This window comes from Miscanthus floridulus, chromosome 3 (assembly GCF_019320115.1).
Source record: "Miscanthus floridulus cultivar M001 chromosome 3, ASM1932011v1, whole genome shotgun sequence".
Taxonomy (NCBI): Eukaryota; Viridiplantae; Streptophyta; class Magnoliopsida; order Poales; family Poaceae; genus Miscanthus; species Miscanthus floridulus.
The window spans coordinates 39,523,617-39,667,795 of NC_089582.1; the positions used below are offsets into that span (position 1 = coordinate 39,523,617).

The 144,179-nt window shown below is 45.1% G+C and overlaps 7 protein-coding genes and 1 pseudogene across 11 annotated transcripts; 5 read left to right on the top strand and 3 right to left on the bottom strand.

The window, feature by feature from the left end:
• Nucleotides 1–17,809: 17,809 nt before the first annotated feature.
• Nucleotides 17,810–24,802, top strand: LOC136541587 (DDT domain-containing protein DDR4-like). 3 transcript variants are annotated; one of them, XR_010780397.1, is made up of 13 exons: nucleotides 17,810–18,345; nucleotides 18,504–18,614; nucleotides 19,123–19,209; nucleotides 19,302–19,339; nucleotides 19,424–19,505; nucleotides 20,060–20,166; nucleotides 20,237–20,414; nucleotides 21,654–21,746; nucleotides 21,839–21,962; nucleotides 22,972–23,014; nucleotides 23,099–23,296; nucleotides 23,377–24,384; nucleotides 24,674–24,802. XR_010780397.1 is itself a non-coding variant. In XM_066533529.1 (12 exons), exons 1-12 carry the CDS (start codon nucleotides 17,869–17,871, stop codon nucleotides 24,155–24,157), a joined length of 2,319 nt encoding a protein of 772 aa, XP_066389626.1. In that variant the 5' UTR covers nucleotides 17,810–17,868; the 3' UTR covers nucleotides 24,158–24,802. The 3 variants fall into 3 exon arrangements, 1 of the variants encoding a protein (XP_066389626.1); XR_010780398.1 differs by having other exon boundaries at nucleotides 23,377–24,317; XM_066533529.1 differs by having other exon boundaries at nucleotides 23,377–24,802.
• Nucleotides 24,803–24,950: 148 nt separating this feature from the next.
• LOC136541588 (HIPL1 protein-like) lies at nucleotides 24,951–28,711 on the bottom strand. The gene is made up of 6 exons (XM_066533530.1): nucleotides 28,334–28,711; nucleotides 28,033–28,190; nucleotides 27,128–27,931; nucleotides 26,818–27,034; nucleotides 26,320–26,485; nucleotides 24,951–26,231 (listed from the first exon to the last, which is right to left on the bottom strand). Exons 1-6 carry the CDS (start codon nucleotides 28,434–28,436, stop codon nucleotides 25,583–25,585), a joined length of 2,097 nt encoding a protein of 698 aa, XP_066389627.1. The 5' UTR covers nucleotides 28,437–28,711; the 3' UTR covers nucleotides 24,951–25,582.
• Nucleotides 28,712–31,971: 3,260 nt separating this feature from the next.
• Nucleotides 31,972–37,040, bottom strand: LOC136545509 (protein EARLY FLOWERING 5-like). The gene is made up of 9 exons (XM_066537523.1): nucleotides 36,810–37,040; nucleotides 35,720–35,813; nucleotides 34,777–34,862; nucleotides 34,073–34,122; nucleotides 33,917–33,983; nucleotides 33,750–33,831; nucleotides 33,265–33,626; nucleotides 32,613–33,128; nucleotides 31,972–32,520 (listed from the first exon to the last, which is right to left on the bottom strand). The coding sequence occupies exons 1-9, from the start codon at nucleotides 36,888–36,890 to the stop codon at nucleotides 32,299–32,301; spliced, it is 1,560 nt and encodes a 519-aa protein (XP_066393620.1). The 5' UTR covers nucleotides 36,891–37,040; the 3' UTR covers nucleotides 31,972–32,298.
• Nucleotides 37,041–46,977: 9,937 nt separating this feature from the next.
• LOC136543573 (uncharacterized) lies at nucleotides 46,978–47,586 on the top strand. The gene has a single exon (XM_066535977.1). The coding sequence runs from the start codon at nucleotides 46,978–46,980 to the stop codon at nucleotides 47,584–47,586; it is 609 nt and encodes a 202-aa protein (XP_066392074.1).
• Nucleotides 47,587–67,535: 19,949 nt separating this feature from the next.
• On the top strand, nucleotides 67,536–78,494 carry LOC136541589 (heterogeneous nuclear ribonucleoprotein 1-like). 3 transcript variants are annotated; one of them, XM_066533532.1, is made up of 4 exons: nucleotides 67,536–67,671; nucleotides 67,937–68,190; nucleotides 68,329–69,511; nucleotides 78,057–78,494. In XM_066533532.1, the coding sequence occupies exons 2-4, from the start codon at nucleotides 67,963–67,965 to the stop codon at nucleotides 78,068–78,070; spliced, it is 1,425 nt and encodes a 474-aa protein (XP_066389629.1). In that variant the 5' UTR covers nucleotides 67,536–67,671; nucleotides 67,937–67,962; the 3' UTR covers nucleotides 78,071–78,494. The 3 variants fall into 3 exon arrangements, with proteins under 3 accessions (XP_066389629.1, XP_066389630.1, XP_066389628.1); XM_066533533.1 differs by lacking the exon at nucleotides 78,057–78,494 and adding an exon at nucleotides 77,013–77,974; XM_066533531.1 differs by lacking the exon at nucleotides 78,057–78,494 and having other exon boundaries at nucleotides 68,329–69,567.
• Nucleotides 78,495–80,158: 1,664 nt separating this feature from the next.
• On the bottom strand, nucleotides 80,159–82,969 carry LOC136541591 (uncharacterized). The gene is made up of 4 exons (XM_066533536.1): nucleotides 82,731–82,969; nucleotides 81,959–82,051; nucleotides 81,102–81,463; nucleotides 80,159–80,541 (listed from the first exon to the last, which is right to left on the bottom strand). Coding segments are annotated over exons 1-4 (573 nt in total). The 5' UTR covers nucleotides 82,848–82,969; the 3' UTR covers nucleotides 80,159–80,540.
• Nucleotides 82,970–95,733: 12,764 nt separating this feature from the next.
• On the top strand, nucleotides 95,734–96,048 carry LOC136543574 (uncharacterized). The gene has a single exon (XM_066535978.1). The coding sequence runs from the start codon at nucleotides 95,734–95,736 to the stop codon at nucleotides 96,046–96,048; it is 315 nt and encodes a 104-aa protein (XP_066392075.1).
• Nucleotides 96,049–115,006: 18,958 nt separating this feature from the next.
• LOC136543575 (uncharacterized) lies at nucleotides 115,007–117,765 on the top strand (annotated as a pseudogene).
• Nucleotides 117,766–144,179: the final 26,414 nt, after the last annotated feature.

Consider the following 144,179-nt stretch of genomic DNA (forward strand, 5'->3'; position numbering starts at 1 on the left):
GTATCTAAATGCGTATTATATTAAAAAAGGGAGTACAATGATAAGTAATTGAAAGGATCAAGATGCCAAAGAGGAGGGTGAATTGGGCTAATTCTAAATTTCTTTGCAATAATTAAGTCCTATGGTTAGCCCAATTAACCCCTTGTGCCTAGAAAGTGTTTCTAATGATCTACCGCACAAAAGTTTAGCAACCTAAGTTTCAATCCTACTCTAGCATGGCAATTCTATGAATGTAAATGACAAGAATTGAATTGCTCCAAGTAAAGCGAGAAGGAGGAATGCGGCGATGTTTTGCCGAGGTATCGGAGAGTCGCCACTCCCCACTAGTCCTCGTTGGAGCACCCGCGCAAGGGTGTAGCTCCCCCTTGATCCGCGCAAGAATCAAGTGCTCTTTACGGGTTGACTCTTCGACACTCCGTCGCGGTGAATCACCCACGACCGCTCACAACTTGAGTTGGGTCATCCACAAGCTCCGTCGGATGATCACCAAGCTCTCAATCACCACCAAGCCGTCTAGGTGATTGCGATCACCAAGAGTAACAAGCACGAACTCTCACTTGACCATGACAAGCCTAATGAGAAGGGTGGATGCACACTTTGCTACTCTTGATCTCACTAATGAGGGCTCTTTTTGGGATTCTCAAATCTCAATCACCTCACTAGGACCTTGCTCTTCTTGGCACTCTCAAAGGTGTTTATCAGCTGTTGGAATGAGCAAAAATACCCCACACACGAATGGAGTAAGTATTTATAACACCGGCTGAAAAACGAATCGTTATGTGCCTCTGCGGGGTGACCGGACGCTCCGGTCAGTTCACCTCGAACACCAGTGTTTAAGTGGTGACCGGACGCTGGACAGCGTCTGGTCAGCACTGACCGGACGCGTCCGGCCATGATTTTCCCTCTCTGGAACCTTACTGGAGTCGATCAGACGCTGAAACTCAGTGTCCGGTCAATTCTAGACGACTTCACCTTGATCAAATAAACTGACCGGACTCTTTGCCAGCGTTCGGTCACATCGAAGCCAGCGTCCGATCAATATTTGACCCTCCATTCACTTCCAACTCTCGATCATATGTGAATGAAGTTTGCTCCAATGAATCTAAGGGTTTTTAGGAGCTACCTAGTACTAGGTTTAGCAAGTGTGCACCACACCTAACTCACTAGACTCACCTAGGTCAAGCTACCCGTCCATATCCCCCTTAATAGTATGGTCAAAGGAAAAACAAAGTCCTAAACTACTCTAAGTGTCTCTTCAACTCTAATCGACACTTAGAACTAGTCCATCCTTAACCTTGTCGTCCATCCTTTGAAAGCCAAAACGATTTCCATCATAGGGGCATGACCACCATGATAGCCCAATCGATCTCCATTACCATGACCTAACTTAATTGCCTCTGCAAAACACACGTTAGTCATAGTAATCACATATTGTCATTAATTACCGAAATCCACTTAGGGGCCTAGATGCTTTCAATCTCCCCCTTTTTGGTGATTGATGACAATACCACCTCGAGTATGTGAAAGAGTTGAGGTTTTTAACATGCTTGGTTCATATAAACTTATAAGCATGAGTACAACATGATGTACTCAAAAGATATGAAATAAGCATGAGTACAAGTAATAAAGCTCATTTGCATCGGAGTAAAACGCGGAAGCAAAGCAAATGAGCATAACACTAGTGATATGACATATAAGAGATTCAAAGTAGAGAGCACACATGTCACATATCACAATCACGTAGATATCACTATCACATAAATATAGTTTGATGCATAAAAGTAAACACACGAATGCATAATAGTGTATCACACATAAAAACCAAATATAATAGATAAACTAAGCTCCCCCTAAGTCGCTCCCCCTAAATCTAGCATACTCGATCCCTCTCCCCCTTTGGCGTCAAACACTAAAACCTAAGGGTCGGTCGGCGGGGCTGCAGCGAACGAGTTGGGCACTGAGGTATGAGGAGCGAGCTGGAACTATGTGCCATCATCATCTGACCCTGAGCTCTGAGCTGTCTGACCCTTTGTAGCTGGAAGTGATGCTGAAGTGGTCTGGGTCGGATCAGGGACTAGAGCGGCTATAGACTGTACAGGTATCACTGAAGCAGGCGGCTTTGATGATGCAACAGAAGAAGGGAGCATCTCTATAGTCCCGGTAATAGGTGCAACTATAGAAGGACCTAGGACATGCAAATATGGCGGAGTAGGCTACCCTGTCAACTCACTGAAAGTCGCTCCAAGGCTCCTAGAGACTGAGGTATCTAGCACTAGTAGTGAGGAAGTCTGAGCCGATGTGAAGGCCGTCTGAAGAGGTGTGAACTGTGGGGCTAACACTGGCGAGACAAATCACTGGGACACCTGCTCTGTAGGTGAAGCAAACTGTGCTAGTGGTTGTCCCTGACTCTGAAGCCCACTAGGCTGTAAAGATGGAGTCATAGAAGTGGTGGTAGGCTAACCTAGCTGGGGCGAAGACTATGGCGGTGGAGCCCTAATAACTGTCACAACATCCTGCATAAATTCAAGAAGTTGCTGCTGCATGAGAAGCTGCTGCTGATGCATGGCCTGCTGCTGCTGCTATATAGCCTGCTGCTGCCACTAGAACTCATCCTACCTAGTCTGAAACTAAGCAAAAGTGGTAGCTGTCTCCTGAGCCTGGCGAGCCTGATCCTGCCTCATCCGCTCAAGTATGGCAAGTAAAGCGGGGTCAGTCTGCAGTGCAGATAGAGCCGAACTAGAGTTATTGTCCTCATGGTCATGTCGTCGTGGAGGCATCTGAGGAATAGGCTGGTAGTCATCATTTGAGCTGTCACTAGGGTCGCTCACAACAATCCCCTCATGCTGAGCATCAAGCTGCTCCTCCTCTATAGCTGCTATGCTCCTAATGGTCTCATCCTACTGAGCTGCAGTCTCTAACGCCTCTGGACGTTGGCTTGGCTAGTTGGGTGTCCTCACTACACTATGTCAGATCATCTGAGTCATGTTGTATGCAGGGAACTCTGTAGTAGCACCACTATACTCTGCCAGCATCTCTGGTGGCCTCACAGTAACTGCCCTGTGGATCAGGAATGTAATCCAGTGAGCATATGGCAGCTGTCTGTGACCCCTGAACCCCTCTGCAATAGTATCCTCCATCTCTGATAGAAGGAGATCCCAAATGTCAAACACTGTCTGCTACATCAGAGAGTTTAGTAACCATAACTGTATGCGAGTCAAGCCCTTGCGATACCCCATCCTCGGAAGCAGTGTCCTCCTCATAATGGCATCAAGCACTCTAGCAGTGGGAGTGAGATCATTGGGTGTCCTGCTAGACCCCTCGCCGAATGGCTCTGTGAAGCAATGGTGGACTAGATCTGTAGGGGGCACCATACTACCATGAGGGCATCTGGGGGCGTTGTCTGTCCATAGCAAACCTCATGTAGCTAGACGGGCTACGCCTGAAGCCTGAGTATCTCTCTGACCCTAGTGCTCGTCAGCCTATAATCTCTGCCTCTGAATGCAAAGTGTATAAATCTGTGCTGTGGGTTAATCCAGAGTGTAGCATAGAACTGACTAACCCAAGATGGAACATATAAGCCTATCCGTCCAAGTAAATCTATCAGCCCTGGCAGGTAAGCTAGGTAAGGGCGAATATGCTCTCCAGCTGCTGCTATAATGGTCTCAATGTTGCACACCCTCTGAGATCTGAATACTGCCCCACTATTAAGATATGCATTATAAAAATCTTTCTGCAGAGGTGTGTAGAAACCCTCTGAAGTACGCTCATCCCGCCTCGGTGGAAACCACTGCTCAAAGTCCACAAATCTAAGCTGCTGCACCTGCTTGGCCGTGGCGGCCCTCAAATCCAAGTGAGTCACTGGAGGTGGACCCTATGATCTAGGCAGTGGACGAGAACCCCTCCGTTGTGTCTCTAACCTCAGAGTGACTGGTGCATGGGTACAACCAAAGTGACGAAGCTGTGGCTGAGGTGTCTGCTCTGTCTCTTTGGCCTGCTCTCTCTCCTGAGTCTGCTGTACTGACTGTGGCTGCTGCTGAGGCTCCCCCTAAGACTGACTCTCATCAATAGCCATATGCTGTCCTCCAACCAAGAGGGTCCTAGCTGGACCACCATGGCGGCGCTCAACCTGCTCAAGTGCAGCCCTCGTAGATGGAGAAAGCTTATCTACAATAACAACACCACTCCGAGCACCTCCTCTCTCTGCACGCTCTGTGGCCTCTACAACTGTGGCTGCTCTCGCTGTATCTACATCAGGGTACTTGTGCTTCCTCATCGCTAGCTTCTTCGTTGTATTGCCTTTTGCATCTGTAGGCTGGCGAGGCGGGGGCCTCAGATCCTCATCACTAGGACCTCCTTCGACATTCTTAACATGAGCCATCTGATGAAGCTGAAAGGAACAACTGCCCTAACAAGAATCAACTGCCAACTGTCACTTCCGAGGCTTGGCCTCGATCCATACTCATGAGCTTAGCCCCGAGTTGACTGACAACTGCAAATAGGACCATAACGGCACTGACTCGCTACACGATAGAATAGATAGGATATACAAAGAAATACAATATATCTAAAGATACGAAATCCTAGGAAGCAAGCAATTAGGAATGAAATTGGAAATGAGGGCTTGCTACCTGACGAACTGGCAAAACGACGAGAATAGGAATGGATCGGGGAACCACCGGGTCGGCAATTAGGGTTCCAACGTCGCAACTCGGCACTGGATGAAGTTGGCGGCACTGACAGTGAGCAATGCGGCTCAAGTGCGGGGAGCAGAGGCATGGTCTTGGTGACCTAGGGCACGGTGGCGTGGTTGGGCAAGGGAGGCGTGAGCGGTGGCGTGGGAGAAGATGACGTGGTGGCGCGTGGGCAGCACTAGTGGCGCTGCAGCGGTGGCGCAGGCGCGTGGATGGCGGCGCTGGAGATGGCGGCGTGGGCGTGGCTACGAGCAGGCAGCGTGGAGCAGAGGCACGATAGCGTGAGCAGGGCGGCGGGCGTGGTGGCACACGGCGAGGATGCAGAATAGGATTAGGTCAAACACGTGCTGTGATTTATGGTGGCCCCCAGTGGATTAGAAAAGGAAACGGAGAAAAGAGTTAGATTTCCGCATGTTTTCTACTGACCGGACGCTGCCACCCAGCGTCCGATCGATTCCAGATAGGTCCAAAACCCATGGAATCATGACCGAATGTGTCTGGTGAACCCCGACCGAATGCAGCCAGAGTCCGGTGCAAGCTGTCTCCTTCGTCTTCGATCGACCGGACGCTGGGAAAGTACTATTTCAGTGTCCGGTCACTCCTTCTCAGTAGCAGTTCACCTCCTATGAACTGACCAGACGCTGGACTTTAGAGTCCGGTGCAGCATCTGGTCACTCTTTTTCCAACAAATCTTCAAAGTCCTTCGTGTTGCCTATTCCCAATCAAGTCCCAACTATAATAAGATCTAAATAAACACCAATTGGGACTGATGTGAGTGACCTCTCTCAAACCCTCAAAATTTTCAAAATATTTTGCCTTAAGCTATAATTCTTTTTAAGAAAATATTCAATAAGAGGGCAATTGAAGATAAACGACAAAGCAACATTCATGCATATGCAATGTAATACTTGAAAGTAAATCTAGTTGCTTGTCAAGTTTGATCTAAGGTTAAGCTTCTTCACAAGCTTTTCGGTGGTTATCTTAACCATGTTAGACAAGCCCTATATGCATTACCATAAAGAGTAAACATGTTGTATATTACAATGTAATGCAAGGGACAACACAAGCTCATTTTTAGTTAAGTTACTAAAATCAAGAACAATGAGCTCATTCCGCAATCGACAAAAAGTCGCCTCATCTAGCGGTTTAGTGAAGATATCTGTCAATTGATCCTCGGTCCTTACTCCTTCTAATGAAATATCATTCTTTGCAACATGATCTCTAAGAAAGTGATAGCGGATATCTATGTGCTTGGTGCGAGAGTGTTGAACCAGATTATTTGCAAGTTTTACCACACTTTCATTATCGCACAAAAGAGGTACTTTTTTAAGAACTACACCATAGTCTAGCAAAGTTTGTTTCATATAAAGAATTTGTGCACAACAAGCATCGGTGGCAATGTATTCCGCTTCGGCGGTGGACAAAGCCATGCTATTTTATTTCTTGGAGGAACAAAACACTAGTGATCTACCAAGCAAATGGCACCCTCCGGATGTGCTTTTTCTATACACTTTGCAACCGGCATAATCCGAATCGAAATAGCCAACTAATTCAAATATAGCTCCTTTGGGATACCAAAGGCCAATGTTTGGTGTGTGCTTAAGATACCTAAGAATTCTTTTAATGGCAATCAAATGAGTTTCCTTAGGATTAGCTTGAAATCTAGCACACATACACATACTAAACATGATATTGGGCCTAGATGTGGTTAAATATAACAAGCTACCAATCATAGAGCGGTAGAGAGTTTGATCAACCGTGTTACCTCCCTCATCTAGGTCGAGATGTCCATTAGTTGGCATTGGTGTCTTGATTGGCTTACATTCATCCATCTTGAATCTCTTGAGAATATCATTCGTATATTTCTCTTGAGAGATGAAAATCCCTTCTCTCATTTGCTTGACTTGAAAACCAAGAAAGAATGTAAGCTCTCCAATCATTGACATCTCGAACTCCTTCAACATCAACTCACCAAACTCTTTGCAAGAATCTTCATTTGATGATCCAAAGATGATATCATCAACATACACTTGACAAATGAAGATATGCCCATCAAGCTTCTTGGTGAATAGTGTTGTGTCGACCTTCCCAATGGTGAAGCCCTTCTCAATAAGGAAGTCCTGAAGGCGCTCATACCAAGCTCTTGGGGCTTGCTTAAGCCCATATAACGCCTGGGACAACCTATAAACATGATTAGAATATCTAGGGTCTTCAAACCCGGGAGGTTGATCAACATAGACTAGTTCATTAATAAAGCCATTTAAAAATACACTTTTCACATCTATTTGATATTGTTTCATGTCATGATGTGATGCATATGCAAGGAGGATACGAATGGCTTCTAGTCTTGCAACCGGTGCAAAGGTCTCTCTAAAATCCAAACCTTCAATTTGAGAGAACCCCTTTACAACTAGTCTTGCCTTGTTCCTCACAACTACACCTTGATCATCTTGCTTGTTGTGGAACACCCACTTTATTCTAATGACTCTTGCACCTTTTGGCCGCTCTTCAAGAGTCCAAACTTCATTGCGGGTGAAGTTGTTTAACTCTTCATGCATGGCATTTATCCAATCTGGATCTTGAAGAGCTTCTTCTACCTTAGTAGGCTCAAAGCAAGAGACAAAAGAGTGATGAGCAATAAATAAAGAAAGTTTTTGTGAGCGAGTCATTACACCCTTTGATGGACTCCCTATGATGAGATCTTATGGATAATCTTGTAGTAGAGATGTATTTCTTCTATTAACCACTTGAGGAGGAGGTTGTGGAGCATCAATATCTTATGCTTGTACCACCATTTGATCATGGGAGACATGTGTATCTTCATTTTCTACTTTCCCATCTTTATCACCATCTTGTGGCATACTTGATGACGAAGGTGGATCAATCACTTGTACATCATCTTCATCATCTTTAGGCTTGATGTCTCCAACCGAAATGTTCTTCATAGCCTCCCTCAATGGTTCATCACCTACATTATCAAGATTCTCATGTGCTCCTTAGGAGCCGTTAGATTCATTAAATTCCACATCATATGTTCCTTGAACCAAGCTAGTGGCATAATTAAATACTCTATATGCTTTGGACTTGTAAAGAAAATGGACCCTAGGCCCATTTACTTTGGATTTTAGTGTTTGATGACTAACACAACCAAATTAGACTAATGAATTTGCAAGTGTTTGTTTTGTAGTTCAATAGGGTGCAAGACGTGACTTGGACAAAGGCAACGTAATGATCTGATGATCAACACCATAAGCAAGATCTTAGGAGCACAAGAAAAGACACAAGATATCAAGCAAAGTCTAAGCATGAAGATAGGAACCAAGCCGAACGCAAGATCGCGAAGAAACGAACTCACAAAGGGCACAGGACGTTGCACAGGATGCTGCACAGGACGCTCCGATGCACAGGATGCTGCACCGGACGCTGCATAGGACACTGCACCGGACGCTCCGATCAAGCAACAGCAGAATCAACAGCAGCGACCGGATGCTGCATAGGACGCTGCACCGGACGCTCCGATGCACAGGACGTTGCACCGGATGCTACACAGGACGCTGAGTGCCAGAGTCCGATCAACATCAGTAAGGTTCTAGAGAGCTATTTTCGTGACCGGACGCGTCCGGTCAGTGCTGACAGGGCGCTGGTCAGAGTCCGGTCAGTAGCAGAAAAGCGAGATTTCGTCCCCAACGGTTACTTTCTCAGTGGGGCTTATAAATAGACCCCCCAACCAGCCATTTTAGGTGTGTGGAGCTGAGGAAACATACCAAGGGTGTTGATACACCATTTTAGTAATCTCCAATTGCATAGTGCTTAGTGTTTCATCAGGTGATTAGCGTAGGTGCTTTGCGAAGTGCTTAGGTTGATTAGACCACCGCTTATGCACTTGCTCTAGGTTTAGGCCTAGTGTTTAGTGAGGTTTACATACCTCTTACCACCTGGTGCTTGCGAGCACCATTGTTGTACATTAGAGGGGCTTGAAGTCTTGTGAGATCACACCAACCTACTTTTGTGGTGTGACCGCCACCGTGTATTGGAGGGAACAAGGCCCGCGGCGTTTCGGCCGAAAGCTTGATAGTGAAGACAGCGGAGAGCATCCAGGAGAAGCTTGCCGGAAGACACATCGGAGACCCACTTGCACGTGGGGAAGGCCCGAGGCTATCCACGGAGTTACCCGACCGGGAGCTTGGCCCTTACAAGGGATTCCTTGCGAGGGGCTTCAATGAGGACTAGGAGAAGCTTGCACGCTTCTTGATACCTTGGTAAAAATACCAGAGTCATCGATGGAAGTTTGCATATCTCTACCTTGCTCTTTAGCTTCTGCATTTACATTGATTACTTTATTATATTTGCGGTAGAGATAGCAACACACTAGCAAAACCGTAGTTGCACATTTAGATAGTTTATCGTTTGCATAGGTTTTGCTAAGGTTAGAAAAGGAGGCCATAGTTTAGAGTTAGAATTTTTAAGTTGCCTAATTCACCCCCCCTCTTAGGCATCACGGTCCCTTTAGGACTTTGATGAGTAACCAACAAAAAAACCAATATCACAACGTCTTTGAAACTTCCCTAGGTGTTGCCGCTTCTTGTAGATATAGCATTTGCAACCAAACACCCTAAAGAAAGAGACGTCCAGCTTCTTTCTATTGAGCAACTCATAAGGTGTCTTGCCAAGGAACTTTTGAAGGAATAGGCAGTTGGATGCATGTCATGCGGTGTTGATAGCCTCTGCCCATAAAGCTTCGGGGGTGTTGTACTCATCTAGCATTGTTTTTGCAACAGTGATCAATGTTCGGTTCTTTCTCTCAACTACACCATTTTGCTGAGGAGTATATATTGTGGAGACCTCATGCTTGATTCCAACTTCATCATAATAGGCTTCTATGTTTGTGTTGTCAAATTCTTTCCCATTATCGCTTCTTATCTTCTTTAGCTTCACTTCAAACTTATTTTGTGCTCTCTTGGCAAACTTCTTGAAGCAAGATGCAACTTCAGATTTGTCATGAAGGAAGAATACCCATGTGTATCTTGCATAGTCATCAACAGTCACAAGACAATAAAGATTTCCTCCCAAACTCTTGTATGTTGTTGGTCCAAATAAGTCCATGTGAAGGAGTTCTGGCACTCTTGTGGTTGACATGAAAACTTTTGTTGGATGAGTATTTGCAACTTGCTTGCTGGCTTGACATGCACTATAAAGCTTGTTCTTTTCAAACTTCACATCCTTCAACCCTCTCACCAAATCATTCTTCATTAGCTTCTTGAGTGAGCTCATCCCAACATGAGCAAGTCTTCTATGACATAGCCACCCAAGTGTTGTTTTGGTGAATAGGCATGTCTTTAAGTTAGCATCTTCGGAGGTGAAATCCACTAAATATAGGTTGTTGTATCTAAATCCTTTGAATATTACTTGATCATCATTCTTCTTAGATACAACAACTTCCTTCTTGGTGAACAAGCATTGGAAGCCAAGATCACACAATTGTCCAACGGATAACAAGTTGAAGCTCAATGAAGCAACATATAGCACATTTGAGATAGAATGATCATTTGATATTGCCACTTTGCCCAATCCTTTAACCTTGCCCTTTGAATTATCTCCAAATGTGATTCTTTCTTGTCCATCTACTTCTTCATCTAGTGAGGTGAACATACGAGAATCACCGGTCATGTGTTATGTGCAACCACTATCAATAACTCAATGACTTCCACCGGTCTTGTAGTTCACCTACACACAAGAGATCAAGGTTTAGGAACCCAAACTTGTTGAGGGCCCTTCACCTTCTCAACAAGTGACTTTGCTACCCAAATTTTCTTAGGCCTATTCTTGTTGGGAGGTCCTAAGAATATGACTTTCATCTTCCCACTATAATCCTTTATAAGCATGTAGTGAGCATTGAAGGCAAAAGATCTAGCATGCTTGGGCAAGGGTTATGGTGGTGGAGTTTGGTACTCATGGGCAAAGTGACCTTCTTGTCCACACTCAAAGCATCTCTTTGGCTTCGGCTTTGATTTGTGTTATTGTTGAGCTTGAGCCTTCTTCTCTTGGTTTGCCAAGTACCCAATGCCACTTCTATCCATCTTCATGACGGTGTTCATTAGTAGCTCACTTTGAAGATGCTTGCCTCTTGTGAACTTGCTCAAACCAAGCTTGAGATGCTCTTTCTCCAACTTGAGCTTTTTGTTCTCTTCCTTGAGAGCATCATTGTTTTTCTTTTCCTTAAGCTTCTTGTTCTCTTCTTTTAGCTTCTCATTCTCAAGCATCAAATCACCATCATGATCAAGAGTTTCTAGCACAATAGTGTTTTGGCTTTTGATTTCTTCAAGATCTTTCTTGAGCTTTTCATTGTCATTCTTGAGCTTGACAAACTCATCATAATCATCGGCCTCAACTACTTGCATGCCCTTGCTACTAGAACTTTGCTCAATACTCTCAATGATCAAATCCTCACATGATATAACTATATCAATCTTAACAACATCATTAGTAGCATCATATGGCTCATTGGATATAAATTCTTGAGCAATGACAAGATTATCATGATTAATCTTAAGAGTAGTGTATTCTTCTTTTAGCTTGTTGTGGCTAGTAATGAGCTCTTTGTGCATCCCCTCAAGTTTATCATATTTATCTTTAAGCTCTTTCTTAGAAGATTTGAGCTCCTTGAGTTTGGATGATATAGCATCATTTGCTTCTCTAAGCTCAATACTAGCCTTTTCCGCCATATCACATTTTGCTAAAAGTGAATCATTCTTAGCTTCTAGCTTTTCATTCTTAGCTCTAGGCTTTATAATGATCTTAGTGTATTGTTTTAACAATCTAGCAAGATCATCATAAGAAGGTGATTCATATTCATCATCATCACTATTGCTATCATCATTACTAGCATGTTCATCACCACTACTATTATCATCATTTGACACCTTGCATTCACCCTTGGCCATAAGGCATAGGTGTATAGAGGATGATGGCGGTGGTGGCGGTGAAGATGATGAAGAGTCAATAACAATGGTGGCCACCTTCTTGTTGTCACTATCATCATCGGATGAGCCACTAGATGAATCAATATCCGTGAGCCAATCACTGACGATGTATGCCCTTCCACTCTTCTTCTTCTTGTGGAAGTCCTTCTTTTTGCCATCTCTCTTCTTGTATGGCTTATTTTTCTTCTTCTTCATTACTTGAGTCATCTTTCTTGCCCTTGTACTTGTTCTTGAACTTGTCTTTCTTGGGCTTGGTGCATTGGTGTGCTAGATGACCAAGTTCTCCACAATTGTAGCAATCCATCTCAGAGATTGACTTCCTTCTAGAGCTAGTGAAGAACTTCTTCTTCTTGCCATCGAACTTGATGCCACTCTTGTTGAGCTTCTTTAGCATCTTGGTGTTTTTTCTCACCATGAGAGCAAGACTTGCATCATCAACTTCATCATCACTTGAGCTCTTATACTCAAGTTTTGCTTTGCCCTTCTCTTGGCTAGCTTTGAATGCTAAGTCCTTGTCTTTCTTCTTGGTAGAGGATGAGCCATCTTTGTGGCGTGATGTGCATATACATCTCATGAGCATTGATTTTTCCCAAGATTTATATCGGTGTAGCGGTGGAAAGATCACCTTAATAAAGCACGGTCATAATATGCCCATATTTGTCAATGGAGAGGACACTCAAAATCTTTCTTACAACATCGGATGGTTGCATTTGAGTGAGTCCAAGCCCATTGACTTCCTCTACAAGAACATTCAAACGTGAGTACATCTCATTAGCACATTCTTTAGGAAGCATCTCAAAAGAGTTAAGCTTTTTCATGACAAGATGATAGCGTTCCTCACGCTCACTCTTTGTTCCCTCATGGAGCGTATAAACGTCCGACCATAGTGCATGGGCATCTTTGTGGTTCCTCACCTAGTTAAACACATCTTTGCAAAGGCCTCTAAAGATGGTGTTTCGAGCATTTGCATTCCATTTCTCGTAATTCACCTCATCGCCTTGTAGGTGTGTAGCATCCCAAGGTTTTGGAAAGTCTTGTGAGGTGGCTCTAAGTATTCCAACATCTAGAGCTTCTAAGTACGCCTCCATGCGAATTTTCCAATATGAAAAATCATCCCCTCAAAGATAGGAGGAGATCCATCCCTGTGAGACATATTTCTCTAGGCGGTTAAGCCTAAATATGTGAGCACGAGGCTCTGATACCAATTAAAATGATCAAGATGCCTAAGAGGGGGGGTGAATTGGGCTAATTCTAAATTTCTTTGCAATAATTAAGTCATATGGTTAGCCCAATTAACCCCTTGTGCCTAGAAAGTATTTCTATTGATCTACCGCATAAAAGTTTAGCAACCTAAGTTCCAATCCTACTCTAGTATGGCAATTCTATGAATGTAAATGACAAGAATTGAATTGCTCCAAGTAAAGCGAGAAGGAGGAATGCGGCGATGTTTTGCCGAGGTATCGGAGAGTCGCCACTCCCCACTAGTCCTCGTTGGAGCACCCGCGCAAGGGTGTAGCTCCCCCTTGATCCGCGCAAGGATCAAGTGCTCTTTATGGGTTGATTCTTCGACACTCCGTCGCGGTGAATCACCCACAACAGCTCACAACTTGAGTTGGGTCATCCACAAGCTTCGTTTGATGATCACCAAGCTCCTAATCACCACCAAGCCGTCTAGGTGATGGCGATCACCAAGAGTAACAAGCACGAACTCTCACTTGACCACGACAAGCCTAATGAGAAGGGTGGATGCATACTTTGCTACTCTTGATCTCACTAATGAGGGCTCTCTTTGGGATTCTTAAATCTCAATCACCTCACTAGGACCTTGCTCTTTTTAGCACTTTCAAAGGTGTTTCTCAGCTGTTGGAATGAGCAAAAGTACCCCCACACACGAATGGAGGAATTATTTATAACACCAGCTGAAAAATGAACCATTATGTGCATCTACTGGGTGACCGGATGCTCCGGTCAGTTCACCTCAAACACCAGTGTTTAAGTGGTGACCGGATGCTGGACAGCGTCCAGTCACCACTGACCAGACACGTTCGGTTGTGATTTTCCCTCTCTGGAACCTTACTAGAGTCAACCGGACGCTGGGACTCACCATCCGGTCACTTCACCTCTCAGCGTCTGGTCACTTCCAGACGATTTCACCTTGATCAAATGAACTGACCGGACTCTTCGCCAGTGTCTGGTCACACCAAAGCCAGTGTTCGGTCAATATTTGACCCTCCATTCACTTCCAACTATCGATCATATGTGAATAAAGTTTGCTCCAATGAATCTAAGGGCTTTTTAGGAGCTACCTAGTACTAGGTTTAGCACATGTGCACCACACCTAACTCACTAGACTCACCTAGGTCAAGCTACCCGTCCATACCCCCCTTAATAGTACGGCCAAAGGAAAAATAAAGTCCTAAACTACTCTAAGTGTCTCTTCAACTCCAATCGACACTTAGAACTAGTCCATCCCTAACCTTGTCGTCCATCCTTTGAAAACCGAAATAATTTCCATCGTAGGGGGCATGACCACCATGATAGCCCAATCGATCTCCATTACTATGACCTAACTTAATTGCCTCTGCAAAACACACGTTAGTCATAGTAATCACGTATTGTCATTAATCACCGAAACCCACTTAGGAGCCTAAATGCTTTCAGTAATGTTTTTAAGTAATAACGAACTTCTAATTCTTAGATCTCTTAAACATCTAAACCTACGTGGACATGGTTTGATGTACTATATTCTAGTAATATGGCTATTTCTTTCGTTAGTGGTATAATAGGCGACATGTCCATTAACAACGAGATGTGTGATTTAAGGGTTAGTTAATCATAAATATTCATAGTGGTGTGCACGTGTACAAGCATCACATGAGGTGTTTTGTCTACGGTCTTACTAAAAATGGTCTATTTATGGAACGGATTTGCTAGCGCCCAGACGTTCGAACCGGGTGCTAGCGTTCGGACTGTGCCCACATAGGGAGTGAGCGAACGTCTAGCATGCCGGGCTCGCAAGCGAGCGCACTAGTAGTGGGCCCGCGACACCCTGGACCGCCCCACACTGCTACAAACGTTGCCCATGCCGGCTCGAACATCGTCTGCACCATCGGCCGCTTCCCACGCGCATCCCATGTGCAACATCCGATCTACTTTTGAAATATCCAGATGCAAACATACAAAAGAAGACAGATGAAACACTTAAAACAAGCGCCTAAAACACTTGCAAAAATGCCTAATTTTTTTAAAACCATTGCAAACATATGTAACATTCAGATAAAACACTTGCAAACATACGTATGAAACACCTGAAAACACTTGAAACATATGTTTGCAAGATGCATGTATATGCAACATCTATGTCTACTTTACAACATCTATATAAAAACACTTGCAACATATGTTTGGAACAGATGAAATATTTATGACATACAATTTAAACATACGTGTATAGCTATTACAACATGTGCAACTTACCGATCTACTTTTGTAACATTGACATACAACACTTGCAACATAACTCAGAAAAATTTGAAACACTTGAAACATATACTCTTTGCAACATGCGGTTTTCACCCCTTCTTTCGTACGACGCAACACAGAGCGGAGGAACGACCGATTTCGGCAAGCCGGCGAGTGAGGATGGTGGCGCGACCTGGCCGTGGCCAGCTGCACCTGCACCTGCCCTAGGCCTGGCCAGTGACGACCCCCTCTCTTGGGCGCTTGGCCTGGGCACAGCAGGGGACGGAGCACGGGATGGCGCGGCAGGGGATGGAGGTGGGGATGGGGGCGGCGTGGGGGATGGCGTTGGTGGTGCGTCGGAGTGGGCCAGGACGCGGCAGAGTGGGGCAGGCAGCCACGCCGTGCGGCGCGGAGTGGGGCGAGGAGCGCGAGCAACGCGGGATGGGAGCAGATGCGGCAACGCTGCGGTGGAGAAGGCCACGCGAGGAGCCTTGCGTTGGAGAAGGGAGCAATGCTATCTTTTTTTAAGAAGCGGACTAACGAGCGGCGCTGGATAAGGCGAAGTGCGGGAGGCGGAGCGGTCCGGTCCGTCCAAACGCCCTACAGAAGCATTACCGTTATGGAATCACTCAGAAAACCCGTTTTGCATCCTTACTGCACAATGCAGGGATGATTCAGACTCAACTATTGCAAGCACTCACACTTTTAAAAGTATATATACTACATCTACAAATTTGCTAACAAAGCCGCATTGCATCCGTGCTAAACAACATGCAGCAGTCCTTTCAAATTCAAAAATTCAAAATCAACTGCTGCATGCAAATCTGGTCCATCCATCGGTCGACCAAAAAACGCTCGTGACACCCGAGTACCCAACCCAACGGAGAAAATGGGAATTTTGCCATCCTCGTAAATGGGTTTCGCTACTTTACCATCGTGTAAATGAGATTCGCTATTTTGCCATTATAAAACACGGACATCACGCCAGAATGCCATTCAGTGCTGTTGTCCAGTTTATATTCCAAAATTACCCCTGTCTTCCTCTCGCTATGTTTGCACGCGAGGCCGCAGCCATGGTTCCTGTTCGGTGGCGCAACAAGCTCCTCGCCAGCGCCGCCCGTATGCCATCGACGCCCACGGCCCACACCTGAGCTCTCCGACGCCTGCCCCCATGTCGCCGGTGTCACGACTCCCCCTGCTCCCACGTCGTCTCTACCCCACGCTGTCGACCACGCTCGCCCCCATGGCAACAATACGAAGCACGTATCGTACAATTTTCTCAAGCAAAATAGAAATAGAATGCAGGATATATGTACCTCATGCCTTAGCCACTAGACAATCCCAGTGCAGGAATGAAATATTTTACAACCACGAGTTGTAGCATGTAGGAACAAGATTTCTGAAGCCACTACTTCTGGGGGATCTTCACGTCCAGGTTGCGCATCAGCTTCAGCCACATGTTAGCCATCACCCTCGACGACATGCTCCACAACACTTCATGCGCCGTCGTCGTGAGCTACTGCTTCTCGCCATCCGACATGTTGCGCCGGCTTGCTATGCTTCCGAGCAAACTAAGGAGGAGGACCAAGAACCGGTTGGTTGTAGAGCTCGACGCCTCTGTCCTCCATGGAGTGCCAGCTTGAAGACGGGCTCCTTCACGAGAAGGCTCAAGTCCACGGCATTCTGGCCCAAGTCGAGCTCCGGCGCCTCCACGACGACCATAGATACGAGGAACAGCCATGACCAGGAGCCCCGAGCCCATGCGCCCTGTCGGAGCTACACGTGTTCGACCCAGTGCCCCGCTCAGAAGCGCGGCGGCCAGGCGCATCGGAGCGTCGGCGGCCCGACGACCTACTCGGTGGCGCGACGGCCAGGTGCTCGGAGCGGCGGCGGCCCGGCGACCCTCCTCCAGATGTGCCACTGTTGCTGGCCCTTGCCTCCAGACGCACCGCCGACGCCGATACCCGCCTCCAGACACGCCTCCGTTGGCCCTGCACGAGCAGCAGTCGCCGCCGAACCAGTCCGTGACTGCAGTCTAGTCTGACGGTCTTTCTTCAATTGGAGCAGAGGAGTGCTCGGCATGAAGGTCATCGGCAGCGGTGAAGTGGCAGGGAAGCGCCCAGGGGCGGAGGCGGACTCGTGGGTGATCTCGGCTCCGTTGGAGGTGGACTGAGGCTCCTGGCCACGCGCGCACGCGACCTGGTCGCATGCAAGCTGGTGGCGTCGTGCGGCAGAGGTGCTCCGCGACGGGGTTAGTAAGAGAGACGGCGTTCTGTGGTCGCAGGGCGATGGGCTACTCGGCTCGGACGAAGAAGGAAAGGAGGGAGCTTGCTGCACCACCAAACGGCAGGCATGGTTGCGGCGGGCGTCCAGCAGCATAGCAAGAGAAAGGCAAGGGTAGCTTTGGAATAAAATCTACAGCAATACTAAATGGTATTCTAGCGTATGTCCACATTTCATTATGATAAAGCAGTAAATCCTATTTATAAAATGTTAAAGTAGCGAAACCCAACTAGAAGACAAATTTCCCGTTTTCTCAACCCAACCAACCCCCGGGACGGAGACGGACGCGCCGGCCACGAGTCCCAGCCGGACTCCAATGCTTCACGTTGACGGCTTGATGCCACGCCCGTCCCCCGGCCCCAGGTCGCCTTTCCCATCCTGCCCCTCCCCTCTCACCTCTACCACGCGGAATCCCATTTTTACCCTTCTCCTCACCTCCTCCGCTCCCTCCCATGGCCTCCACCTCCGCCTCCCCGCAGCCCCCCGCTTCTCCGTCCCACCCAAACCCTAACCCTAGCCCCGACGCAGATCTCCGATCAGATCGCCCCATGCCCGACGCCGACGGCGGAAGCGGAGCCGCCTCTCCCGCTTCCCCGGAGAAGCGGGAGGAGGAGGAGGAAGAGGAAGAGGAGGCGCCGGGAAAGGCGGCGAAGCGGGCGGCGCCGGCGGCGGAGGCGGAGGAGGAGCAGCCGACCCCGCGGAAGACGCGCCTCCCGCGCGCGTGCAACAACAAGCCCAAACCCGCGCCCCCGCCGCCGCCGCCCGAGCGCCCGCGCCGCCGCGCCGCGGCGGCGGCCGGCGGCGCGGACGAGACGCCGCAATGCCGCGTGGTCACGCCGCTCGTGTCGGAGCCCGAGGCGCCCGCGGAGCTGCCCCGCTGGCAGCTCCGCTGCATGTGGGAGCTCGGCTCCGTCCTCAGCTTCCTCCATGTGCGCGCTCTCGGCCCCCTTCACACTCTCGTGCTCCGGCGCTCGACGGTCGCCGCCCCCTGGAGCTCTGGGGGGTTTAGGCTTGTGTGCCGCGGTGAGGACATGGCAACTAGGGTTTGGGTTTGATGCCGCCGTTGCACTGTTTTTGGTGGGCGCAGGTGTTCCGGCCTCTGCTGAACATCACTGCGGAGTTCACGGCGGAGGAACTCGAGGCGGCGCTTATCACTCCCAACGAGATTCTAGACGATGTGCATATGCCGCTGCTAAAGGTGGGCTCCTTGGTTGTTCAGCTTGAGCTTGTTTTCCCCGTCCTCTTTCTCCCTGTGTGTCAGTGTGTGGGTGAGGTGTATGTGTGCATGCTCTTCCTGTAGTCTACCTTTTTTTTTTTGCTGCATGCTGTTAATTGCTTCATAACCAGATACTAAAATGTGTTAAGTTTTTTTCTGCAATGACCAAATTTGTCCATTTTCTAGGCTTGCGTGTATTGTGTTACCGAGTTTGGAATGGGATGCTGCCTTCAGTTTATAGAAGATTGCCATTGATTTTTATGCTTACTTTAATTTAATGCGCACATGCAATTATGGCATTGTGCACCACCATTATTCTTATTTGGTGATTTTTGCACTTGCTCGATAGGTTCATGACCCAAAGTTACATTTTTGTAACTGATCACACATACTAGCTGCCTGCTTATAGCCCCTTAGACAGTTTTATCCAGTACATTTTTGCCATGCAAACATTGTCCTTGATTCTCATGCTTATTGATCATATCTGCAGTCAATTCCTCCTGTAACTCGCATGGCTATGGGACGTGGAACCTGGGTGACCGTCCTATGCAGAAAGCTGAAGGATTGGTGGCATTGGGTATGTGATATATCTCATGTTGCAAACAGTTTTAGATAGATGCGAGTAACAGTACTCCATTCAGTTGGACCTAATAAGGAACTAAACTGCAGGTTGCAGAAGGTGATCTGCCAATAATTGCATCTCATGGGTTAGTCCCGCACACAGACATTCTTGAGTAAACCTTGTACTGCAACTTCACATTGACAAATTTTCCAATCATTTCATCTTGCAGAACTGAAATTGAAACGTACAAAACACTAGAACCAGCTATTCGTTTAGTGATCTTGAAAGCGATATGTGATATCCGCGTTGAGGTAAGTGCTATTTTATTTTCATTAACTGTGAACCAAAAGAAGTTTGACAAAATGGATACTTCAGCCTTTCCATCTGTATACTCTTGCCTCATTTCTTGTAGTACAATCATAATTGTGTATATCAATTTCAATTGAATCTCAGCCTCCCAGTGTCGCTGATTCAGTTTTTCGGAAACCTTATTTCCATATATATAATGGTTAAATATCAACATGATCAATATCCACATGCTTGCATGTTTTCGAATTATTTAACGGTTTATCCTACAGATTTGAAAAATTCACTATCCAAGATAAATTTCTCCATGCTTCCTTTATTGAAATTTCAACAATACTTGCTGGCTATTGCTGTCTATGCCTGTGTTATGAACTTGTGTTTGAAGTGAAGATATTGCTAGAGAAAACGTTTCTATAAAGCATAAATTTTGCAGCATGTGTATTAAGTGCGTTTGACATTAGCTGATTGGTATGTGTATGGACATAGGTTGCAAATTTGTATTTGACATTAGCTGCAAGTTGATTTTAGCAACATAACTTATAATGAATGGATTTTGCAGCAAGAGGATATTCGGAACTTCATTGACAGTTCCCTTAAGCATGGACATGACCTTTCTACTTTTCGTAAAGAACGGATTGGAGGGGATTCCCTTGGAATCTCATACTGGTACTACTTTATTTATCTTGAATGTAAAGAATTTCCATTATTTTGGTTTCATGCAAGGCCATGCAAACAGGTATGAAGATGATGAGATTCTCGGGCATAGATTATATCGTGAAATTAGACGAGTACAACAGGTCAAGAAGGAGCCAGGAAAGAGGTCCAGGGGAAAAGGAGGATCTTCAGCTATTTCAGTTGTGTCCTACCAGTGGGAAACTGTTGCGTCCACCTTTGATGAGTTTGATGATGTTGCAGTAAGTTTTGACTTGAGTTCCTCATATCTGCTCCCATAGAGTGAATTATTTAGTGCTACTTGTTTTTCCCTCACATTGTGTTTCTTACCCACAGAAGAGCTTGTGATAAAAGGTTGCAGTTTGTCTTGATTTTTTGTGTGCTAGTGAAGTATTGATTTATGCTGGATATGATGATATTATGATTTTTTTTCTTTCATTACCAAAATAATAAGTATCATTGAAAGTTTACACAGGTATCCTGATATATAGTTTTTCCTGTAGTTTGTTTGTACTCCCTCCATTCCAAATTGTAAGACGTTTTGACTTTTCTACATAAATAGCTTTTGCTATGCACTTAGATATACAATATGTCTAGATACATAGTAAAAGCAATGTATCTGAAAAAGCCAAAACGTCTTACAATTTGCAACGGAGGGACTACCACTTTATTGTGTTTTTCTGCTCAAAACAATATTGCTGTGGAAATCTTGGAGATGACCAAAATAGGGGAACAATAGTGGAGGTAGTCCTTTGTTGTGTTAGCCAAAATTCATATTTCAGAGTTAGTCTGCACAAACACTACTAAAGCGATTCAGAGGAAAATACAATAATTGACTAAAATATGCTAGTATTTATTTTGCTGGAGTTTTCTTTGTTCTACTTGTATTGAACCAGAGAATTTTTTTCCAGCGTGCTTAGATCTTATCGATGGCTACTTTAGCATTTTGGTTGATATCCCCAGTATACTTAAAAAAAAAAAATTTAAAATATCTATACATATATATTACTAACATGCAGCATTTTCTTTAACACAAGATGAATTACATATGTTCCAACCACGATTTATATCCAAGATAAAAAAGGGAAAACTTTCTGGTTGTGACACATGGACAGGGTGAATGCTTGACTGTCTTGTAAAACTGCTACCTTAAGAACTTATTTGGATCATGTCCTATGGTGCCATCAAGTGTTTCATAGTCTACACGGCACACTTGTTTTGAAGACTATGTCCATGCCAGCCAAGTTATAATCATGTCCTGCAACCCATCCATCCAAATCTAAATAATGTGTCAATAATGCATCAACTTCTAGTTATAAGTTTCAATCAACTAACCATAGGTTGGCTACTGAATATAGCGTGCTTGGTAGAAAATGCTGGTATGAAATATTAGTCAGATGCTACCTTTGCTTCGATGTCAGTTGTTTCATTCATCAATTATTACTTTTTTGACAGCTACTTTCATTTCCTTCGCTGTGTAGGAAAAGCTCTTTTCAAGTCGGAACAGGACAGAGGTCTCACTTGGAAAGAAGTTGAAGATTGAATATCTTCCAGAGATAGAAAAGATCCATAAAGTGTGTAGCTCTAACACGCAGCCTGATAGATTTGTTTTGGCAGAGGATTGTTTGTTTTGAGCTTGCTAATCAACTGTTTCTGATTCATGCAGAAGAAAGAGAGGTTGCTCAAAAAGCAACAGAGAGAAGCTCTCCTTCTTGATAGCTACTTGACGTCAGATGGACTTACCACCGGCCGCTCTCTCCGTGATAGAAAGCCCGTGACTTATACATTTGGTAAGCTTAAATACTGAACTAAGCATTTTAGGGGGGCAAATTGCTCAGTATTGTCATGGGCTATCTCGTGGAAAATATCATAAATGCTTCGCTGGCATGTGACTATAGGCCTTATTTGCAGCCTCACAATGGATGGCATTTTTTAAATTTAGCATCTTGGTGATGGCACTGATATTTTTCTTCCTTGATTTGAACACAATGGCACCTAAGTTCTTATCATCGTTCAACCTCTATTTCTTAATTAATAATCCATTGTTATATCAGTGCCCTTATCAGCAACCTAAGCATAGTTACTTGTTAGTAGTATGAGTTCTTGGTCCTTACAGCAGATTGATGTCTGAATTGTAATGTAACCTTTGCAGTTCTTAGTAGTATAACAAAGGTTGTGCTTCTCTAATCAGAAGGCTGCAATTTAAAGTTAGGTCTTCTGTGTAGTACAAATTTAGAAGTGAATCTATGTTGGCCCAACATCCAACTGAATTCTAGTTATGGTCAAATGCAAAATTATCTTTATAATAAAGGAGAATGCTTTTCATACGACTCAACTACTAACATGTATTTAAACCACATCCAACAAAGTTATGATCGTTCTATCCAAGTGATTTCAACCATTAGATCATGATCCTCAATTTCAATCATTAGATCATTGCGTTAAGAAAAAGAGTATAAATACAAACCTTTATAGCTACGTGTAGCAATACTCGTAATGTGAACTTAATAACTTTTTGCTGTAACTAATTGGAAAGTTAATACAAACCTTGGTATGGTGGAATGATCCTAAAATTTCCTGGTTCTGAACCCTTTTCCAGTGGTATCTGAAATCTATTGTGTCAGCATACACTTCAGTTTGTGATGATTGGAATATGCCTTCAGTTTTACATTTTGAATGTTTGGTTAATTTCGTCATCTTAGCCTACCCCAACTTGTTTGGGAAGGCTTTGTTGTTGTTGTTGTTGGTTAATTTCGTCATCTATTATAATTACAAGGTTTGAATTTGTTTACAATGCAGATGACTATGATCGCTCAATAAATGAAGCCATCAAAATTACAAAGTATGCAAGTGATTCCTTTCTTTATAATTCTTATTCATAAGGAATATACTATAGTGTAATCATCCCTTTACCATTCTTGTATAGGAAAAGAGAGAACTCGGCTGAGCCTGTTGCTCCTACTGCCAATAGAAGGGTGCTTCCTCCAAGATCGGAAGCACCAAGCAATGGGAAGTTAAATGGTCCCTCAGCAACAACCAACGACTCATATGATGGGAATTCTTCAAAGTCAGATGACTACCAAGACAGCGATGGTGAACAAGAAAATGAGGCACTTGATCGCAGGTACTGTTAGCGTGTGGTTTTTATCATTACCATACTCATGTTAGCGGGCGGCTCATGAGCATTTGTGTTTTGTGTCACAGCAACCGGCGGAGGAAAAGATCTCAGAGATACACACAAGACTTTGTTGAGGAGGTCTCAGATATTGATCCTAACTTCGACAGTGACGATGATATCATGGGAGAGGCAGTGTATGATGAGGAATACCTGAGAAGTCGCAAACAGCATAAGGCATCAAGTGCTTCTGAAGAGGATGAAGAGTTCCGGTTGGAAGAAGATGCTGAAGATGATGAAGAAGAGGAATATTCATTGAGTAGCAGTGAAGATTTAGAGGAGCCACAACCGCAACGGCATAAAAAATTGGAAACTCGTGGCCGGCGAGGTACCAAGCTGAGATCTGTTGATGAAATCCAAACAGGTCTCAGACGCAGTAAGCGGTCTTCTCGTCCTCGTATTAACTATCGCCAATATGATTTTTCGGACTCGGATACGGAGTCTGGAAAGGCAAGGAAATCTGATGCATCAGATCCTGATGCTGGCTCCGATGCCGAGAATGATATGGAGGTCTCGACATCGAGTCAAGAGCAAGAGGAAGAAGAGGATGATAGTCCTGATGAAGAAAATGGTAATAATAATGTGAATGATAAAATGGAGGAGGACCACGCCGTGGCAGAAAATAAAGTAGAACCAGAGGAGGAGCAGAAGGAGCAGCCACAACAGCAGCCTGTAGAGAAGATGGATGCTCCCAGCAGAGAAAGTAAAAGTGTAGGAAGAACATTCCTAGATCTAAACGAGCTTGCACCTGGAGGTGGCTTTGATGATGGCCCAAGCTTGACAGTGAAAGATGACATGGACAACATTTAGGGAATAAAGTTTTTTTGATACATTTGAATGCTGTTAGTCAGTATTCTGACTCCCAAGCAAGGACAGATTGATGGGCCTGAATGGCCTGTGATGAATGATGCAACTGTATTTTGGTGGTTTGAGCTGATGGCTGCTTCATTGATTTGCAGTAAAAGGAGAGGTGAGGTTCCACTCGAAGCGACTTTGAGCTTCTTCGGTGCTATTTTATACTTGGAGGACATGAGGAGGTAGTTTTGCTTTTGATTATGTATACTACATGAAGGTCGCAATCGATGCATTGCGGCCAGACTGGTGCTGCATTGCGGCCCGTCTGTAGGATATAAGTTTATTGCCTCTATTTATTTAGTTTTAGGCATGGTGATGTCAATGAGAACATGGAGGGAAGCCTGTACACTGAGTGCAGTCCGTCGGCATTCGCGGCCTTTTCCACTTGTAGATTGTAGCTTTTAAGTCCGAGCAGGATTAGTTCTGTATCTATATATCTGACAGTCTGATTTTTCTGTCACACCTGTGTAGCTGACGTTGAGCTGTCCTTAAATGCACCGGCATTGCTTCTCATTCACCCTAGATGGAGAAGATACTGCATGTATTCAGCTGATGTTGTAGCATATGGACATATCCATTACACTGAGTGGCTGGCCTGGAGATTGCTAATTTGCTGTATGGTTTATAAAAATCCAGAGTTGTCCTCTTTGCATATTGGTTAGTCACAAAATTTATGCAAGATACATAATCTAGGTGTTCCATTAAGTATGGCAAATTTATGTGAAATGTTTGGTGAATTGGGCTTCATATTTGTTGGAAGATTTTCTGTACATTACACAATACTATTTACTACTTGTTTCACTAATCTTCATATTTGTGTACATGTTAAGAGATCAATATAGAGATGCGTGGCTAAGGAAAGGTCTCATTTTATCAAGTACGGGGGAACAGAATACTGAAGTTCTTAGTCACGGAATGGGAAATTTGCATATGATTTTTTCAGGAACTGTATGGAATCCGTTGAGGTCCTACGATATTTTGGTTTTGGTGTTTAAGAATTTGTTCCCTGATATGATTCATATTGCTATTCATTACTGACAAAGAAGCCTCATGATAGATGCTTGATGAGGAAGTGTAGTGTTCCTGTAAAATAAAAGTAGAGAAATTAGTAACATTTTTACAATTGGTATTAAAATGGTTGTAGCTTTTGTAGGTTTGTGTCGTAGTTTTCTGCTCAAATAGTTGTAGTTTTGTGGAATTTACTCCAACTGTTAATCAATGTTTTTGCTGCTTGAGTTGAAACAAAGATTGGCAAAGAATTACCAAAACAAAATCAAATGCTATTTGCTGCACATTTAGTTATGATACATACATATATCAGCACGGCCATCTGAAAATTAACAAATCACTCTCAACGCCAAAACAGAGCACAGTCCTCAGTCAAAATCTGAAACTCAGGAAGCCGAACAGCAGTCCCGTCAGCAGCGTCGTCGCGAACGCCGGCGCGCGCGCCCTGAACGCGGAGCTCGGGGCAGCGCCGGGCGGCGGCGTGGCCGCGCCCGGGGCCGAGCTCTTGACGGGGCACGCGTAGTTGCACTCGGCGGGGTCGACCACCCGGTACACGCCCTTGCTGGTGAGCAGGTAGACGTCCCTGGCGTTGTCCTCGCCGAAGGAGAAGATGTAGCCCAGCGACGGCAGCGAGCTGCCCGCGGCGAAGTCGCACGGGATGGGCGAGGTCTTGGAGCAGCCAAACGTCAGCGCCGACACGTTGTACACGCCGCTGCCCTCCGGCGACTCGACCCCGGCCCACATCGACTTGGCGTACAGGTCGGCGTACAGGTACCTGCCGTTGAGGCAGGGGTCCGTCATGGAGCGGTAGACGTAGCCGCCGGTGATGGAAGCGGAGCCGACGTTCTTGTTGACGGAGCTGTGGGCGTAGCCCATCACGGGGGCGATGGCGTTGATGGAGTCGGCGGAGGTGTTGCCGCCGGGTGTGGACGGCGGATTGAACGGCAGAGGGCCCTCGAACACGCGCCACCCGTAGTTGCCGCCCTTCATCACCAGGTCCACCTCCTCGTACGCCGCCTGCAAATCCACACAGATGGCCGCCATCAGATCAGATGGTGAATTGTGTGTTCAGTCAATGCAAATGAGCGGAAATCTTCTTGTTACCCTGGCCGACATCGGCGCAGTACATGTAGGACGGCTTGCCGGAGTCGAAGCTGCACCGCCAGGGGTTCTTGAAGCCGAGAGCGAACACCTCCGGCGCGAAGCTAGGATCAGTGGAGGCGGGGTTGTCCTTGGGGATGCCGTAGTTTCCCCACCCAGCCGTGGTGTTGCCACCTGCAGATAGAGATAGAACGCCTCTCTTGTCAGGATCAACTCAGATTCAGAGCCATCACGGCATTGGACAATGCTCTGATTATGATATTGATGGATAGTTTATTTCGTATAGATTCTTCGGGACTTATGCATGAGCTACTTAGGATTGGTCAGTCCTTGGCCTAAATCTTTATTTGCTACTGCCAAACTTGATTTTTTACATTCAAAGTACTGCATCACTCTTTTGGACCATTTGATGTCTTTACTACTTGTTCAGTCTATTGTGATTTGTTACTGCCAACCAAATTCTTGATGCGGTAGTAATAAACTAGTAGTAAATCGAGTGGGTTTACTTGGCATGGTGTTGACGTCGATCCGGAGTATCTTGCCGAGCAGCGTCTTCTTGTTCTGCGCGAAGTTCCAGGGGTCGCCGACGCTGCCGCCGTCGCCCATGGCGAAGTACATGTAGCCGTCGGCCGGGCTGAAGAGGATCTGCCCGCCGTGGTGCGTCGTGAACGGCAGCCCCAGCGTCAAGATCCTCCTCACCTCCGCCGGGTTCGCCGAGGTCGCCTGAGTGATCGAGTCACATCACATCGCCAGCAGATTAAACAGCGGCGACGGTTTAGCGAACTAAGAGACGGTGGACCGAGGATAGATATGTACCGTCGCCGGCGTGCCGGAGGTGGAGTTGGCGCTGTACTCGGCGACGACGCTCTGGTACTGGCACGGCTGCTTGCCGTTGTCGGCGCCGAGCTTGGACGGGTCGCATCCGACGTCGGAGTTGCAGGCGCAGCGGCCGGCGCACGTGGCCGACTGCGTCTTGTCGCAGTTGTAGGAGACGAAGAAGCGGCCGTTGGCGGCGAAGTCCGGGTGGAAGGCGATGCCCATGAGCCCGAACTCGTTGTCCAGGTGCACCTCGTCGGTGATGTCGAGGAACGGGTTCGCCGCGTCCAGCTGCAGCGTCTTCCCGGAGCCCTGCGGCGGCACGGTGGCCAGGAACACCTTCCCGGCCTGGTTGCTCAGGAACACGCGGCCGGACCCGTCCGGGTGCGCCGCCATGTCGAGGTACGACCCGTTGCCGACGCGCTCCAGGCACATGCCGTTCAGCGGCAGCGCCGGGCGGGTGGAGTTGAACGCCGCGCCCCCGCCGTCGAGGCACGGCGACGACGGCGACTTGCCGCCGGTGCCGCCCAGCGAGCCGCAGAACTCGCTGGAGGACTGCCACAGGTCGGTCAGCCGCGGCGCCGGCGCCGGCGCCGTGCCCTTGGGCGCCTGGAACGGCGACCCCGGGATGGGCACGTCCTTGCAGGTGTCCCACACCTCCGTGCAGTAGTCCGTCGCCGCGGCCGCCGCCGCGGGCTTGGTGCTGCTCAGGCGGCTCGACACGCCGGTGGTGGTGCACAGCAGCGGCACCGTCCGCGGGGTCGTCGTCACGGTGTACAGCTCGCCGGCGTACGGGTTGCATCTCTGCGTGCGCAGCGCAGGGACGGCGGCGAGGACCGATCAGCGGCAGGCGGCAGAGCACCCCCCCAAAAAGAAACCATGGAAACACAGCCAACCAAGCGTACCGCGCAGAGGATGTTCTTGACGATGTCGCCGCACGGCGTGCCGGAGATGTTCATGGCCGCGAACTGCTTCTGGACGGCGGCGGCGTCCGTGGCGTTGCAGCAGGAGGTGCCGTTGTAGCCGCAGAAGGAGAGGGACTCGTTGATCGTCCTCGGGAACGCTGCTCATCACCATGATCACACACACACACACACACACACACACACACACACACACACATCAGTTGCAGCTTACAACCACAGATGAACACAGCAATTAGGAGAGACTGACGACAAATGTGAATAAATTCCAAGAAGTGCATACTTGAGTCCATGCACAGTTGCGCGCAATGGCCATTCTGGACGGCGACGAGGAGCAGCACGGCGGCGGCGATGAGCATTGCCCCGGTCAACGTCGACGCTCTCATGGCACCTCCGAGAGTAGTAGGAAGAGAAAGAGGAGGTGTGAAATTGTTCAGAGGCAGAAAATGTTGTGCTACAACTTGCCCTTTATGGAAAGGAGACAAGCAGGTAAGGCGTTGACCAAGGATTGGGATCAACAAGACAACCAACCAAGTGGCTGTTTGAGTAAGATAAAAAAATTGAAGTACGCATGCTGGATGGCGACAACTACGTGTATATATAATACCGTCTGGGATGGCATTGGTATATGCTCAAAGCTCAATCATGTGATTAAACAAACTCAGAGAGTCTCGTGCATGGGAGGGGACAAATGTACCTGTATAGATTGTGAAAGTGACAAGGTGAAACTGATGGAAAGATTGTCAACGGGGCATCGATCGGCTCTTTGAAGATTGCCCGATCTGTTCAGTATTTTTCATATCTGAAACAGTGAACCTGAAGGATTTGAACTCTCCAATGTGCCGTAAATATTACGTATGTCTTTTCCGGAAGTTCCATGCTGGGGTATATATATATATATAAGTATAATGAAGTGCTAACCTACCTATCAGTTTCTTCAGGTCACCGCACTCCCTGATTTGGAGTTTGGACCATCGGATTACTGGGCGTCCAGAACTCACAACAAGTGGTTGATCCAGCTCAGCTGCGAGAAAAAGATAGCTTAAGCCGTTGTAGATTGCTGGATTAATTAGAGGAATAAAAGGTGGTCACTTTGGACACTGCATCCTGTGCTTCTTTTATTTAGGGCCCCAAGGGTGTTTAAAAAAAACATTTTAGTAGTACATGGGAAATGCTGTAGTCAACGAGGATGGGCAGCAAGAGCTCACTCAGTTGGATTGGAGGGAGTGCACGGACCAGTTGGGGGTTGACGATATACATGCTGAAGCCTGAACAGGCTGATAACTGTAGGAAATGTGTCATTCAGCCGGTTTGTTGGGAGAACTGATTGGTGTATGGTGGCGATGAGCTGAGCTGAAGCATGTGTGAGATTTCAAATTTAGAGTCAACGCTGTGTCTGTCTGCGAGTGTAAATTGAGGAAACAGTTTTTGCACCCAGTTGTGATCATTCAGTAGTGGTTGGCTGGTTGCATGCAGTCTGCAGATGAGTTTTCACTTGTTGACGACGGCATATGGTATAGCTGGAGCTCAAGTTCCACTGGCTATTCTCATGTCTGATACTGATCGTGATGTCCGTTCCAATTTCGCCGCGTCATATTTCTAAGCCTATCTGCAGCGTTTTTTTTTTAGGAACGCCTATCTGCAGCGTTGGATCTATAGTTAAGACTAGTTTTTGCCAAACTAAAAATGTTCCTTTTGGAACTAATTGGATGTGCAGTTCATTTCTTAGATCCATGTGCACTTCAAATTTGATACCTAAATCTGAATATCAGAATAACTGGGGACCTGTCCACCTCAGCCAACACATCATATACAAACATTCTCGACAAAAGAAGAAAACAAATTTGAGTTCATAAGAGGTAAGTTCTAGTAACCGGCCGGTGGCTTAGTTTTGTCCCTCAGTTTCCATTAATCGAAGCAACCATCTAGCCGCACCCTTATCCAGGTGAAGTTTTTTTTAAAAAAAAAAAATCCTCCATTGCCGCGCAGGCGTGCGGCACGCATGAAAAATCCGCTACACATTGTTTCGAAACCTTCCTAAAAAAAGCAACTTCTGGATCTAGCAAATTGGGAATGCAGTTGTCAGCTCTCTTGTTGTCCCATCCCATGTGCTTTTTGCCGGGTGGCTGTAAAATACTAGCAAATTTGTAACTCAGCATGTTATGTTTTTTTTTACAACATATGTTATATATGTATTGACTTGTCTAGATTCATTCAATTCGTATGAAGGTACCTCAAAAATTTAATCATGCAGTGCTGAAGCTGTCTCCATGCTCCCTTGTACAAAGTTAGGGAACCAAGGAATATTTTCGGTTGCTCGTGGACCAGATAAAGTCAAACTGTTTGTATAAAACGTGAGTAAAAGAACAGTCAGGATATGCTTAGTTCAAATCGTCCTTCTTGCACGATATAAGTCAACCAATCGGATGCTCTTTTTTTTTCAACAATGTCAACCCAACTGTGACTGAACATTTGTACTTCTCACAACGTAAACCATGTCACCAGAGCCCCCCTTTTTTTTTGGCACTGCAGCATTTCAATATCAGGAAATTGCGACGTTAGTCATGGAAATAAGTTATTACCTCCGAACAAAAAATAATGCAATTCTAACTCAAGGTTGACTAAAATTATACTACTCCATCCATTCCAAATTATAAGTCACTTTAATTTTTTTGATATATCCATTGTACTCCGTACTATGCATCTAGATCTATCGTATGTCTACATACATAGCAAAATTGATGTACTAAAAAGGTAAAAAATGACTTATAATTTAGAACGGATGGAGTATCAATATTTACATCACAAAATATGTATATTATGAAAAATATATTTCATGATTAATCTAATTAATCTAATGACACTTATCTAGTTGGTGTTTTTTGTATAAACTTGATCAAACTTAGTGATTTGACTCTGGTACTATGCTTGATTGCATTCTTTATCAGATAGAGGGGCTATTTATGTGCTTCACAAGCCAAGCTGTTTGATTGGTAATAAAGAGTTAAAATATAATAATCTTCTACTCCCTTCATTCTAAACTATATGACGTTTTGATTTTTTTTAGGTATATAGCTTTTGCTATGCATCTAGATTTATATTATGTTTTTTCTCGAATACATAGAATGTGCATATCATTGCATTAAGAAGGAAGGAGTTTATGTTACAGACATTGGCGACCGGTGGATGCGCAGGGTTTACACTATATTTAGATTTATAACTTTTACAATGTATCTAGAAAGCCAAAACAACTTATAATTAGGAACACAGGGAGTATATGTTAAGTTAGCGACGATCGGCAGGATAGAAGGTTGATGGGGTTGTAAGGCTCAACAAATTACTCAACATTCGCCTGTTCCATACTCCGATTCAGCTTCGATCTCCGGAGTGAACCCAAGCTTGTCCAGCTAGTCTGCCTAAATTGCTCGAGCTCTGCCCAGATTCATGCCTGCCCGACTTTTCGTTGTTAGTGATATTCCTATACACACTCACACGTTAGGGCGATAATGTTCCTTATTGTGAAAGATAAACTTTACGTGCACTTGCTACAGCTAGACGAGGAACCTTGATACGCACAACTGACACATTCTTCGACGGTTCCTCCAAAAGACGTGGAGGCCTGAAACATGAATCTGGCCAGGTTTCATAGTGCGACTCACGTACAAAGATGGATCACTTTCAGGCATATCGCAGCATATGTTACACAGTTTGTAAACATATATTCCCATCTGGTCGAATAAAATTTGTTAATTCAGATTTCAGTACAAACAGCACGAAATTCATAAAAGCCGTGACTCCTATCCAGTAATGTCGCAGCATTATAGAGCCGATGCCGACATTTGTGAATATCGTTAGTTCGCATGTGACATCAGGTCAGCAGTTCTGTCATGGTTTTCAATGCAAATGCCCTAGACACAAATAAAGCACACCAGTAGTCTTCCCCACGACTGGTATTATCTGCAAATGAGCCAGGGCAATCATGGAAAATGCAGCTGGGAGATATCCTTTGCTTAGAGCCAGCTATTCAAGTTATATCTCCAGCTTGTACAGTTGGGCCACAAAGAGCCTAGTATGAAAAGGTAGATTACAATTGTTTTCCCAGTTTTCGATTAAATCAATGCAAGATTTTCTTTTGGGACATATGAAATGATCTCCAAATATTCATTTACCACACCAAAATTTAGGTACCATGTCCAGGTTTTCGTGAATTAAGCTGCGAGGTGCAATCAGGCATTCACACTACTTGAGTTACCCATCAAGTGCCCCTAGTTCCTTCATATCTTCCAAGAATGCCATATAAGAGTCGTCCATACTTGGCGGCTTTGGTGCTGCTGAAGAAGGCTGAGCATCACTTCTTATCAGGGTCACCGAAGGCTTCGAAATGGATGCTGTTGATGACTGCTGCTGCTGCACCTTTGGTTTTGGTTTGGGGAGAGCAGATTCTCTCTTGACCCGGACTGATGCAGGAACCTGTAATGATTCAAAGGCGGAATGAGCAATCATACTACAGAATCTCTGAAAGAGAAAGTATTCAGGCAAAAATACAAAGACAGATGGCATACCATAGCTGTCAGCTCAGGAGTGTGCTGTGCTAATGGTCTCTTTACAACTGTTGGGGCAGCTGACTTCACATATGATGGCTGCTGAGGTAACTGAGGCCGTGGTGCGAAGGCAGCAAACTCATCTAGTTGCATAGGGGGTCCTGGCAAAAATGGAGGCCTAAGCATCGGTGGCGGACCAGGGAGCACACCATACGGTGGCATTGGCATTTGAGACGGGGGAAATCCTGGAGGAGGTGGAGGGGGCCTGTTAACTCCAGGAGCCATAAGCAGTGGCCTTGAATCTGGTGGTGGCGGAGGTGGTGGAAATCTCATGACTCCAGGAGCTAGCATATCAGATTGCATTGGAGGCCTTGGAGGTAAAGGTGGCAAACTGGGTGGAGGCGGTGGTGGCAAGACCCTCGCTGCAGTATCTTCTTTAAGTCCAGGAGTGTCCTTTGAAGTGCTAGCGGCCTCCATGTCAGTTGATTTTGGTGGCAAACCGGGCGGCGGGGGTGGTGGAGGCAGGACAACTGAGGGCTGCAAACAAGGTTACATCAGACCAAGTCACAAAGGGCAGCATCCAAACATTTAAACACGAGGAAAGGGGGTTTGTTGCATTAACAAATGGATTAGAAGCACTAGTAAAAATACAAAAGAGATCCAAAGTAGGTACCTGAGCAGAATTTGTTTTGCTCTCATTTGCACTAGACGCTGGTGGTGGATTTGATGAGGGTGGAGGTGGTGGAAGTACTGTATGACCTGATACAGGTTCTCTTGGAGGTGGGCCAGGAGGCGGCGGAGGTGGCGGAGGTAATCCTGGTAGTGCTGCGTCACTGTTAGGTTTAGGTGGTGGTGGGGGCGGTGGTGGGAGTGGAGGCAAAGGGAAAGGAGGAGCAGATGGATCAACGGACTCTGAGGTGGCTGGCAATGGTGGTGGCGGTGGAGGGGGTGGTAGGGTCGATGGACCTGCTTCAGACTCTGACATGGAAGATGAGGCCCCGGTGCTGGATGAGGAAGGCAGTGGGATCCTTGGTCCTGCATGTCAACCGAGAAATGAAACTGAGAAAAAGCTAGTGATGATTGCTAACTGTAAGGAGATAAATTTTTTTAAAAGAACAATATTATATTCACAAGCAAAAGAGAGATGAATATAGTAACCTATAGATGATTTGTACATCGGAGGTTTTCCAGGTGGCGGCGCTCCAGATGGATTTAAGGTTGGATGATAGTAAACAGAGTCCTGTAGCATAAACATGCTAAGTATCTATTCAAATATGCAATAACCTTTTACAACAATTCTACATCTTATAAATAACATAACATACCTCGGGCTTAGGATTAGCTCTATCATCTTCATCTGCTGTAGGCCGCCTCTTTGGTGGTGCAAGATGGCTACGAGGAAAAAGAAAGCATATTGGCTGAGAAGGTCAGTGACATATCAATCTAATAGAATCAAAGCATAATATATCAGTAAGCCTCACCTGAACATAATCGGTTGCTCACCCTTCTCTTTCATTTTCTGTTCATATTCCTGGAAAAGATCATGAGAAAGTAATGAACTTCTACGTATGAATAAGAATTAGTAAGTGCCCACGTAGAAGTTGCCTACAAATTATAAAACTCCAAAATAGACTTTAGAGCAGAACTTGTGTCAAACCCAAAGCCAACAATTAGTAAAAAAATTCACTTTTATACTATGCAAAAGTGTGTGATTAGTTAACAATAGCTTCACCATGAGTGCAAAACAGATTAGGAGCAAATAACTTCACATGTATAATCAAAATCCTTCTAGTTCCAAACATCCAATGCTGTCAAACCAAAACATTCAGTCAAGATAATTGCCATAATCACTTAAAGCATAAGTGGAACAAAAACCTTATCGTAGTTCACTAGCAAGAGAGTGTATTTTACTAATAACATTCAAGATACCAATTTCCTATATCATGGTAAACTTGCATAGAAAATGATATGGCACAAAATGTCATGTCATAATTTATTTAAAAAACAGAACACCAACATTACATTGCACAGCTAATTGCCATGGCACTGCCCGAAAACATGTCCAAGAGGATGAAATATTTATGAAAAGGGAACAGTTTACAAATTACTACAATGTTATGAGTAGGATAGGTTGAAAAACATATAATATTAAAAAATGTAGTATGGACTTCTGAAATCAAAATACCTTTCGTTTCTTAACAATAAGATTGTACGTATCCTCAAGCTGTCTTTTCTTATGTTTCCTAGCCTTGTCGAGAGCACCATCAGCCTCTGCACCAATAAAAGAAAAAAGAATTTCAAGATTGACAAGCCTTAGAACAGAAAAGCAATCATCAGTGCTACACTTCCACAGTCCCCACATGCAAGTAGATCTTTGAAAATATGAAAGAAAATAAACAACGCTGCAAATTTACTAGTGCAACTACAAGAGGCATGGAATAAAAAAAGTACTCATGATGAATTCCAAACAGAAAATCTGGCCTAATAATCAACATAAATATAAATTATTGTAGCTGAGCCTTATAGTCATACTGATTGAAATGCTCAAGAATGAACCATTAGATTTCCTATGCTAAAATAAGTATTGGTCACAAGACCAATGACGATCAAGACTATCAAGGCCTCTAGAAACAAAGCTCATGGGAAACTAGAAAGTGAAATGAAATACCATGTTGAAAACAGGGCCAAAGTAGCTAGCAATTCAAAGAGGCAAATGCTGCAAAATATAATGCTTCATGAGGTCAATACATACATATTTGGTAATTCCATGCTAATACTCTATGATGCTTTAAGATGCCTGAGACATACAGTTGTTTCAACAATAGGGTCATACTAGAAACACCAGACCAGAGAGAGATAATTAGCCAACTGCAAGAGTCAAATCAATGGAAAATTGCATTCAAACTAAGTTAGGAAAAACCAATAGTGCATGAATGTATAGCAAATGTTGACGAACAATGTGCAAACAATGCAACGGCTACAGATTAAATTTGTCATAATTAAGACAGGACAAGTAACATGATTTCTTGATATATGCATGCAGAACTAAATGTTCATCAAAGTGACTATATACTTTCTAGAAAGATCACTTTCTGAATCGTTGTTCCAAATGCAGCTAATTTACTTACTCATCTTCTCCAATTTATCGATCTGATCCCGTATAGCCTCCGGATCCTTTTTCAAAATACCAACTTCCCGCACCTTCTTCCTTTCCTTTTTGTTCTGGAAGATACAAGATAGGTGACAAAAGTTGAGCAAACTGAATCTAAAAAAGCACATAACAATTGGAGGCAATTAGCTTGTTTGCTATGCCAAACTAGTTTGATCCTCTAGTGCCAACTGCCAACCAACATGGCTTTGCTACTTGTACACGTAGATACATGTTCTACCACGAGAAAATATGCCTCAAAACTTTTTGTTTTTCATAATACAGAACTTACAAAACTCAAACCACCATTCTGTATTCTAGGCAGTAGGCACAACATCCTTGGAGCAAACACTGATGCCTTTTGCAGGGTATACTATAGCAGAAGTTTGTACCAAGGCATGCGGTTTTGCATTTCCACGACAAATCTTCTTGAGTACGACATTTACCTAACCACAAGGACAAACCAAATCTAGCAGGCACTAATAGAACCTATAAAGAAAATCAAGCACTAATAGAACCTATAAAGAAAATCACAGTCAAGCTAAACAAAACTACAGGGTGGCCCAAAATCTTCCTACAATAAACCGACAACAAAGCTAAACAAAACTACATATCAGAACAACACAAAATTCAGAGTCAAGCTGCCAAAATACTAGCACTAGTCACTAAGTATATGGTTATTTATCTGGTTCTCGTACGGCATTTAAGATCTTCAATTCAACATGTAGCGCCACAAAGAAGCATCTTGGATGGGATCATGGGATACGAGCTTTCCCATCTCTAATTACTGGGTGATAATGCTTGAATCCAAGGTAACGGACACTACCGCAGACAAATTTCGCGTCCAAGAACCCAGATTGAGATGTGCTATAATCAGATGAACCAATCTACGCAGCTACCGTCACCACTCCCACTCCCACCCCGGATAACCCTAATCCACGAGAAACAAGCCTAGTGAGTGAAGCCACCAGCATCATCATCGCGACTAAGAAGCGAATATAACCGCGGGCAACGAACCGACAGGCGTCGCGGGGAGCGGGGAAACCCTAGGGTTGGGGGCAGGCACTCACCCGCTTGAGCTCCTTCTTCCGCTGCTCCTTGCGGAAGGCGTCGGTGGGGTTCATCACCTTGCCCCCCTTGGTCGTCTTCATCTTGCCCTCCTCTTCCTCGTCCCTCTCGCCCTCCGGCGACGGCGGCGAGGGGTTCACGTGCCCGACCCGAGCGTGTGGAGAAGGGAGGGGAGGATGCGTCCGGCGTGGAATCCGCCGCGATGGGAGGACTCGGGTCCGTGGTTACCTGTGGCCACGCACCCAGACCCAGTTAATTAAGGCCCAGACAAACCGCCTCTCCCACCCGGTAAATCCAGCTCAGCCCACCAACAAAGGTTAGCCCAAGCAACCTGAGCGGCTGTGCCCGAGTGACCCGCCACAATTGGAGTGAAAAGTAAAAACATCATCGTTGCCCAAATTGACTGTTTTTTGTTTTGGGCTCTTTTGAACCCTAAAATAGAAAAAGCGTAAAAGGCACTTTGCACGTTAGTTATTAGAGCTTCCGCAATGTATCACATACCATATTGTCTCGCTATTTATGTCCACAACGAGTAACCATGTCACAAGTAGTGGTAGCCTTATAGACGGTTAGAGATACATGCAGAGGTAGCCTATGGCACCATCTATCAAAAGGCATAGTCATCAACTAGAGAGTGCATTGGGGATATATGGACTTCATCGTTGCAGACCACTTTGTGTTCAAGTGACATTTCCACCAATGCACGAAAGTCCAAAGCCATCATGTCAAATTCCCCTAGCAGAAACTCCTGGCGCACTTACCTCCTTGATTTGTCTGTGTCCATGCCCCTCTGATCAAACAAGAAACACCTTTTAATCTACCACTAGCAAATATGCCCGTACGTTGCGACGGGAGGAAAAACCCTATTAAATATTTTTGGAAACGACAATTAAAATGGTACATATTATTTATGTTTCACCATTTATAAATTCAAAAAATAAAAGTTACAATTTATTTTGTGATGGCCATGACATCTATAATATAATTTATTGTTGGCAACTATGACAATAACTATTAAGCCTATATCGAATTAAAATACAATTTTGATGGTTTTTTCTCCTACAACAAAGCACATAAATATTTAGATATAAATACATCATAACTTTAATTTTTGTTCTATATGTGCTGGTATAATGAAATATCGAGTTCCGTGACCTTTGAAGAGCCATAAAAATTTATCAACAAGGAATTAGTAACCAACATGTCCAAGATTGGTCTATCCAGTGATTATTATAATGGGAGACCTCTCTCAACTTTTCACATGCTAGCCCTCATCATGGATTGCAGAGATATATTTAGGGACTGTTTGGCACAGCTCCTTGCAGCTCCGGCTCCTCCACTGCACAACACTATAGTGACACTGTAGCATGGAGCCGGTGAAGCTGCAAATCATGGCTTCTCCGGCTCCTCCTCTTTGTAGTTCATTTTTCTTCTCGGGAAGCGAAATGGCTCCTTGCTACAGTGGAAAAACAGTGATGCTACAGGAAATGAGAGGAGGAGCCGGAGCCGCCCGGAGCTGCACCAAAGGGGGTCTTAATTAGAATGGATTAGATAAATAATAAAGTGCTCAAGATTTTAGTTCACGTTTTGATTAGTTGAACTGTCGGCTACAATAAGACGTTAACAATTTGGTATTAGAAATCTTTATTTTCTTAGAGATTGCAAAAAGTCAATGGTTCAAATATCAATAATATTTTTATTGATTATTGATTATTTATTTTATTGGGGAAAGAAAAAAAATAACCTGAGCGGATAAACGAACAACCAAAAAACAACGAAAAGATCCAAAACAAAAAAATTGGATGGAAACTAAAATGTACAGGAACCAATGTAGGAAAAGAAAAATGTTATTTATTTCTTAGACCAAAACCGAAGGGAACACAGTTAATAGTTTTGGGCGAACACAAAATTAACTTTAGAAAAAAATAGTTGCATGATTGCCGAAACCGAGCCACTTTAGGATTATTAGGTTGGACGAAAATTTAGGGTGGTAAGAAATTTTGCCTCTTTATTATTAGGTATAGATAGATATAAGTCGATGCATAGGTAGCAACACAGATAGACTTGATCTCAGTAAAATTGTTCGGATCCTAGATCGATTTGAAGGTGGTGCTTGGCTTCGAGTTCCACATAGTGGGGGCGGTGGCGGCCTCCAAGTCTCATACTCTCGTGTAGAAGAAAGAAGAGATGGACGAGAAATAATTAAAGTGCAAAGTATAGGCCTAGCCTAGGTGAACAACCATACTTTGGGAATTATGGCAACCCTGGACGTTCCTGCACATGTGGATTGTCGCTTTTGGCTAAGCCAACATAGTTGCTAGGCTTTGTTGGTCAAGCCCTTAGAGTGCATGTAACATGGATGATTGAGCCTATCTATTTAGGGCAAGTATCACAGTCAATCATGTATAGCTTTTTTGTACGTGACAACAATATGAACACTTCATGCAACGTGTTGTTTGTTATATTGTTTTGCAAAATAGCTCTATATTAGTTAGTGGTTGCATATATATGACATAAATGATGGTTAGAGTGATGTCTATCGTATATTGTGCAAAAAATTATTTCTTCATAATGAACCGTTAAAATTGTTCACATAAGAGATCTTATAGATGACACGTTTATTTCCTGGATACATGTGCTTAGGCATATACAACGGTTATACAACAATCATCTACAAGTTTTTGCAATTTCACATATAAAGATAACAATATCCTCATTGTTTACAAGAGATACCACATACAATGGTTATAGTGATGTCTACTATAACATATTATAAGTTGCACTCATCATTGAAGTTGTCTCTTGACAAAGAGAAGATTTAACTCTCTCTCTCTCTCTCTCTTTCCTCATATATACTCTCTGTCATGTGGACTAAAAATGCTTACATGGAATCTTATAGACGACATTCTTTTTGCCTTTATACATATGTCGTTTACTACCTATTAAGATTCTTAGTCATACCTGAACTAGACTAATTGAAAGCTCTAGTTTGGTTTTGGTGAATTAATGAAACCCTAAGTACTAACCTAGTTTATCAAGTGATCATGAGATAGGTAGCACATTCCAAGTGGTGAAGCAAATGAAGATCATGACATGATGATGGTGATGCCATGGTGACGATCAAGTGCTTGGACTTGAAAAGAAGAAAGAGAAAAAAAAGGCTTAAGGCAAAGGTATAAATAGTAGGAGCTATTTTATTTTGGTGATCAAGACACTTAGCGACTGTGATCACATTTAGGTTCGGTAGCCGTACTATTAAGAGGGGGTGAAACTCGTATCGAAATGCGGTTATCAAAGTGCCACTAGATGCTCTAACTCACTGCATATGCATTTAGGATCTAGCGGAGTGCTAACACCCTTGAAAATGTTTGTGAAAATATGCTAACACACATGTGCACAAGGTGATACACTTGGTGGTTGGCACATTTGAGCAAAGGTTAGAAACTTCACCAGTGCCCTAAACTCAGGTGAACGTGGTCATTGTAAGTGACTGGACGCTGGTCTCTGAAGGACCGGCGCGTCCGGTCAGTAGCAGCAGAAGAAGCGCAGTGTCGGTCATCGACCGGACGCTGGCGCTGAAACGACCGGACACTGGCTGGCTGCGTCCGGTCACACTAACTTGGTCATGCACAAGGGAGTCGTCGTGTGATCGGACATTGGGTGAGTCCAGTCAAGCATGACCAGACGCGTCTGGTCATGAAAAATCATTTCTGGATGCTTACTAGAAACGACCGGACGCTGAGGTCCAGCGTCCGGTCACTTCGCAACAGCGCGTCCGGTCACCTTTTGACCATTGGGATCGGGCGCTCAGTATTTGAAGAGAGGGGACACATGGCACGCATTGCGTGACTGGACGCTGAGGTCCAGCGTCCGATCAATATGACCGAAGCGTCCGGTCACCCCGTGCTGTGCCCAGTGAAAGGGTACAACGGCTCTATTTCATGGGGGCTTCTATTTAAGCCCCATGGCCGACTCAAGCTCATTCTCTTAGCCATTTACATTGACATAGCAACCTTATGAGCTTAGCCAAAGCCCTCCCACTCATCTTCATCATTGATTCATCATCTTTGTGAGATTGGGAGAGAATCCAAGTGCATTGCTTGAGTGTTTGCATCTAGAGGCACTTGATGTTCGTGTTTCGCTATGGGATTCGCTTGTTACTCTTGGTGGTTGCCGCCACCTAGATGGCTTGGAGCAGCGAGGATCGTCGAGCGAAGGGTGGTGATTGTCTCCGGCTCCGATCATGGTGATTGTGAGGGGTTCTTGACCTTTTCCCGGTGGAGAGCCAAAAGGTACTCTAGTGGATTACTCGTGGCTTGTGTGATCCTCATCTTGTGTTGGTTGTACGGCACCCTATCGAGGGTTTGGCGTGTGATTCCAATTAGTGCGTGAACCTTCAAGTGAGTGAATCACCACAACGAGGAGTAGCTTGCTGACAAGCAAGTGAACCTCGATAAAAAAATCATTGTGTTTATCATTTGATTCTAAGGTCATTGGTATTTATTCTTATGATTGATTGGCTCCTTCCTCGACACGACGGTATAAATAAATTGCTCACTCTCTTTACTTTACTGTAAACTAGTTGTCAAGCTCTTTAGTGTAGCTAGTTGTAAGAGCTTGTTAGTTTGGTTAGTGTGGCTCTTTAGTTAGCCATTGAGAGCACATTAACTTAGTGTAGTGTCATAGCTTTTGTGTGGATAGAAACTATACAAACTAGAATTATGGTAGGTGGCTTGCTATTTTAGTAGGCTAGCATAATACTTGCTTTGCCTCATAATTATCTAACCGGTTTGTTAAGCGTTGTTGTAGAAATTTGTAATAGGCTATTCGCCCCCCTCTAGCCATTAGGACCTTTCACTAATACACCGTAGTAACTCTACAACCTACCTCAGAGGACCTCCCTTCATGACATAATTACATACCATCTCTTCACTACCTTCGTTACATGCTACAAACGGTACAAACCATCTCATACAATCATACTCTTATCCAATATAAACCAGTCTTACTATTTTCCCACCATCTGTTCCATAGCTCCTACCTTCACTTTTGTAACACCCTTGGTGTTACATTGTACTGTTCTTGCTAACATCGCATGAGCATCATATTTATATGCATATGTGTATAAAACGAATTATAAATCAATGTTAGACACTTGAAACATTTATGCAAAACATAAAACAATGTTACACGTCATGTCACTTGATTGAATTTTGTCGAACAAAAATGTATAGAACGTTTTGCGAACGACGATGAAACATGTGCGGTCGAGAGTGTTTTCCTAAACGCTAAACAGTAAACAGTCGGTCACCTACCGTTTAGCCATTATTCGGGCAAAACGTCCCATTAAACGGGCTAAATGACCAATTAAACGGGGTAAACGGGTGATATAACGGAAACGGCGCATCACCGTGTAGCGTTTACATGGTGTTTAAACGGGGTAAACGGCCATTTAGGCGAACAGTGGGTTGAGGACAAGGATAACTCGCTAGTACATCCCGTAGGTCGGATTTGGGATTCGACGCGAAATCGTTCGAATCGACGTCGTTCCGCGTAAGTTTTAAAAAGGTCGACGAAGCCATCTTTAGCAATAATTGTAGAGCGATCGGCTTAGGAGGTGGTACGATATCTAGACTCCGATCGACAGCCCGACATACCCTCTTGTGTATCGAACAATTGGTTTGGCCTTTGGAGCATCGTGTAAAAGTTTTCAGGTTGCTTTAAAAAGTGTGCATGTCACATGACTTAGCTCTGGGCGTGGTCACCACTTGGCCTGGCACCGCTGCTGGCTTGCCAGCGCACTACCGCGCCGGCCAGGTCCCGCTGCCACGCCGCCTATGCCTACCGCCGCGCCTGTGCACGCGCGCGGCCTTGCGCTGCATGCCAAGGCCGTCTGCCACCGCGCACCGACTGTTTGCCACGCGCGCTGACCACGGCCATTGCCGCTGCTGGCCGTGTCTGCCGCTGTTGGCTTGCCTAAACATGCGCGCGCCGCTGCGCTGGCCGCATCCGCGCTGCCACCATCGAGGCACCCACGTGCTGGGTCTTGGCGCAGCTGCCTTGTCCGCCTGCTGCCACTTGTTGGCGCGTGGGTCACAACACCGTGGCTGACGCGCTGTGCCCGGGCCGCTGACCAAGCTCTGCCAAGCCGTGCCCTGCCCTGCCCTGCTTTGGCCGAAGGCAAGCTAGGTCCCACGCTACACGCCGCTAGTGGCCATGCACGGCATTGCTCCGCTAACTCGCCTTGGCTGTTCACGCGAAGGACGACAGCCTGCTCCCCCATCACCTCCACGTCACTCGCACTATGTCATTCTTGTCTAGTGCTGCCCGCTGCAGTGTCGTGCCGAGCCTCATCGGCTTGCAGCCGCGACCGTGCGGACAGTCGCCTAGAGCACGTCCCACTGTCCCCCATCATGGCACATGTTTGTCTGTTGCATTAACATCCACAGCTGGACCGAGCCAAGCCATGCCAGGACCTCCCCTGCCTCCGCTGTCTCCATGGCCACCGAGACGGTTCTTTCAAATTCACCGTGGTAGCAGTGCCCTGTTGCAAATTGACTACGTCCTCGACTCCGCTAAGTAGCCTATAGTCCTACCGACCCCACATCGTTGCCTGTAGCTCCGTCCTAGGCTTCAATTTTGGAACGCCGTGCCATCGGGTCCATAAGACCGGGGCGGTCTGCGCCGTCGGCTTACCTCGCAACCAAGGCACCCCATGGCAATTCAGTGCACCACCAGCCCTGATTTACCCTCCTGAGCATCCTGTGCACCTTGGTCATAGTGTTGCAGTAGTCCAACCTTCCCTGACATAGGCCATGTCATCGCCGTGCGCTGCTGTGGCGTCGATGTGCACGTGGCCAACTTGGCTCGAGCCGTCTCTGGTCGTACCATCAACGCGAAGGTATCCGTAGGTAGTCCCTTGAGCTCTCTAGCTTAGTTGCTTGCTCCGTCTTCACTGTCACTCACGGGAACGTGCCCACCATCGTAGGGAAGGGACCACCGCCGGGGAGAGGGCTCGGCACAGCGCCCCTGTTTGCCGTGAAGCCTCCAGTCGCTGCGTTTTGCCCCCAAGGTAATCATCGGCCCCTTAGTTAGGTAGTGGAGGCTTGGATGACACCGGTGTGGCCGCTCGGTGCCCGTGCCATCGCGCCAGTGCGCGCACGGGTGCCTGGGGACGTCGCCGCGGTAAAGAAGGAGAAAGGGGAGCGTGCAGCTGTAAAAGCGTAGACTGGTGGAATAGTGTCCTAGAGCTCGCTGTGAATACATAGTACTTCAGGGGTGTTCGTGCATATTTGCCATTACGCGCGGGTCTTCCCTTGTCGTGGGCCATTGGCCGGCTGGGCCACGCGCGTCGCGCCATGGCGGGCCGAGCCAGCGAGTTGGGCCGAGGGGTAGGATTCGGTTTCCTTAAATTTCAGTAAATTAGAAATGTTTATTTATTTTAGTTATGAATTGAACTTCGATAAATCGTAGTAAATTGCATAGTTATCCAAAAATAGCAAGACTAATTTTGTTAGGTTCACAAAAACACCATCTATCTGTTAGTGTAGTTAAGTTCACAGTTAGATGTTATGATGATAGGCTCATAAATTCTAATTAGAAAGCTTGGTATTATGTAGATTCATATTTGTAGGAATATTTGTGGAAAATTGGTGACAGCTATCAACATAAAAATTTTACAGTAGGTTCCCTAGGCCATTATGTGCTTGTTGTAAATTTTGTAGCCTTAGAATGAGTTGTTAGATAGAGTAGCTATTACCTTTGCTTTATCGTATATTGCGTAAATTAGCATTAGGAGTAGGAATACCTGTAGTTGCTATAAGAATGAATGTTATGTTTCATACTTGTTAGTGGTGATGGTATGTAGCTTAGCCTTTAGTGGGTAGACTTCACTTAGTAGTTTAATCGATGTACTTTTATTTTAAGAATTTCTGTTGCCGTATTATTAAACGTTGCATCATCATTTCATGTAGATCACGAACTGGTAGACTTCGTGCCAGTCGGCGAGCCGGAGTATGATGAGGTGATCGAGGAGTATGAGGAGGAGATCCTTATGTAGGAGCGAGCCTAGGAGCCTGTTGGTGCTGACCCTGCTGACCCGGCGCCTGCTCAAGGCAAGCCCCGGAGCATAACCCATATTTTTATGATTATTGAATATATATATATATGTGATGTGCATTTAAGTTACAGGCATTTTGTGGAAACTACCTGCATAAACTTACTTACCCATGAGTCCTACTAGTATAGGCCGAGTAGCTGCTATGCTCAGGATACCGGTAGCGTAAGTAACCTACCGTTACTTGCAAATAGATAATAAAATACGAACACTCGTGATAAAATGGTGGAACGAAAAATGGTAATCGATCAGGGATATGGATTGGGTACTGGTGGGTGTAAGGGGTTATATCCTATGGCCAACAGGGCATAACTTGGTTACACTTTTTCCCTGTCCATGTCGATTAAGGACCGGTCGTTGCATATGGCTCTAGGCAAGTCACAGATTATTTGTCCCGAGCACATACTTGGGTATGGGCGCTTGGAAGACTTGTTGCTCTTTTGTCGCGGATCTGGCTCTTTCTGGACTGACTAATTGGAGGCGGGGATGGTGGAGGTCCTTGCACCACACAGAGTCCGAGACTCAAGATGTGGGGGCTTAGAGTCTAAGTTTGGACGGGGACCTAAACACCCGAGATAGGAGAGTGATGGGTTAGTCCTGCTTGTGCCTGGGGCACAAGCAGGGCGTGTGTTTTCGGGGCACCCAGCTGGGCACATTGATTCATGAATTGCTGGGAAATCCGGTATGGCTTGTCTGCGGTTTAGCATCGTAGTAAAAACTAAAAGTGGAAAGGAGAAGAAATATAACTGATTGCTCAACTCTTGCTTGAAAATAGAACAGATGCTTATATAGATTGGCTAGATGATAACTTAATACGGCTGATAATAATAATATATAAATAAGGACTCACTATTAGTATAGCCTTCTGCTAAAGAAAACTAGCAAACCATAAAGCCTATCATATTCCTTGGAGTCGGAAAAATTATTCCCACTAGTCGGATAAGTCTTGCGAGTACATTGTGTACTCAGGGTTTATTTACCCCTGTTGTAGGTGATGCTTGAAGAGTACCTTTGTGTGGAGGATCCTTCTGGTGGGCTCAGACAGCATCCTCGCCCCTACCGCTAGATGTTATTTTTAAAAATTCCGCTGCTATCATTCCACACTCTAGTATTTGGTATTGTAATAATGTACTTTTGAGAAACTCAGATGTATGAAATGGACTTGTATTGTAACTCATTTTCATTATTAGATCCTTGGGAAAAATGTGGATCTTTTGGGATCTCCCTCGGGGTGTGCCCGGCGAACACCGCTCGCGGTAGCTTGCTTTCGGAGTGCTTAGTGTCTGGTGGAAGACGAGCGCCTCCATAAGTACGCTATTTCGGGCGGTTCTGCCACAGTTGATACCAGAGCCAATAATGGTTACGCGTTCATCACCCTTTTTCAAAAACTTAAAAATTTGACCAACAAAAGTTTTGTGAAAAGTAGGATGTGATTATATTAGGTAAATAAGTATAAGCCCTAGTAATATGGTCTATCTAGGATAGCGGCACTGGTTTTATCTAATCAATTTTCTATAGGTACACTGACTTACGTTGCGTAAGAAATCGCTTAGTATCATGGAAAGTGAGTGTGCGATGTGCCAAAAGTTTTACGAATGTCGCTATATTCTGACTTGAGTGAACATATAGGTCGAAACATGCATCATGATAATAGCATCTTACTTCAACTGAAATCCCCCTTCACGTATAATTGAATTAGTAAATTGATAGGACTAACTAACAAAATGCTTTAATAAATGTGCTGTCATCCCTCTGATTCCTTGCTTCTGATCGGGAAAGGTGTTCTAATGGATGGTTCATCTCTCTTGCAGATGAATCTAAGGTTTGGACGCAGGAGCACTAGTTCTGGGGCGGCTCACGAGGGCCAGGGTGATAGTGGCTGGGCCATTGAGCGTGGCAACGGGGGAGGTCAGGAGGTTCCACCTCTGGCTCCTCATCCTTTCCTGCTGCCGCCATCGCCTCCGCCTCCGCCGATGACTCCCATAGAGATAATGGCAGAGCTGTTGGCTGCTCGCCGAGAGTCAGCTGCTGCTCGCTAGGATACAGCTTGTGCCATGGACATTATGGCACAAGCTATCGCGGGCCTCGCTCGCGGAGGCCACAGGGGTCACGGTGGGAACGGGGGTAGTGCCCGTCATCCTAAGGGACTATCCTCCTATCAGGACTTCCTTAAGACTCACCCACCCACCTTCACCCCATCTGATGAGCCTCTAGAGGCGGAGCACTGGCTTCGCACTATGGAACAGAAGTTTTGGCTCCTCAGAGTGACCGACGAGCAGAAGGTGCGCTTTGCAGCGCAACAGCTTTTGGGGTCCGTAGGTGCATGGTGGGACACCTTCCAGGCCATGGAGCTACCGAATCATCCAACAACCTGGCAGGAGTTCTCCACCATGTTCCGAGAGTTCTTTATCCCTGCTGGCATCATCAACCAGAAGGTGACTGAGTTCTTGGAGCTGCGCCAGGAGAACAGGACAATGATGGAATATGTGAATAAGTTTAATCACTTGGCTCAGTATGCTGGTAGTCAGGTGGATACTAATGACAAGAAGAGGGAATGCTTCTTTTGTGGTCTAGCTCCCCTCCTTCAGGAAAAGCTCTACACGGCAAACTATCAGACCTTTGGGGCTCTGATGAACGTCGCCATTGCTATTAAGGGTTTTTAGCAGGAGTCCTAGGCTGATTGGAAGAGGAAGCAGGTGGCAGCTGGATCCTCTAGCCACCCTCACACACAGAAGATTTAGGTTGTCCAGCGGGGCCCCTATCAACCATCTAGCGGGCCTTCGTTCTGGCAACCCTAGCAGACTTCGCAGGCTTCCTCTACTCAGTACCGTGCACCTCCGCAGTAGGTGCAGCTGTAGCAGTCTTAGGGACAGCAGATCCCACCTCATCAGGGGTTTGGGAATAGGCCAGGAGCTTGCTTCAAGTGTGGCAAGGATGGCCACTATGCCCGGGCCTATCCCTAGAACCAGCCAGCTCAATCGGCTCAACCGTCCGCAAATTATAGGCTGGTCAAGAGGACCATCATTAAGAAGAAAGTGCCTAGTAGGTCCGGCCAGGTGCACTTCATAGATGATGCGCAAGTTTTGTAGCAGGAGCCGGTGATGGCTGGTATGTTTACCATTGACTCCCATCCAGCTTTGGTGTTGTTTGATTCTGGTGCATCACATTCCTTTTTGAACATGGGGTTTGTAGAGCGGCACAACTTATCACTTATGGCTATACCGTATGCCTATAAGATCTATACTGCGGGTTCACAATTGTTCATCAATACCCACATGGATATAGTAAGTTTGGTATTAGCCACCCACACTTACGGCCTACAGTTCATGGCCATGCCTGGGCAAGGCTTTGATGCTATTCTTGGAATGAACTGGTTGCGGGTGTATGGGGTAGTATTGGATATGCAAAGGAGAAGTGTGGAGTTACGACTTCCTTCTTATGAGGATAGGATGTCTCTTATTGTACCCTTAGAACTAGTCTTACCTGTTGCTGCCCATGCTAAAGCTGCTCCTGATCTTACCTCCATTCTAGTAGTATGTGAGTTCCCGGATGTTTTCCCTGAAGATCTTCCTAGGTTGCCACCGGACCGTGAGGTAGAATTCTCCATTGAGCTTGAGCCTGGTACTGCTCCCATCTCTAGATGCCCATACCGCATGGCTCCAAGAGAACTAGCGGAAATGAAGAAGCAGCTAGAAGAGTTAATGGACAAAGGTTTTATCCATCCTAGTTCTTCACCATGGGGTTGCCCGGCTATTTTCATGAAGAAGAAGGATGGCACCTTGCGGATGTGTGTGGATTACCGCCCTCTTAATGCGGTAACCGTTAAGAACAAGTATCCTTTGCCCCGCATAGATACTTTGTTCGACCAATTAGCTAGTGCCAAGGTGTTTTCAAAGATAGATCTCTGATCAGGCTATCATCAGATCAAGATCAGGCCACATGATATACCAAAGATAGCTTTCTCTACTAGGTATGGGCTGTATGAGTACCTAGTGATGTCTTTTGGTCTTACTAATGCTCCTGCCTTCTTCATGTACCTGATGAATTTAGTTTTCATGCCGGAGCTAGATAAGTTTGTGATGGTTTTCATTGATGACATCCTAATCTATTCCAAGAATGATGAAGAGAATGCCCGACACCTCTGAATAGTACTGACTCGACTAAGGGAGCACAAGTTGTATGTTAAATTCAGCAAGTGCAAGTTTTGGTTAGATCGAGTGTAGTTTTTGGGGCATGTGTTGATACCTAAAGGCATTTCTGTAGATCCCAGCAAGGTGCAAGATGTATTGGATTAGAAGTCTCCCAAGTCTGTGCACCAGATCTGTTAGTTCCTTGGTCTAGCTGGATACTATCGGCGTTTCATTCCTGATTTCTCCAAGATAGCCCAGCCCATGACCAAGCTACTTCAGAAAGAAGCTAAGTTTGATTGGAGTCCAGCTTGTGAAGAAGCTTTTCAATCTCTAAAGACTTTTTTGACCACTGCTCCTATGTTGGCCCAACCTGATATTGATAGGCCCTTTGATGTATACTGTGATGCCTCAAAGATGGAGTTGGGGTGTGTGCGTATGCAAGATGGGTGTGTGATAGCTTATGCTTCATGCCAACTGAAGAAGCATGAGGTGAACTACCCCACTCATGACTTAGAGTTGGCTGCTGTTGTCCACGCTTTGAAGATTTGGAGGCATTATATATTGGGCAACAAAGTGCACATCTTCATAGACCACAAGAGCCTCAAGTATATTTTTACTCAGTCTGAGCTGAACATGAGGCAAAGGAGATGGTTAGAGTTGATAAAGGATTATAATTTGGAAGTCCATTATCACCTAGGAAAGGCCAATGTTGTAGCAGATGCTTTGAGCCGAAAGTCACATCAGGTTGAGGAAATACCTTTGTCTCTCAACCACACAGAGGTGTTAGCTCATATTGCATTGACCTTAGAATTGCTGGAGCAGATTATTTGGGCGTAGAAGGAAGACCCTGAAGAGATTCCTCACATCAGGAAATTGATGGCCGAAGGTCGTGGCCCTCACTTTAGCATTGATGAGCAAGGGGTCATGAGATACAAGGATAGACTGGTGGTTCCATCCAATGAAGAGCTAAAAAGAAAAATTTGGAATGAAGCTCACCATTCAAAGTTGTCTATTCATCCTGGAAGTAACAAGATGTATCATGATCTGCGCCAGTTATACTGGTGGTCTAACATGAAGCAGGACATCACTCGGCACGTCGCGGAGTGCGATACTTGTGGCAGGGTTAAAGCAGATCATATGCGTACTCCTAGATATCTGCAGCCCTTGCCCATTCCTGTTTGGAAATGGGAGGATATTTCCATGGATTTCATTGTGGGTTTACCCCGCACATCCACATGTTACGATTCTATCTGGGTCATTGTGGACCGTCTCACCAAGTCTGCTCACTTTATCCCAGTGGACACTAGATATATTGCTAAGAAGTATGTTGAGATATATTTCAATCAGATTGTGACCCTACATGGAGTTCCTCTTACTATCATTTCTGATAGAGGGTTAGTTTTTGTCTCTCGTTTCTAGGAGCAACTGCAGCACTATCTGGGTACTCATCTTCTTAGAAGCTCAGCATACCACCCACAAACTAATGGTCAGACTGAAAGGGTGAACTAGGTGCTCGAGGATATGTTGATGGCTTGTACCATTTCTTTTCCTGAGAAGTGGGATAAGTGTTTGAAGTTAGCTAAATTTTCATATAATAACAGTTATTAGGAAAGCATCTGCATGGCACCATTTGAAGCTCTATACGAAAGGAAGTGTAGGATGCCACTCAACTGTGTTGAGGTGGGAGACCGTGGATACTTTGGGCCTGAGTTCATCCAAGTGGCTCAGGATCAAGTGAGCATTATTCGGAGTCACTTGAAGGCAGCTCAAAGCCGATAGAAAGCTTATGCTGATAAGCGGAGAAGGCCCTTAGAGTTTATAGCTGGAGATTATGTATATCTCAAGGTGTCTCCTATGAGAGGGGTGCATCGGTTTGGCATTCATGGCAAGCTAGTCCCTCGATATGTGGGTCCATATCAGGTGTTGGAGCAATGTGGTCCAGTTGCTTACTGTCTATAACTTCCAGATATTCTATCTACAGTACATAATGTGTTCCATGTATCACAACTGAAGAAGTGTTTGTGGGTTCCTGATGAAGCGGTGGAAATGGAAGGACTTCCCCTCCAGCTAGACTTAACGTATGTGGAGCACCCTATCAAAATCTTGGATGAGAAGGAGAGAGTGACTAGGAACAGAGTGGTAAAATTCTACAAGGTGCAGTGGCAACATCATTCAGAGGCTGAAGCCACTTGGGAACAAGAGAATTACCTATTGCAGCATTACCCTCACCTTCTCGCCGGCTCTGATAGTTAGTTGTTGCGCCAATAATGTATTCTCTGTCTCTTTCTCACACTAGGCACACGAAATCTCGGGTCGAGATTTTGTTTTAGGGGGGTAGATTTGTAACACCCTCAGTGTTACGTTGTACTATTCTTGCTAACATCGCATGAGCATCATATTTATGTGCATCTGTGTATAAAACGAATTATAAATCAATGTTAGACACTTGAAACATTTATGCAAAACATGAAACAATGTTACACATCATGTCACTTGATTGAATTTTGTCGAACAAAAATGTGTAGAATGTTTTGCGAATGGCGATGAAACATGTGCGGTCGAGGACAAGGATAACTCGCTAGTACATCCCGTAGGTTGGATTTGGGATTCGACGCGAAATCGTTCGAATCGACGTCATTCCGCGTAAGTTTTAAAAAGGTCGATGAAGCCATCTTTGGCAATAATTGTAGAGCGATTGGCTTAGGAGGTGGTATGATATCTGAACTCTGATCGACAGCCCAACATACCCTCTTGTGTATCGAACAGTTGGTTTGGCCTTTGGAGCATCATGTACAAGTTTTTAGGCTGCTTTAAAAAGCGTGCACAACACATGACTTAGCTCTAGGCGTGGTCACCACTTGGCCTAGCACCGCTGCTGGCTTGCCAGCGGACTGCCGTGCTAGCCAGGTCCCACTGCCACACCACCTACGCCCCACCGCTGTGTCTATGCACGTGCGTGGCCTTGCGCTGCGTGCCAAGGCCGTCTACCACTGCGCGCCGATCGTCTGCCACGCCGCTGACCGCGGCCATTGCCGCTACTGGCCGTGTCCGCCGCCGTTGGCTCGCTCAAACGCGTGCGCGCTGCTGCGCTGGCTGCATCCATGCTGCCACCGTCGAGGCACCCGCGTGCTGGGTCTTGGCGTGGCTGCCTTGTCCGCATGCTGGCACTTGTTGGCGCGTGGGTCATAGCACCGCGGCTGACGCGCTGCGCCCGGGTCATCGACCAAGCTATGTCAAGCCATGCCCTGCCCTGCTTTGGCTGGAGGCGTGTCGGGTCCCGCGCTACATGTCGCCAGCGGCCACGCACGGCACTGCTCTGCTAACTTGCCTTGGCTATTCGCGCAAAGGACGATGGCCTACTCCCCCATCACCTCCGCGTCACTCGCACTGTGTCGTTCTTGTCTGGCGCTGCCTGCTGTGGCGCTGTGCCGAGCCTCATCGGCTTACAGCCGCGACCGTGTGGACAGTTGCCTGGAGCATGTCCCACTATCCCCCATCGTGGCACGTGTTTGTCTGTTGCATTGACATCCACAGTCGGACCGAGTGAAAGGTCCTAATATGGCTAGAGGGGGCTGAATAGCCTATTTAAAAATCTACAAATCAACTAGAGCAATTTGATTAGTATGACAAATAGCGTAATGCAAACTTGCTCTAGCTCTACAAGGGTTGCAAGCCACCTATCCAATAATTCTAGTTGCAATGATTACTTAGGCACACAAACTTGCTATGTAACTACTCACTAAGAGCTCTCAATCTTGCTACTCTAAAGAGCTCAACTAGATGAATGTAAATAATAAAGCAAGCTCCCAATTCTAATTACACTAAAGAGCTTGTATCAACTAGTTTGCAAGAATGTAAATAAGTGAGTAGGGTGATTATACCGCCGTGTAGGGGATGAACCAATCACAAGATGAATATATAGCCAATCACTGGGAGAATGCCAAAGACAAGAGACAATCGATTTTCTCCCGAGGTTCACGTGCTTGCCAACACGCTACATCCCCGTTGTGTCGACCAACACTTGGTGGTTCGACGGCTAAGAGGTGTTTCACAAACCTCGTCCACACAATAGGACACCGCAAGAACCGACCCACAAGTAAGGTAACTCAATGACATGAGCAATTTACTAGAGTTACCTTTCGGCGCTCCGTCGGGGAAGGTACAACTCCCCTCACAATCACCGGAGACGACCACGAACAATCACCAACTCATGCCGATCCTCCACCGCTACACCGAGCCATCTAGTTGGTGGCAACCACCAAGAGTAACAAGCAAAATCCACAGCGCAACATGAATACCAAGTGCCTCTAGATGCAATCACTCAAGCAATGCACTTGGATTCTCTCCCAATCTCACAAAGATGATGGATCAATGATGGCGATGAGTGGGAGTGCTTTGGCTAAGTTCACAAGGTTGCTATGTCAATGAAAATGTGCAAGAGTTGGAGCTACAACCGGCCATGAGGCTTAAATAGAAGCCCCCATGGAATAGAGCCATTATACCCCTTCACTGGGCAAAACGCGCTCTGATCGGACGCTCTGGTCATACTGATCGGACCCTAGACTCAGCGTCCGGTCCACTGATCTTTGCCACGTGTCACTTTGAGTTAAAACTGAACCGTCAGATCTCAATGGCTAAGTGTCAACCGAACACTCTGGTATTACTGACCGGACGCTGGAGCCTCAGCGTCCGGTCGAGTACAGTAAGGGTCGAAATCCATTTTTCTTCGATCGGACACATCCGGTCCACCTTGACCGGACACAGTCCAGCGTCTGATGGTATACCCTATCCATTGCACCACCGAGTCAACGTGACTAGACGCAGGCAGTCAGCGTCCGGTGCAATCAGATCCAGTGTCCGGTCACTTGACCGACGCTGGCATCTCCTCTGTCTTCTTCCCCCTTGCTCAAATGTGCTAACTACCAAGTGTATCACCTTGTGCACATGTGTTAGCATATTTTCACAAACATTTTCAAGGGTGTTAGTACTCCACTAGATCCTAAATGCATATGCAATGAATTAGAGCATCTAGTGGCACTTTGATATTCGCATTTCGATATGAGTTTCACTCCTCTTAATAGTATGGCTATCTATCTTAAATGTGATCACACTCACTAAGTGTCTTGATCACTAAAACAAAATGGCTCCTACATTTTATATCTTTGCCTTGAGCCTTTTGTTTTTCTCTTTCTTCTTTTCCAAGTTTGAGCATTTGATCATCACCATGCCATCACCATTGTCATGATCTTCGTCATTGCTTCATCACTTGGAGTAGTGCTATCTATCTCATAATCACTTTGATAAACTAGGTTAGCACTTAGGGTTTTATCAATTATCTAAAACCAAACTAGAGCTTTCAATCTCCCCCTTTTTGGTAATTGATGATAACCCTTATACAAAGATATGAATTAAAGTTCATTTGAATCCATGTTGCTTGCCCAAGCATATTTACCATGTGTAAAGGATATGGACAAGTTTTATGAACTCCAAATGGTAGTAATTGCTCCCCCTACATATGTGCTAAGAGTTTGGATTGCAGCTTGCACATATGCTTAGATAGGAAATATAGGAGACAATTTCTATCAAATGATGCTAAGGTATAAGAGATGGACCTTTGAAGCGTGATACCAATCGGAGTGCACTAACATACCATCCTTAGCACCATTAGTAACTAGACATACACAAAAACTAGAATACCCCATGAGATCAATATTACAAATAAGGGTCTAGTTTCCATAGAATGAACATAGGTCTAGTTACTTTAGCCTATGCATGTTAGTTTTTCATTTCAACATTCAAACCTACAACTAGCATACACCACACAAGCATGGATATTGAAATTAAAACTTATGCCATGCAAGCAAATATATGTAATGCTCATTCAAATGCACCATACAAGTTTATGAGCTTGCTCCCCCTATTTGTATGCTCAAAATTTTAATTGATCCCCTTCTTTTGTCATATATTATCTCTCCCCCTTTGTTTCACTATCTTTGTACACTATTTCTCCTCCTTTGTCATCAATGACCACAAAGGCTTAAAGTATAGATAGGGTAGGATTATTAATGTCAACAATTTGCACAAAAGGTGGCCTCAAATTATAGATATGTTGGGGTGAGACCATGTGAAATGAGGATTATTTTCCCAATTTGGTTCAATCTAGATTACTTACAAAAGATATTTAACTCGGTTTGATCCAAGGACAAGCTTCTTCACACCTCCAAATAAGGGTTATCTTGTACCATGTTGAGTTAAACACTTATAGCTCATTTTCTAAATCAAACACTAGGTTTGCAAGCCCATAAACATGTCATATGCTACCACTAGATCATTTCAAACATACAAGCAATAGTGGTACCATACAAGCATCCAATTCATTTGATTTTTATGAATGAGCCTATTCAAATGTGAAATATGTCTAGATGCACTAATCATGTCCTTAGCAAGGATGTATGCCATGCCAATCAACTTTTATCTTGGATTGCTCGAAGGAGAGACATGTCATATAATGGGGGTGCATCAACACATATTGGAGAAGTCAAGTATGTTTAGTTCATTCCTTAGCTTGCAAAACCTCTTCTCATCAAGTGGCTTGGTGAATATGTCGGCAAGTTGATCTTCGGTGTCCACACTCTCTATGCAAATGTCCCCTTTTTGTTGGTGATCTCTTATGAAGTGATGACGAACATCTATATGCTTTGTTCTTGAGTGTTAAACCGGGTTATTGGTGAGCTTTATGGCACTTTCATTGTCACATAGCAATGGCACTTGCTTGAACTTGATTCCAAAGTTACTCAAAGTAGCCTTCATCCAAAGTAATTGAGCACAACAACTACCGGCCAAAATGTACTCCGCTTCGGCGGTTGAAAGTGCTACACTATTTTGCTTCTTTGATGACCAAGATACAAGTGATCTTTCCAATAGTTGACATGTGCCCGATGTGCTCTTTCTCTCAACTTTGCACCCCGCATAATCGGAGTCTGAATATCCAATCAACTCAAATCTTGCTCCTTTGGGATACCATAATCCAACATGTTGTATATGCTTCAAGTACCTCAATATTCTCTTTATAGCCTTCAAATGACTTTCTCTTGGTGAGGCTTGAAATCTAGCACACATGCATACACTAAACATCACATCCGGCCTTGATACGGTCACATAGAGTAGACTTCTAATCATAGACCGATATATCTTTTGATCCACCATGTTGCCACTAGCATCACTATCCAAGCTTCCACTTCTCCCCATTGGTGTACTAATAGCTTTACTCTCATCCATTTCAAACTTCTTGAGCATGTCCTTGATATACTTGCCTTGACTCACAAATGTTCCATTCTTCATTTGCTTGATTTGAAGACCAAGGAAGTAACTAAGCTCTTCAATCATAGACATCTCAAACTCACTTGCCATCATCTTGCCAAACTCCTCACAAAATTCTTAATTTGTTGATCCAAAGATGATATCATCAACATAGATTTGCATTACAAACAAGTCATTTCCAAGCTTCTTAGTGAAGAGAGTGGTGTCAACCTTTCCCATCTTGAATCCCTTAGAGAGTAGGAAATCCCTCAATCTCTCATACCATGCTCTAGGTGCTTGTTTCAATCCATACAAAGCCTTTCTCAACTTGTAGATATGGTTGGGTTTCTTCTCATCTTCAAAACCAGGAGGTTGCTTAACATACACAAGCTCATTGATGTACCCATTTAGAAATGCACTTTTCACATCCATTTGGTACAACTTGATGTTATGGGCATAAGCATAGGCTAACAAGATCCTAATTGCTTCCAATCTTACAACCGGGGCATATGTTTCTCCAAAGTCAAGACCTTCAACTTGAGTGTAACCTTGAGCCACTAATCTTGCTTTGTTCCTTATCACTATCCCATCTTGATCTTGCTTGTTCCAAAAGACCCACTTGGTTCCAATCACATTATGACCCTTAGGCCTCTCAACTAACTCCCATACTTGGTTTCTTGTGAAGTTGTTTAGCTCTTCATGCATAGCATTGATCCAATCAACATCCCTCAAAGCTTCATCTATCTTCTTAGGTTCAATGGATGACACAAATGAGAAATGCTCACAAAATAAAGCCAATCTTGATCTTGTTTGCACACCTCTTGAAATATCACCAATGATAGTATCCAATGGATGATCTCTTACAACATTGGTTGGTTGAAGCACTTGCACTTGATTGCTAGCATTTGATTGATCACTTGGTTGAGATGATGAACTAGCCATTTGTTGATCTTGCACATTGCCATCACTAGTGCTTGCTTGGATTTGATCATGAGAATCACTAGCTTGCATATTTGAGTTAGAGAGCACTTGATTCTTGTCATCTTCAATATCAATCACCTCTCTAGGCCTTAACTCACCAATGTCCATGTTCTTCATTGCATTGACCAATTGAGTGCCTCTTACATCATCTAGATTCTCATCTTCCTCTTGGAAACCATTTGTTTCATCAAACTCCACGTCATGAACCTCCTCAAGAATACGACTAGCCAAATTCCAAACTCTATAAGCCTTACTAGTAGTGGAGTAGCCAAGCAAGAAACCTTCATCACATTTCTTTTCAAACTTGCTCAATCTAGTGCCTTTCTTTAATATATAGCATTTACAACCAAAGACCCAAAAGTATGCTATATTGGGCTTTCTTTCATTCAATAGCTCATAAGATGTCTTTTCCATCATGGGGTGACAATAGAGTCGGTTGCTATAATAGCAAGCCGTGTTGATTGCTTCGGCCCAAAATGAATGACTCACATTGTACTCACTCAACATTGATCTTGCCATATCAATCAAGGTTCTATTCTTTCTTTCAACTAGCCCATTTGATTGAGGAGTATACTTGGCCGAGAATTGATGTCTAATTCTAAATTCATCACACAACTCATCAATTCTAGTGTTCTTGAATTCACTACCATTGTCACTTCTAACTTTCTTAATGGTTGTTTCAAACTCATTGTGAATACCCTTGACAAATGATTTGAATATTGCAAACACATCACTCTTGTCACCAAGAAAGAATACCCATGTGTATCTAGTGAAATCATCCACAATCACAAATCCATATTTATTTCCTCTAATGCTAGTGTATGTGGTTGGTCCAAATAAGTCTATATGCATTAATTCAAATGCCTTAGATGTGCTCATCATACTCTTCTTAGGATGTGTGTTACCAACTTGCTTTCTGGCTTGACATGCACTACATAGCTTATCTTTCTCAAAAGTGACATCTTTCAAGCCTCTAACTAAGTCATACTTAATCAATTTGTTCAATTGTTTCATTCCAACATGACCAAGCCTTCTATGCCATAACCAACCCATGCTAGACTTAGTGATCAAACATGTTGACAATTGAGCTTCTCTAGCATTGAAATCAACTAAGTATAGATTCTCATATCTAAATCCTTTGAATATCAAGTTAGAACCATCTACACTTATGATCTCTACATCATCCACACCAAATATGCACTTGAAACCAAGATCACACAATTGAGCTACTGACAATAGGTTGAAGTCAAGCTCTCTACTAGTAGCACATTGGAAATGCTCAAATCATTGGATATTGCAATCTTACCAAGCCCTTTAACCTTGCCTTTGCCATTGTCACCAAATGTGATACTATCAATCCCATTGCTCTTGCTTTCATTGATTGAATTAAACATTCTTGGATCACCGGTCATGTGTTGTATGCACCCACTATCAAGCACCCAATGCCTTCCTCCGGTTTTATAATTTACCTACAAAAGAAGATCAATTCTTTTTAGGTACCTAAACTTGCTTGGGTCCTTGTAGGTTAGTCACCAAGGTCTTTGGTACCCAAATGGCCTTCTTCTTTGGGCCCATAATTGGTGTACCAATGAACTTAGTCTTCACACCATTAGCACCCTTATAAAGCATGTACAAGAATCAAATTTGATTGAGAATACATTAGGTAGCTTATTCTTGTTAGTCTTGCAATTTTGCTCTATATGCCCAACTTGCTTGCATCTATTGCAAAACTGACCATTGCCCTTCACAAAGCTAGCTTTGGGAGTGACAAAGGCCGTCTTGCATTTCTTGGGGGTATAGCCTAATCCCTCTTTGTTGAGAGAAAATCTTTGGCTATCCAAGCACTTTAGCAAGTGGGCTTCTCCACCATAGGCATTGCCTAAGGCACGAGTGAGCTCATTCACCTCCTTCTTGAGGGTTTCATTTTCCACCATAAGTGAGGCATCACAAGTGAGACTATCACTCAAGGGTGAAGTGGAAGTAGTAGTGCTACAAGAAGTGTTAGTAGGAGCAACAATAATGGGTTTATGAAAAGATTCATCAATAAGATCATATGTTAGTCCCACATCACATGTTATGATCACTTGCTCCTTCTTGGCTTCTTCTATTTTGACTTGCTCAATGAGAGAGGAGTGAGCCTTTTTCAAGCTTAGAGTGAGCTTTGTCAAGCTTCTCATGGGCTTCCATTAGCCTCTCATGAGTTGCATTGAGCTTATCAAGGGATTGCTCAAGAAATTTGACTTTCTTGTTCAATTCCTTGCACTCCTTTCTCTTTATCTCAAAGCAAGTATGCACTTGCTCACACATATCCATGAGCTCCTCCTTGGAGTACTCCTCATCATCATCACTCCTACAAGCATCACTTTCACATTCATCATCATCACTCACATCATATTTTACCTTGGTAGGTTTTACCATGAGGCACGTCGATGGAGTGTCGAAGATGGAGGGCTTGTTGTTGATGGCGATGCTTGCTAGTGCTCTCTTGATAGATTTCTTGTCATCATCACTAGAGCTATCACTATCTGAAGAGCCATCACTATCCCATGTGACCACATAGCCTCCACCCTTCTTCTTCTTTTGGAAGGTCATTCTCTTCTCCTTCTTCTCCTTCTTTTCTTTCTTATCCTCCTTGTGCTTCTTCTTCTCATCCTCATCATTATCACTATTGTATGGACAATTTGCTACTACATGATCGGGGCTTTTGCAATTGTAGCATCTTCTCACATACTCTTTCTTCTTGGTGTGATCTCTTCTCTTTCTTGCACCATAGCCCTTCTTCTTCATGAATTTTCCCATTTTACGCACAAAGAGAGTCATAGCTTTATCATCAATATCACTAAGATCATCATCATCACTTGATTCTTTCTTGGACTTGCCCTTGTTCTTTGATGATGATGAGCTAGCCTTGAATGCTATGCTTTTCTTCTTCTTCCTTCTTGTCATCCTTGTCATCCCCCTCCCTTTCCACACGGTATGTCTCTTATGTCATGACATCACCTAGTACTTGGTTAGGGGTAATATCCTTCAATCCTTCTCTTATGATGAGCAATCTCAACATCTCAAATCTTGGAGGTAAGCATATCAAGAATTGATGGGAGACATCATCATCCTTGATCTTTTCTCCCAAAGCCTTCAAGTCATTGACAATTACTTGTAGCCGATGGAATATCTCCGGAATGCTCTCATCATCCTTCATCTTGAAACTTGTCAACTTGTCCTTGAGGATGTACAACTTGACACTTTTCACCGCCGGTGTGCCCTCATATGTTTCCTCCAATCTCTTCCACACCTCATTTGCTCTTTCACAATCCTTGATTTGCTCAAATACCTTGGAATCAATGGTATTGTATATGGTGTTGAGAGCCATTGTATTGCATTGCTTGTTGATCTTATCTTGGTTGGTTAGATCATCGGGATCAATGATAGCATAGTCATTCTCGATCACTTCCCATACTTGACCATTGATTAAACCAAGATACATCCTCATCTTTCTCTTTCAATAATCATAGCATGTGCCATCAAAGAACGGTGGTTTGCCCCCCACATGGTTGAACACAACTTGAGCCATAATTTGACACCGAGGTTGTTAAGCCTTCAATCAAATGGTTACCACGGCTCTGATACCACTTGAAAGGTCCTAATATGGCTAGAGGGGGGTGAATAGCCTATTTAAAAATCTACAAATCAACTAGAGCAATTTGATTAGTATGACAAATAGCGTAATGCAAACTTGCTCTAGCTCTACAAGGGTTGCAAGCCACCTATCCAATAATTCTAGTTGCAATGATTACTTAGGCATATAAACTTGCTATGTAACTACTCACTAAGAGCTCTCAATCTTGCTACTCTAAAGAGCTCAACTAGATGAATGTAAATAATAAAGCAAGCTCTCAATTCTAATTACACTAAAGAGCTTGTATCAACTAGTTTGCAAGAATGTAAATAAGTGAGTAGGGTGATTATACCGCCGTGTAGGGGATGAACCAATCACAAGATGAATATATAGCCAATCATCGGGAGAATGCCAAAGACAAGAGACAATCGATTTTCTCCCGAGGTTCACGTGCTTGCCAACACGCTACGTCCCCATTGTGTCGACCAACACTTGGTGGTTCGGCGGCTAAGAGGTGTTTCACAAACCTCGTCCACATGATAGGACACCGCAAGAACTGACCCGCAAGTGAGGTAACTCAATGACATGAGCAATTTACTAGAGTTACCTTTCGGCGCTCCGTCGAAGAAGGTACAACTCTCCTCACAATCACCGGAGACGGCCACGAACAATCACCAACTCGTGCCGATCCTCCACCGCTGCACCGAGCCATCTAGTTGGTGGCAACCACCAAGAGTAACAAGCGAAATCCACAGCGCAACATGAATACCAAGTGCCTCTAGATACAATCACTCAAGCAATGCACTTGGATTCTCTCCCAATCTCACAAAGATGATGGATCAATGATGGAGATGAGTGGGAGTGCTTTGGCTAAGCTCACAAGGTTGCTATGTCAATGAAAATATGCAAGAGTTGGAGCTACAACCGGCCATGAGGCTTAAATAGAAGCCCCCATGGAATAGAGCCGTTATACCCCTTCACTAGGCAAAACGCGCTCTAATCGGATGCTTTGGTCATACTGACCGGACCCTAGACTCAGCGTCCGGTCCACTGATCTTTGCCACGTGTCACTTTGAGTTAAAACTGAACCATCAGATCTCAACGGCTAAGTGCCGACCGAACGCTCTGGTATTACTGACCGGACGCTGGAGCCTCAGCGTCCGGTTGAGTACAATAAGGGTCAAAATCTGTTTTTCTTTGATCGGACACGTACGGTCCACCTTGATCGGACATAGTCCAGCGTCCGGTGGTATACCCTATCCACTGCATCGCCGAGTCAATTTGACCGGACGTAGGCAGTCAGCGTCCGGTGCAATCAGATCCAGCGTCCGGTCACTTGACCGACGCTGGCATCTCCTCTGTCTTCTTCCCCCTTGCTCAAATGTGCTAACTACCAAGTGTATCACCTTGTGCACATGTGTTAGCATATTTTCACAAACATTTTAAGGGTGTTAGTACTCCACTAGATCCTAAATGCATATGTAATAAATTAGAGCATCTAGTGGCACTTTGATATCCTCATTTCGATATGAGTTTCACTCCTCTTAATAGTACGACTATCTATATTAAATGTGATCACACTCACTAAGTGTCTTGATCACTAAAACAAAATGGCTCCTACATTTTATATCTTTGCCTTGAGCCTTTTGTTTTTCTCTTTCTTCTTTTCCAAGTTTGAGCATTTGATCATTACCATGCCATCACCATTGTCATGATCTTCGTCATTGATTCATCACTTGGAGTAGTGCTATCTATCTCATAATCACTTTGATAAACTAGGTTAGCACTTAGGGTTTCATCAATTATCCAAAACCAAACTAGAGCTTTCACCAAGCCAAGCCACGCTAGGACCTCCCCTGCCTCCGCTGTCTCCATGGCCGCTGGGATGGTTCTTTCAAATTCGCCGTGGTAGCAGTGCCCTGTTGCAAATTGACTATGTCCTTGACTTCGCTAAGTAGCCTGTAGTCCTATTGACCCCACATCGCTGCCTGTAGCTCTGTCCTAGGCTTCAATTTTGGAACGCCGCGCCATCGGGTCCATAAGACCGGGGTGGTCTACGCCGTCGGCTTACCTCGCAACCAAGGCACCCCGTGGCAATTCAGTGCACCACCAGCCCCGCTTTACCCTCCTGAGCATCCTGCGCACCTCGATCACAGTGTTGCAGCAGTCCAACCTTCCCTGACGTAGGCCGTGTCATCGCCGTGCGCCGCTGCGGCATCGGTGTGCACGCGGCCAGCTCGGCTCGGGCCATCTCTGGCTGTACCATCAACGCGAAGGTATCCGTGGGTAGTCCCTTGAGCTCTCTAGCTTAGTTGCTTGCTCCGTCTTCATTGTCACTCATGGGAACACGCCCGCCATCGCAGCGAAGGGACCACCGCCGGGGAGGGGGCTCGGCACGTCGCCCCTGTTCACCGTGAAGCCTCCAGTCGCTGTGTTTTGCCTCCAAGGTAATCATCAGCCCCTTAGTTAGGTAGTGGAGGCTCGGATGACGCCGGTGTGGCCGCTCTGTTCCCGCGCCATCGTGCCAGTGCGCGCACGGGTGCCTGGGGACGTCGTCGAGGTAAAGAAGGAGAAAGGGGAGGGTGCAGTTGTAAAAGCGTAGACTGGTGGAATAGTGTCCTAGAGCTCGCTGTGAATACATAGTACTTCGGGGGTGTCCATGCATATTTGCCATCGCGCGCGGGTCTTCCCTCGTCGCGGGCCGTTGGTCGGCTGGGCCGCGCGTGTGCGTGGGCCGCACTGCGCTGGCGCACGCGTCGCGCCGTGGCGGGCCGAGCCAGCGAGTTGGGCCGAGGGGTAGGATTCGGTTTCCTTAAATTCCAGTAAATTAGAAATGTTTATTTATTTTAGTTGTGAATTGAACTTCGATAAATCATAGTAAATTGCATAGTTGTCCAAAAATAGCAAAACTAATTTTGTTAGGTTCACAAAACACCATCTATCTATTAGTGTAGTTAAGTTCACAGTTAGCTATTATGATAATAGGCTCATAAATTCTAATTAGAAAGCTTGGTATTTGTAGATTCATATTTGTAGGAATATTTGTGGAAAATTGGTGATAGCTATCGACATAGAAATTTTACAGTAGGTTTTCTAGGCCATTATGTGCTTGCTGTAAATTTTGTAGCCTTAGAATGAGTTGTTAGATAGAGTAGCTATTACCTTTGCTTTATCGTATATTGCGTAAATTAGCATTAGGAGTAAGAATACATGTAGTTGCTATAACAATGAATGTCGTGTTTCATACTTGTTAGTGGTGATGGTATATAACTTAGCCTTTAGTGGGTAGACCTCACTTAGTAGTTTAATCGATGTACTTTTATTTTAAGAATTTCAGTTGTCGTATTATTAAACGTTGCATCATCATTTCATGTAGATCACGAACTGGTAGACTTCGTGCCCGTCGGTGAGCCGGAGTACGACGAGGTGATCGAGGAGTACGAGGAGGAGATCCTCGTGCAGGAGGGAGCCCAGGAGCCTGTTGGTGCTGACCCTGCTGACCCGGCACCTGCTCAAGGCAAGCCCTAGAGCATAACCCATATTTTTATGACCACTGAATATATATATATATATATATATATATATATATATATATATATATATATATATATATATATATATATATATATATGTGATGTGCATTTAAGTTACAGGCATTTTGTGGAAACTACCTGCATAAACTTACTTACCCATGAGTCCTACTAGTATAGGCTGAGTAGCTGCTATGCTCAGGATACCAGTAGCGTGAGTAACCTACCGTTACTCGCAAATAGATAATAAAATATGAACACTTGTGATAAAATGGTGGAAAGAAAAATGGTGACCGGACAGGGATATGGATTGGGTACTGGTGGGTGTAAGGGGTTGTGTCCTGCGGCCAACAGTGCATGACTTGGTTACACTTTTTTTTTCTGTCTGTGTCGATTAAGGACCGGTCGTTGCATATGGCTCTAGGCAAGTCACATATTATTTGTCCCGAGCACATACTTGGGTATGGACGCTTGGATGACTTATTGCTCTCTTGTCGCGGATCCGGCTCTTTCCAGACTGACTGATTGGAGGTGGGGATGGTGGAGGTCCTTGCACCACACAGAGTCCGGGACTCAGGATGTGGGGGCTTGGAGTCTAAGTTTGGACGGGGACCTGGACACTCGGAATAGGAGAGTGATGTGTTAGTCCTGCTTGTGCCTGGGGCACAAGCGGGGCACGTGTTTTCGGGGCACCCAGCTGGGCACATTGATTCGCGAATCGCCGGGAAATCCGGTACGACTTGTCTGCGATTTAGCACCGTAGTAAGAACTGAAAGTGGAAAGGAGAAGAAATATAACTGATTGCTCAATTCTTGCTTGAAAATAGAACAGATGCTTATATAGACTGGCTAGATGATAACTTAATACGACTGATAATAATAATACATAAATAAGGACTCACTATTAGTATAGCTTTCTGCTAAAGAAAAACCAGCAAACCATAAAGCCTATTATATTCCTTGGAGTCAGGAAAATTATTCCCACTAGTTGGATAAGTTTTGCGAGTACATTGTGTACTCAGGGTTTATTTACCCCTGTTGCAAGTGATGCTTGAAGAGTACCTTTGTGTGGTGGATCCTTCTAGTGGGCTCAGACGACATCCTCGCCCCTACCGCTAGATGTTATTTTTAAAAATTCCGCTGCTATCATTCCGCACTCTGGTATTTGGTATTGTAATAATGTACTTTTGAGAAACTCAGATGTATGAAATGGACTTGTATTGTAACTCGTTCTCATTATTGGATCCTTGGAAAAAATGTGGATCTTTCGGGCTCTCCCTCGGGGTGTGCCCGATGGACACCGCTCGCGGTAGCCTGCTTTCGGGGTGCTTAGTGTCTAGTGGAAGACGAGCGCCTCCGTAAGTACGCTATTTCGGGCGGTTCTGCCACAGCTTTGTGAATCCAAAACTGCTTTAAAATAATACCAACGCCTACTAGGCTAAGACAAAGAAAGCTAAGGCTAAGAAAAAAAGGTAATTGTTAAGAGAGGGAAAAGAAATAAAAAATAATATATCCAAGACAGTGTCAACTCTAATCCTATGAATATCTCCCATCCCTAACTACTTCCACGGAGCGACAATTTTAACCATTTAACGTGCCTTGCCTCATATTACCCATAGGTTTTATGAAATTATTGCTATGTCACTGTTGATCTTTCGTTACTTTCTTTGGGCTCTCTCATCTATAGGGAAAAAGTACGTAGTTATGTAATGGACAAGTCACCGGAGTACACAAAAAATGGGAGATAAATACAATTTACTATGCAAGCTTGCTATTTTAGATCATAGTTTGTTCATGCCATCGATTGACCACATGCATCTATTACTAGGCATACAAAAAGTTAGGCTCAATGAGCCACTTGAACTCAATTCACAAAATGATCGCTTGTTCGAGCAAGATTTTGAGCTGAGCATGAGCCTAACCCTAGTCTCATGCACGATTCTCAAAACTCCACAAACCAACCTCGGATAGCTCGTTAAGGCCCCATATAATAAAATGTACCATTATGCTTTGATCTGTCATATGTGTAATATATCGAGTCATACTTCTAGACTCTTATAGGGTTGCATGCTATTATATATGTATATGAGCCTGCTCGTGGCTATTCTATCATTATGTTGAAGTAGTCCTCCTATAATCCAAAGCCTGATATAGATTTTGGGCTAAGCCCAAGCTTGACCGTATATATCCTAGGCTCACCAGATGAGCTCGAATAGCTTATTATTAAAGTATTACTATGAACATATAAAAAATGTTATTTCCCGATCTGCGTGCTACACATGTTATTACTACTCATAATTATTAGAGGTATATATTTTCAACATGTTGTCTCTACGATCCTATAAAACCGCTTCCATTATGTAAATAGCTTACTTAGGCTATTCCTTCTCTTTTCTTTGATATCATATTGCTACACTAGAAATGTTTGTGTGCTACAATTGATATCCCTGTAAACAAGCTTGATTTGAGGCAAGTACAAGCCTACTTGCAAGCTCAGCTTAATCATAGGCTCAATTCTATTAACTTTATATCGAGTTCAAACTTAAGGTACTAGTCACCCTCAAATTTGGACAATTTAATAGACATATTGTGTGTGTGTGGGTGGGGTTGGGGGGTTGGAGGGAGGGGGGAGATGTATACTCTCTTATTTCTGATTTGTAAGTTATTTTGATTTTTCTATATAATATATATCTAAATAGTAACAAAGGTTATGTACCTAAAAAAAACAAACGTCTTATCATTTAGAATTAAAGGGGTACATACCTTAATTTTGTTATTGTAATTATAATTAATAATCATGATCTTAACCACAAGTGGTGCTCGTGCAAAATATAAACTGTAATACCACATTTTGAAAGGTTTGTAATTATAAGGGAGGAATTTCTTTTGAATCTAAGGAGGAGTTGAACTGTCTTTTTAACTAAAACTCTGTGAAAAAAAGTAAAACTTTGTGAAATTCCAAGCGTTTAAAACGGGACCTTAAAAGTCATTTTGCTCCATTTAAATTACGGGAAGCTATAACTACCTGCACCCGCAGTGTGCCGGCCTCGTCTCCTCTCCTCTCCACGCCAAGCAACCTCCCCCACCCCGCGCCCACCCTCCCTCCCATGCTCTCCTCGAGATCTTAGCGGGCAGCTCCGGAGAGCGCCGACGAGCCCCCCGATCCCTCCTCGCCGCCGCCGCCAACCGACCGGTAAGCGTCCCGATCCCCCCTCATGCTCTTTTGTTCGGGGGCGCCGCACCGATCGGCGCCGGTCTGCCGGATCGCGCCGGGGCCGGTCGGATCTGGTACGGATCTCGCCGCCCCGCGCGTAATTCCGCGATCGCCGTGTTGTGCTCAGCTCGGATCCAGCCGATGTGCGCACGAGTGTGCCCCGTGCGCGGGTGGGGGCTGTGGATAAAGCTGGCGTTTTGTTCGCATTTGGCGTTCCTGGCTGACGTGCGTTTGTGGGCTGCAGGGGGAGGATAGGAGGGGAGGGGAGCGATGGAGGCCGCCGACTACTCCGGGAAGCTCTTCGTCGGCGGCATCTCGTGGGAGACGGACGAGGACCGCCTCCGCCAGTACTTCGGCCGCTTCGGGGAGGTTACTGAGGCCGTCATCATGCGGGACCGCAGCACGGGCCGCGCCCGCGGTTTCGGCTTCGTGGTCTTCTCTGACGCCACGGTCGCCGAGCGCGTCATCTTGGACAAACACATGATCGACGGCCGAATGGTAATTTTGCCATTTCCGCTTCCTTGTACTCTTGTCTGTCTGTCTGCTTATATAGCAAATGTGCATTTTTATTGGAATTCTGTTGTAAAGCTGCTGCTTTGTGTGTACTGTGTGAGCTGAATTGTGCATTTGGATTAGGTGGAGGCCAAGAAGGCTGTTCCCAGGGATGACCACAGTATCGTGAGCAAGAGCAACACAAGCAGCATAGGGTCACCTGGACCAGGTCGAACCAGAAAGATCTTTGTTGGAGGTCTGCCCTCAAATGTTACAGAGGCTGACTTCAGAAGGTATTTTGAGCAGTTCGGTGTCATAACTGATGTAGTTGTGATGTACGACCACAACACGCAGAGACCGAGGGGCTTTGGCTTCATCACCTACGATTCAGAAGACGCCGTGGACAAAGCCCTGCACAAGAGCTTCCATGAGCTGAATGGTAAAATGGTTGAGGTCAAGAGGGCTGTTCCAAAGGAGCAGTCTCCTGGACCTGTTGCACGCTCACCTGCGGGAGTGGGGCAGAACTATGCTATGAACAGGGTTCATAGCTTCCTCAATGGCTTCAACCAGGGTTACAGGCCAAACCCTATAGGAGGTTACGGCATGAGGGTCGATGGAAGGTTTGGCCTGCTTTCAGGTGCACGAAATGGGTTCTCTTCTTTTGGCCCAGGTTATGGAATGGGTATGAATGTTGAAGGTGGGATGAGCGGAACTTTTGGTGCAAACTCTGGTTTCATCAGTAACTCCAACGGGAGGCAAATGGGTTCGTACTTTAATGGAAGTTCGAACAGATTGAGTAGTCCTATTGGGTACCTTGGTCTAAATTATGACTCAGGATCAATGTTGAGTTCCATGTCTAGGAATGTTTGGGGTAATGGGAGTCTAAACTACCCGAGCAATCCTACAAACATGAGTGCTTTTGCTCCCCCTGGAAATGGGGGTCAAGTCAGTATTACCGGCGACAATTGGGGAGGTCTCCCTTCTGCTCATGGGTTGGGCAGCATTTCAAGCCTTGGGTCAGGGAACCTTGGCCGTGGAGCTGGAGATAATAACTTTGGTTTGCCTTCTGGCTCCTATGGGAGGAGCAATTCAACTGGTACAATTGGTGAGCCTTTTTCTGCATCAGGCAATGCATATGAAGTGAACAACCCAGATACATATGGGAGCAGCTCTATTTATGGTGGCACATCCTGGAGGTTTGCTTCATCTGAAGTTGACATGCCTTCTTTCAGTCACGATCTTGGAAATGTTGATCCAAATATCAAATCAGACATGTCAGCAAGTTACATGGGCAATTATCCTGTTAACAACAATCAGCCAAGCAGAGGTCAGTTGCCATTTCAGCATTTTTCTCTGAATTACACATAGATTTCCGTTTCTGTAAAAAATAACTATGCTGCATAGATGTGTTAATTACCTCAATGGTTGGGGGAAAAAAGGGAAGCATGATTTCTCCTCTTCTTGGTTTAGGAAAGCATTGCATCTATTCACTATGAACAGATTTTTCATGGCACTGTCTTTGTTGTCGTCTCCTAAATTCCATGTAAATTTCAGGCTACTTGAAGTCTTGAACCATGACGTATTGGTTAGTTTGTGGTAATTAAAGCTTAAGTTTTGTTACGTGTCGGCCAACGGATGTCATCCCATAACAGAATACTCCCTCCTGCCCCTTTTACAAGGCGGAGTAGAAAAGGCTAGAATGCTAAGACTATATTTAATTCTCGCCAACTTCTTGCATGCATCCATGCATGCACACGTTATGGACTACACCGCACTCAGTGCACCCTGTGGCAAAAATGGGAGGCTGCCTGCAACGCCTTAACTCCTTTCCACATGCACCAGAGTTGGAACTCTGGAAGGCTGCCTTGTTTACGTGAATGATTGAGTTAATGCGGGTGATAATTGAAGCAATGCCTTGTATAGCGGATTTGCCAAATTTTGCTGGTTCGCCTTGTAAAAGGGACCTGAGGGAGTAAAAACAGAAAATCATATATTTCGGACGACCTGACTCCTATGACCTTCTAGAACTTGACAATGGATTATCAGTACATTTATAAAACACTATGTGAGTTTGTACTTGTATGAACATGACATGTGCATCTTACAGTTAGAATGTTACTTCTTTATCCTGTAGCATAGTGCGGAAGGGCCTCTAGCTAGTTGGTTAGGTGGCTTGAGTAGCACTCCTTACCAGGCGCGCCACTGTCGACGAAATCCGGCAGTCTACCGAGGGGTATGCCCATGCCCACGGTAGTAGATGAATCGGTGGAGGTGCGTGTGAGGGAACCGGATGGTGACACAGAACGCAAGAGACAACGATTAGACAGGTTCAGGCCGTCGACTTGGTGTAATACCCTACGTCCTGTATCTTTCGGTGGGTTATATTGCGTATGATCAGATCTGCCGTCTAGAGGACCCCTGCCCCTCCTTATATACTCTGGAGGAGTAGGGTTACAAGGAAAATATCCTATTTGGTATTACAATGTCTTATTGTAGCTTTGTGGTACACGCCGACCAGTGCTGTGCGCCGCACGCCTTGATCTTGTGGGCTAGGCCACATCTGATGGTGCGGCCCATGTCTTGTCTTGTGGATACCAGGGGTCATATCCCCACAGTAGAGCATGGGTTCGGGGGTTTTCTCGACCTGCGTGAGAATGTCTTCTTAGCAAAATGCCTGGGGGCTGTCTTCCCCCCCTGTAGGCAGAGTTTTCTTTTTTCAAGCATTTTACTGATTTCTAAAGTTGAGTTGCAACTTACAAATAGAAGATTGACAGTAGTAGACTGTAGAACTGAATTGTAATCAAACTATTTGAAGTCGTATTTAGTGTTGCATTGCGCAGTTTAACTGTACAAGAAGCACCGTGTAAGCTTCTTGCCCTTTATTGGTGAGATTAGAATAGGATATTCCACTGGAAATGGACTTTTAGCCACATGATTATCAGAGTGCTTGGAATTGAACAATCAGGATCCATTTCCAAGCAGGAACATCATATTACTTGCCAGTTCCATGATACTAAGGAGCCCCTACAGCTTTGAATGATCTGCCATCTAGGGGACCCCTGTTCCTCCTTATATACTCTGGAGGAGTAGGGTTATAAGGAAAATATCATATTTGGTATTACAATATTTTATTGTAGCTTTGCGGTGCACGCCGACCAGTGCCGTGCGCCGCACGCCTTGATCTTGTGGGCTGGGCCACCTCTGAGGCTTTGATCTTGTGGGCTGGGCCACCTCTGAGGGTGCGGCCTATGTCTTGTCCTGTGGATACCGGGGGTCATATCCCCACAACTAGCCCCCAAGCGTCTTGTATCCGCTTGGCGACGCCGTCTTGATCAAGTCCGAGCAGTTTATCATGAAGCCGAGCGGTGAAGATTGAAATCGATCAGTTTGACTGGTAATCTAAGCGGTGAAGATCGAAGTCAATCAGTTTGACCGGTAATCTGAGCGGTGAAGATCGAAGCCGACCAGTTTGATTGGTAATCTGAGCGGTGAAGATTGAAGCAAACCGGTCGGCAGGCCTTGGACTTGCGCGAGTAAGGCTTGCTAGAAGGATGTAAGGGGCTCAAGATAAAATTTAAAAATTCTTCACCTTAGGTGAGGTGTAGCCACTTAGACTCCATTTGCGAGGAATCATCCATGACCTAGTCAATAAAGAGGGTAAATCAAGAAAAGAGCACTACATTCACCGCCAGGTGAAGTGTAGCCACTTAGTCCCCGAGCCTGCTGGAAGATGAAGAAATAAATCTTGTAGCAGGGTCAAAGAAAATAAGCTTGAAAGCTTGCCAACATCATTTGTCATGTGCGTATCAAGACCCCAGACGTGCTACCCAAGATCAGCACCCTGATCCGAACAGCTTGGAGCAACTTGAAAGCACAGCGATGATGCGTAGCAAAATCCAAACGCCAAGGGAGTCCCCAGCTTAGCTGGCGACTCTTGCACAAAGAATCCAAGCGCTGAGGAGTCCCCATCATAGCTGACAAGTCCCCAGCATAGCTGTCGATGAAGCCAAAGCAACGAGCAATCTAACCAATGGGTTGGTGATGAGCGCCGAGCAGTCCAACCAACTGGTCGGCGGTGAAGTGAATGTCTGAGCGGTAGTGAGCGTCGAACAGTCCGACCAACTGGTCGGCGATGAAGTCCATGAGCCGAACGGTACGACCAGTTGGTCGACGGTGAAGTCCAAGTGCTAGCTGGTGCGACCACTCAGACGATGATCCTCTTGTCCTTCCTGACGGATCCAGCCCCCGAGCGTAAGCTCGTTGACTTAATCAGGCCCCTGAAATAAAAATATGTAGAACGAGTAGTTCATGATGTAAAAATAAAATAGATGAAACCCGGAGGAAAATCAGCAGTGATGAAATAGCGTATGCAGCTCGGCGATCAGTTGTAGTTGAACATTATGTTCGTTTTTGGATGAAGTGTTTATATTTAATATAAACCGTCTGAACAGTTAGTTTGTAGCTGAGTCTCCAGCCCTAGCTAGCCCGTTAACCATAACGCGGAGCGCGGAGCCCATGTGCGTGTAGGAAGAACAAAGCGTCGCCAAGGAGCCGTTGCCGACCACCCGTACGCAAAGGGCAGACACTCGTGCATGTGTAGGGAGAAGCCAGAGATAGGGCCGTCTCTGGGGACATCTGAGCGTCAATATGACTGTTCGGGGATTTATTGAGTTGAAAGTGTGTGTCATCTTTGAGATGGTATACGCGGAGAAAAGAGTCGTTTGGAGAATAATTATGGAGAAAACAACATGGAGAGATATCGGAGACGTATGAAGATTAGAGAGTATTTACAACAACAACAACAACAAAGCCTTTAAGTCTTAAACAAGTTGGGATAAACTAGAGTTGAAACCCAGCAGAAGCAATCAAGGTTCAGGCACGTGATTAGCTGTTTTCCAAGCACTCCTATCTAAGGCCAAGTCTTTGGGTATATTCCATCATTTCAAGTCTCCTTTTATTGTCTCTACCCAAGTCAACTTCGGTCTTCCTCTGCCTCTCTTCACGTTACTATCCTGCCTTAGGATTCCACTACACACCGGTGCCTTTGGAGGTCTCTGTTGGACATGTCCAAGCCATCTCAACCGTTGTTGGACAAGCTTTTCTTCAATTGGTGCTACCCCTAATCTATCACGTATATCATCGTTCCGAACTCGATCCCTTGTTGTATGACCGCAAATCCAACGCAACATACGCGTTTCCGCGACCGCAAATCCAACGCAACATACACATTTCCTGTTTTAAGAGAGTATTTAGAAGAATATTAAAGCGTGACTTAGCTTGATTGACGTCGAATGGAGTAGAGGAGTCGGCGAGTCATGATGTTCGAGTAGATGGATGTGATTTGGATGGCTCGCTTGACAGCTCAGACGGTTCGCTTGGCAGCTCGAACGGCTCGCTTGACAGCTCAGACGGTTAGCTTGGCAGCTCGGACGAGTACACTTGACAGCTCGGACGGTTCGCTTAACAGCTCGGACGAGTACGCGGAGTCATAGGTGAATGGGCGTAGTCGGAGCTTGACGGAGTCAATCTTCGTGGGAAGGCAAAGCCCTTGGGCGTGTCCGACCGAGGCAAGGCGTAGTCCAAGATCTTCTTGCTTTTGCTGATCGGGAAAGGTAGTAGTGCCAAGTAGCTTTGTCTCCAGTGGGCGATAAGGGCCGATGACCGTGTCGTTGACGAGTCGAAACTGAGGTCTGCACCGCCGACGGGATCAACAGAGCTGAGTGTCACTGTGGATAGCGACGAGGTTGGATCCGTTGACGGGGGTGTCAATGAGGATCGACGGGTGCCATCAACGTGGGCCGACGTGAGAAGACGATAGGCTGGTCGGGGCATGACACCGATGAGTCGATGCTGATGACAGCGGCACAATCGAGATCCTGCCATTAATCATCACATAGATTTAGAGACATCCGGAGACGCATTATATGGAATATTTAATTAAAACAGGAAAGGTCATGACTTAGCTTTTGATGAAACTGCATGTTTCGACATCGAGTTGGAATTGGATCCTGGAAACACAAACGCGTACGCACATATCAAGTACGCACGTGCATGAGTATGAGGGAGTCTTGCTGTTCTGATTACTAGCTTGGATCCCACGGTTCCATAGATCCAGATGAATACGTGCTTCTATATCTCTTCGATTACACCAGTTAGCTTGTACAACCGATTAACATTTTTGGTGGAAACACTACTCCACATCGCTTTATTGCCGACAGCCTTTCTTGATTGCTGGTCGTCATGATCCGCGGCAACGATCTTGCGTATCCGATCGAGTTGCTGCCAACAGAAATCATGTAGACATACGGATATATCTGGGAGTATAACAATATTTAATTAGGAAGCGACTTGACTTAGCTTTCTTAGATTGCTTGACTTCGCCTTGCACGTATTCCCGATCTTGTCGTCGCGTGTTGTGTCTGTTGGAGGCGCATGGCAAGGCGTCGGACTCCAGCACGCGCAGCCGTTCGCCGAGGAAGGCAATCTGCTGCGTGCCAGCGTCGAGTTGTCGCCGAATGCCCAGGTGTCGGTGATGTCGGTTGAAGAAGAAATTCCCATCTGGTTCGCCATGGAATCAGCACGCACACACCCTACCTGGTGCGCCACTGTCGACGAAATCCGGCCGTCTACCGAGGGGTATGCCCACGGTAGTAGATGAATCAGTGGAGGTGCATGTGAGGGAACCGGATGGTGATGGTGACACAGAATGCAAGAGACAACGATTAGACAGGTTCAGGCCGCCGACTTGGCGTAATACCCTACGTCCTGTGTCTTTCGGTGGTTTGTATTGCGTATGATCAGATCTACCGTCTAGGGGACCCCTGCCCCTCCTTATATACTCTGGAGGGGTAGGGTTATAAGGAAAATATCCTATTTGGTATTACAATATCTTATTGTAGCCTTGCGGTGCACGCCGACCAGTGCCGTGCGCCGCACGTCTTGATCTTGTGGGGTGGGCCACCTCTGATGATGCGGCCCATGTCTTGTCGTGTGGATACCGAGGGTCATACCACCACAGTAGGGCATGGGTTCGGGGGTTTTCTCGACCTGCGTGAGAATGTCTTCTTAGCAAAATGCCTGGGGGCTGTCTTACCCTCCTGTAGGCAGAGTTTTCTTTTTTCAAGCATTTTACTGATTTCTAAAGTTGAGTTGCAACTTACAAATAGAAGATTGACAGTAGTAGACTTAAGAACTGAATTGTAATCAAACTATTTGAAGTCACTGGTCTATTGGCCCTTGTATTTAGTGTTGCATTGCGCAGTTTAACTGTACAAGAAGCACCGTGTAAGCTTCTTGCCCTTTATTGGTGAGATTGGAATAGGATATTCGACTGGAAATGGACTTTTAGCCACATGATTATCAGAGTGCTTGGAATTGAACAATCAGGATCCATTTCCAAGCAGGAACATCATATTACTTGCCAGTTCCATCTAACCAAGGAGCCCCTACAGCTTTGAATGATGATGAATAAGTCCAGTATTTAACACTGGCATTGTCTCTTCCATCGGCCTCAATATCTGCCTTGATATAGTCATTGTGCATTGCAAATTCATTGAACATTGTGCTGAATAAATCAAGGAAATTAGGAAGTGATTTATGTATGATGTTTGCAACATTCTGGTCAAACTCCGGATATATTCAAGGATATTTGACATGCTGCCTGTGAATTCTTGTGACCAACTGGTTCCTACTGAAAGCTGAAATTTTCTACAATTAGTTTTGCTGCTTTGTCCTGCAGTTGAGTGTTCAGTACACTGTTAAAAAATGTGGTGTGTTTGCGTGAACAATCATGTAGTATATAAATAAAAAACATATTAAAAGATTGGAACCCTAAAAGATTATGGGAAAAGAGGGGCGAACTGTCAGCTTTTCTTAACAGTGTCATGCATATATGTGAAGATTGTATAGACGAGAGCAAATGATTTTGTTGAGATATGTTGCACCTTGGGTTGCATCGTCAATTAATCATTAGGAGTTTGCGCTGTGGTTCAAAAAAAAAATCGACTTTTGTTTTTTCTTAAAGGATCATTCTGGGTGCTCTTGTTTCCTATGCTATTGCTTTGCTGTTTGAAGAAGTAAACTAAGCCATCAGGAAACTCGACAAATTTGAGATTTGAGTTAGGGGAATGCCTCTGCTTTTGTAGGTTATATATTCATGGCATAATATATGGTTTACTTCTTTGAAACTTTCATATTGTAACTAGTTTATGTGCACATGCAAATTTCACTTATTTCTAAGGTAGTTTAGCATACTGTATACCATCTATTTTTATTATAAATAAACTCAAGTCTTATCTTACAACTATGGTACACATGTAATCTAGAATTTTGTAGGATGTGTTCTTGATTATTGTTTCCTTTTTTACCTTGTAGAAGAGAGCATCAGGCAAAACACCACTCTTGTCATGCACTCATGCTAATAATTTTCTTACACTTATAGATAATTATAATTAATTAGTATAAAAAATTGTAAACTAGTAGGAACCAAGTGGAGACCAACCAGTCAACCTTTGCATCAATCCATAGTTGATTTACGATAGTTTTTACTAGTTTGGCTGGTTACCCAAGCTGAAAGTCTATGTACATATAGATGTCTATGTATAGGAAGTTAGCAACAATGTGACAGGGCTGATTAAAACAAGCTTATAGATTAGGGAGGATGTGCTATTCACCATTGGACTAAGACACCACAAAACAAACCACTAAGCTGCTTTCTGGGCATCTGTTCCATTTCTTTCTTTTCGTTATTTTGTACACAATGAAATGAAAAATGTCTTAGTTACTGAATATATCATATAATGGTTGTTTTGTATTTTCTTTTGTTCAAGTTTAAATAGGTACCTTAATGACACAAAGTCGGCGTTGGTTAGCCATGACTAGGATTCCTGGAACGAGAGCCATTCATCTTTTTGCCTCTCTTCTTTTTGTATCATTTTTAATGTAATCATTTCTATTGTATCAGTTAAGCATAAGTAGTTCCACCAAATTGTGGGTTCAGCAAATCTGTTATTCTAGGTTTTGATTTTTGAAACATATTTCTCTTTTTGCTTGACAACTGTAGAATTCCTGGCATGGTTCTTTTATTTATTGTACAATAGAGGTAGTTGTTTGTCTATTCTATGTACTTGTTCATCAAGAATGCAGAAATGAAATGCAGTGTCCATTTGCATTTCCTGCATCTATTGATTAAAAGTCTGGAGATTCTGTTTTGCAGTTGATTATGTTTAACATTCTGGCAATATGTCAATCCTTTTAACACGTTTGATATAACTTGTAAATATCCTTTAAACATAAAAATATCAATCAGTTGCGATTTTAATGGGAATTTTGCTGTGGCTAGCTATTATTATACCTGGCAAAAACTGAACTAATTTTGAATGATACACAAGGAAGCTTGGTGCTGGATCTTTGTTTCTCTTGAAAAGATGATCTTAATAGTTGGTTTACTGAGACTTGAGGTATCTTGCTCAGCTTGTGTTCTAGAAATTAGACAAGATGTACATTTTAAATTAGACAAGCAGTATCTTCATGCATAGAGCATTTGGTCGGTGCGAATTTCATTATGCTGTATGCAAGACCTTCAAGCGAGGGTAAGGCTTGCCACTGACACCCTTCCCCAGACCCCGCACAGAGCGGGAGCTCTCTGCACTGGGTACGCCCTGTATGCAAGACCTGCTTTTTACTCATGAGCTGTAGTCCATTCTGAACATGAACTTTTCCTAGGCAGCGCCTTTTTTTTCCCCGGTATCGGAGCGAGCTATATATATGTTTTTTTGTTTCTTTATTTAAAAAATGAATTTATTTTGTGTTTAACATAGTTTGAGGACAAAAATCAAACTTTGAAGCTCTAACAATGATGGCTCCTTTTGCAGGTATCACTTCCTAGGGAGAGTATATTACTATATATTCATATATGACTTGGGATAGATGAAACACCCATTCAGTCAGGCATCCAGGTTCCAGGTGCATGACACTGTGAATCGGTGATTGTCAGGTTAGTTTTGTCTAGCTAACCAGTGGTGTGGTTTACAACACCAACATGCTAGAGGAGGAGCGGATACAGAAACATTTTCTGAAGGGCTTTTTTTTTTGTCATGTTTTAGTTTTGATTCCCGCGCGTGGCTAGGCCTTTTGGTTTTTGAATGAGATGTGCAGTGGTGATTATTGCGGCGCATATTTAGAAATCGTGTTCCAACATAAGCTGGAAAAGTGTCTGTATACGGATAAACATGTATACCAACCAAAGGGATGCTGTATTATCTTGCCCATTTGTTACTGCATTAGTCTGTGTTTTCTATCGCTTTGAACCATTCGTCTTGCACTCTGGAGATTTTGTTGTTTTGCTCATGAATTATGCATGCAGTGTAGTGGTTTTCTCCCCTTTCCGCGGCATGTTACACTTGTGCCTTTCTTGTTTTTTTTTTCTGTAGATAATTGGATCCGATTATTTGCCATTTGTACATCATTGTTGCTCCAAAACAATGCTGTAACATTCGACACTAAAGTTAAATTCAGCTTCTCATCAAGCACACCATAGTTTGCAAAATAGATGGGTCGTCATAGGTTTAGTTAGCATATGGGCGTGTACCATGTGGATGTGGACTGCGGCATCCGTGTGACTTAGAGCAGCCAAAGGACTTCTCTATTTTTGTCTTGATCTTGTGTGCCTTGCTGAACATGATTTGCTTTCTCATCATTTGAGTCTGCTATCTTTATACATAAACACGCAATGCGTTCTGTAAGTTTCAACGCGAGTGTGTAGGCTGAAGTGCTGAACTCAGGACGATCATATCGTAGTAATTGTGTTTCTGAACTTGCTGGGCTCTATAATTGTTTGATTCCTCAAACCAAACATCCTCGAAGGCTAGAACATGCTATTTGCAATCCCAGGTTCTAGTGCTGAACATGCTATTACCCATGATCCAGAACATAAGGCAAAGATTGCCTAGACCTTGCTCAACCATGGAGTCTCTCTTAACCTAATGAGCCGGATGTCTCTTTAGCCTGTTTATTATTACCGTGCTCTGTCAACCCGGGGCTACAAGACCTTAAGATGATGTTGACCCTTTCCTTGTCACTGTCACTTCCTATTTCTGCCATGAGCCGGACGTTGCTTTCTTGGGCTGGCGACGGGCTTTGGCATGGAAACAGAAAGAGAACGGGTCGAAAAGAAATTGGAGAAAAAGAAAAATGAAGTGGAGAGTTGGCATGGATTTGAGAAGGGAATTTGAGCCCAAAACAAAGTTGATCATTTTTAGTTTTATAAATCTTTTCAAATACTAGTTTCAATAACCATTTAAAATACATGTGTTTCAAATATTTTTGGAACAGATTTGTCAAATTAAAATTAAACTAGTTTTAAAAAACATAATTTTCAAATAATTTTAACTATATTGTGAAACACTTTTGAAGCTAAATTTTAAACTAAGTTTACCCTTCTTTTGAAAGCATATTTTTAAAACTTCATTTTTGAAGAGAAAAACCTATTCAAGGTTTAATAGGATTTTTAGTTAAAAAAGGCTTAATAAGATTTTGAAGTTCATTTTCTAGACAATAAATTAATGCACAAGCTGAAATGCAACAAAAAATCAAGTTTCTATTTTTTTTAGAAAATCACATTTTTCATTATCAAATGGAGAACAGATTAAACAAAGATGGGAGAATTTTAGAGAAATAATAAAATTATTTATTTTATTTACTGTTTTTATTCACATCCCAAAATAGAAATTTTGGGTGTGACATTTTTTCAACTTTCTGCACACCACCGGCTCCATGGATACTGCACCGTATCATTCACTTCACTCATTGACACTTGGTCAATAGGCCCTCATCATCAGATGATCTGCTAGCTTGTCCTAGTGCTACTAGTGTATCATTTGGTGGAACTATTTTGGGTGGTGGAGGGGAGGGTCCAACCATGCCACAGTTATGAGCATTGTTCCACTCGTGTCTCGAACACAAACTTTTCTTCCTTGCCATTGATGTTAAGATTGATCTCTCTAGCTCCCACATTTATGTTTGCATTCACGGTGCTCAAAGACAGCCTCCTAAAGTTAATGAGTAAACAGAAAATCGATCCATTATATTCTAAAAGTTACGGATAGATGATCACACAATTCTACATAAGTCTGAAGTGCACAAACACTGTCAAACAACAGCAGCAATCTGCGTTCTGCTGTCAACCTGCAACCAATTAGCAGCTACATTTGCCTCATCCTGCCCACTGCCCCCAGCTAGATACGCTATATATGTACTAGATACAGGTGAAAGTTGATGGACACAATTTTGCACCATGCATTAGGACTTCTCGATCCTTGAGGGCCGCCATTCTTGCAACTTTGATCTCAGCCCTAATCTCTGAGGTTCACAAGACAAATGCACAGTTGATATGAGCTATTAGAACAGGAAAACAAGGATGTGATTTTGATAAGATATGGCCCTAACATGGATTAACAGAGGTACATAAGCAATGTTAAAGGCTTCCCTCACTAAATCTATATATATTAATTCTGCAAATTGCTTCGCTAGCAATCCAGTTACTGCTATCATGACATTTTCTAGCCTTCAAATTTGATTTGGAGGGCTATTTGTGGAACTTTGGCTGTGAAATCCCTAGAGTGTATGATCAAACATGAGGTGTACCAACCTAAACAAATTGATGCGAAACCAGAAAAGGTATATACAACTAACCAACTTCACTTCTTTTATGCATGGTTTGGACCTTTACATTCAGATGAAGCCCCAAAGCTCAACTGTTGTTCTTACGGAAATAAAGATAATATGGATTGTCATGTTAAGTGGATATGCTAATGTCGGTTAAAAACTTGTTACAGTAAGAGAAATACAGACTATTCATGACAATTATGTCCGCAATACAAAATTAAATAAAGAAAAGCGAGGTCAGTCAGAATCATTACCAGTTAGGGCACACATCCCATCTACTTGGTCGCTTCCTCTTAGGAGGCAACGTTTCCACAGGATTTGGTACATCCTTTTTTGGAAAAATTATAGGCCTTGCTACATCAGAAAGCATTTCTCCATCCTCTGGTTCACTCTCAGTGTCGGACTCTTCACTAATCCATCCATAGCAGGGAGGCCTTGCACGAGGAGGCCCTTTGGCTGGAGGCAGTGGCAGCACATATTCCAGGGGAGGTGAACTGTTGGGAGAAGCTTGCCGTTCAAAGGCTGACTGAGATTCATTCGATGCCTCACCATCCACACATGAAACTTCCATACCATTTTGTGGTGATGCCTCTTCTGCAGCTGCTGCTTCTTGTTTCTGCATAACGAAAACATATCCATTTGAAATTCTGACTGGATGGCAAAACAAACTCCAGGAAGTAATTTGCTAAAATGAGCGACTTTTCTTGACAATTTCTTGATGATTAGCAGAAATTTTGATCATAATGCTGTATGTTTCATTATAAGCAGGTTTGCAAATACTGACAGAGCTGAGAGCTTGACATGGATGAATGTCCATAAATATGTGAATTTAGAATATCATCAAGTTGCTGCTTAAAAAATATTGTCCTAAGGTGCCTGCGTTACTTGGATCGTAGGCCAGTGAAAATGCTTATAGATTTCAATAGACCAAAGGAATGTATGCAGCACATATATGTATTTATGGATCAATGTTACAACTCTACATTCTAGCATAAGAGGCTATGCACAACTAAGATGTAAAATTCAGGCAAACAGAACCCAACTAAGCAATGAAAATCAAGAATAGTGACAACAAAGTGCCACAGACAGGCGAGGAAGAAAGGGAATTCACCTGATCCTGATGCGCCTGTTCTTCCAGGAGTCTGTCAAGCACGACACGGTATGAATCCTCCTCCAGTAAGAACCACCCATCTTTCCCGTACAGCTGTATCATCGAGTATCATGGACAAAGCAGTTAGTATTCCTTATTCTTCAGTCAAACATTTGTTGCATTTGTCAGAAAAGAAAAGGAATTCCTCAATCAAATACCGAGCCACTCTTTTAAAATTTGAACAATCAATGGATCAGCTCTTTAATCATGAAAAAACTGTCAGGTTTGCTACATTCCCCGCCCTTAAAATAAAGGGGAAAATAAAATAAAATTGTGACACCACCGAGAATGCACCCACCTCTCTCTCCCAGGACAAAATCAAGGTGGTTTCTTTGCTAGGAACATCCTTTAGCACGCCTGTCTAAATTTTGGGTGCACTTGGATGTTCTCCAATCTCCACTGAACTAGATGATCCAGCAGCCCAACGAGAAACCCCCCCAAAAAATCTTGCCGTCTCCCCGTTGTTTCTTGAAGCAGGGAAAGGCGCCACCTTTTCTACTCCCCCATCACAAGAATGTCAACCGCGTCCATCCACAGCGAAATAGCAACAATCTAGGACGAACTATATAGCAATTTTGGGAGAGATAAAGAAAAAGCGGAATGTTCTTTTCCATCACCTAGAGGAGGAACATGGACAGAAGAATACTCTACAGGTACCCTAGTACCTTACGCTACTCGATGGCAAGATGCCAATTGCCAAGAAAGATTTCTGAGAAAGGGGAGCAACAGCTACCTTGAGGAGTTCGTTGATGATCTTGCGGATTCGGGGCTTGGGGAAGCCGTACGGGACGAGGTGGTCAATGGCGGCGTCAATCCGCCGATCTCCTCTCTTGGCCCTCGGCCGCCCCATCGCCTCAGCTGCTGCGGTCCCCTCCTGATGGCCGAGGGAGTGAATCTTGAATGCTTCGCGCTCTGATTGAACGTAGAGGCGCGAGACGGAAGCACGACGAGAAAGCAGTCTCTATAGGGTTGCGTTGGTTTGGGGATCGAGGTCTCGGTCCTTTTTAATTGTCGCTTGGTTCCTGTGTCAGTCAAGCAGTTCGAAAAAATTATGATATTATCCATTGACACTAAAAATTAGCAGTTAAAATGAGTACTAATTGATCTACAGTTCTAAATAGACCTACTAATGTTGGGTACCATAAAAATGGGCCTCCTAAATGAAAACCGAAAAAATCGTTTAGACCCTGTCAAAATCAAAGCTAAGAGACAACTACTGGCAAAACCCCCGGCCTTGTCCGAGGCTACCGACTCTCCGCCTCGCTTGAGGCCTCGCACGAGAGGCCTCGGACATGCTACCGACTCTCCGCCTCGCTCGAGGCCTCGCACGAAAGGCCTCGGACGGGAAACCGATTCCCCGTCTCGCTCGAGGCCCCGCGCGTAAAGCCTCGGACGAGATGCTGATTCTCCGCCTCGCTCGAGGCCGGCTCGGCAACAACCCCGTCGCCTCCGCCTCAACCGATCTCCCTGACAGAACGTCACGTACAGTTAATGCGACCAACCACTCCCGCGACATCAGCCGGACGACGGCTCGACGCAGCAGAGCGCCCGACGAGACGGGAAGTCGCATCAACACCATGCCGTCCGGGACAGGCAGGGCAGGGGTTACCGTCCGCTGTGCTCGGTACTGTGCCCACGACCGGCGCCCGCACTACACTATGCTATCTAACCCCTGCTCCAGGAACAATGCGGTGTGGGGAGTCAAGTCCGGGTCACTATAGCCTCGGAATCAGTGTATAGGACCAACTGCTTCCTCCAAACCTCGGCAATCCACTTCAGGGTCTCAGCAGCCTCAGGATTCGCGCCCGCCGAGCCCCCCACGATGGCTCGGCCTCGGCACCAACTGAGCCTCGACTCTTTACGCGGTCAACACACAGCGACCGGCACGTCGCCCGCCATGCCCTGCGTCAAGCTATCACTGGAGCTCCCACGTCGCATAGGATCGGGTGTGACCGGTGCGTCGCCCCAGTGCATCAAGGACAAGGACCACTCCATCGACCATGTCGCCACAGTGACAAGCTACAGGGCTCGGAAACGCCACCTCCACTCACAGGACGCCACGTAGCGAACGCATGTATCACCCCTGTCCCCCCTTCAACTATAAAAGGGAGGGACTGGGGCCGTTTCTAGGGACGAGCTCATGAGATAGACGAACACGAACACAGAGAGACAGACAGACAGACTCACTCGCTCGCGCTAGCGACACTCTATAACACGCATGCTTCCCCGCTGCCTAAGATCAACATCTCAAGCAATTCGCACCGCTCCACGCAGAGACCTAGGATTAGCTCCCTCTCTCACCCCGCTTGTAACCCCTACTACAAGCACTTCGGTGCAAGGAATACAAGATCGATCTCTCAGACTGGACGTAGAGCACCTATTGCCTGAACCAGTATAAACCTTGTGTCTCTTTGCATCACCATCCGGGATTAGAGGCACGCAGTATATTTTCACTAGTTGGTTGAGGGCTCGCCGGTCCAAAACACTGACAACTAATAAACCTACTAATTATTAGCTATAGAGCTGCTAGCTATTAGTTTCATTAGTAGGTTTTAAGTTGCTAAAGGCACTCACAATGTAGAAACTATCATAGTTTGTATGTACATTAATTATCCTACCACCTAAGCATTTTGCTAATGTGGCATGCGATTTATTGAGAAGAAAGAATGAAATGGTTTCTTAATAAGAAACCATGTCTATATGAGAACCAAGACATGAAGAGATATCACTACTACACTCACACCTTTTACAACTACGTCGTAACCCACATCGCAGTCCAATTTTAACCTCAGTAGTAAGCTATCGACATTGATGGTCATAGCCTTCACCATCGGCATCTAGGACCAACTGCGGTGTACACTAACACCGCCAATTGACTTATGATTCGTCCGTGATTAGGTCCTTACTTTAGTCGCATTGGAGCACGACCCAAGTGTAGATGTACACTAACATCGATGCCTTAGCAAGTGATCCGACTGTGTCGAGGCTATCAGAACCATCGTGTGGGCACATCAACTACATGTGTAGTGGTCACCAGCACCATCACCTTGTACTTTGACCCAACTGTCAGCGATGCGGGTTCATTATTAGTTCGACGGCCGAGACGTCTGTGTAGATGTTAACACCACCATTGCTTTAGCGTATAATCCGTCAGTACAAAGGTCATGGTCACCATCGCCTTGCACCACGATCCACCTTTGATGATCATTTAGTTGGTGTCGGGTTACTGAAGGATTCAGCGGTGATATACTTTTGATCCCTGCCACATCATACGTATAGCGACGGTGACATAATTTCATCTAGTTTCATAATAGTTACTAATTCAACTGGACCCTTAATAGCTTCATGAACACAAAGCATACAAATATATAATCATTACATCCATAAATCATGTTCATAAACATAAACAAGAGTACTTTTTACGATAACAATGGACGCTACCATAACATCCTTCTCAATTGATGTCCTAACACAAGCGGTATATAGAGCATACTAAAGGTACCGATGTATATAGACTTACATTACGAAATGATGTAGCTGTGCTCCTTCTATGTGGCACTCCTGCTTGCAAGGCAAAATGAATATAATTAATGCATCATTCGGATTGGTAGCCAATGCATCATGGCGCCCCTCTTATTCATCTCTGATCCACAACCTGAACAAAGCAGTAGAATTAATAATATTGAACATACCATTTCTTTAGTTAACAAGCCAAAATTGGCCTATACATACATAAAATGAAAACAACTGTCTACCTAAACAAAGACTGTTGTTGGCATTTCTTAGCATCACTCTTAACTAAGTTGTCATCCCTAGAATGATGCCAGAAATGCGTTGTTGGTAATTATGAGAACACTTGTAAACTATATATATAAGGTATCCACAAGCGCACAGATAATTTACCATTGTAGCATTTCACCTGAGAGTATACCGAGTATCGTTATTTATATTTTATCCATAGGGCGGAGCTATGGGGTTGTGTTGGCATATAGATATTGACAAATATGTATACTTATGATAAAACCACTCTCATGCTATGGCAGGGGTAAGTCAAGTGATAAATAAATGATAAGTATATGGTAATAATGGTATTCTAGAGATAGAAATAGATACTCATAAAATGTAGTAAGGCTAAGCAGATAAGTGTAAGGTAATAATGGTATTCCAGAGATAGAAATAGATACTCATAAAATGTAGTAAGGCTAAGCAGGAGATTTGTTAAGAGCAAAAGATTCCTAAGTCATTATTTATCTACTAAGTCTTTTGTACATCCAAGTATATACACTTTCATCTATAGTATAACTAACTTTGGATCTATGCATAAGGAACATTACTAAGGAAGATTAAGAACAGAGCTTGTCTTCCTTCGCAATCATGTTCTATGTGCTCTTTAAACGGGGAGTGAACTACAAATGACTCAACGTGAGTGTCACATCCGTGATCTACCACATGACCCAGAGCGTAGAATACATCCATAGGCAAATAATATCTAAGCACCATGCTTACATAATGTCGACCACTTAACTCTCTCGAGAACTGAGCTAAGAGCTTTGCGAACATATGCATATATTCATCATCAATCATAACTATATCAAGCATATTACTAGAGAAAATTAGGAATATAATAAATAGCAACATAATATTGAAATAGCATAAAGTCATAAATAAAGAGATACAATGGCTATACCAGTCTCTAGATGGTCGATCCGAAATCTTGAGCGATAGCCCAAACTCTACTTGAACCTTGCTAGCTAGCCATACTAGAAACTTGAAGAATTGGAGCTCTCTTCTCTTCTCTCTGGAAACCCTAATTTTTAGTCTACTCTTGACTTATGGTAGCGTGCCCTGGAGGGGGAGGCAGGGGCTGGTTATATAGGCTAGAGCATCCAACATGAGCCATTGGATCAAACCGACTTAAAGAACGGTGTAGATGCATCCTAGGAGGCGATGGGAAACCGATGTATGAAGGAGGCTGACAGGTGGGTCCCTAGGGACCGGGCGGCCTCCAGGTGGGGCTGACTAGCAGTGACTTGGCCCCCGCTTCGATGTGAAGTCCTCTTGAGTCTTCTAGAACCTTCTAGAGTTGATTTCGCTACGGATAAGCATGATTTTATTTGACGATTTGATCCTCCTTGATGGTTTTCTGAAATAACCCTGCTAAAAACACAGATTCACCAAAACTTGTGGAAATTGTCATTTTAAACACCTAAGTCTATGTTGGTGATCCTTTTTATGCCTTTATACAAGTAAAGTTGACTATTTTATGTTGGATGATAACTACCATCAACAACTGTCGTGATGACGAAATGCAGGAAATACACCTTTACTGCTCTGCTAATGAATCCATGAACAAGGGAACATAAGAAAGATAGTAAGGCCTGTTCATATGAAAACACCCTCTTGATCTACAAAAGCGGATGACACGGGCATGGATGACATGAACCTTTCCGCGGTCCATGTCATATGCAATCAATGTTCTATCCTTCCCAACAAGAAAAATGAAATTCTATTCTGGGTGAACTACAATCACTTTATACTCCTCATCACAAAGCTCAGAACCAACTTTAATATTCATGCGTCCAAATAGTTTTTCCATGTCCACAACATGCTTTAAATTTTAGTTATCAATACCATAGTCTTCAAGTATCCACACTAAAAGCCAAGACCTATTGAAAAAATTAGCACAACACACACAGGTGACCCTAAGCTTGATGGATGGACATTTCAGCACCACTTGATTTACAAATTGTCCTCCATGACATTCCCTCCATATCCACAACAACTATCGCAGAGTACTCAAGCATGTGCATAAAACCATTAAGAAAAACACTTCTTGATTTTGAACATAGAACAATACTACCCTCGCCCCATTCAGATTCCTTAAAGATCCATGCTGCAATTTTAGATGAGTAGATCTCCACATCTACGCATGTGTAAGGTCGAGATGGCGACTAGAGGGGGTGAATAGTCATTATTAAATTCTAATCACGCCGGCTAACCGAAACAAATGCGGAATTATAACAATCGGTCTAGCCGAGACTATACCCCTCTATCTATGTTCTCTAGCATCTTGCAAAGATCCTAATTAAGCAACAAAGGTGCCGAGCTAGCTAGAGCTCACCTAACCAATTCTAGAAGCAAGGTCACACAAACCTATGCCACTAGTACTTCAAGCAATGAGGGAGCTCCTACACATGCTAGTAAGCAAAAGCACAAAGCTCACTAGCAATGCTCAATAACAAGGCAACCAATGCCAAATTAGATAGCCCAAATACTTAGCTACACAAACTAAGCAATGTGACTAACAAGGTTACACAAACCAAATTAGACATACAAGGGAGCTACTTCTATGCTACACAAGCTAGAAGGTAACTAGGAAGCTACAGAAGCTAAATAATTACAAGAGCAACTACACAAGCACAATGTATATGAAAGTAATTACAAGCTTGTGTAACGAGGATGCAAACCAACGGGAATACAAGGATGACATGATGATTTTTCTCCTGAGGTTCACGTGCTTGCCAACACGCTAGTCTCTGTTGTGTCGACCACTCACTTGGTGGTTCGGTGGCTAATTGGAATCACCCGCCAAGCCCGCACGTCGGGCACTACAAGAACCTACCCCAAAAGTGAGAGTAGCTCAATGACATGCTTTACTAGAGTTGCTCTTCGTGGCTCCCGCGGGGCGATCACAATGCCCCTCACAAAGCACTTCTCTGGAGCACCGCACAAGCTTCTTACGGGCTTTAACGAAGACCGCCACCAAGCTATCTAGGAGGTGGCAACCTCCAAGAGTAACAAGCACCACCGGCTTGCAACTCGATCACCTAGTGCTACTCGATGCAACCTCATGATGCAATTGCACTAGAATCACTCACTCACATAATCAGATGATCACTATCAAGCATATGTGAGTTAGAGGGCTCCCAAGCACTCTCAAGCATGGACACAAAGTCCCCTGAGGTGCTCAGCACCAGCCATGGCTGAGACCACCTTCTATTTATAGCCCCATGGGCTAAACTAGCCGTTACCCCTTCACTTGGCAAATTTCGAGACGACCGAACGCGCAGGTCATTTGCACCGGACGCGTTCAGTCTCTTACGTCCAATCGTAGCTGACCTACCACGTGTCCCATTCAAACTAGCCATTGCCGCCAATGGCCCTCTCTGACATGTCGCATCAGATGCACTGTTCGAAATGATCGGACGCACTGTTCGAAATGACCGGACGCTGAGCCGCAACATCCGGTAGAGTCCAGTAAGCTCCTAGGGCCGACCGGACGTGTTCGGTCACTCTGGACCGGACGCTCCCAGTGTCCGATCAATTATACCACTGAAACCCAAGACTACAGAGTCATATCAAACACGTCTGGTATGGTGACCAGATGCGTCCGGTCGCAGCGTCCGGTCGCTGTGTGTGATCCTGCCTCAGGCTATGTCTCTTTGATCGGGCACTAAATAGTAACACATCAGTGTCCAGTCACTTCACTGAGCTAGAGTTCGATCACCTTAACTTAGTCGCTCACCTCGGGTCCAAAAATCAGACGTGTTTGGTCACCATACTGGACACGTCCGGTCACTTCCGTCTAACAACCCAAAGTCTAGATAGAATACTGGACACGTCTGATAGCCACACCAAACGTGTCCGGTCACTCTGTGACTAGCACGACTAAGTTCTTTTCTTTACCAACTTCTTCTCCTTTGCAAATGTGCCAACACCACCAAGTGTACACCACCATGTGTATGTGTGTTAGCTTTTCACAAATATTTCCCAAAGGATTAGCCACTCAACTTGCCACGCCACTCGATCCTAGCGACGATGCAAAGTTAGATCACTCAAGTGGCACTAGATGACCAATATGCAAACAAGTTTGCCCCTCTTGATAGAATGACCATCTATCCTAAACCCGGTCATAAACTTCTCTACACACCTATGACCGGTGAAATGAAATGCCCTAGGTTATACCTTTGCCTTGTGCATTCCATTCCTTTTCCTCCAATGTTGATGCAACACATGCACCAACCAATCACCAAATGATATGATCCACTTCATATCATCGCGTGACCGTATTGGTTCATTGATCTTGACTTTACTTACTTTTCACCGTTGCCTTTGTCCATCGACGCCAAGTCTTGCTTGAGCTTCACCGCCACGCGGTCCATCGCTCCAAAGCCTCCGACTTGCCCTTCACGCTTGCAACCGGTCCATCAAGCCAAGTCTTGTCTTGATCTTCTCCACCTTGATCTCATGACTCAATGTCATGTCTCATGTGCAATGAGCTCCTTCATCATCACATGTGTGAGCTTTGCAACATCTCTAAGCCATTTCCACCTTCATGGCATATGTTGCTCACACACATATACCTATGGACTAATCACCTGTGTATCTCACATAAACACAATTAGTCCACCTAGGTTGTCACTTAATTACCAAAACCACACAAGGACCTTTCAATCTCCCCCTTTTTGGTAATTGATGACAACTCTACAAAGATATGGAAATTAAGCTCTTTTGGATTCATGTTGCTTGCCCAAGCAATTTTATCATATGTAAATGATTTTGGACAAGTACCACAAATCTGAAACAGTAGTATTAGCTCCCCTACATATGTGTTAGAGTGTTTGGTTTGAAGCTCGCACATATGCATTGTCGGTGCAGAAAGTGAACAACACGTAAATATTTGTAGTTTTGCCGTACATTGTGATCGGAGGCGGCCTAACACTCAATGACATAGGGTTTATACTAGTTTAGGCAACGTGCCCTATGTTCAGTTTGAGTCAGTCGATGACTTTATTCCTGAGCCCAGGTGCTCAAAGTTTGTAGTGGGTTTACAAATGAGAAGGAGAAAGATGGGGGGTATAAGAGGTCCAGTCGGACTCTGGTCTGAAGGGCTGAGAGTGATGGGAGCCCTGCTATGTGCTAAGTGTTCGAGCGTGTGCTTGTGGTTTGAACCTGGTGGTTCTGTTGTTGTGTACTAGTGAACTTGATCGATCTGAATCAACTTAGATGTGTTGGAGAGAGCGCATCCTTTTTTATAGATGAAGGAGATGACCTTACAAGTGAGAGGGAGAGAGTGTGTATGCTTACTAAGTCTTGTTGCCTATGCCGGTGAGTACAGGATGATGGTTGGCGCCCACAATACCGTTTGATGTTAGATGCACGTGGGAGGTAGCGTCATCTTCTCCCGGTATGGAAGATGTCAGTGCCTACCACACTATTGATACCTAGAGGCATGCGAGGGGTTTTACCATGTTCGCCAGGTATGGTAAATGCTGGTGCCCACAACACTGTTGATGCCTAGAGGCATGTGGGGGAGCCTTACCGTGTTTGTCTGGTATGGGAGTTGATGGCGCCTACAACACTATAGGGGAAAATATCGGCGCCTACAACACTGCTTGGGCTCTGTCATGTTAGGGAGGTCATAGAGTACTATCCTATAGGTGTACAGGGCACGTTCCATGGTATTGCGGTTGACTTGAGTGCCCTGCCTTTCTTTCTCCATCTGTTCCCTGGTCCTTACCGGGCGGGCATCCCCGGTCGGTTGGCCCTAGTCAGCTCTGATTGCGCCAGTCAGAGAGGAGCTATAAGCAGGGGTTCAACGCATTCCCAGTTCGAGAAGCGGGTTGGAATCAGAAGTGGTGTTTAGCCAGGCCTTTCAGTTGGATTGGCCGTCTGGAGGCGGGCTGGAGGCTAAAGCGAGCGCTCTAGTTAGAGAGGTGGGCCGGAGTTGGAAGCGGGCGTCGGTCCTCCTCAGCCAGGCCTTTCAGTTGGAGATTGGATTGTCCTTCTAGCCTGTCATCTAGGTAGTTGGGCCGGCCAATGAGCTGCGCATTGCTCGCAACATGTCTATTGGGCCGAGCCTTTGTTGGGAAGCCAGTCCAAGAGGGACCCCAAGTTTATGAACCCAATAGGAGCCCCTGAGCCCTCAGGTGATTCGGGTAGAATTGTCGGGGGATTTTTATCTTGATGGTGGGTGCACGCGAGCGCACCCACGGGTGTAGCCCCCGAGCCCCTATTTGATTCGGGTAGAATCGTCTAGGGGGTTTTGTCAGCGGGCATGTGTGCGTGCATTTTAGTCAAGACAGAGTCATTTAACCAAGGTGCCGTGCATAGCCGAGGCAATTTTTAGGGATCCCCATGCAGCCGAGGTAGTTAGTTTTAGGGATAGGGCGAGTCAGAGCTCACAGATCCTTGCCTCGGTGCAGCCCGCGCAGCCAAGGTAGTTAGTTTTGGGATCGGAAGAGTTGGAGCTTGCAGATCCTAGCCTCGGTGTAGCCCATGCAGCCGAGGTAGTTTGTTTTGGGATCGGGCGAGTTGGAGCTCATGAATCCTGGCCTCGGTGTAGCCCACACAGCCAAGGCAGTTTAGTTTTGGGATCTTGAGCCCCCGAACCCCGTTGGGCTTGGTAGGGGTCGGTTTGTGTGGGGTGTATGACCCTAGATACCAATGGTAGACCACATGGGCTATGCTCCTAGGGGTGGTCTAGCCCACAAGAAGAAGCCTTATGAGGCACAACTCTGCTCGGCGCCTTTCGTAAGACATCGGGAAGATATCCTAAAGATAATATGAGATCTGTTAGGATATGTATGATCCCAAGATTCCTGTAATCAGTTATTACTTTCTGGTTATCTCTTAGATCTAACTGACTTGTAACCCTGCCTCCCGAACTATATAAGGTGGGCAGGGACCCCCTCTAAAATCATGGCATATCATATGATAGCTAATACAAACCAACAGACCACATGAGTAGGGTATTACGTCATACTGATGGCTTGAACCTGTCTAACTCGTGTGTCTCTGTTGCCTTCTTGTTCTTGATCTCGTGCTCCTCTACCAATCAATCTACCTTCGTGGGATACCCCTCGAAGGACTGCCGACGATGTTCTGTCGATAGTTGGTGCGCCAGGTAGGGGTGTGCGTGCTATTTCCTTGTCAAACAAGATGGTTTTTTTCGTAGGCTCTTTGTCCCTTCCATAGCCTAGCCAGATTTTCTTGGTCGGATCCATCTCGTGGGTCATCAAGGCTGATGGAGTCGGAGAGCTCCTCGAGCCAGAGCAGATCGGTTCTGCGCTGGCCACCCCTGCACCTGCAACTGCAGATCCAATCTTGGAGGTGATTCCAAGGTCTCTTTTGGCAACAACTCGCCATTCGCTTCCTCACTACCAGAGGAGGCCGATCAGCAACGACGATCTAATCGAATCCATCGATCGGGTCGGACTGAAGCTCGCCGATTATCTCGCCGTCGCTGAATCGACACTAGACACTCTGGTTCAGTGCCGACCACCCTCCGATCTAGATCTATCAGAGGGTGCTCGGGAAACTACAGGGGCTATGGCCCTACCCTTCAGATTCTCCAACACCGCCACCGCTTACCAGCATGCCCTGAGGGGTGAACTCGCCGACTAGATCGCCGTCCAGCTCCCGCTAGCTGTCAACACGCTACACTTAGGCTGGAGCCCTAGGGAGCACCTCCAGACCATCCTAGAAGAAACTCCGGGCTTCGAGTCTTAGGGCTCTACGGAGACCCTCACCAAAACCTTCTCTGATCAATTTCTCCTTCCACCCTTCCGGGGTGGTGCGATCTTCAACGTCAGCATCGACAACCCTCCTCAGAATGGCGAAACCAAGGAGGAGCACGTTGCTTGGGAGAACCAAAACATCAACCGCGCACAGTGGCAAGAAAATGAGGCAGCCATCACGAGGGCCGAGGCTGCTCAGAATAATCGGCTTGACTCTCAAGGAAGACCGCTCCCACTCTACTGTGACCTCGACGAAGAATTTCTCCGCGTCGATGGCCACGACGTCTTCAAGACTCCAAGCGCCAATTTGGCAGTAGCCACCAACGAGCTCACTCATTTCCCTCAAATGCCTGAGCTCACCAAGATCACCGCTATGCTTAAAGCGGCTCACTGTCAGGTCAATGAGATCCACGAGGATCAGAGACCTTCGTGCTCTACGAGCATGATTCACCGATCAGCTGCGCCGAGATCCAATCGCCGCCCAAGTCAAAGCCGTTTCGTCGACCAGTCGTTACCTCTCCAAGGGGGACCCGGGGGGCATCGCGCCGAACACCATCGCCAACACAACCAGGAAGTTGAATAGGATGCTAGAGTACATCTCAGCAACCTCCAAGATGAGTGGTGGCACATCGAGCACCATCGCTTTGGTCGCCATGAAGACAAAGTACATCACCACTAGGATTACGAAAGAGAATACGACAACCCAGACTCAGCCCTCGAGCCTATCCCCGACCACAACGCCACAGATTATGGTGTTGACAACCTTGAGGGGTCTCTGGCTTTCACAAGGGCACTCTGAACGCTTCGATGGCCCATGGTTTTAAGATCACCAGGGTCAAGCCCTACGAAGTAAGAATGAACCCAACTCAGTGGCTGCAGGATTATGCCACTACCATTCGTGCCACGAGAGGAGACACCAGCGTCATGGCAAATTATCTTCCCATCATGCTCATGCCACCTGCCATGAGCTAGTTCACCAGCCTTGCACCAGACTCCATCGGCTCATGGGAAGAGTTGATGAAAGTCTTCACCGACAACTATATGACCACGTGTACTTGGCCCGGCACGAAGCATGATCTTAGCCGCATCAACCAGAAGCCATCTGAGCTCCTCCGTAGCTACATCCAGCATTTCTCTGAGATGAGGAACTCTATCCCCAACATCACGGAAGCTGAAGTCATCACCGCCTTTATTCGAGGACTCCACCATCGTGAGCTTCGCTCCAAATTCAACCGTAAGCCGCCAACTGGTATCGGTGAAATGATAACTACTGCCAACCAGTATGCCGATGTAGAGGAAGCCAAGGTGCGCTTCAATGAGGATGCAGACACTCAGCGACCACCTCACCGATATGACGATTGCCCCGATGACTGACGTCACAACGACTGCCATCCCGACGACCACAGCTATCATTGCGATAGCGGTCGTGATCGAGCAGGAGGACATAGGCCTGGCCAAAATCGCCGCCGCTGGCCAGAACACATCTTCACCGCCATTAGTCAACCTTGAGCCAAGCGTAACTATGATGAGCAGTACCAAAAGATACTCGATGGCCCATGCCCTCTTCACAAGAACACCAAACATAAGATGAAGGACTGCATTGGTCTAGCTAGGGAGTTCCAGGACAAGAGGCTCAATGACGACACCAACGATGGAGCTAGAGGCCGCCGACTGCCTAGAAACAACAACAACGCCTTTCAAGGCCATGATAAGGTGGTCGCCACCATCTTCGAGGGCCTCGCCTCCACTGAGAGTCGAAGGGAACAAAAGCTTGCCGCTCGATGAGTGCTCGCCGTCGCTTTAGAAGAAACTACCACTGACCCCAGCTATCGCCCATGGTCTGAGATCCCCATCACCTTCAGTAGGGCCGACTAATGGGTAGACATACCATATATAGGGCATTTCCCCATCGTCCTCGACGCAACCGTCCAGAAGGTGCTCTTCAGAAAAGTCCTTGTTGATGGTGGCAGTGCTTTGAACCTACTCTTTGCCGGAGCCCTAAGGGAGTTGGGCCTCGCGATATCAGATCTCACACCCTCAGACTCCTCCTTCTAGGGTGTGGTACCTGGAAGGGCATCCAAACCACTTGGAGAGATCACCCTACCAGTATAGTTTGACATGGCAAGCAACTACCGCATCGAGCATATCAACTTCTATGTCGCTGACTTTGACACCACCTACCACGCCATACTTGGCCGACCAGCTCTGGCCAAATTCATGGCCGTACCACACTACGCGTATCTGGTGTTAAAGATGCCTTCGCCTACAGGAGTCCTGGATCTATGGGCCAACCTTTCCGTCACCTACGCCTGTGAGATAGAGAGTCTCGCTCTCACCGAAGCCATCGACCTCTCCATCCAGATGGCTAGCATGGTCGCCGAAGCCAAGATAGTACCCACCGATGACATGGAGATTCCAGAGCTAGAGCTTCCCCACGCCTCAGCCAAGTCCAAGGGAATCAAGGAGGTCGGCCTTGGCCTCAATGATGCCTCCAAGACCATGAAGATTGGGGCTCACCTTGACCCCAAATAGGAAAGCGCGCTTGTCTCCTTCCTATGTGCCAACACCGATGTGTTTGCTTGGAAACCTGCAGACATGCTGAGGGTACCACAGGAGAAGATCGAGCACTCCTTGAATGTCTCGCCGACCGCCAAACTGATCAAGCAGAAACTCCGCCGATTCACACTAGACAAGGAGGCTATTAGGGTAGAAATAAAATGGCTCTTAGCTGCCAGCTTTATAAAAGAAGTGTATCATCCAGATTGGTTAGCAAACCCTATTCTTGTTCAAAAAAAGAATAAAGAATGGAGAATGTGCGTTGATTATACTGATCTCAACAAACACTGCCCTAAAGACCTCTTCGGCTTGCCTCAGATTGATGAGGTTATAGACTCTACCGCCGGCTATGAACTACTCTCTTTCCTTGACTGTTACTCTGGCTTTCATCAGATCTCCCTCAAGAAAGAAGACCAGATAAAGATGTCGTCCATTACACCTTTCGATGCATACTGCTACAAAACTATGTCCTTCAGACTCAAGAACACTGGGGCTACCTATCAAAGGGCCATTTAGATGTGCCTCAACCAGCAGATCGGTCGCAATGTCAAAGCCTACATCGATGACATGGTCGTCAAAACCAAGACAGCCGATAACCTTATCACCGACCTCAAAGAAACCTTCGCCAATCTGAAAAAGTACCGATGGAAGCTGAACCCTTCAAAGTGTATCTTTGGAGTTCCATCCGGTATACTGCTGGGCTACATCGTCAGTGCTCGAGGCATCGAGCCAAATCCTGACAAGGTATCCGCCATCACCAATATGAAACGGCCAACATGTGTCAAGGATATACAAAAGCTTACAGGTTGCATGGCTGCTTTAAGCCGCTTCATATCACGCCTCGGCAAAAAAGGACTACCTTTCTTCAAGCTCCTCAAGGCCTCTAAGCACTTTTCCTAGTCGGAGGAGGCAGATTCAGCTTTTGAGCAACTCAAGTTGTTCTTAACAAAGCCATCGATCATGACAGTGCCAAGGCCAGATGAGACTCTGCTAATATATATCACCACCACTTCTCGTGTCGTGAGCACAGCTATCATCGTCGAACGTGAGGAAGTCGGGCATGCTTACAAGGTGCAATGTCCGGTCTACTTTATCAGTGAAGTACTTAATGAGCCAAAAACTCGTTATCCTTAGGTACAAAAGCTGTTATATGCAATTCTGATTACGTCACGCAAGCTCCGACATTACTTCGAATACTACAAGATTGCCGTGGTCACTAAGTTCCCCCTGGGGGACATTCTTCGCAACAAAGAAGCCAATGGCCATATCTTTAAATGGGCTATTGAGCTCGGCACCTATTCCATTGAATTCAGAAGCAGACCTACCATTAAGTCATAGGTGCTCGCTCACTTCATCGCTGAATGGACCGAGATCCAAGAGCCCATCGCCGCTGCTTGCCCTGAGCATTGGGTGATGTACTTCGATGATGCCCTTAACATTAACGATGCTGGTGTAGGCATTCTGTTCATTACGCCGACCAAGGATAAGCTATGTTATGTTCTTTGGATACACTTCCCGGTCTCCAACAATGCCATGGAATACGAAGCATGTCTCCATGATCTTCGTATAGCCATCGAGCTCGATGTCAAACGCCTAATGGTGTACAGGGACTCCACATTGGTTATCAACCAGCTCAACAAAGACTGGTCTTGTTCCAGCAAAAGATGGATGCTTACTATGCTAAAATTAGAAAGCTTGAAGGAAAATTCTATGGTATCGAGTATCAACACGTGGTACGTGACCAAAATCAACTCGCCGACCACTTATCCAAGCTTGGTTCTTCTCGTGCCGTGATCCTGCTAGGGGTTTTTATTCAAGATCTCCTAGCACCATCCATCAAAGAAGATAAGGAAGTTGAAGAAGTTCCCCCTACCGAGCAGTTGGTACTTGTGGTACCTTCACCGGTCGCTGATTGGAGGGAGCAATTCATCAAGTACCTCACCAGTGCTGAGGTACCCATAGACAAGACTGAGACTGAATGCCTAGTTCGGAGGAGCAAGCTTAACGTGCTGGTGGACGGTAGCTTGATGAGGAAAAGTGTCAAGGAAGGGACACTGCAGAAATGCATCACCCAAGAGGAGGGAGCGAAGCTGCTTCTTGAAATTCACTCTGGTTCCTGCGGCAACCATGTGGCCTCGAGAACATTGGTCAGCAAGGCTTTTTGAGTAGGTTTTTATTAGCCCACAGCCATCACTGATGCAGAAGATCTCATCCAACATTGTGAAGGATGCCAATTCTTCGCTAAGCAAGTACACGTACCGACGCAAGAGCTGCAAACCATCCCAGCTTCCTAGCCCTTTGCATGCTGGGGACTAGACATTATTGGGCCTTTCAAGCTAGCACCAGGTTGTTTCTGGTACGTGTATGTCACCATTGACAAGTTCTCCAAGTGGATTGAATATAAACCGCTCATCTCGGCTACTGCAAAAAAGGTAGTTGAGCTCTTTGAAGATATTATCCACAGATTTGGTCTACTAAACAGCATCATCACCGATCTCAGAACTACGTTTACTGGACATCAATTCTGGGACTTCTACGAAGACCATTGCATCTCTGTCAAATATGTTTCTGTTGCCCATCCAAGAGCCAATGGTCAAGTCGAACGGGCGAACGGTATGATCCTTGATGCCCTAAAAAACGACTGTATCAGAAAGAAGAAAACCACCCGGGTAGATGGCTCAAGGAACTTCTAGCTGTAATCTGGGGACTATGTACTCAAGCTAGTCGCAACACCAGTGTGACTCCATACTTTTTGGTCTATGGCTCAGAAGCCATACTACCAGCGGATGTTACTTTCTAAGCACCTAGAGTGGAAAACTATGATGAAGAGCAGGCTGAGGCTGTTCGGTCTGAGGATATCGAGAGAGCCGAGGAAGAGCACCTAATCACCTGTGTCTATATAGCTAAGTATCTGGAAGGCTTACGGAGGTACTACAATTGAAATGTCAAATGTCGTTCATTTGCTGTCGACGATCTCGTTCTCCGCAGAAAACAAAAGACTGACGGTTTGCACAAGCTCTCTTCCCCATGGGAAGGGCCTTATATCGTCAAAGAGGTTACTCGACTAGGTTCTTATCACCTAAATGACTTAGAAGGAGTCAATGTTCCCAACTCGTGGCACATCGAGCACCTTATATGTTTCTATCCTTGAAACACTACAGATATATACTCTACAAATTTTTATTCAGTAATGTACTTTGGTCTCCATAACTTGTCTCCGTTTTATCTTTATTATGGATTAACAACTACTTATGGTCGTCGAGCTGTATGCTACTTCATAACGAACTCCAGTACATAATCGGTGTAACTACACCGAACGATTTCTCCAAATTGCCGAACGATTTCTCCAAATCGCCGAACAATTTCTCCAAATCGCTGAACAATTTCTCCAAAACGCCGAACACAATTTCTCCAAATTGATGACCACGATTTCTCCAAATCACCAAACATGATTTCCCCAAATCGCCAAACTCAATTTCTCCAAACCACAGAGCATGTTTTCCATATAGCGAAAACATTCTTTGATCGGAGAGCAACATTTTTTCTTTTTTGTTCTCTTCGGAGATGACCCAATCTTTGATTTCTCCCTACACGTGCTATGGGCTCCACGCTCTGCGTTATGGGTGGTCGGCTACGGTCCTTTGGTCACACCTATTTTTCCTACATGTCTACAGGCTCCGCGCTCGACATTATGGATTATGGGTCAGCCAAGGCTGAGAGTTCAACATAGAATACATTGCTTGGACGCCGCTTGTGTTGCCTTTATCCCCGAGTTCATTTAACAGCTGCCGACCAGAACACGTTCAGCGCTGTTTTTTATAAAAGGCTCAGCCACCAATTTTCCCCTATAGGTGCCATGGGCTCCACGCTCGACGTTATGGACTATGGGCTGGCCAAGGCCATAGGGACTAGTAGCAAACCAACTGGTCGAATGTTAGTTGAACTACGCATAACTGCGTCTGGTTTGAAACTTCGAAGATTATTTCGCTGAACTACGAGCAAACTGCATATATTACAAACACCTTATGACAAATATTTGATAAGTACTTATTTCTTGCACTATCGCATTTTCTAATACATAGTCAAGGTTTTACAGATGGTCTTCTATAATCAGATTAATGAGCTCCGCCATCGCCATTCGTCTCGCCAAACAGATCTATATCATTGGCCAGCATTTTTGTTGCATCCTCCACTTCATCCTCTAGCTGCTGGGTCTCCACGTCACTCAGTCCTTCTGTGAAACCACCCTCTATGGACTAAAGGTCGGTGGTCGGATAATGTGACTAAACAACCGCAAGGACATGGGTAGCGACGGTAGTAATGGCATAGCGGTTGAAGGTTTTGAAGTTTTCCCATGCTGCCTTGCACCTCTGAATGACGGTGTTAGGGTGTTGCCGCCTGCCGTCATGCTGAGTGGCCGTCTTCAGGTCAATGCAGTCAAGCACCGGTTTAATTGCAGCGACTACAATATCGAAGTTCTCCTTCTAGACTTTGGCCTCCTGCACCAGCACGTCGAATTGTGCTTTGGCTTTATGACGATAACCTACGAGAGTTACAATGATCCATTATATGAGGAGCTACTACAAAAATGATACCGACCAGAAGCAATTCACCTTTCAGCTCCTCAGCAAGTTTGTCCGCCTGCTTTGTTTCCTTTGCCTTTTCCTAGCGAAGTTGATCGATGGTCTAGCGCATCCGGCCGAGCTCAGCATCTTGCTCTACAAGCACAGCAGTTGTTAACGGAACTGAGGCCGTTCAGCAAAACTAAAGTACATTCATTGATGTACCATACTGCTTTCTGTTTGGATACACTATTGAGCTATTCACTTTTCCTCTCCAGCTGCTCAGACGCACACTTTAGTTGGTCGGAGATAGCGGCCAGCTGCTTGGACTGGCTCCACACTTGCTCGGACGTAGCCGCCAGCTTCTCGGTAAGGACCCCCTTTTGGTATTCCAGGTCCCGCACGTTGGACTCCGCAAGGTCTCATTCATGTTGGGCTCACTGGATATTCTTCTCCGAGAGGTTTCTGGCCTCTTTGAGTTTTTTGTTCCTCGCTGCAATGGGCTCCATTCGCTTTATTAGTTGGCGGCGCTGCTCGGCAACTCGAGATATTTCCTGCAACAAATATGATGACATTATTGTTAACCAATGCCAACAAATGACTAGGACTTTTCTAGAAGAAGTATTCACCTTGATCTATTTCATCACACCAGTAAGGGAAGTTTCCAGTCTCCTAAATTCCTTGGTGGTGTCCTCCTCTTCAACAATAACTATTTCTTCATCACGCTTTCGGAGGATCCGGACTGCTTGAGGTCGAGGTTCATCACGCACAATCTCCTCCACCTCGTCCTCTTCCATTGTAGCCAGAGGGACCATGTTGGGGCTCGGTGGTCGGATAGCAGTTTCGACCATGCCCACCAGAGAATCGGGGACTGTCATCTGTTCGTTTGACTCTGAAAGCTTTTTTGCCCCTGTTTCCACCATCGTAGAAGGAGCTATCGCCGATTTGCTCGCCATTGTAGGCAATCGCTCACCGCCAGGAAGCTCACCAGGGGAAGCAATTGGCTCCCCCGCATGCTCTCGAGCACTCAGGGACTCCAGGATGTGGTCCGCTGTCGTCTCCACCGCTCTAGGACAAGTTTCTGGTCACCGATCAGTCTGAGTAGGTGGGTCTGGATCTGTTGCTCACCTTGCTCTGTGTCAAATCAGTTATTCAGTAACAACATAAGTAAAGAAAATACAATAAATTAACTATAGCATAAGAGTACTTATGGTTTGGTATGACGGTTCAATTTCTTGAACCGGCGGTGCCGGCCAGAGCCTCCAGGCGCACCTGCGGGGTCAACTCCTATGCTCGGTGGGGGAATTCTTGGCTCCTCCTTGGTCAGCCTTGGTTGAGTCTGCTGCTTTGGGGCTGCTATTGTTTGTTGCCCTAGGATCTTCGTTGCCCACACCGCGGGGATTTCTAATGTCTGCTGCGCAGCAATTCCCTCTGCTCGATGCTCGAGGACTCTCCTTGTCGAAGCCTCAAGGACTTCTTCGCCTACACCGATTTGTTGCTCCGTGCGTGGGTAGAGCGAAGGCCCTTTTGTGCTCGAGGGAGGGTTCGTGAGAATTTCATCATCGTTAGACCAATCGAACACTGCGGTTCTTCATGTTCGATTGGTCTGGTCATCATCCAGAGAGATCCCGCCTAGTTTGCGGGGAGCAGTCGCTGCTGTTTTCCTCTTCTTCTATGCCGACTCATCTTCTGTCGGCCTCTTTCCCTTATTTTTTGCAGGCACTAGGGGAGGACTCTCCATCCGACCAGTGTCCATTCCTCTGGATTCCGAGGAGACACCGACGGAGCTCTCCTCAATTTGAACAGTTCGACGCGCATCCACTGATGGCGGCCAATCATTTCTTAGTACGCCCAAGAAATACACTGCCCTGTCCTGCGAATGGATCTTCACATGAGTAGGATTAGTTTATTTCTTGGTAGTATAAATAAAATTCTTGAAAACAAAAAGTAAAGACATTCACCTGAGGGGGAAGATTCTTGCAATTGAAGGGCTTCGTGTACCCTGATAGCCTGAAGGAGGATAGTGGAGCGAACAGCTCGGTAGTTTGCTCTTCAACGTCGCTCCTAGAAAGTATTTTGGGCCTCTCTCGAGTCCCGTCGGTCTCCCCTTTGAATTCAAAATCTAGGTGGGCCCTCTCCTTATAGGGTTGTATGCGGCGCACTATGAAACTTGCCGCTACCAATCCGCCATTGGTCTTCACGCCCTTTATCAAGCCGAGGAGTTCATTCACTTGATCCATGTCGTCCTTGCTCGGTAGCTCTGACCAACTCCTTTGGCTTTCTGGGATGTGGTTGGCATTACAACGCACTACTGGATGGCTTTGTCTCATGTAGAACCATCTGGTGTTCCACCCTTTCAGCGAAGTGTTCAGTGGTATGGTAAGATATTCACTCGCCATCCCATCCCAAAGCTAGAGATATACCCTGCCGATCACCTTCGAACCAGCGCCGCCTCTCTTCTTCAGCCAGAATAGGTGACGGAAGAGATTGAAGTGGGGTAGGACGCCAAGGCATGCCTCACAAAAGTGGATGAAGATAGAGATGTGCAGAATGATGTTGGGGTGAAGGTTGCACAGAGTAACCCCTAGAGCTCCAATAGATCCCTCAGAAATGGGTGCACAGGAAACCCTAACCCACGCTAGAAATAGTCTTTGAATACTACAGCTTTGTCAGTGTGAGGCATGGGAAAGGACTCACCGAGAGCTGGCCACCATCTGGCGGTCGCACGGTCGGGGAGAACGCTGGCTTCCACCAATCGGTTTAGCTCAGCTTCTCCTGTTCGCGATGGCACCCACTCCTCATCGCATCAGGCCATGGCATCCACCTTCTTGGGGCTCGCCTTCTTTGGTTTTGTAGCTCCTCTCTTTGCGCCATCTCTCAGGGTTCGATGGTGGAGGCAGTTGTGGTTGTGGATTTGGCGGTGCGAGATGTGAGGAGGAAGATGAAGTGGAAAAGGTGGGAACGGGGACTGCGGCAGCACTATTGTATAGGATCCTCCCCACCGTTCCGCATTCAAGGGTTTTTTGGGAACCGTTCCCGCGATCTGCGCCGCTGCGATTTCTCCGATGCGGCAAATGGGCTGTTACCTAGGCTTCTGCGCAAACCGCAGCCCATGGCGCTCATTTATCGCTGGCTTCAGTTGCTCCTCGCCAAAATATCTCTGAGTTCTCTGCCATTTATTGAGGCTTAGTAACTAACACTGGCCAGCCATTACTCCGGTTTTCCTCCACTGTTGGATTACTCCGATAACTTTGCCTGCAGCTCGGGGACTGGTGGTCTTTTTCATTGGTTTTTGGTTGTTTCTCTATTTCTGACCCTAGCACCATGTGACTGTGTCACCTATTGTTAGGCTCGGGGACTAAGTGGGCACACTTCACCTTGTGGTGAATGTGCTGTGTCTCTTTTTGGGCCATGCCTGGGGACTGGCTACCTGCTCGGCTTGTCTTCTACTTTTCTTCTAGTTTCTGACCCTGGCACCACATGACTACATCATCTACTATCAGGCTCGGGGACTAAGTGGGCACACTTCACCTCGTGGTGAGTGTGCAGGATTTTTTCTCAAAGACTACATGCCTATAGGGAAAGGTTGACTTCTACAACTTTGTTCGGACTCTAAGTGGGCACACTTGGTTCACTGCAGAGAAATTTTCGATTCTGAACTTGAGCTCCTTACACCCTTATGGCAAGCCGTACTTGGGTCACACTGCTCAGCGATAGGTCACTCTACTCGGTGGCAGTTCACGCTGCTAGGCGACAGGTCATGCTGCTCAGCAACGGTTCACACTGCTCAGTGATGGTTCACGCTGCTTGGTAGTTCAGCATGGTGGTTGGACCATAAACTTAACTAATCGATGTCATTCGCACCTGCTCGGACAAGCTCAAGATGACGTTGCACAATGGGTACAAGGCACTTGAGGACTAGCTATGGGGTGTATGACCCTGGATACCCATGGCAGACCACATGGGCTGCGCCCCTAGGGGTGGTCCAGCCCACAATAAGAAACCTTGCGAGGCACGACTCTGCTTGGCACCTTTCGTAAGATATCAGGAAGATATCCTGAAGATAATATGAGATCTATTAGGATATGTATGATCCCAAGATTCCTATAATCAGTTATTATTTTCTAGTTATCTCTTAGATTTAACCGACTTGTAACCCTGCCTCCCAGACTATATAAGGTGGGCAGGGACCCCCTCTAAAATCATGGCATAGCATACGATAACTAATACAAACCAACAGACCATAGGAGTAGGGTATTATGTCATACTGATGGCCTGAACCTGTCTAACTTGTGTGTCTCTGTTGCCTTCTTGTTCTTAATCTCACGCTCCTCTACCGATCAATCTACCTTCGTGGGATACCCCTTGGAGGACTGCCAACAATATTCTGTCGACAGTTTGAGTTTTGTGTGTTACCCCATCCTTGGTTTCTCACAACCAGAGGGGCTGAGTTTTGTCGCTTGCCTCGATCACTCGGGCTCGAGTGACGCGCTCGGTGAGCTCGCTAATGGGTATGATCGAGTGGAATCTAGGTCCATCGTTCGTGACAGGGTCGGCATAGCCCCATTATGACATTCCACTGCTCCTTTACCTACATCTTGGCAGATGCCTAGGTCATTCCAGAGACCAACCCGGGTGGCCCGCTGGCCTCCCCTCGATGGAGATTATGTGGGTTTGGCGAGAGGTTTAGGATCGAATGAGATGGTTGAGATGACCCTGTCTACTTTGGGGGTAGACTAGGCGAGGGCCGCACGGGGCTCATCTATGTTTTCTCCCCTAGCTCCATTTGATGTGAGGTGGCCTCGAGCCCTTTGTGGGCCAACCTTCAAACCCTGGTTGGTCGTTGCTCATGTTCAATGAGACAACTACCGCTTCGTGACGCGACACGGAGCGTTGTGATGCCTTTAGCTGCATGTGCGATGCCTTAGTTCCCAAGCCCCCATGCGATTCGGGCCTAAATTGTCTAGGGGGTGCGGGCGTATGGAATGAATGCGTGTATGGACGTATGATTATATAAAGAAAGAGCGAGGGTCAGTAATGTTACCTTGATTACTCGAGTGACGGGGTTTGAAGAGCTCTAATCGGAAATGTCCGACCGGGACCCATGCTCGTCGTTTGTGACGGAGTCAGCATGGCCTACATGGGGCATCACTTTGCTCCTTACCTTTCTCTCCATGTTTTCCTAAGCCATTTGATTGACTTAGGAAGCCCGATGGTCTCTCCTGGCAGAGATCCCGTTGTTTAGGGTTTTCCAAGTCCTGCCTAGGGAGGCGGAGAGCCACCTACGTGTGGTGGCACTTTGGTTCTTGTGCCCAGCGTGCAGTAGTGGTGGGCCATACCTAGGCCATGTCCCATCTGATCAGGCGTCGTTCCGTTGGTCAGTGTGCATCCCATCGGTCAGGGCACATCCCATCGTATCCCATCTGCATTAAATGGGGAAGAGAGAGGGTTTTTCGCCCATCGTTTCACCTTTCCCCAATCGGCGTGCCTTCCCCAACTGCTATGCCCTTTTCCTTAAGTAGGAGAAGGACAAGGCTTTTCACCCTGTTCCTTTGCCTATTCCTCATCTGCCGCCTCTTCTCATCTTCCTTCTTGCCAAGAGCGTTTGAGAGCCGCAGTGGTTCCTAGGAGAGAAAAGGGGAGAGCAAGGGAGAGGAGAAAACTCATAGTTTCATTCATAAACCCAGAGCGAAATGTTGAGCTGGAGGTCATCCATTGTGAGGGAGTCGATGCTGGAAGCCTTCGTCATGAAGGGGTTCCTGCTGCCGAAGGAGGTGGCGTATTGGAGGGTTCCTGGGAGGGAGGATTTCCCACAACCTCAGCCCAATGAGGTGGTTTCCTTCCTCACCTTCCATGAGCATGGGTTAGGATACCCCGCACACTGGTTCCTATAGGGGCTCCTCAATGAGTGGGGTCTAGAGCTGCAGCACCTCAATCCGACGAGGGTGTTGCATATCGTCGGCTTCGTCACCATCTACGAGGCCTTCCTTGGGATGGAGCCACACATGGACTTCTTCTAGTGGATATTCTCTAGGCAAACTTTGTTAGTGGGGAATCCACCCGAGGCCGCGCTAGTGGGGGGCTTTGCCCTACCCAAGAAACTAAGCATGGGGGGCTCATATCCCACGTACATCCCCTATGACTCCAACCAGGGGTGGCACGAGGAGTGGTTCTATATCAGGAACCCAATGGAGGCGCCATTCCCGGTGTTCACCGGTGGAAGGCCAAAGAGGCAGGAAAGTTGGTCATGGGGCCCTTCCCGTCAAGAGAAGAAGAAGGTGGAGATCATCGAGGTAGAGCTCTAGAAGCTCATGCGGTGCAACCTTGATGGGGTACGGGTGTTCCACACCTTCTACCACCGTTGGGTTGCTCTGTTGGCAGAGAGGGCGCGGTCGATGTGGAAGTACAGCGGCCCGATGAACCCCGATCATGCATCGCCAGAGGAGCTACCGAACGATGAGGTCTGGAGTCGCCTCGACTAAGTGCTGTAGCTAAAGCCCAAAGAGAAGGTCGATGGGAAGCCTGGACCTCTCAACACCTCAGTGGTGTCCAAACTGGTATGCTCCCCTCTCTTTACTCTATATTTTATTCCCCTTTGCTTTCCTACTTTTTTGATTTTGAGTCGCCTGTTTTGTAGGGACATGAAGCTTACAAGTCTCGGCTACACCTTCCGAAGGGTCCGAAGGGCGCGGCTCAGCAGGCCGCCTAGAAGGAGGTAGCAGATGCCAAGAAGAAGAAGAAAGCCGAGGGGCTCGGTGGAAGTATGATAAGGAGAAGGAGATCGCCCGATGTGTGAAGGCTGAGGAAAATAGGAGCGATGTTGAGTCAGAGCTCGAGTTGGAGGACCCCATAGAGGTGGGGGATGACATGATTTTCTCCAAGGAGGAGGAAAGCCAGGAGGTCGTTGTGACCTCAGTGGAGCATTGCGATCCTATGGCCGTGTCCACTGGTAGTGAGCAGGAGGCAGAGAGGCACGACGATGTTCCTATGCCGAGTAAGCGTGCTGCGAGTGCGGACGCTGCCGGTGAACAGGAGGCGAAGCGGACATGGTCACCGCACCCTTCGGTGGCATCGCCGGTCTCATCCCCACCTACCGCGAGCACTACCGAGCAAGCTAGATAGTCAGAGGAGCAGGCTTGCACCCGTGCATCATCAGGGCTGGTGCCAGCGTGCGACTCATAGTGGGAGGATGCCTTGCCTGCTACTCCAGTCAGCATGCCCCGAGCTAAAGGTCGTTGTGACTCGCGGGCTAGGTAGGAGCCGGTTGGGTCAACTCTGCCCCTGGCCGAAGTGAGGGGGCATGGGTCATAGCCCGGGAGCAGTCCTTGCTCTATAGGCCCATCAATGTTAGGTTTTGGCTTCAGAGTCATACCGCTTACATCCCGATATGTCTTTCTTTGTTTCTTTTTAATCTTGCTATTGAGTCTTTTTGGAGTAGGACTAACCTATACTTTTTGATAGCGGCCGAACACTGACGGGGTTGAGCATCGCCCCAACTCCTATGCAGGAGGTTTGGAGACCCACCTTGCAGCACACCACAGTGAGTGGAGGGGAGAGCAAGGTGGTGGTAGTGAGTCCTTCCCTTGCAGGGGTGGTGCTCCTTGGGTTGGTTGCTAGCATGATGGCAGCGGCGGTGATGGTGTTGGTGGTGATCCCGGTGGTGATGGTGGAGGCTACATCGAAGGTGTCCCTCGTGGTCCCTCCTCCACCAGCTATGGCGGAAGAGGTGCAGGAGACCAGGCTTCCTACCTCGCTAGGCAGAGGGCTGCATGACTCACCTTCTTGGTCAACATTGGTGGTGCCAGGGGGAGACATGGCTGGGACAAAGCCAGAACGCCTATCGGTGGCCCATGAGACCGAGGTGGTGGAGATCACCTCCAACGACGAAGCAGATGATGAGGTGGAGCTACTGGTGCTATCGTGGGAGCTGGTGGTGGTCCGATCGGATGCTAGGCCTTCTAGTGAACTAGAGGAGACCGACCTAGTGTGGCCCTGCCCTGAGGACCCGATGAAGGTTTGGTTCATCCTTCAGGATTTGTAGGAGTGTTAGCTCTAGGACATCCTTGGGGGGGAGAGGACTTGCCATGGAGTCTGATCTTGCCAAGCTGTCGGTGAAGCTTGAGGATGCCTAGGAGCGGGTTAAGTCTGTCCAACAATTGGTCAAGGTCGACCTACAGCACGCCGCGGAGGTGAATTTCCTGTGCTTGTCCTTGATCCCTTGGTCTCTCATTGGTTGTGTCAGCATGTTTGCTTCTTGTTTTGGTAGGGTCTACTAGAGATGTTGTGTTAGTCCCATTTCCTCCTGATGGAGCATGCCTGGATGGCCGAGTTTGAGTGCTAGCTAGAGTCCACCCACCGTGAGTCCTAGGACCGGGTGGCGGAGGCGACCGAGGTGCGGGCGGTAGAGTAGCTTGTGGCAGAGCGAGCGGCTGCTGCCGAGCAGGGGCTTGAGGTGGCAAAGGCCCGCTAGGTGGAGACCGAGGCAGAGCTACAGAAGTCCCTAGCAGACACTGAGGCAGTGCTCGAAAGATCCCTGGAGACCCTCGAGTCAGAGCAGAATGCCCTAGAGTCAGAGCGGAATGCCCTAGAGTTGGAGCAAAAGGACTGGTCAAAGGCTGACTAGGAAGTGCTCGTGCTCTAGGGCTAGGTGAAGGGGACGGAGGAGGCGAACGCCTGGCTATGTGAGCAGGTGACTCGGTAGGTGGAGGGACTCTCCATCCTCAAGACCACCCGCCTTGGTAAGTACCTTTTCTGCTCTCAATGTGTTGGTTTCTTTCTTTAGCCTGCTTCTAAGCCTATAGCCCTTCTTCTAGAGCTGGGTGGAAAGGTGGAGTCATTGGAGTGGGACTTGGAGACGGCCAAGGCGATGACTAGCCAGAATGCGGAGGCACTAGCCAAGTCCCTTGAAGAGTGATGTGCTCTTGAGGGGGAACTTGACTAGATACGCAATGTTGCCGAGCTCGTTGTCCCAGAGGTCTTTGGGTCAGCGCCAAGTACTAGTGCGCCGGCCATCTGGCTAGCGGAGGTTCTGGATGAGGTCTGGGCCCTCATCACACATGGGCTGTTCTATGGAGCATTAGGGGTGTTGACTTTGGTGGAGACGTACCACCCAGACTAGGACTTCGCTAGTATCTACAGCGGGTATGCCGATGGCTTGAGCCTGGAGGACATCCAATCGCTCAAGGAGAGCTTGCTGCCACACGCAAAGTTGGTGGCAGAGCAAGTCTCCACGCAGTGGGTGATGGATGCCTACCATGCAGACCTGGCCGATGGCGCATGTCAAGAGGACATCACCCATCCTACAGATGGAGTGGAGCCCTGGTCAGAGATGAACATCACCCCACTTTCGACAGAGCCAAATGTTGTCCCACCGGAGAGCGAGCAGCCCCTGCCCTTGCTGGTCGCACCGACAGCCGATGTCGCCGAGGAGCCATAGTAGAATTTCTAGAGTAGAAGTAGTGTAGCAAATGTAAAAAGTTAAGTTCATGGGGGAGCTCCCGCGCAAATGTTTTTTGTGTACTTAATGAATCAGTTTCGTTTTTTGTGATGGAATCACTCCGTTCGGGGAAGCTTGTCCCATTCGTTCCTTGGTTTTACCTTAGCATAATTTTGTTTTTTACTCTTTCTTTTTCACACTTGCCTATTCATCCCATAGGCTGCAACCTTAGGAGCCTGGGCATGGCCTGCGAGGCTCAGATGCTCGTAACTATAGGTAGAGGTGGGGTGCGATCAATCAGAATATGTGAAGCAAAGCTACGTAAGGTAAATTAAAGGAACGAACTACCCTTTTGTTTGGGTAGGAAAGAGTTTTTACCATATGATAATAAACGAAAAGAGAGGTGGTAGTGCACCCCCATGGGGCCCTTGAGTGACCCAGGCTGAAAGTGTTTGGGTTGGGGCACTTTTATTGGAGCAAACGTTAAGTAAATAATGGTAAGACTGAATTTTAAAGGAAGAAATGACATAGCTGTTCGCTGTTCCAAGTGTTGGTGAGAAGGTTGCCGTTGTCATCCTTTAGTCGGTAGGAATCTGGTCGGATCACCTCGGTCGCCGTATAGGGACCTTTAGTTGTTTGGATCCTTGTCCACTACGCCCCCTTTCTTGGCCACTACTTCTTTGCCTTTTCCTTCCTTCTGCCCGCCGGCCTATCGTAGAAGGCGCTTGAGGAGCTCGCAGTCCTTGTAGAGGTGTTTGATGGGGGTAGGCATGGTTGGTGGATAGGCTCTCCATGAGCTCATCGAAGTGGTCCAAAAGGCCCTGCTGGGGCTGCTTGTCTGTGTGATTAGCCATGGTGACCAAGTGGAGTTGGCCGGTTGGCGATGATCTTTTTTGTTCTTTTTGCCCCTCTACGTGGAGCGGCCCTCATCCTAATCCTCATGCTTGGCTTTGCCTTTGCCTCGGCCTCCATTGAAGCATTGCGGGAGCGGCGCTCTCTAGATGCACTGGGCAAAGGCCCGCGGCCCCGGGCCACCCAGGCTGGGACTCCGGTCGTCCGACCGGTGGCTGTGCCTAGGGTGTGTTTCACCACTCCTTGCGATGGTCTGGCCGGGGTCTATGTTGCCTGCCATCACTGCCGCTCAATGGACACCATCATCCTTCCAAGACTGACGCCGATCGCTGATGACCCTACGAGCACCTTGGTTTGGCTTGAGCCGCTCGCGTACAGGCGGTCGATGCGGAGCGGGCGCCAAGTCAAGTCGAGGCATAGATGTGGCCTCCTGTGCCACACTTGGCGACTGTAGTGGTGAGCGGGTGGAACAATTCATCTAGTGCGTCCTGTTGAATGGTGGTGGTTTCCACTAGTGCTCGGAGGTTTTGGTGGATCGCATGTTCCTGGGGTCATTCGGCTTGGGAAGGTCATGTAGAAGCTTTGCCGCAGCGGCGATGTTCTGGTCAGCCTGAGCAAACTGTGGGGGATCGTTCCCCCCATCCATGACATTGTGCTAGAGCCAACGGGCGTGACCCTAAGCGTCGCTCACTAGTTTATGTGCATGGGGCACAGTGTGGTGCACCGAGCGTGCTAGTGCAAGTGGTGGCTAGTTCTACCGCCGTTGTCGTAGCTCCTCGTCATGCTCTCGTGTGAGCGCGAGGGTCCCTGCACAAGGGTCCGAAGGGGTATGAGTCTGCAAGGACTTCGCTACCACCGGTGGTTGTCCCAAAGTGTCTGCCATAGCGCACTCCTAGGATAGATGGTGGCTAGGTGCCACATCACCGATGCTGGAGCCGTCACTCTCAACATTGTCATCCATGAGGTTGAGGAAATAGGTGGGAGCATAGCTTGCCATCCCCACGAATTTGAACATGAGAGGGGGCGGCACCGGCATCCTTCGGTGCCCCCGGGCATATGCATCCATGGGGGACATGAGGCCATAGGGGAACTGGTCGTGTGGCAGTCACGGTAGGGACAATGGGGTCCCTCTAGATAATCAGCAGAAGATAGTGAATAGTGAGTAAATAACAAGATGTACATTACTCACAGTAGGGTTTGAGTAGAGAGATTGCTCGGAATAAAGCGCATGCGCCTCTTTGTTGAAGTCGTTGGGTGTCTTGGAGCCAACGAAGGGTGCCCCTCCGACGGGCACCAGGGTGGTTGCCTCCTCACGGAGGTGTAGTACGCTGAGCCGGTCGGCGACGAAGTCTAGGCTTCCAAAGAGGAAGGCCTAGGATGGCTCGAAGATGGGCAAGACCCGCATCCCAATAGGTGGGAGTGCAGGAAACTCTAGTGAGCCAAAGTGAGTCATATCGCTTGAGCCCGGCATGGCGAAGGTGGTAGAAAAGTGGGCCATCCGATGACCAAAAGTGTTGAACATACAATGTCTTCCCTATGGACGGCGCCAGCTGTCGGTGTAGAAAGTGACCAACACGTAAATATTTGTAGTTTTGTTGTACGTTGTGATCGGAGGTGGCCTAGTGTTGAAGATATGCCCTAGAGGCAATCATAGAGATGATGATATTCTATTGTATCCATATTTCATATTGTGTTCCTTGAATATCCACTAAAGGCTACTTGAATTGATTTGCAATTATGTGAATTGTATGTGAAACTCTTTTCTTGTATGGTTATTCTAAAGTTGTCCCTAGTCAGAGTTCATGTGAGGACACACATGAATATTAGACTAGTACATGTATTAGCTGATGACTATGTTTCACAAGTCATGGACATGGAGATGTCAAACTAATAATGTGGGCACGTGTAGAGACATGTGCTAGGACAGACCCAACACGAGATGTAGTTACATAGTTCTCTTTACACAACATGTACGCTTTGTCCTTGGACATGAGATTGTTGCAGGCACTCAAGATGTGAATCGACTTACTTAGGGGCTGTCAAACGCTGCTCCGTAATTGGGTTGTTATAAAGATAGCTTTTGGGTTTATCAGGAAGCATGCTGTGCGGTATGATCAGTCAAGATGGAATTTGCCCCTCTCTATTTGAGAGAGATATCTCTAGGCCCCTCGAGTGATCAAATTTGGAAATGCATGGCCATTCTACGTGAGGTTAAGAGTTAACCTAGAAAGGGATTTCAAATCATAGGATCGAGAAAGAGAGGTCGGCTTGGAGCTAGACCAAATATCATGAGGCAAAGGGAATAGCATGTACATGATGTTGTGATGGTTCATCTGATATGATCTTCGTGTGCGTATAGGAGTTGGCATGCCTTGCTAGAGGCTGCTACCAACTATTGGCCGAGTAGAAGTACTCACGTCATGTCTATATGTATGTGAACCTATAGGGTCGCACACTTAAGGGGCTAGAAGCCCAATGAGGATCTGATCTGAATTGGACTAGATTTAGGAGTACTAATGTGCCTCAGACCTATAGGCCTGTCAGGGACCTCTATATATTGAGGGTGGGGACGGCTTAGGGTTTTGGATTTTTTTGGCAGAGTAGCCGCTCCATCTCCCATGCCCTCACCGAGTTGCACTCATGGATCTAGTAGTCTAGCTTGCGACGCTTCCTCCCCGCACATGTGGATACCTTGGAGGTGTTGCATCTACAACACTTGGATGAGCCACTGCATGAGGAGGACGCCGCTGCATGTTTAACGTGGAGGTGATCGACTACTCTACTTCAACGCGGCGATCGACTACACTGCCCCAACATGCTTCATCAACTTCCGCATCTATGAGTCTAGTGGTAATCCCATGATCTATAATAGTAGTGTTCCTGTTAGCGTAGCCTACCTCATATTCCTTTAGTGGTATCAGAGCCAATGCTATTTAGTTATGGATTCAAGATGTGTGCATATGGAGATATATGGGTTTTTAGATTGATCTATGATCTGGTTTCATGATCTTGTTGCAATGGTCGTGTAACGACATACTCCTACCGGTCAAAATTCCACCATCAGAGTTAAATGATACACATAATGCCAGTTGCAATGAGCGAAGATCAATGTCTATACGTATGTGACTTCGGATCGAGGTGAATTTTATATGAAAATTGATCTACAGAAAAAGTTACACATGAAATTCAACGCATTTGGCGTTTTCGGCGAAATTAGATTTCCCAAAGTCGGCTTGGAAGATGGAGTTTTGGGTGTTTTAAGTTTGGATGTTAGAATGCCTAACTCTATTTTGTAGGATTTTGTGATCAGTATGGCCCCTACATATGTAGTGTCAAATTAATGTAATTGATGACCTGCATGTCATTCTGTGATGATCCAAGCAACTGTGTAACCTTCTTTACTAGCTGATTAGATGTAAGTGCTTGTACTAGTTCTTGGAGGACTTATCACTAGGAGGATGGCGCACATGGATAATGGAGATGGAGATCATCATGGTGAATAGGTTCTATGGAGATGGAGATCACCACTAGAAATCGGGCCATACTGTGTCACAACTATGTGAATGCTATTCTTTTGTTTTACTCTACATGATGTGATGTTAGAAGTAGAACGATCCCTCGCAAATTTTTAGTTAGTATGCCCTCCCAACTAAAACTTGCTCTGTCCCATGTCTTATACGATTGGTGGTGGGTCTATGAAATTAGAGTATCACTAGTTTTCCTTGACTAGACGGGTTTGTATCGGATACTTACACGCATAAGGGTTGGTTTGCTTAACAAGGTCATCTTAATGGTTAAGGACTTTGGGGCATGAAGGTTGGGCACCGAGACATGGAGATGTCACCCAACAACAGGAGTCATATGTGATATGATTAGCAAGGAGTTTCTTACCGATCTACCTTGACTGCTAGCGGTGATGCTTAAGCTCACTAGTAGACTTGTTAGTTGTCGATCCTGAATCACTAAGTATCAATAGAGGGATATTGATTTTAGTGGGAGTAGAGTCTGTTAAAAGTTTAATGTGATTTACTCTATCATGGATACTTTTGTCTTAGTATTTTGCGTTATTATTTGTTGTAGATAAATGGCACCTAGCAACACCACACTGTTTGCTTTGCGTTCAGTCCTTGAGAAGGACAAGCTGAATGGGACAAACTACACAGATTGGATCCGTAACCTGAGAATTGTTCTTAGGGCTAATAAAAAGGAAGATGTTCTGGACACCCCATTACTAGAAGAACCTACTGATGATGCATCTGCTGCCGTTAAGAATGCTTACAAGAAAGCATGTGATGCTAATCTCAAAGTAAGATGCCTTATGCTTGCTTCCATGGAACCCAAACTGCAGATGCAGTTTGAAACAAATCATGAGGCATACGATATGATCATGGAGCTTAGAGACATGTTCCAGACACAAGCTAGGACTGAAAGGTTCAATGTGTCTAAGGCTTTTGTGGAAAGCAAGCTAGCTGAAGGCACAGCAGTAGGGCCACACGTAATCAAGATGGTTGGTTACGTTCAACGGTTGGAGAAGCTAGGCTTCCCACTAGGCCAAGAGTTGGCCACAGATTTCATTCTTTCATCTCTTTCGCCTAGCTATGGGAACTTCATCTCGAACTACCATATGCATGGGGCAGAGAAGGGTCTGAATGAACTATGTGGCATGCTTAAAACAATAGAGGGTGACATTAAGAAAAGCACTGGCAGCAGCCATGTGATGGCAATATAGAACAAGCCTAGCTTTAAGAAGGGCAATTCTTGGAAGAAGAAGGGCAAGACTGTGAACTCTAAGCCAAACCCAGCACCCAAGGTTAAAGCTGGACCTGCTCCAGACAAAGAGTGCTTTTATTGTCACGAACTTGGTCACTGGAAGAGAAATTGCAAGCAGTATGTAGCTTTGTTGAAGAATGGCGGAAGTAAGAGTACTTCCACCTTAGGTACGCTTGTTATTAATGTTATAGACAACATATTTCTCACTGATACAATTATTAATTCTTGGGTATTTGATACCGGATCGGTTGCTCATATTTGCAATTCAATGCAGGGACTGATAAAAAGTAGAAGCGTTGAAAGAGGAGAAGTTGATTTCCGTGTGGGCAATAATGCAAGGGTTGCCTGCATTGATCATCGGGACGATGCAACTCCACCTCCCGTCAGGATTTATCATGGAGTTGAATAATTGTTATTTTTTTCCTAGTTTAAGTCAAAACATTATGTCTCCTTCATGCTTGATGAAGGATGGTTATTCATTTTCGAGTGAAAACAATGGTTGTGTGATCTCTAAGAATAATATGTTTATGGCTTTTGCACCCATTGTGAATGGATTGTTTGTTTTAAGTCTTGATGATTCACCTGTCTATAATATAAGTGCTAAAAGGCCTTGGCCTAATGATTTGAGTCCTACCTACATGTGGCATTGTCGTTTGGGTCATATAAGTGAAAAGCGCATGAAGAAGCTCCATTCTGATGGACTTTTAACTTTGTTTGATTTTGAATCATACGAGACATGTGAGGCTTGCTTGCTAGGTAAGATGACCAAGGCGCCTTTCACCGGTTTTCCTGAGAGAGCATTAGACTTGTTGGAACTCATACGTACTGATGTATACAGACCAATGAGCACGATAGCTAGAGGAGGGTTCCAATACTTCATAACTTTTACTGATGATTTTAGTAGATATGGCTATGTCTACTTGATGAGGCACAAGTCTAAAACCTTTGAAAAGTTCAAGGAATTTCAAAATGAAGTTGAAAATCAGCGTGGCAAGAAAATTAAGGCCTTATGATCTGATCGTGGAGGCGAGTATTTAAGCCATGAGTTTAGCAATCATCTAAAGAGCTATGGAATTGTTCCACAGCTTACGCTACCTGGAACACCTTAGAGAAATGGTGTATCCGAGCGACGTAATCGAACCTTATTGGACATGGTTTGATCAATGATGAACTAGCTAGACCTACCATTATCATTCTAGGGATACACTCTAGAAACAACAACTTTCACACTTAATAGGGTACCGTCTAAATCTGTAGTTATGACACCATATGAGATGTGGAATAGAAAGATTCCTAGTTTATCTTTTCTAAAGATTTGGGGATGTGAAGTATTTGTCAAATGACTTCAGTCGGACAAGATAACACCCAAGTCGGATAAATGCATTTTTGTGGGATATCCAAAGGAAACTTTAGGATATTATTTCTATAACCGATCAGAGGGCAAAGTGTTTGTCGCTCAGAATGGTGTTTTCCTAGAGAAAGAGTTTCTCAAAGGGGAGAAGAATGGAAAGACAATGCGTCTTGAAGAAGTTCGGGATGAGCCAATTAGGCAAGAATCAATGAGTGATGCTAGCATAGCAGAACAAGTTGAGATACCCATGGCAAGAGAAGCACCACCACAACCACGAAGGTCGGCGAGGCTCCATGAATTGCAGGAAATATTATTGTTGGACAATGATGAGCCTGTGCACATATGTAGAAGCAATGATGGACCCAAACTCTGAAAAATGGCAGAGTGCCATGCAATCCGAAATAGAGTCCATGGGAGACAATCAAGTTTGGAACTTGGTTGATCCGCCTGATGGTGTTAAAACCATAGAGTGCAAATGGATCTATAAGAAGAATAAAGATATGGATGGAAATGTTCACATCTATAAAGCTCGACTTGTCGCAAAAGGTTTTCGACAAGTTCAAGGAGTTGACTACGACGAGACCTTCTCGCCCGTAGTGATGCTTAAATCTATTCAGATTATTCTAGCTACAGCTACATATTCCGATTATGAGATATGGCAGATGGATGTCAAGACAGCTTTCCTGAATGGAAATTTAACTGAGGATGTGTATATGATGTAGCCTAAGGGTTTTGTCGATCTAAAAAATGTTGGAAAGGTATGCAAACTTCAGAAATCCATTTATGGGTTGAAGCAAGCATCTAGGAGTTGGAACATTCATTTTGATGAAGTGGTCAAAGGGTTTGGCTTCATTAAGAACGAAGAAGAGGCTTGTGTTTACAAGAAGGTTAGTGGGAGCTCTGTAGTATTTCTAATCTTATATGTGGATGACATATTACTGATTGGAAACAACATTCCTATGCTTGAGTCCGTCAAGACCTCACTAAAAATAGTTTTTCGATGAAGGACTTAGGGGAAGCAGCATATATTCTAGGCATCAAAATCTATAGAGATAGATCCAGAAGGCTTATAGGATTAAGCCAAGATACTTACATTGACAAAGTGTTGAAATGGTTCAGCATGGAACAGGCAAAGAAAGGGTTCTTGCCTATGTCACATGGCATACACCTTAGCAAGACTCAGTGTCCTTTGACAACTGATGAGCGGGATAGCATGAGTAGAGTGCCATATGCTTCGGCTATCGGATCTATCATGTATGCAATGATAAGTACTCGCCCAGATGTTTCATATGCGCTAAGTATGACAAGCAGACACCAATCTGATCCAGGTGTGAGTCACTAGACAGCGGTGAAAAACATTCTTAAGTACTTCAGAAGGACTAAAGAAATGTTCCTCGTCTATGGAGGTGATGAGGAGCTCGTTGTAACAGGTTACACCAATGCTAGTTTCCAATCAGACAAAGACAATTCAAAGTCACAATTAGGATTTGTGTTTATGATAAACGGTGGTGCTGTTAGCTGGAAGAGTTCCAAACAGGAGACATTGGCTGATTCTACGACAGAAGCCGAGTACATCGCAGCTTTAGAAGCCACGAAGGAGGGTGTTTGGATAAGGAATTTCCTTATTGAGCTTGGTGTGTTCCCGAATGCATGTAGCCCATTGAATCTCTACTATGATAACAATGGAGCTATTGCGCAAGCAAAGGTGCCAAGGAATCACCAGAAGAACAAACACGTAATGCGGCGATTTCATCTCATTCGAGACTTTGTTAACCGGGGTGAGATCAAGATATGCAAAATACATACATAATTGAATATTTCTGATCCTTTGACAAAGCCTCTCCTACAGTCTAAGCATGATGCCCATGTAAGAGCTATGGGTATTAGATATCTTCTAGATTGACTCTAGTGCAAGTGGGTGACTGTTGGAGATATGCCCTAGAGGCAATCATAGAGATGATGATATTCTATTGTATCCATATTTCATATTGGGCTCCTTGAATATCCATTAAAGGCTACTTGAATTGATTTGCAATTATGTGAATTGTATGTGAAACTCTTTACTTGTATGGTTATTCTAAAGTTGTCCCTAGTTGGAGTTCATGTGAGGACACACATGAATATTAGACTAGTACATGTATTATCTAATGACTATGTTTCACAAGTCATGGACATGGAGATGTCAAACTAATAATGTGGGCACGTGTAGAGACATGTGCTAGGACAGACCCAACACGAGATGTAGTTACATAGTTCTCTTTACACAACATGTACACGTTGTCCTTAGACATGAGATTGTTGCATGCACTCAAGATGTGAATCGACTTACTTAGGGGCTGTCAAATGCTACTCCATAACTGGGTAGTTATAAAGATAGCTTTTGGGTTTGTCAGGAAGCATGTTGTGAGGTATGATCAATCAAGATGGAATTTGCCCCTCTCTATTTGAGAGAGATATCTCTGGGCCCCTCGAGTGATCGAATCTAGAAATGCATGGCCATGCTACATGAGGTTAAGAGTTAACCTAGAAAGGGATTTCAAATCATAGGATCGAGAAAGAGAGGTTGGCTTGGAGCTAGACCAAATATCGTGAGGCAAAGGGAATAGCATGTACATGATGTTGTGATGGTTTGTTTGATATGATCTTCGTGTGTGTATAGGAGTTGGCATGTCTTGCTAGAGGCCGCTACCAACTATTGGCCGAGTAGAAGTACTCGCGTCATGTCTATACGTATGTGAACTTATAGGGTCGCACACTTAAGGGGCTAGAAGCCCAATGAGGATCTGATCCGAATTGGACCAGATTTAGGAGTACTAATGGGCCTTGGACCTAGAGGCCTGTTAGGGACCTCTATATATTGAGGGGTGGGGGCGGCTTAGGGTTTTGGATTTTTTTGGCGGAGCAGCCGCTCCATCTCCCACGCCCTCACCGAGTTGCACTCGCGGATCTAGCAGTCCTGGCTTGTGACGCTTCCTCCCACACATGTGGATACCTTGGAGGTGTTGCATCTACAACACTTGGACGAGCCGTTGCACGAGGAGGACACCGCTGCATGTTTGACGTGGAGGTGATCGACTACTCTACTTCGACGTGGCGATTGACTACACCGCCCTGACGTGCTTCATCAACTTCCGCATCTGCACGTCTAGTGGTAATCCCGTGATCTATAACAGCAGTGTTCCTATTTTATGCGGTAGCAAATTTGTTTGGTGCTAGCATAGCCTACCTTTTAAGCTCCCCCTTTTAAGTAATTGATGACAACTCTACAAAGATATGGAAATTAAGCTCTTTCGGATTTAAGCCTTGCTTACTATAAATTCTTCGTATTACATAGGCTAATCCATAATCCACTATCCTCCCTTTCTCGGACCATTAATACAAATTAATGCTTGCTTTTGGTCCTCTAAATTCTCCCCCTTTGGAATCAAACACCAAAAAGGAAGACATTAGTAGCACAAGGGAGGGTCAAACTTTGTGATCCTTTGTGTGTAAAGTGAAATAGATCACAAAATTTGACTCTCACATTATATAGACTAAGCTTCCCCTAAATATATGCATACATATGATACAAGGCAAGGCATATGCATAATTAGCAAAGTATTGCACAAGGGAATTTAATCTATATAATGCACAAAGGAAGAATATAAATATCAAAATAAAATCAACATGATGATATTGGTTTAGAAATACCACATGTAGAAATCTATATAATCAACATGATGATATTGATTTCTACCACTTGCAATCGGTGGTGGATATTTGAAGTATGATGCTTAACTCTGGGGTCTCCATTTTCCTTGCAATGAGACTACTACACACATGATAAGCTTGAAAAGGTGTTAGTCTCAAAGCATCCAACTTGTAGAGTAACCTCCCCCTAAATTTGTGCACACAAGCATGGAATACTTGTAGGAAACATGCACATTGATTTTAGAATAAAAAATGCCACTTGAAAGATGACATCACATGAATGTGAGGGTCATTTTAGAAGACGATATTTGGGAGAAATTATCTACAATTTGGACTTTGGCACATATTAGATGAACAATTGAAGGACAAGCTATGTGCCGTGCTCCTAAACAATTTTAAACCATGTAGGATTGCTCCAAGGAATAAGTATGAAACCAAGCAATCCTACCATATGAAATACCTAGTGTATGCATGACAAAATATATAAGAATGCAAATGCAAACCTAGGCATGAAGAGTAACTAGATGCTAAAAGATTCCAATTGTAGGAAAATTTAAATCTAATACCAATTGAAGTAAATTGAATCTAGTTACCTAATATGGGGAGGGGAATTTGGGTCCATAGTATTCACTAACCCACTTGGCAATGATTTTTTCAATCATGATGCACCCCATGAAATGCATCCATACTTTAGCCAAGTCTCCAAATTCCTCGACGTCCATAGGACTTCTCACTTCCCTCTTCGGGATCCAAACCTTTTTGATGCTCTTCATGTTGGAGATGATTTCCTTTGGCACCCAAAAGCGTTTGACCCCTATTGTTGGCTTGCTTGTACACCTTGATGGCCACCACCTTGTCATTTTTCTTTTTCTTCAAGAGATAAGGTGTGGAGGCCTTCTTGTCCACCTTGTTGGTGTAGGTGTTGGAGAGCTTGCTTGTTTGCTTCTTCTCTTTCTTCTTTGCTCTTCCCCCATTCTTCACCTTGCACTCATAGGACTTGTGACCTTCCTTGTGGCACATGTAGCAAACCATGGTTTGTCCTTCATCAAGGTTCTTCACTCCCTTGATGGTGTTATCTTGATGAAGTTGGTCTTGCTTCGCCTTGCCTTTCACTTGAGTCAAGTCCTTGGTGAGGCGAGCTACTTCTTGCTTGAGTTGCTCATTCTCCTTTGCAACTTCTTGTGTGCATGTATCTACAACAACTTTTTAACACAAACTTGGTTACACAAAGATGAGTCTAAAATAAATCATTACAAGAAGTAGAGGCATCCTTTTTGGACATGTTAATGATAGAACTTTTCTTTTTAGATGCCTTGGTGGGGGTTGTGCTAACGGCTTCAAGATTAGCAACTTTATTAGTTAGCTCATCACAATGTTTGTACTTGGTTTCCATTTTAGCAAGCAAACTTTTATAAGCATCTTGTGAGCTAGCCAACTTTTCTTTTAATTTTTCATTTTTCTTTACAAGCTGCTCATCATTGATTGTGCATGCATTTGTTGTTGCACTAGCCTCAAGTTGCTCAATTTTAGTAGATAGTTGAACATTAAGATTAGCAAAATTCTCATATTGTTCAAGTAAAGTTTTGTATGCTTCTTGTGAACTATCTAGCTTTTCTTTTATTTTACCAAGCTTCTTTTGTTGACTAGTGCAAACTTTAGCATAATTAAAATTTTGTTGCACAATTTCTTCATAAGAAGGCATTTCATCATCACTCTCACTCTCACTAGAGGATGAGCTTTCGTTACCTCATGCCATAAGGCACACACGTGAAGAGCTTGATGATGAGTGCTTGCGTCCTCGCCTCTTGTGATGTTGTTCTTCTTCACTTAAAGAATCATCCCATGACCTTATTGATATGAGGGCTTGGTTCTTGCACGCCTTCTTCTTTGTCTTGGGTGTGGGCTTGTTTGGACAAACTTCCACAAAGTGCCCCAACTCGCCGCATCCATAGCATCCTCTCTTTCTTTGCTCATTTCTTTGATTGGTGAAAATGAGATATTGGATTTGGATGGGCACACCCTTGACATTGAGCTTTTGGATCATCTTCTCCACCTTGTTGATTAGTTTGATTAATTCTTCATCAAGGTAGGAGGTGGAGGAGGAAGATTGATCATCATCACTTGAATCTTCATCTTCATCATCATCCTCATCATCTTCTTCTTCTTCACTTGAGGAGCTTGAGCTTGAGCTTGTCTCAACTTGCTTGCTCTTCATCTTCTTCTTACCGCATGCAAGAGATTTGCCTTTGCTTGATGAAGAGGCTTCTTCTTGACCCATCTTCCATGACATTTCAAATGCCACTATCTTGCCAATGACTATGGCCGGGGTCATGGTGCTCAAGTCCTCCATGTTGTGAAGGATGGTGATGATGCTTGCATATTTTTTTTTGGTAGCACGGAGATGATCTTCCTCATGATGTCCGCATTATCTAGCTTTGTTAATCCTATAGAATGGAGCTCATTGATAATTAGATTTAAACGAGAATACATATCACGAACGAGCTCATCATCATTCATTTTGAAGGAATCATAATTTTGTTTAGCTAGACAATGTTTTTGCTCATGGATATTACTTGTGCCGTCATGGAGCTCTTGGAGTTTTAACCATATTTCATTTGCCGTATTTAAGGTGAATACTTGGTTAAACACATCCATGCTAAAAGATTCAAACAAGCAATTTTTCGCTCTAGCATTGAAATGAATTTCTTTTTCATCACTCTTCGTGGGTTTATCGGGATTCTTAATGGGTTTCATCCCATCATGAGTGACTCTCCAAACTCCCAAGTTAACTGCCTCAAGGTAGCAAGCCATTCTAGCTCTATAATAGGGGAAGTTAGTGTCGTCAAAGTGCAGAGGCCTAGAGGTATCCATCCCAACCACTCTAAATAGCATCGGCTCAACGACGGTTAAGCCAAAGGTACAAATTGAGCCAACTGGCTCTGATACTAATTGAAGAGGACCATGATGCCTAAGAGGGGGGGGGGGTGAATTAGGCAACTTAAAAATTCTAACTCACAACTATGGCCTCTTTTTCTAACCTTAGCAAAACCTATGCAAAAGATAAATTATCTAAATGTGTAACTATGATTTTGCTAGTGTGTTGCTATCTCTACCGCAAAAGGAGTAATACAATCAATGTAAATGCAAAAGCTAAAGAGCAAGGTAGAGAGATGCAAACTCCCATTGACGACTCTGGTATTTTTACCGAGGTATCAAGAAGCATGTAAGCTTCCCCCTAGTCCTCATTGGAGCCCCTCACAAGGGCCAAGCTCCTAGTCAGGTAACTCTATGGATAGCCTTAGGCCTTCCCCACATGCAAGTGGGTCTCCGACATGCCTTCCAGCAAGCCTCTCCCAGATGCTCCCCGCCGTCTTTACTATCAAGCTTCCGGCCGAAATACCGTGGGCCTTGTTCCCTCCGATACACGGTGGCAGCCACACCACAAACGTGGTTGGTGTGATCTCGCAAGACTACAAGCCCCTCCGATGTACAACAATGGTGCTCGCAAGCACTGAGTGGTAAGAGGTATGCAAACCTCACTAAACACTAGGCCTAAACCTAGAGCAAGCACATAAGCGGTGGTCTAATCAACCTAAGCACTTCACAAAGCACCTACGCTAATCACCTAATGAATCACTAAGCACTATGCAAGTGGAGATCATTAAAATGGTGTATCGACACCCTAGATATGTTTCCTTAGCTCCACACTTATCATTTGGCTGATTGAGGGTTGTATTTATAAGCCCCATTGAGAAAGTAGCCATTGGGGACAAAGTCCTACTTTTCTACTACTGATCGGACACTGGAGTCGTCCTGATCAGACACGTTCAGTCATCCCGACCATTGGAGCCACGAACAACTGACCAGATGCTGCCAACATCCGGTCACTTGCCACCGAACACGTCCGGTCGCAAGTTCACCGCTCTAGAACCTCTTTATACTCGATCGGACGCTGCTGTCCTACATTTGGTCGATTTACCACCAGCGTCCGGTCAATGCTGAGTGTGTGGCCGGGCTGATGAACAGTGCCATCGGTGCGTCCGGTCGATTTACTTGTTCAACATCTGGTTGCTGCTGCTGACGCCTGTTGTTGCTGAGCCACTGATTGGAGCATCTTGTCACTTTCCTCCAGCGTCCGGTCTAGCATCCGGTCACTTCTGTGAGCTCATTTCTTCATGATCTTGCGTGCGGTTTGGTTCCTATCTTTGTGCTTGGACTTTGCTTGATATCTTTGGTCTTCTCTTGTGCTCCTAAGGTCTTGCTTGTGATGTTGATCATCGAATCATCACATCGCCTTTGTCCAAGTCACGTCTTGCACCCTATTGAACTACAAAACAAACACTTGCAAATTCATTAGTCCAATTTGGTTGTGTTGGTCATCAAACACCAAAATCCAAAGTAAATGGGCCTAGGGTCCATTTTCCTTATAATGGCCTTACAAGTGAGAGGGGGAGAGTGCATATGCTTACTAAGTCTTGTTGCATATGCCAGCGAGTACAGGATGATGGTAGGAGCCCACAATACTGTTTGATGTCAGATGCACGTGGGAGGTTGCGTCGTCTTCTCCTAGTATGGCAGATGTCGGTGCCTACCACACTGTTGATACCTAGAGAGGCATGTGAGGGGTTTTACCATGTTCATCGGGTATGGTAAATGTCGGCGCCCACAACACTGTTGATGCCCAGAGGCATGTGGGGGAGCCTTACTGTGTTTGTCTGGTATGGGAGTTAATGGCGCCTACAACACTGTAGGGGAAAATGTCGGTGCCTACAACACTGCTTGGGCTCTATCATGTCAAGGAGTTCGCTGAGCACTATCTTGCAGGTGTACAGGGCACGTTCCTTGGTATTGCGGTTGACTTGAGTGCCCTGCCTTACTTTCTCCATCCATTCCCTGGTCCTTACCGGGCGGGCGTCCCTAGTCGGTTGGCCCCAGTTGGCTCTGATTGCACCAGTCGGAGAGGAGCTATAGGCAGGGGTTCGATGCATTCCCGATGAGAGAAGCTAGTCAGAATCAGAAGTGTTGTTTGGCCAGGCCTTTTGGTTGGAGAGGCTGTCCGGAGGCAGGCTGGAGATCGAAGAGAGCACTCTAGTCATAGAGGTGGGTAGGAGTCGGAAGCGAGCATCGTTCCTCCTCGGCCAGGCCTTTTAGTTGGAGACTGGATCGTCCTTTTGGCCTGTCGTCTTGGTATTTGGGCCAGCCCATGAGCTGCGCGTTGCTTGCAATGTTGTCTGTTGGGCCAAGCCTTTGTTGGGAAGCCAGTCCATGAGGGACCCTGGGTTTATGAACCCGACATGCATAGATTGGAATTGTGGGAGAGTAATTACTACCAAATGATTCTAAGGTATATGGAGTAAACCTTTGAAGTGTGATACCAATCGGAGTTGCACCTTTAAGTTCATCCTTAGCACCATGGTTAGCTAGATAACACTTGGAAATAAAAAACACTAGATACTTCGTGAGATCAACATTAAAAGCACGGTACTAGCATTACTTGAAAAGCATACCAAGTGTCTAGCTATTATCCTATGCATGCTAGTTTTCATTTCATCAATAAAATTCTACAACTAGCATACATCACACAAGCATGCATATTGAATTTAAGAACTTATGCAATGCAAGCAAGTACATAAATATGCACATATCAAATGCAATCAATCAAAGTTCATGAGCTTGCTCCCCCTACTTGTGTGCTTCTCTTGTCCAAGAATTTTGATCCATCTCTTTTCTTCAATGTTGCTCCCTATTTGTCCATGTCCATGTCCAACCTCTACTTCTTTGTCTCAATTTCTTCCAAAGCTTTCATATCTTATCTCTCCCCCTTGTACAATCTCAATCTCAAAGCTTTCATATCTTTGTACAATCTCTCCCCCTTTGTCATCAATTTCCATAAAAGGTGTGCTTCCTATTGATGCAAAGGTATGCATTTGGGGTAAATAGTTGAGGCTTGAATCTTGCATTTTTGATGGACATCTCTTGATTGTTGGAATGACACCACTTGTAGATACCACTTGTAACTTGTGCCACTTGTATCTTGTGTAGAGCTTCTTGAGATACCACACATAGGATCTTTGATCTTGATATCAATTTATGTGACACCTCCCCCTATGTGATAGCATGGGTCATCCATTTGATACACTTGAGCTCTTGTAGGTGAGGGATGCATTCTTCATTTGATGATCACTTAAAGTTGAGGATCACTTGTGGAACCATTGTCTTGCATGATTGATACCATGTGTAGATGTGATACCACTTGAAAGAATCTTCTAGTATGGAACCACTTGTTGGATTTATCAATAAAAACCATTTTTTGAACCTTTATTATCTTCATGAGTACCACTTATAGGATATCACTTGTGAGTTGATCTAGTCATCACTTGTGAAAAATATTTGAGTCTAGATACCACTTGAAACAAACAAACTAGATATCCATTTGCATTGTTGTCTTATGCTTGTACTCTTATCACTATCATGAGCTTCTATGGTTGACTTGAACTAAATTGATTTGCCTAAGCTACCAAGTCCGGTTTGAACCAATGACAAGCTTCTTCACACCTCTTGCAAGGGTTATCTTGCCAATGTTGTACTTGTCACTTGTTGGCAATCCAAATTAAAGCAAGTACTTGGGTTTACTTAGCTCATGAACAAATTCATATACTAACCACTAGATCAATTAATCATTCAAGCAATAGTGGTAGGCTATGAATTTAAACTTTTTATTTGTTATGCATGATCCTATGAAGTATGAACTATATGCACTAACCATATACTAGTAAGGGATGAAATGATCATGCACATTACAATGATACCTTTGCTATGTTGGAGTAGATGATAGTCACATAGATTCTAATTCATTACTCCAATAGCAATGTGAAGTCCAATTATAAGCTTGGTAAAGACCAATAGATATCATTTTGAATTCCATTCTTCACCCATATGAAATGAGTACCACTTATGGTCAAGTGTACTTTCTTATTATGGTTGGCTTGCTTGATCTTTTGATCAATGCTTGCATGAGAGCATCAACGTGAGAATACCACTTGAAATATCATAATTAGCTTTCTTTTGGGTGTTGCTTGCTTTTCTTTGTCAACCCTTTTGATTGCTTCAACTAAGCATCTTAAATGTTTCTCGGATTACCACTTCCATGTTAGCCTAACAAGTACCACACTTGGTTTACCTACTCATAGGCGGTAAGCCCCTACACTAGGGAGAAGTGACCTCTCTCCAAGAACCATTCTTGATACTCACTTGAAATAACTTGATTGATTGATCCAAGTGATGGACTTAACTTGATGAGTAACCTTGATTTCTTCTTTAAGTCCTTTTCCTTCTTCCAAATGATTTTCAATAGTCACTAGAACTTAAACTTCATCTTCATCTTCATCTTAAGTTTGATCTTGATCTACATCTTGAGTACCAAATGCATGCAAACTACACTCCACAATCAAATGGCCCTGTACTATTTGCTTATCATGCTTATAGATCATCTCAAAGCCAAACTTAGGTACCTCAACCACTCATAAACATGTTTTCAACTTGAGGACCTTTCAATCAAAGTGACTCTAGATTAATCCAACATTTGTCACTTTTTTGGCAGATTCTATACTCTTCAAATAAAAATGCATATCTCCCAAAGTACAAAACCAAATGCCATGAAATTTGGTGAAGATGTGAATCACTAAGTTATCTAGCATCTATAAAAAATTGAGCTTCATTTGACTTGTAGATTGCTACCAGATTTTAATTCTTTTACCACTGCTACATGCTGAAAACTGCTGTACTATAGCTGACAATATTCACTCCAAAATTGAAGCATCTATTATCCAATTCTCATGAAATTTGTACAACATCTTATACCATAAGTCTAGAGAATGTAAACCAATTTTTATGCCAATCCAATAAGTTTTGATGAATCAAACATGGCTAAGATCAAAGCTAGCTCAGATTTTGCAATATAGGACAGATTTCAACAATTGAGCTATACTTCATCAAATATGAATCAAACTTGAAACTAACTTGTTTGAATACTTCCATAAGACGTATATCCATTCAAACCACTTACTAAAAGTCATCTCATAAATTTTTTCAATACAAATTAATCCAAACTTGATTACTAGTCAATTTATCTATTCAAACATCTTATAGCAAGCAACATTGCATATTTATTAAATTCAATCAACTCATATGCACCCAAATGAAATGATCAACAAGAGATATACCTTGGTTAGCTCATGATCATCCAACTAGTGAGCTTTAACTCACTTATTTGCAAGCCATCAAATATGTCCAATGAATCACCAACAACCTGAATTATAGCACTTATATGATATATCACATTTGGACTTCACTCAATTATCATGACATTGGGTTTGGATGTGCATTAGGCTTCATTTTTTGATTCAACATATGATGATCAATATGAAATCAATTGAATCAAGCCTCCAATGCCTATGGTACCTACAATCATTCATCCACTTTTTGATGGTACCCAAATAATTTTAGGTCCTCTGAAGTTCGGAGCAATATACTTAGGCATAGCCTAAGTATGAATAGCGGGATGTTTTGTAATAGCAACCATAGAGGTACTATTACCATCCTTCCTAAGCATAGAACCATCATTAATTGAAATAAGCTTAGGGGTGTTACCTAGGGGACATGAATGTGTCATGTGTCCCCTTTCCTGGCATGAGTAGCAAACTCTCTTTGATTGAGCCTTCTCTTCCTTGCTCATATGTTGCTTCTCATTGCCTTGCCTCTTTTCTTTTGCTTGAATCTTCTTATCAAGCTTGGTAGAAAACTTTGAGGCAAAGTGTCCCATATCTTTGCACTTGAAGCGCTTGATGTGAGCATACACCTTCTCATCTTGGGTTTTGCTCATCATCTTGGCATCTTGATTAGGAGTTGGATGCCTTGCTCTTGCTTTACCACCTCTTCTTGTCTTCTTCTTCTTCATCCCCAAATCACCATCTTGATGAATGATTTTGATTTGAACTTGGGGTTTTGCTTTTGGCTCATCTTGAGGCTTCTTGGTTGGGCAATGCTTGGCAAGATGTCCCATATCATGGCATTGGTAGCATATGAAATGAGATATCTTTTCTTCTTGCATCTTCATGTTCTTGCCCTTGCTCTTTTTGAAGCCAATGCCACTCTTGTCACATATGCTCAAAGGTGACTTTGGTGTTGTAGCACCTCTCTAATTTGTTACTCAAATTCTTTACTTTACTTTTGAGCTCATTGTTCTCCTTCAAAAGGTTAGTCTCACAAGACATAGAAGTAGAACGAGCATCTATTTGTGAAGAACATGACATTTCTAATAAATCATCACAAGAGGTGGATACATGCCCCTTGTCTACATCACAAGGGTTAGCAACATTTTGTAATTTATCATTTGATCCATGTGATGAGCTCTCATTATTTTTAAGTTTCTTTGTAAACACTTTAATGAGATAAGCATGTTCTAATAATTCATCGTGAGATGCAAGTAGTATCTCATGATTCAATTTTAGCTCATCATGTGAAGATTTAAAAGCATCAAGTAATTTCTTATGTTCTTCACAAGAGTTCTTTAGAAATGAGTTTTCATTTTCCAATTTCAATGTTTTAGCTTTCTCATTTTCTAAAGACATGGTCATGCTAGCATGTCTACTAACAAGTTCATCATATGAATCAACATGATCAACCACATTATCATTTGATACCTTGGTGTCACCTTGTGACATGAAACAATGTGGTGTAGTTGGAGAGCTTGTAGTAGCATCATCATCATGGCTTGAGCATGAACCAACATCACCATCAAGTGTGCATGGGGTAGCATCATCATTTGCAACACTTGTGGCATCATCAATCTTGTCAAGTGAACTTGTAGTGGATCGATCATTATCATTATCACTTGACCATGAGGTGGAGCAATCTTCCACAATCACCAAATTGTGGTTATGCTCAACACTCTCATGTGCCTCCACCTTGTGATCATCCTCCTTCTTGAATTTGCCATCATCACTTGTGGAGGAGTCACCGTAGAAGGCTTGGAGTGCCATCCACATATCATGAGCACTTTCCAAGTCCCACACATGTCTAAAAACATCATCATGTAAAGCACACGTTAGATAATAAAGAGCACGATGATCATGTTGTAAGCAATCCTCTTGTGCTTGGGTTAGGTTGTCCTTATCCAAAGCATCATGAGAAAAACCAACAAAAATGATTGATGAGGACATGGCACCTTCGGATACGAACAATGATTATAAGGTGCACTCGATCCTACATTTGCATAGTGACTTTAGTTATAATTCACTTGGTTCCACATGTACATGTCACTATTTGATTGTAGGTTCAAATGTGTTTCATAATGGAAGTTCATCAAAGTTGAACTTTCGGTTCGTCGGCAGCCCGACAGTGCCTCATTGGGAAGACCATAACTCATCCATCTGGAGTGTAATCGAGGTCAATGAGCACTTGATGGAAAGCTTGTTTGATAAGCTTTCAAATAGATCTAGTTCCATCTCAATATCACATCGGCAAGGCCTCCAAATCACCAATATATTCTGTCACTATTTGTGGCAGGAGCTACACTGTCGTCATGGGCTTGTTAGACATCCTTGGGACCTAGGCCCAAGTTAGAGCACACCCCAAGAAGATGGAGAATGCCTAAGAGATGGCCTTGGATGTCCTCCTCCTTGGCCAGCACCTTAGGAGGCCAGCAAGGACGTCCAAGCCAAGCCAGAGGCCCAGTCCAATCCGAGTTCGAGTCTGCCTCGGCCGTCAGGACCAGTCTATAATAAAACAGACGCCTAGGACGCACCCGAACTCCGTTTTTTATGATCCACATATGGATGGAAAGATAATTTCATAAGAAAACCAATGGAAGTGGTTCCACATCAAAATTCCATTAGAATCAATAGGAATTGTCGAAACAAGTTGACATCCAGAATCTGTCACGGCGCTACGTTGTCGTCTTTTGGGCCGTTGGGCCTTGTAACGTGTTGGGACACCTTTAGGACATGAAGAGGGATCCTTGGACATCCCTTAGGCTATATAATCAGTAGCCACCACCTACATTAGGTTTTGGGTTTTGTTTTAGATCAATCTGTCATTGAACAGTCGCCGTTATCGGTTTGCAAGACCCCAACTTCGAGTGCTTAATCATTCATCTGCAATTGTCACTTTAATTGAGTTGCTTTTTATCTTGTTCTTGCTTGTGTTCTTTGATTCGCAGCAGGGAATAGCCTTCTTGGCGAGGTCAACTGGATTGTGACACGGTTGATAACCAGAGGAGACATGGTGCTAAGGTTGCAGGGTTTGGGTCTTTGTGATCTGAAGCCGGATCGGTGTGTCGCTCTCCGAACAAATCATTGTTTATCTTGAACCTGACGGAAGATCGGGATCCCCGTCTACATTAATGATCCACCAAGCCTTGGGACCCAATTCACGGAAATGATCAAGCATATGACGTTTCCACCATGCATAGTGTGTGCCATCAAAAATGTGTGTGTCACAAACAACTTCTAGCCCAAAGTTCGCCGTCCTCTCGGGTCGGTAAAGACCATAAATGAGAGACCTAGCTCTGATACCACTTATAAGGTCGAGATGGCGACTAGAGAGGGGGGGTGAATAGTCATTATTAAATTCTAATCGCGCCGGCTAACCAAAACAAATATGGAATTATAACAATTGGTCTAGCTGAGACAATACCCCTCTATCTATGTTCTCTAGCATCTTGCAAAGATCCTAATTAAGCAACAAAGGTGCCGGGCTAGCTAGAGCTCACCTAACCAATTCTAGAAGCAAGGTCACACAAACCTATGCCACTAGTACTTCAAGCAATGAGGGAGCTCCTACACATGCTAGTAAGCAAAAGCACAAAGCCACCTAAGCTCACTAGCAATGCTCAATAACAAGGCAACCAATGCCAAATTAGAGAGCGCAAATACTTAGCTACACAAACTAAGCAATGTGACTAACAAGGTTACACAAACCAAATTAGCCATACAAGGGACCTACTTCTATGCTACACAAGCTAGAAGGTAACTAGCAAGCTACACAAGCTAAATAATTATAAGAGCAACTACACAAGCACAATGTATATGAAAGTAATCACAAGCTTTTGTAACGAGGATGCAAACTAATGGGAATACAAGGATGACATGATGATTTTTCTCCTGAGGTTCACGTGCTTGCCAACACGCTAGTCCCCGTTGTGTCGACCGCTCACTTGGTGGTTCGGTGGCTAATTGGCATCACCTGCCAAGCCCGCACGTCAGGCACCGCAAGAACCTACCCCGAAAGTGAGGGTAGCTCAATGACACGTTTTACTAGAGTTGCTCTTCATGGCTCTCGTGGGGCGAGCACAATGCCCCTCACAAAGCTCTTCTCTAGAGCACTGCACAAGCTTCTTGCGGGCTTCAACGGAGACCACCACCAAGCCGTCTAGGAGGTGGCAACATCCAAGAGTAACAAGCACCACTGAGTTACAACTCGATCACCTAGTGCCACTCGATGCAACCTCACAATACAATCATACTAGAATCACCCACTCACGCAATCGGATGATCACTATCAAGCATATGTGAGTTAGAGAGCTCCCAAGCACTCTCAAGCATGGAAACAGAGTCCCTCGAGGTGCTCAGCACCAGCCATGGCTGAGACCACCTTCTATTTATAGCCCCATGGGCTAAACTAGCCGTTACCCCTTCACTGGGCAAATTTCGAGACGACCGGACGCACAGGTCGTTTGCATCGGACGCGTCACCTATGTTCGGTCACAGCTGACCTGCCACGTGTCCCATTCAAACTAGCTGTTGTCGCAAACGGCTCTCTCTAACATGTCGCATCGGACACGCTGCTTGAAATGACTAGACACTGTGCTACAGCGTTTGGTCGAGTCTAGTAAGCTCCTAGGGCTGACTGGACACGTCTGGTAGCTACGTCCGGTCGTAGCATCCGATTGCTATCTACGATCCTACCTCAGGATATGTCTCTTTGGTCGAATGCTGAACAGTAACACATTAGTGTTCGGTCACTCCACTGAGCCAGAGTTCGGCCACCTTCACTTAGTCGCTCACCTCAGGTCCAAAAATTGGACGCGTCCGGTCACCATACTGGACACGTTTGGTCACTTCCGTCTGACAACCCAAAGTCTAGATAGAATACCGAACATGTCCGATAGCCACACCGAATGCGTCCGGTCACTCTATGACTAGCGCGACTAACTCCTTTTCTTCACCAACTTCTTCTCCTTTGCAAATGTGCCAACACCACCAAGTGTACATCACCATGTGTATGTGTGTTAGCTTTTCACAAACATTTTCCAAAGGATTAGCCACTCAACTTGCCACACCACTCGATCCTAGCGACGATGCAAAGTTAGATCACTCAAGTGGCACTAGATGACCGATATGCAAACAAGTTTGCCCCTCTTGATAGTACGACCATCTATCCTAAACCCGGTCATAAACTTCTCTACACACCTATAATCGGTGAAATGAAATGCCCTAGATTATACCTTTGCCTTGTGCATTCCATTCCTTTTCCTCCAATGTTGATGCAACACATGCACCAACCAATCACCAAATGATATGATCCACTTCATATCATCGCATGACCTTGTTGGTTCATCGATCTTGACTTTACTTGCTTTTCACCATTGCCTTCGTCCATCGGCGTCAAGTCTTGCTTAAGCTTCACCGCCATGTGATCCATCGCTCCAAAGCCTCCGACTTGCCCTTCATGCTTGCAACCGGTCCATCAAGTTAAGTCTTGTCTTGATCTTCTCCACCTTGATCTCATGACTCAATGTCATGTCTCATGTGCAATGAGCTCCTTCATCATCACATATGTGAGCTTTGCAACATCTCCGAGCCATTTCTACCTTCATGGCATATGTTGCTCACACACATGTACCTATGGACTAATCACCTATGTATCTCACATAAACACAATTAGTCCACCTAGGTTGTCACTTAATTACTAAAACCACACAAGGACCTTTTAGCATGCACCCTCCACCTCAACAAATTCAATCACATGGAAGTGCGAGGACATTAGTGAAAGCCCTAGTTTGGTTTTAGATAATTGATGAAACATAACACTAACCTTTGTCATGAGTTATGATATGAGCTAGGTTGGTGCAATCCAAGTGTGGAGCATGGTGACACTCAAGAGATGGTGATGATCACATGAAATGATGAGATGACCACATGTGATGATGATCAAGTGCTCAACTTAGAAAAGAAGAAAGAGAAAAACAAAAACCAAGATGATCAAGGAAAAGGTATATGATAGGTTTTTGTTTTGGCACTTAAGACATCATAGAGGGTGTAAGTGCACTTAGGATCGATAACCATACTATAAAGAGGGGAAATCTTTGGATAAATGGTTTATCGAGTGCTACTAGGTGACATGACTTTTGCATATGCATTTAGAAACCTAGTGTACTAACTTTGACCCTTGTAAAGTGCTTTGAAAAATGTTAACACACGTGCACACAAGTTCTACACTTTGTGGTTAGCAAGTTGGAGCAAGTGTGAAGCGGTTGAGGAGATAGAAAAAGAAAAGGAGGTGCTGCATTGTGATCGGACGCAAGGGTCGTCCTAACCAGATGTTGCCCATTGAGTCCGGTTAATTTTAAACTTTGGCACGAACCTAGCCGAGAGGAGCAGAGAGTGATCGGACATAGGTCTTCAGGCTCCTGCGCGTCTGATCATCTTTTGTAGAGGTGGAGCATGGCGTGATCGGACGCATCGGCCCTACGTCAGGTGGGGTATGACGTATGGTGATGTCAACATCGATGGCGCGTGTAGAGAAGTAGTGCGAGGATCGAACACTGGGGCATGTTAGGTCACCGTTGACCTGACACATCCGATCACAAATATCATGCTCTGGGAGCTTATTGGAAATGATCGGATGCTGAAGGGTTGAGCGTCAGGTGGTAGCCAATGGTCAATTTTGAATCACATGATGTGGTGAGTGCTAAGTGGCTTAGGGGAGCGACTAGATGCTGGACCGGCGCATCTGGTCAACGTGACTGGCGTGTCCGGTCATCTCACAAAAAACCCCTCCATGACTCTAACGACTCTATTCATTTGGGGAGGTCTATAAATAGTTGGGGTCGGCTCCAAGGTGTTTCTCTTGGCCATTTGACATCTTTGACATTCTTGAGAGCTGAGCATACTCCCACCCACTCATCTCTCTTGCTTGATTGCTAATTCAAAGAGAGATTGAGTGATTCCAAGTGCATTTGCTTGAGTGATTGCATCTAGTGGCACTTGGGGATCGTTGTGGCTGTAGATTTCTAGTTACTCTTGGTGGTTGCCGCCACCTAGATGGCTTAGAGCAGCGGAGGAGCTTCAACACATGTTGGTGATTTTTCGTGGCTGGCTCCGGTGATTGTGAGGGGTCTTGCACCTTCCTCGGCGAAGCACCGCAAGGTAGCTCTAGTGAATTGCTCGTGTCATTGAGTTACCTCACTTATGGGTAGGTTCTTATGGTGTCCAATTATGTGGACGAGGTTCGTGCAACACCTCTTAGCCACCGAACCACCAAGTGTTGGTCGACATAATGGGGACTAACGTGCTGGCAAGCACGTGAACCTCAGGAGAAAAATTGGTTGTCTCTTGCCCTTTGATATTCTCCCAGTGATTGAATTGGCTTTGATACTGTGATTGGTTCATCCCTCGATGTGGCGGTATAATCACCTTGCTCACTCCTTTACATTTCCGTAAACTAGTTCTAGTGGATCTCTTTAGTGTAGCAAGGTTAAGAGCTCTTAGTGAGTAGCAACATAACATCTTGTGTGCCTAGTGATCATAGCTACTAGAATTGTTGGGTAGGTGGCTTGCAACCCTTGTAGAGCTAGAGCAAGTTTGCATTTCGCTATTTGTCATACTAATCAAATCGCTCTAGTGATCTTGTGGATTTTTGAATAGGCTATTCACCCTCCCTCTAGCCATATTAGGACCTTTCAGTTGGATCAAAACCTAAGCGAGCCTAACCAACAGAATGAATGCTACATGATAGTACATGCCATTTGTGAGTCGCTGGATTGCAGACAACATAGCAACATAATCTATCAGACCCAGCACACCAGCAAAGGACGAGGCTGCTGCAACAATCTAAGACTAGGACTTTTTTAAGGGGGAAGGGCAAGAAGGATAAGGAGGGCCATTCACCAGTGATGCTGGTGAAGTGGCGATTGCCCTTCCACCAGCTACTATAGAAGAAGCCGACAACAATCTGTGAAAGCTTCTTATGTTGATAGGAGTCAGAGATGACATGCCACTAAGAGCGATAGACACACTTGCAGCAGCATAAGGACCGGGCAAGGAGGTAGCTAAAGATGTCAGCAAGCACATCATCTGAGATGTTGTCCACTGTGTTCCTCATGTTGTGGGCCTCCTTCATCTAGAAGGACACCACCAGTCGAAGAGATGAGGCCACCCTGCCATGGAATTGCATCAATAAACATTAGTAAGGAGATGAGTTTCAAGGAGAAGGGACAATGATGCAAGTAAGGCCTTATTACACTTGCCTTTAGATCTGGTGGTGGTGAGCACGAGTGGCAATGCTGGTGATAGCAGTAGCTCATTCGTTGGTGGATCTGTGTGGACAATCCAACGATGTGCACCAACATGGAGCAAGGGTTGAGTAGTGTTGATGAGCAGGAGTGGCGATGATGAACAACAGCAATGAGGAAAAGAAAAGCTATGTGTGTGGGGGGAGGGAGGGCGGCAGTGGGGTGGGGGTGCGGGAGAGGGGGTTAGGGGGGATGTTGGAGTAGGCTGCTTGCTCTCCGCGTAACTTTTACAGCAAACAAGAATCAAACTTTCATCAGTTCCACGCGGGTGGGTTCAAACACGAGATTAGAAATTTTGCAACTAAGTGGCGATGAATGCATAGTACCATCACTAGCAGCTAGGTCCTATTACCACCCAGAGACCTCTATATGATATGGTGATAAACACTAAGGCGCATAATCCTGCACTTTCCATCACTCCACAAAATCCATCGAGGTGTCTTCAAGCCGTAGCGACACAAAAGTGGTGGCTGGTATGCGTAGGGGTGGTTCTCGACGTGGCATGGGATGGGTGGCCCTGTCCCATTGTAACCTCCTCTACTAGAAGCTGATGTTCTTCTCGCAACAACGCCCTAGGATGGTGCCAACCACTAGGAGGAGTTGGAGCTAGATGCAGCCATGAAGCAGTTAGGGTTCAAAGTATTGGACACTCTGAGTGAAAGGTTGGCCTAGGTCTTTTGTCTACGCTTTTGCCTCCTGCTAAGTCACCAAAACATCCATCAAAACCCTCAGACTCCCACCAAGATGAATTGTTGTGTCACTGACGGTTCAGGGTACTATCCGCCTGTAGAAGAAGGTTTGTTTTGGATCCTCTGTGCTTACATATAGGTGTACACGTGGACCACAATCAAGACCAACTAATTCAACTAACAGTTGAACCAAAGTAATAGTTCAATGATTATGCAATACTCATACATACTAATCTAGAGGTTTCATCAGTACATATAAATTTCATTAACATAAAAGTTTCACAAATTTTAGCAAGTTTGCATTTCGCTATTTGTCATACTAATCAAATCGCTCTAGTGATCTTGTATATTTTTGAATAGGCTATTCACCCTCCCTCTAGCCATATTAGGACCTTTTAGTTGGGTCAAAACCTAAGTGAGCCTAACCAACAGAACGAATGCTACACGACAGTACATGCCATTTGTGAGTCGTCGGATTGTAGACAACATAGTGAGATAATCTATCAGGCCTAGCACAACAGCAAAGGGTGAGGCCGCTGCAATAATCTAAGACTAGGACCTTTTTAAGGGGGAAGGGCAAGAAGGACAAGGAGGGCCATTCACTGGTGATGCTGGTGAAGTGGCGATTGCCCTTCCACCAGCTACCATAGAAGAAATAGACGATAATCTATCAAAGCTTCTTACGTTGATAGGAGTCGGAGATGACGCGCCTCTAAGAGTGACAGACACACTTGTAGCAGCACAAGGACCGGGCGAGGAGGTAGCTGAAGATGTCGGCAAGCACATCATCTGAGAGGTTGTCCACTACGTTCCTCATGTTGTAGGCCTCCTTCATATGGAAGGACACCACCAGCCAAAGAGATGAGGCCGCCCTGCCATAGAATTGTATCAATAAACATTAGTAAGGAGATGAGTTTCGAGGAGAAGGGACAACGATGCAAGTAAGGCCTTATTATACTTGCCTTTAGATCTGGCAGTGGTGAGCACGAGTGGCAACACCGGTGACAGCAGCAGCTCATTCGCTGGTGGATCTGTGTGGGCAATCCGGCGATGTGCACCAGCGTGGAGCAAGGGTTGAGTAGTGTTGATGAGCAAGAGCGGCGATGATGAACAATAGTAATGAGGAAAAGAAAAGGTATGTGTGTGTGGGGTAAGGGAGGGTGGCGGTGGGGTGGGGGTGTGGGGCAGGGGGTTAGGGGGGATGTTGGAGTAGGCTGCTTGCTCTCCACGTAACTTTTACAGCACGTAGGAATCAAACTTTCATCAGTTCCACGTGGGAGGGTTCAAACATGAGATTAGAAAATTTTCAACTAAGCGGCGGTGAATGCATAGTACCATCACTGGCAACTAGGTCCTATTACCACCCAGAACCTCAGTATGATATGGTGATAAACACTAAGGCACACAATCCCACACTTTTCTTCACTCCACGAAATCCACCAAGGCTTCTTGAAGCCATAGCGACACAAAAGTGGTGGCTGGTATGCATAGGGGTGGTTCTTGATGTGGCACGGGATGGGTGCCCCCTCCCATTGTAGCCTCCTCTGCTGGAAGCTGGTGTTCTTCTTGCGATGGCACCCTAGGATGGTGCCGACCATTGGGAGGAGTTGGAGCTAGATGCAGCCATGGAGCAGTTAGGGTTCAAAGTATTGCACACTCTGAGTAAAAGGTCGGCCTAGGTCTTTTGTCTATGCTTTTGCCTCCTGCCAAGGTGCCAAAACGTCCTTCAAAACCCTCAGACTCCCGCTAAGATGAATTGTTGTGTCACCGTCGGTTCAGGGTACTATCTTCCTATAGAAGATGGCCTGTTTTGGATCCTCTGTGCTTACATACAGGTGTACACGTGGACCACAATCAAGACCAACTGATTCAACTAACAATTGAACTGAAGTAATAGTTCAATGATTATGTAGTACTCATACATACTAATCCAGAGGTTTCATCAGTACATATAAATTTCATTAACATAAAAGTTTCACAAATTTTAAGACTTAATGTCGGATGGGTAGGCAGTTGCTAAGGTACTCAATTCATTGATGCAGTCTCAAAAGCCATAGGTAGTGAACCATAGCGAAGATGATAGCATCTTCGTCCATGGACACATTGTATCTATAAAGTATGTCTACTTCTTGTCTAGTCCTGCAAAGCACAAAAATCTCTCCACAAATAGGGTCTTGAACGATTCTTGTCAAATTTTGTGGTCCGAGAAGGTGACGAATAGCGGCTTCAACAATCAATAGTCGGTCCGGGTGAATGCTCCATCCCCAAGTAGCAAACAATAACATCTGGGGTCCTGGTGCCACCCATAGCTGCCAAAACACAAGGTTGCTCGGATTGAAATGGCTTCTTCCAAAGTAAGATATCTATTGCAATGAAGAAATTTCTAATATGAACAAAACTAATACTGAACCCAAAACCAATTGGAACCAAATGCTAACAGGGGGAGTGACCGAATCCATCCAACCTTCATGGGGTGTTGTCCACTATGACAATGCAAGGTGCTCGAGGCAGGGCAAGTACAAGTGATGGGTCAAAATGAAGATGAAGCAACGGGTAGAGAGAATGAGGATGAAGCAACAACGGGTGGGGAGAACTAATAGATTTATATTGGGGGTTTTTAGTTGGTTGAACCGCCGCCAAGGCACCAACAGGACCCAAGGGGAGTTGGGAATGGGCTGGTCACTTCTAGGTTTGTTGTCAAATGAACGGTCCAAATTGATCGGCATCGAGATCGGACGGCATGGGATAAGTTAACAGTGTCCGTATTAAGCCGACCATTGCCACACTAATCCAACGCTATAATACGGTGATTGTCAGTGGTTAAACTACTTTTAGATTCTCCTAGAAACAACCACAATCGTACATGATAGTTTTTTCCCTTTTCATTCACAAATATACAGAAAAACAAAAAACATTCGTTGAGAGATCAAATCCGTGCACTGGCATTTTGAAAGTAGTATTAGAAAGAACTTGCTTTACATTTCATATAAAAAAGGTGGCATTGAAGAGATCAAATCTGCGCGAATAGAATTTTTTCATTGATTCATTATGTATATGTAACATATAGATGCAATTTGGACGAGTATATGATTGTACTCATCCGAAAGCATAATAACTAACCTAAACTATTAAGACTACTTATACTTACTATAAACTACTTATTCTAAACATATGATCATGCTCGCCTCACTCGCTTGGGAGGAGGCGAGGCAAAGTCGTCGTCGTCGGAGTCGTCGAAGTTGAAGTCGTCGGAGTCGGAGTCATCCTCGTCCTCCTCTTCCTCCTCCTCCAGGTCCTCCTTCTCGGAGCTCCATGAAGGACTATAATCCGAAGACCTCCAATCATCAGAGGAGACGTCTTCCTTGGAGGACTGGTGGGCTAGCAAGTCATCCTCGCTAGACGACGGGCTGCTTGGAAACTTGATGGGGTTGTTCGTCATTTTCTTTGTAGATTAGAAGAGAAGAGGATGATGCATGAAGAAGAGGGGTGGTTTTATAGGGCACTGAACTTGAAGTATATGTAGAGCAGTGGGTATGATTCTTAGGCTTCAGGTAGCGGAAGTAATGGTGATTAGATAGCCTTGAAAGTTGAGGCAATTCAACGCTCATGCTGAATTTACCGCCGCTTGACCAAACACTAGTTTAGGCCCAGCAGACAAAATGCGTATCCTAGTTGGCCCGACTTTTCATGCGACGGAGCAAATACAACCCCAATACCACTAGCCGCATCTAACGTCAACCCATCGATGGTAAAAGTCTGAACTGCCAGTTTTATTCTCAGGAGGCGTCGCTATCGTTTCAACCGACGGTGAAAGTATCACACGGTCGCTTCTATCGCTGCTGGCAGTAAAAGTGGTGACAGTGATAAATCAATCTGTAGTAGTGTATAATCGGTAGATGAGAGAGAGAAGGTGTGTGATTGGGCAAAGATTATTCTGTAGAAACTATCCATTGGAATATAGTTTCTATATGCATGTAGTGTCTAACATGTATAGAAACTATACATGGTTTCTAGCATTGGGAATGTCCTAATAGGTGCTAATAGTCAATATACACACTCAACTCACTATCTAACCACTTATTAGCAGGTGGATCCAAACAGCACCCTACTAAAAATTAGCTAGTTAAAAAATAACAACTATTATCTATTAGCTAGCTAATTTTTAGTGCTAATGGATCCAAACAAGGCCCTTATATCTCTAAATAATTATATATAAAATGTATAATGACTAATCTAATAATATTTATTATAAACCACAAATGTTAATAATCTCTTGTATATATTTGATGAAAGTTGAGTATATGGGCTTCTCGATATGTGAGAACGACAATTAATAAGAGAGAAAGAGAGTATATGATTATTCTAGTTTATATTGTAATCCCGAAGCTATTCTACGTCCTTCTACTTTTAGATTGGTTGATTGATCGCGTACATATATTTTTGTGAGATTAGATCGATTTTGAGGTTGAGATAAGGAGTTGTTGGTTTAGTCTTGCCAAAAAAAACAATATTGGGAGTGGATTTTGAAAATTCTTGGAGGTGCTCTTAACACCTCTAAGCAGCATATATCTATAGGCCTCACTCACTTTCAGTCACCCCCGTGTTATTCTCATAGTTTTTCTTTTTCTTTTTCTTTTTCTTTGTCCATCTTATACTTCATGGCACCCATGCTAGGCTCCTGTGTACACACTTTCCTGGCGCCTCCTTTCTACATGCCCTCCTCATTAACCCTAAAAGGATCTAGATGACTAGAAGGGATAAACAGCCTGTAAAATGTTTTCTATAAATTCATAACACTAGAGCAAAGTGGTTAGACAATCCTAATAGCACTACTTTCACTACTAGGAATAGTCTACTTATATGACCAAAATTTTAATGATGAATCCCGAAACCTGTCATAAAAATCGCTTTTTATGACAAAAAGTTTGATTTTTGTCATAGATCATCGTGACGAACCTTGAACCCCCCCTTATCTATGATGAAATCGGGTATCATCATAGAACAACACAGGATTTCATCACTAGATCACTCGCAGCGACTGATCCTGCTTCGTCTATGACAATCTTATTCAGAACTATGATGAATAGGCTTCGTCATTGAATTAATTACTGATCATGTGATGAACAATATTCGATCTGTAACTGATGACGCTTCATCATAGATCTCCACATGGTACCTTCTCCATCCGACATGAACCTATGGGACCTATAGTTACTCATCCATGATGCTTACAGTTCATCATAAAAGTCTCCGCTCGATCCTTTCTCCATGCAACGTGTACCTATGGAACCCAAACCTGTGGGGCCTTTCTCCATGTCAATCCGACCTATGGGACCCGATGGCTTGCATGTTACTTGTGCTTGTGGACCCTTCTCCATCGGACTTGTGGGATCCGATGGTACCTTTCTCTATCTCTATTCAACCTATGGGACCTGATAATTTGCGTGTCACGTGTACCTATGGGACCATCCGACCTTTGGGACCTGATGGCTTACGTGTCATGTGTACCTGTGGGACATTTCTCCATCTCCATCCAACCTGTGGGACCCTATGACTTGCATGTCACTTATTACCGCCGGGGTTTAATAAATTTAGACTAAAAAACATGAGACTTGGGAGTCAAACTCGGGACCCAGAGCAAGGAATAGATAGTCTTCACCATTGCGCTAGACGCCTGGTTGTGTTGACATGTCTTTGGAGTAGTATATGTTCTCTATGTGGACAGGTTGACTTATATATTGGATATATCCCTATCCGCTCCAAGTGGAAACAAATCTGTGCCCGTTGGACTTGCGATGGCGGTGGTGGCGCCGGTGGCAATAGAGGATCCCTAGAGTGCTATGGTGGCTTAGGCTTCCTTTTGGAGGCTAGGCGGCGGGTCTTCCCGATGGAGTGCGATGGCATTGGTGTTCATGTCTATTGTGTGCCACGATAGAGGCGACACATCCTATCCACAGGTCTCCTTTCTCGCCTTTTCCTATTCGCTTCACTGTTTTGGTCCTTGCTTGAATATGAGGTATACAAGAAACAATGTAGCATTTTAGATCTGGTTAGACCAATGATGATGAAAAGAACTAGGAGGTGGCACTAGTTAGTTTTTTGCCAGCGCGTGTCACTTGCATATCTGTTTAGGCAAACAAACAGGCCCTTCGCTTCTGCCTTAAACTATTTTTTCTGTCTAGTG

Coding starts and splice junctions, on each gene's coding strand:
- LOC136541588 (XM_066533530.1), bottom strand. CDS start 28,436: ATGAGAGCGTCGACGTTGACCGGGGCAATGCTCATCGCCGCCGCCGTG. Junction 26,486..26,817: donor CGACGTCAACACCATGCCAA/GTAAACCCACTC, acceptor CTCTATCTGCAG/GTGGCAACACCACGGCTGGG. Junction 26,232..26,319: donor ATGTACTGCGCCGATGTCGG/CCAGGGTAACAA, acceptor CTGTGTGGATTT/GCAGGCGGCGTACGAGGAGG.
- LOC136541591 (XM_066533536.1), bottom strand. CDS start 82,847: ATGGGGCGGCCGAGGGCCAAGAGAGGAGATCGGCGGATTGACGCCGCC. Junction 82,052..82,730: donor TCATCAACGAACTCCTCAAG/GTAGCTGTTGCT, acceptor TCGATGATACAG/CTGTACGGGAAAGATGGGTG. Junction 81,464..81,958: donor AACAGGCGCATCAGGATCAG/GTGAATTCCCTT, acceptor TTCGTTATGCAG/AAACAAGAAGCAGCAGCTGC.
- LOC136545509 (XM_066537523.1), bottom strand. CDS start 36,890: ATGAAGACGACCAAGGGGGGCAAGGTGATGAACCCCACCGACGCCTTC. Junction 35,814..36,809: donor GGAAGAAGGAGCTCAAGCGG/GTGAGTGCCTGC, acceptor TGTATCTTCCAG/AACAAAAAGGAAAGGAAGAA. Junction 34,863..35,719: donor CGATAAATTGGAGAAGATGA/GTAAGTAAATTA, acceptor TTATTGGTGCAG/AGGCTGATGGTGCTCTCGAC.
- LOC136543573 (XM_066535977.1), top strand. CDS start 46,978: ATGGACATTATGGCACAAGCTATCGCGGGCCTCGCTCGCGGAGGCCAC.
- LOC136543574 (XM_066535978.1), top strand. CDS start 95,734: ATGGCCGTACCACACTACGCGTATCTGGTGTTAAAGATGCCTTCGCCT.
- LOC136541589 (XM_066533531.1), top strand. CDS start 67,963: ATGGAGGCCGCCGACTACTCCGGGAAGCTCTTCGTCGGCGGCATCTCG. Junction 68,191..68,328: donor ACATGATCGACGGCCGAATG/GTAATTTTGCCA, acceptor CATTTGGATTAG/GTGGAGGCCAAGAAGGCTGT.
- LOC136541587 (XM_066533529.1), top strand. CDS start 17,869: ATGGCCTCCACCTCCGCCTCCCCGCAGCCCCCCGCTTCTCCGTCCCAC. Junction 19,210..19,301: donor TGAAGGATTGGTGGCATTGG/GTATGTGATATA, acceptor ACTAAACTGCAG/GTTGCAGAAGGTGATCTGCC. Junction 20,167..20,236: donor TCCCTTGGAATCTCATACTG/GTACTACTTTAT, acceptor CCATGCAAACAG/GTATGAAGATGATGAGATTC.